This window comes from Malaclemys terrapin, chromosome 1, assembly GCF_027887155.1.
Source record: "Malaclemys terrapin pileata isolate rMalTer1 chromosome 1, rMalTer1.hap1, whole genome shotgun sequence".
Classification (NCBI taxonomy): Eukaryota; Metazoa; Chordata; order Testudines; family Emydidae; genus Malaclemys; species Malaclemys terrapin.
In genome coordinates, this window is record NC_071505.1 from 292,582,645 (window position 1) to 292,704,540 (window position 121,896).

The 121,896-nt window shown below is 42.7% G+C and overlaps 2 protein-coding genes across 2 annotated transcripts; one reads left to right on the forward strand and one right to left on the reverse strand.

The window, feature by feature from the left end:
* Window positions 1–56,050: 56,050 nt before the first annotated feature.
* Window positions 56,051–90,660, reverse strand: NUFIP1 (nuclear FMR1 interacting protein 1). The gene is made up of 10 exons (XM_054014291.1): window positions 90,410–90,660; window positions 89,530–89,618; window positions 86,102–86,206; window positions 83,345–83,407; window positions 82,921–82,997; window positions 70,213–70,305; window positions 65,853–66,118; window positions 63,683–63,817; window positions 61,762–62,003; window positions 56,051–58,577 (listed from the first exon to the last, which is right to left on the reverse strand). Exons 1-10 carry the CDS (start codon window positions 90,585–90,587, stop codon window positions 58,242–58,244), a joined length of 1,584 nt encoding a protein of 527 aa, XP_053870266.1. The 5' UTR covers window positions 90,588–90,660; the 3' UTR covers window positions 56,051–58,241.
* A 163-nt stretch (window positions 90,661–90,823) lies between these two features.
* GPALPP1 (GPALPP motifs containing 1) lies at window positions 90,824–121,459 on the forward strand. Its single transcript, XM_054014302.1, has 8 exons — window positions 90,824–90,956; window positions 98,584–98,722; window positions 100,617–100,715; window positions 111,806–111,914; window positions 118,189–118,323; window positions 118,497–118,661; window positions 119,055–119,153; window positions 121,126–121,459. Exons 1-8 carry the CDS (start codon window positions 90,872–90,874, stop codon window positions 121,339–121,341), a joined length of 1,047 nt encoding a protein of 348 aa, XP_053870277.1. The 5' UTR covers window positions 90,824–90,871; the 3' UTR covers window positions 121,342–121,459.
* The last annotated feature ends 437 nt before the right edge of the window (window positions 121,460–121,896 follow it).

Below are 121,896 nucleotides of genomic sequence, written 5' to 3' on the forward strand. Positions count from 1 at the left end.
CAAAGAAATCATCCTGAAAGGAAAGGCAGGGGTGAGTCCAGACTGAGACAGGGGTCCAGTCTGTAAGAAAAATAACTGGAATTCTGAGCTACAGAAACTCCGCATCCTGCCTAAATTCAACATTTAGGGTGAGAAATTACATTTTGTAACCTGTTTATTTAGTGAATCAAGCTTAGTTTGTGTGTTTTGTTTTATTTGCTTAGTAATCTACTTTGTTCTGTTTGCTATCTCTTTAAACACTTAAAATTCACCTTTTGTAGTTAATAAACTTATTTCTTGTTTATAATATAACCCTGTTTGTACAATTCATAATGGGGTGGGGGATAAGAGGCTGTGCATACCTTCCTCCACATTGAGGGAGGAGGTGGATTTCATAATATACCTTTGAGCCTGTACTCCAAGGTAGGTGGACACCTGAGTGCTGGGGCAAGTCCCTTAAGCTAAGTCTTCCCAGAGCTGATCTCAGGGTCTGTGTCATTCTGCGTTGGGTGTGGCCCTGCCTGTGTGTGTGCTGGAGGAGGCTTAATAGCTTGGCTCAGCAAGACAGGTAAACAGGGTGCCCAGGCTGACAGAACAGGCGGGCTCAGTGGTATCTCAACACATCAGGTGGCATCTTAAAGGGGGGCAACCTGTCACAGCATGCATCTAACTTTAAGACCATGTGTATTCCCACTGATCTCAATGGGACCACTCATATACTTAAGAGTGGTCTCATGGAGATCAAAGGGAATGAACTTAAAAGTTAGATCCATACCTAGGTTTCTTGCAGAATAAGGATCAAAATGTCTTCTTTCTAAGCAGGGTAATATGTTCAGATTCTTTGGCAGTTGTATTTTCAGAAGAATTTTGTCATTCAATATCTTTTATCCTCAGAGAGACCAATTTTCAAGTGTGGACGCTTTAATAAAACATCATTTTTGATAGCACTTAGGCATGTTGGTGGGCGCCAAAACGTAGCTAGATTCAAAAAGGAATTGGATATTTATGTGGATTTTAAGAATATCTAGTTATAATTCTTAATGCTGACATAAAATTTGGAAGGGATATTAAACCTCATGCTCCGGGTCTTAAATCAATCTCTACTAGGGAATACGATGAGATAATTTGTGGGAGCGGGGCGGGTGGACTATCCCATATGCATCTACTGCGTGGTGCTTACACCTTCCTCTGATGTGGACCTGATGGACTAGTGGTAGTGGACTAGATGGACCTCAGATCTGAACCAGTATGGTAATTCCTGTGGTATGGAAATATCTATGAAGGTGTCCACTTCTGCAGATAAGCGCGGTAACTTTGTCAAGAACATAAATTCAATTCGGAACATTTTTTTTCAGTGATTTATCACTAGTCTTGTTCTTTTATAATTTTAGTAATTTTGAAACTTGTCCACATACGTACAAGGCAAGAACTGTATAAACATAAATACAAATGTATTTGACATATTGTTACTTTTGTATTTCCCATCATCCGATAGGAAGATGTAATAAATTAACATATGCTACATTGCATAATGCAGTAATAAAATGTTGGTTATTTGATTTTTAAGAAAAGAAAAAAGAAAAGAGGAATACAAGTCCTGTTCAGCCACCCAAGTATAAAATGTTACACATGTAAAAATTGTGTAGTGTAATTTTGGGTGGGGGAGGGGGAACATTTAGTACTATAAAGAAATAAAAACTACAGAGAAAAGCAGCCCTGTTATGAAAGATTAGTCACTTAAATAGCTACAAGTTTAACAATTCCACAAGAATGAAAAAAAAGTCTTCTTTAAAAGGGGAATTAGGATTATAGAAGCTTGGAAGAAAAAGTGTTTGCATTTGTTTCCAAATCAGTCTACAATTTATTTTAACATAAAATGATTCATAACTCAAAATGAACTGACTAGATGAAGTAAATTAGGAATTTTACATTCCTGATCATTAACTGAGAGTTGTGCTAGCGAGCAACTAAACTGCACAGTCAAGTCAAAATATTTTTTCCATGGTTCCTGGGGAGTCAAAACAAATGCAAAGCCCATGTCCTACTGCTATGCAGGCCATTTGGCCATCTTAACACTAATAATGAGTCCTGCCAGAAAAGCCCACCAGGTCTTTCAGGTTCCCACTGGCAGGAAAAGCTACATGTCCCATTTCATGAACATTTTGAGAACAGAAAATGTGCTGAGCCTCCGTGTCCTTGGAGTCTCCATAAATCACTCATAGAAAAGACGAGAGATTAACTGGGCAGCACATTGTACACCCAAAGTGGAGCTGGAGGACCACCTCCAACATCATGAAAGAGTGAGTTCATCTGGAGGAAGTAAGGCTGAGTGAATGGCAAGGAAACCCTGTTACAACGATACCCTGTTCTCGTAAAGAGAGCAGCTTTTGAAGAAGTGACAGAGCTTTGGATCTCAGCTCACCGGGGCAAGTTCAGGCAAGTTAAGACTCATTCCTTTTGTGTGATAGAAGATTTAAGTTTATTATTAGATCTGACTCAAAACATCCTTGCCAAGTTTGAAAGTTCATGATGTCTCAAAGAAAGACAGACAGGAAGATTTCCCTCTTATAGAGGTTTCTTTCTTGATTATGAAGGAGGTCAGGGTTATTTTATTTTCCTTCCCAATGATGTTGACAATAAGAATGGAAGATGTATAAGGAGGATTCAGCTATGCTACTCAAACCCAAAAGCAGTTTTGTCCTTCACAACTTCTGAATGAGGCTACTGCTGCATTTGACCCCATAATAAAATCTGTATTTCCCAGGTTTGTTTTTGGTTGTGGATGACAGAAGGGTTACATGCATATCAAGTCAAGGTTCATGCAACAGTACATCAAGTAATAATGTGCACAATATAATAGTAGAGACCTATTAAGTTACATGTTGGATAGTCAGTCTTGTGTCATTCAGGTGGAGCAGATAATGCAGCCATAGCAGTGGGTGTTGTTCATCTGCAAAGCCTACAGGAGTTTTTCCCATATATGCATGTTCAGACCCAGGAGACGTAATATACTCCTGGACAATATCCTCCTGTGTAGTCCTAAAACTGAGGCCACTGCTGGCCATAGTTCTCCACATTCTTCTGAAAAGTGAATGAGCTTTTCTAGCCCTCTGGTGTCTCTCGTTTACATTAGTCACAGATCAGCCTAAGAAGCAGACTTCTAGCGTTGTGTAAATAAGTCCAGCAGTGTGTCTCATCTATCTTACTGAACTCTTCGGTTTGAAGGAACTCTTCTCTGGGCACCAGCCCAGCGACAACACTTTCTGTCTAAAGCTATGACCCAATCGGTTACTTCTTTATTTATGGGGAACAAATACTTGGAATAATGCCCAGCCTGGGGGCATCTCCACTACACAAAGAAGTTTGAGCAGTTTTTTCTCACAGCCCTGACAACAATAGATAACGAGGGTTAAATAGCCCATAAAAGGACAGGCTAGAATTTGAAAATCAAATGAAAAAATTAGGCCCTGAATTTTTTACCCCCTACGTCCAGGACATCTAATCAGATCCCAATTTCCCTATTATTTTCTATGTTTGATCATTTTTATTGCATATGTACTGTATTTAAAACTTCTATGCACATTTTATATTACATTATATTCTTTTATTACTACTCAGCTAATTCTGATGATGTTTAAATGGACACTGCCAATTTCATTCAGTAAAACAGAAATCTCTTCAATGGTCCCATCTAGAAGACCTTCCCTTTGTCCTTCCATGTAATGCAAAAAAGTCTGAAGTTTTTGATCAGGAGTATAATATTAATACTTTAAAAAAAAAAAAAAAACCACCACTACCATGGTGAATTGTGAGGTTTACAGCTGTATTGCATTCCTAGAGTTTCAGACATTAGAAATGGAAAAGACTTATTAAACCATCCAATCCATCTCCCTGCCAACTCAGGACTGTTCCCTATGTTTTATGGTGATGTGCCCAAGCTAATGTGCCTGGAAAAATGCTAATTAATGAAGTTTTAAAAGGATGCTAGATTTATCACAGCTTGATTGGAACAACTGATCTTCCATAAACACCATGACCCTTAAGCAACAGGCTACATGATGGGTCGCAAATTCCCACAATTTCCCCAGGTTTGTAGATCTCTTTGGGCCAGTTTCTTTCTGATTCAAATGCAGGTAAGCCATGGTGGGAGAAGCACAAGAAGCCTTCAGCTCCCCCTGATGCATCCTGCCTAAGACCCAGCAATGGTAGCAGCTCTTGTGCTCTGGGAAGCACAGAGGCTGCTCCCCCTCCCTGCTTCCTGAAAGGTGCTGCATGCAGGGGCAGGCAGGAGATGGGACCTATGGAGCTGAGCAGCCATACAGCAAAGAGTAACCTCTGCCCCACAAACGGGTGTAGTAGGGGGCCTGGAGTGTGTGTAGAGCTGGGAGCTCTGAAATGAATTCTCTTTTACCAAAGCAGGATTCCTCCCAGTGCTCGTTCTGGGCTGGTACAGCTCTTCCCTGCCCCCAACACAGGGCTGTGCCTGTTTGACACAATCCAGTCTTGTCTGAATCACACTTACAACATACCTGCCAAGGCAGGGATACAAAAAGCCAGAGAAATAATGCGACAGTTTCTTTCCTAGAGGCTGCTCTTTACGATTAAAAAATAATAATCCAGTTATTCTTAGTGCCTTCCTCTATCAGCTCCTCCGAGGAATCCTGTGGGTGTGCTCATCTGCATACTCGATTGTTGGAACAACCATTCACTGACTTCTCCATCCCATGCAATCCCCCACAATGGGGTCCTGTTCTGTGGAGTTTAAGCAACAGCTTGGTCTCTGCTGGGGAGAGTTTCCTTTCCAGAGTGCTAAGTCTGAATGATGATGTGGCAGCAGCCTTGATGTTAGATGCCAGGCGAAATAATGGAAAAGAAATATTTTTTATTGTGAAATGCCAAACTGATTTCACATCCAGCTGGCACTATTTATATATCCTCCTCTTATTTTTTTTTTTAAACACTGCCCTAATTTCACAGCCTGCAATTGTTTTTGCAGCCCATTCCAAGGCCAGAGCGTTCAAGAAAACCAAGGGTTCTTTCTCCATTGACAACATTAGCCACCACAGCAATTTCACAGAGAATATACTAGTGCTGTCATAAGGCATACAGTGTGTGTACGGTTCTCTTGGACCTGCTGGAACAAGGCAGAAATCCTCATGCCTATGACCACCGGCTGGAAATGCACCAGGACAGGTACCAACTCCAAACGCTATATATCCGGAGCACCTTAGATGTGGCAAATCGTTGAGACTGGAGCCAAACCTCTCCAAATAGTATGAAATCCAGTGAAAACAGTCCCTAATCTTGAGCATGCCCATTTGGCATTTCAATCTGTCCACTGGCAACAAATACCATCGGTACCTTTTTGCAATGAAACGTCCCAGGAATTGTTCATTCTCACAGTATTTCCTGTGAATTACTGTGGAACTAATTGTTTCCAGCCTGTTCCCAGTGCCAGCCAGCCACCTACCTGTCTGGGTGGATTTGAACACACAAAAGGCTGAATATGAAAGAGAGAAATGATAATGAAGAAACAGAAAGGAACAAAAAAATGAAACAAAAAATCACATATATCGGGGTTGTAAAGAATCTCCTGAGTCACTGGGTCCAATGTCCTCTCCTCAGACTCCAGGATGGCCGCTGTAATACTGTATATACGGTACTTTCCAAGTGTCTATCTAATCTTGCCTGGAATGCATCTAATGTATGAATCATAATTACCCCACCAGGCAAAGCATTCCATTATCTGATGTCCTTTCTGATAAGTTATTGGGGAAAAATTCTTAAGTTCAACTGATCTTAAGCTGCAGTCATTCACTCCTTGTTTTACTTTATCCAGTGTAAATAGCTCTTTTCTTCCACTTAGGTTTTTATAACCCTTGCTTTTATAGATTCTTTTCACTTATGTGCTTATAGCTTACTGTGTTTTAACCCTTTAACAATCACAAACGTCTATACACTATCCTTCACAGAATGAGGCTCAGGCACTTTTGAATTCAAAAGCTATAAAAAGTGGCATCAACTGTATAACTTTTTTTAGTCTTTAAATACAAAAGTCAAGCCTTCCAATGTTATGAAGGAAGGTGATTTCAGAAGTGTGGAACATAGCTATTAAAAGCTCTCATCCTGAATGTTTTCAAATTATATTCAGCATATAGCCAGACACGAGCAAACTCAAACCTCAAAAGATGACTAGAAAAGAGGCGTGTCATTAAGTCATACTGAGCTATTACTAAAGGTCCTCAAAAATAAACAGAAATACTTTGAAATGAATAGCAGATGTTATTGGTAGTCAGTGAAGCAATATCAAAAGCAAACTAATATGACCAAATAACCTGACTCTATTTGGCCCCTAGCTGTGTCATTCTGTACCAGTTGCAATCTTTTAATAGCACAATCTATTAGGTTCAAAAATAATGCATGACAACTATATACAACACAAAATCTTATCAGCCAAATCATTCCATAGGAATGATATCTTTAGGCTAAATATATTAATATTTCTTTAATTTTTTTTGTAAGTCATGTAATCTAAAACTTCTGACATGTTAAAAAAAAAAGAAGCCAGATAAATTAAGCCACACAAAAATACAAGAGCTACAAAAAGAAGACCATGTCTCCTACAGAGCAATGACTAGGACTTCTCCCTTCAAACACTGGCATAGCTGCAACAAATGGAAACACCATGTTCACATTCCAAAGATGTGTGCAGGGAAACAGACCTGCCCAGTGACACACAGGCCACTTACAGGTCAGCAGCTATACCCTACAGCTCTAATCCACTGGAGTATATTAGTTTGAGACATTTCCCCCTTCATCTTTACAGACGTATCAGATATTGAGAAATCAGGTTCTCTTTGGTAGATACCACTTTTATTTATTTTCAGATGTCTTATGTAATTTTTACTAACAATTCATTGCACCTGTTATGACTAGCCTTGACCCCGTTGTTTTGTTGCTATAGCAACCTCCTGAGGAGGCAATTTAAAAGAATATGTTACAGATTTTTTTTTTAACTTTAAGAATGCATAATTTTTGTATGGAGAAAGCTAAGGTTAAATTAGACAAGGTCTCTGTGTATTCCATGAAAGACACATATGCTAATCAGAACTGAAGTGAAGGTTAGGAGTAGCTGCCTCATCCTTGGGACTTGAAATCAATGGGACTTTTTGCAGAATAAGGTACTAACAGGGCCAATGAGAGGGGCGGGGGCAGGCCAGAAGGGCCATATGGCCTGGACCTCAAGCTCAAAGGGAGCCTCAAATTTAGACACTTGTTAATTTTTTGGCATTTGATAAGTTTCACAACTTGTTTTTATGCGCATCCCTATTGGACCAAAATGTGACACATGCTCTCAGCTTAGAGCTGCAAATTTAAGCAAATAAGAGATGTGATTTGGTAAAAGATAATTTTTTTGTTAACTGATATAGATTTTGTCATATTAAAGAGTTTAAAATGTTCATAAATATTAATAAAAATATATCGGTTCTGATGGCACAAGATTAGACTCTGATGAACATGTCCTCTCAGATCAGCTGATTATATAAACAAGCCACTACTAGTGGCTGGTGCTGGATCAAGTACGTGTTGAAAGGTAGAGAATTGTTACATTTTTGTTTTAGACCTAGTTGACTAAGGAATTATCTGTGTGTGAGAATTCCTCATTATTCTCTTCATATGGTAGCTAAAAGAGGTGACTGGTTGGTTGGTTGAGCCCTAGCTTGGCCATCATCATAGGCTTTTATAGTCTATAGGCCCAGATTCAAGGTGAAAATTTGTGAGGACAATCTTGTACGGTGAGTTTCGTGGGGACTCACGTTTGAAGTTTTTGGGCATTATCCCTCTGCCTGTATCCATGTCTGTGTTTACTATATATATATATATGTCATCCCTTTGTCTTCAGCTCAGCCTCTTAGATTATACCTTGTGTGCTTGAGTTTTGACTCAGTGATAAGGATAACAATATCTGACTGTTTCATTTTGTGGTCTTCATTAGTATTCCTTCGTTTTAAGTCTTTTCAGCATTTCTGTACATGTTTACAGTAGAAGATTTCAAGTGTGGATAAGGTACTAATTTGCTGAATGGTACACAAAAGAAGTTTTTTCCAGTTATTAGTTTGTGTAGAGAGTTCAGTCAAGAGTAAATTCTCATCATCCATCTTGTTTTCCTTTTTTTGTTCTAGTGTTGCTGTTTTTTGACCTTACAATTTAACCATTTTATTATAACGGGCAAATAAATAAATAAACAACAAAATAAAAAACAAAATAAAACACTAAGCATTGGTCTGTAATCTTGAAATCCACCGGATTATTTTTAGGAGCTGAGTGGGTTCAATTATTTAGAATTGAAAAGGAGTGAAATGAATGCACTTATTTGGGTAATTTTTTGAGAGGTTCTCTATTTTTATTTTTATTCCATGTTTCAGATAGATCACTATGAAGAGGAGATTTGAAAGTAGTGCAAACAAGATGGTGAAAACAACTGAGTGAAGCAGCAGCTAAGAGCTCAAAGCCAATAGCTTCATTTCTCAAACCACTGGAAAACACACCTTACCCAACAAACAATGCTACAGATAATGAAAACTCCGCAACTGCAACAGGTGATATTTCAATGCCAATACCTGAACATGAGGATAGTAGTCAAGAAGGACATGTGGCAACCGTAACAGATGCAACAGAAGATCCTGTGTATGATCAAGAAACTCAACAGGAACATGTAGATCTTACGCAACAAGAGCAATTCATGAGTACTACAGGTTTGACTGTGACTGACATTGGAATTATTGACAAGAGCAATGCTGCCCAAATGCAATCTTTTCTTCAAATTACTTGTTTTGAAATTCCAAGTAACATTCCATGAGATGCTTTTCCCTACTCATGTTTTCCATGAGATGCTTTTCCCTACTCATGTTTTCCCTACTCACCTGCTGACAAAAATCTCTTCCAAATGGAGAGACTGCATAAGAGACTGGTTATGCTGGAGTATGAAAAAACAATCTCTGTACTGTGCACCCTACTTCATTTTGAACAAAAGTGCTGCAAATGCATCAGTTCTCTCTGATCAATCAGGATGGAGCATCAACAGAGGTTGGAGGAAGTTGAAAGACCGAATATCACCACATGAGAGTTCAATGTCACACGAAGAAAACTATGTTGCGTGGAAATCAGCTAGTAGGGCAGCATCGGCTGAAAGTTCAGTTGAGAATTTACTCTTAACTAAACTCTCTACACAAACTAATAACTGGAAAAAACTTTGTGTGTGCATCCTGAATGTCATCCTTTTTCCTTCTGAGTGGGGATTGGCTTTCTTTGGTTCCAGTCAACGTATTGGTGATCGTGCAAATGGAAACTTTCTAGGCATAGTTGAGCTCCTCAGCAAATATGACCCACTTTTATCAGAGCATGTTAAATGTGTTTGAGAATCGCAGAAGAGTCAAAAGCGCATGCTAGTCCATTATCTCTCTACACGCATAGAACAAAATGAGTTTATTGAACTATGTGGGTCATTCATACAAACAAAAATTCTTGATGAGATTTGAAATGCCAAGTATTTTTCAATCATTGTTGATGCCACTCCAGATTGTTCTCACAAGGAACAGAGTACTATGGATATTTGATATGTTAAGATTGTAGACAGCTCAATATTTTCAATTGAAGAAAAGTTTATTTTGTTTGATAATTTCACGAGAAAAACTGGAAAAGAAATTGCTTCTCGAATACTAGCAATTCTAGAAGGTTTTAAGTTAGATTTTCAAGTCTGCATTGGTCAAGCCTATGACAATGGATCTAATATGGCTGGGAAGTACAAAGGTGTACAAGCAGTTCTGCTTGAGCATAATTCAAACTGTATTTTCTCCAGCTGTGGAAACCACATACTAAACCTTCTAGGTGTTGACTGTGCTGAATCATGCAAGGAGGCGGCAATTACTTACTTTGGAACTGTTCAGCAAATGTACAATCTCCTCAGTAGCAGTCCACAAAGGTGGGAAAATCTGAAGCAATATCTTCCTATTTCACGGCATGGGATGTCCAAAACTAGATGGTCTGCTCGGATTGATGGTGTTCAACCAGTTACGCAGCATTTGAATTCAGTGAGAAAGGCTTTAAATGAGCTTGAATCTCTCAATCTCTCTACATACTCTCGAACTGAACTTCAGTCTATTCAGAAGCACATGTCCAAATTTGAATGCCTTCTGATGTCATCTTTGTGGATGAAACTACTTACAATTATTCACTAAACTAGTCTGATAACTGAAGCACGCAATGCTACACTTGATGTTGAGAGGGATAACACTGAAAGTCTTATCAATGACATTCAACAGATTTGTGAAAAATGGGATGCAATCCTGACTGAGTCCAAATTAGTAGCACAGAATATTGGCATTTCATCTGAGTTCTCCACCAATCACAACTTACCTACTGAATCCGATGCCAAGCAGCATTATAGGGTTAATGCCTTCCTTGTCATCATTGACTCTATTCAATCAGGTCTTACACATCAATTTGAATCACTGTGACTAATTTGTACCCTTTTGGGGTTTCTTTGGCAGTTCAACAGACTGAGTAATGAAGATCTACTTTCTGAAGCTGAACAATTTCAGCAACAGTACAACAAAGAAATCTCAAAAGATCTCAGTGACGAGGTCATCTTCCTGAAATGAATATATTCCACAAACTTTAAATTGGATTGCAAGCCAAAGGAATTGCTTCAAGAAATACTTGAACTTGGACTCTCTGGGGTGTTTCCCAATATCACAATTGCATTGCATATTTTTGTCAGTTTGCCTGCATCAGTGGCTTCAGGTGAACGCACCTTCAATGTGTTAAAGCAGGTAAAGAACTATCACTGTTCAACTATGGGACAAGAGCATTTGAATGGGCTCACCATGCTTAATATCAACTGTCACATTGCATGAAAGCTAGATTTTTATTCTCAATAATTAGAACACTCACTAAGTTTTACATTTTAATAGGCATTGTTTTAGTGATTTTGTTTATCAAACAAAAAAGAGACAATAGAAGTAAAATACAATTGCACATACCAGTGACAGCAGTAAAAGTCAGTGTGTCTTAAACGATCAAGCTACCCAAGGCTTCATGCTCTGAAGACAGGATGCTGTGATGCTGACTAATGTCATATTTTTATCATGTTTAATCTCACTAGTCAGGTGATTCACGAAAACAAGAGTGTCTGAAAAGAAGAAAATATTCCTATTTCTTCCTGGAGAAGAGAGTTGAGAACTTGGGGCAAGAAATATTTTAATATCCCTGATACTCTGGTCTTCATCATCACCGGATCACTATAAAGCATCAAGAACTTTGTGAGATAATATAGGGAGGATGCTCACTATCCAAGAACAAACTGGGCTGACCCGTGACAGTGCGGATCCCACAAGTCAGAACAGTAGCAACACAGCCTGGTCGGAGAGGGTGGTGGCAGCAGCAGTTTGTTAGTCCTTTCATCCAAAAGGAAGTTGTTTATTAACTGCTTATCAGTTGAACTCTTGCCCTATTAGAGTTGTGTCATAATTTCCCCAACACTGCTGAGCCAAAGTGCACTGTTGTTCACGCATCCAAGACCTGGTACCTCAAATCATGCAGATCAGGAAGGAACCCAAAGGATGGCTCTGAGATTTTAAATTATTTTATTTTAAATTAAAGTTAATTTAGTGTTCAGGAAAGATGCTAGACTGACAGCCTGGAGCCTGAAGGCCTCTGCTGAGCCGTAAGACAGAGGCAGTGCAAGCAGCAGTACTGCACGCTTCCTCACACAGCCTTCCCCATATGCCTCAAACCTGTTCGGGAGTGACCACCTCTAGAATGAGGAGGTAAATTAGTTTCCAAGCCCCATTAAATCCTTGGTTTATATAGGATGGCAAAGCTCCAACCTTGTCTCAGTGGGTCCCACGCGTCCAGGAAGATTATGCTGGCCTCAGAGACTCACTGTGGCCTTCCATATAGTCCTTCTTTCCCTAGGGGCAAGGGTCACAGCCTACTGAGCCATTTTCATCATAAGCCAGCAAGGGAGATGGGAAGAAACAACCCTTCCTCGCACAGTCTCTGTTGGTTCACAGTCTCTGTGATTAATTGGGGAGAGTGGGAGGGGAGGAAAGGAGGGAACCCGGCCCACTCTCTACTCTGGGTTCCAGCCCAGGGACCCTAATAGCAGCAACCCTTGGTAGCTGACTTTGAAACAGGACAGGTACAATTCCCTGGGCCACTTCCCCACAGCAGCACCTCCCCCGGCCCACTTCCTCACCATTTACTTCACCCTTACCTCAGGGCCTCCTCCCCTGTGCTGGATAGGGTTTGTGCTGCCTAGTTTCTCCAGCAGCACAGCTTCCTCATACCGCTCCTGACACATGCCCCCACCTGACTAACTGGGAGGCTTTTAACTAGTTTCAGACAGCCCCTGATTAGCATCAGGTGTCCCAATCAACAGGGATTTGTGTAGCCTGGGGCTAATATATCTGTCTCCCACTACTTTCCTATAGCCATCTGGCCTTGCCCTGTCACATAAGCAAGACTGCCATCAACAGCCAATATTGAGGGTGGCTTTGGCAAAGTGAATGCCTGATCTCCCAAACTATCACCTGGTCACTTGCTGGAAGATTCTCTGCACCTCGGGTCTTTAAACCATGATTTGAGGACGTCAATGGCTGAGACACAGGTTTGATACAGGAATGGGTGGGTGAGATTCTGTAGTCTGCATTGTGCAGGAGATCAGACAAGATGATCATAATGGTCCCTTCTGACCTTAAAGTCTATGAGTCTATGATTTCACAGATACTGAAGAGTCATCAAATTATAGTGACTTTTAGTCATTACAGACCTGGGCTGAATGAAAATCAGTAGCCAAGGGGTGAAAGGCTCAGTATCCCCAATCCATCTGCTCCTATCATAGTGATTTGCAAGAAGATTACAGGCATTTAAAAGAACTTTTAAGTAACACAGTTCCATTGGCTAGTATACATTAACTACGGAATATTAATTATTGTTACCTTTCTCCTCCCTAAGCCTACAGTTTTGGTCATATTCACATCTTGCATTGTCTTAAATTAGATTGCCAGCTCCTTGGGGCAAAACCAGTGTCTTTTATTAATTTTTATAGTGCTTAGCACAGTTGAGCCTGCGTGCTAAATGCCCCCCTTATGCATTACCATAATATAAATACTTAAATAGAACCTACTGCTGATTTGACCCAAAAAAATCTATGAGGTGGAATATTTCTAATGTAATTAATAAATATAATATGTTCCCTCTTAATCCCCTTCCCACAAAAGGAACAGAAGGCCAAATTGCTGAATAATTTCAATCACTTTTTTCATGAATTGTGGTGATTTTACACTAGCAGAAGCAATTTATCCTACTAAACTTCACTAAAGATAGTTTCCCTCATTGGTTTTTCCAGTGGCATAATGTTTCATATCACTAAAGCCAATGACTAGCTTTAATACTCACTCTGTCTCTCTCCTTTTCTTATTGAGCTGACTTGTGCTGCTTCTTGGATTTAAGATCAGCTGCAGTTTGAATGTAGATTCTGAGCAAGGAAACCCAGCAGGCACTGTGGGCTGGTGTCTGGCAGGATTCCTGTCATTGTAGTTTGTAGCTGTAGAATGCCCAGTAGGTTTTGCACTCTTAGGGAAAAAAGAATCAGAATACCAGAGTTGGAAGGGACCTCAGGAGGTCATCTAGTCTAACCCCCTGCTCAAAGCAGGACCCATCCCCAGACAGATTTTTGCCCCAGATCCCTAAATGGCCCCTCAAGGATTGAGCTCATAACCCTGGGTTTAGCAAGCCAATGCTTAAACCACTGAGCTATTCCTCCCTCATGTGAAATAGCCAAGAAATAAAGATTTCTGTCTTGATGGTTTCAGTACGGGCTCAGTTAAGAAGTGAAAGATTTTATTATTCATATTTTCTTCTGATCATTATGGCCAACAATATAAACATTTGCAGCTCAAACCAATGTAGGTGCTAATACCCACTCCTGGACCAGTTGCACTTTGTTTCACTTAATGCTTGGCTTCCTTGTTTGCTTGGCTTCTGTTTAAACACGACACTTTTTTCCCTAGCTGCATTCATATGCTATATTGCTATGCTGGTGGGGGAGAGTGAAACAGCTGCCCTTCATTTAGATCAAAGGTAAGAAGCAGTTACTCTGTAAAATATAAAGAGCTTAAGATGGCTGAAACAGCAGGAACCATCACCTAAAACACAGGCCACATGCAAGACCAGTCAGAAACTGAGTTATGTGGGCAGAGGAGTTTCACTGGGTATTCTTTTGCAGGAGGTGGATGGTGTGTAAGCTGACAGACAAGGCAGCAGAAAGCTAAGGCCAACCAGAGAAACACTTGTAGCATGACCTGAGAGAAAGCTAAGAGAGAGGGCTTTTGGGGTAGAGTGCTGGCTGGCATAGGGGCTGACTCCATGGGTGCTCCAGCCCTGGAGCACCCAAGGAAAAAAATCAGTGGGTGCTTAGCACCCACCAGCAGCCAAGCTCCCCTCCTCCCCCAGTGCCTCCAGTCTGCTGGCGGCCCCACTGATCCTCCCTCCCTCCCAGCACCTCCTGCATGCCACGGAATAGCTGTTCTGCGATGTGCAGGAGGTGCTGGGAGGGAGGGGGAGGAGCAGGGATGGGGTGTGCTCAAGGGAGGGGTGGGAAAAGATGGGGTGGGGGCAGGAAGAGGCGGGGGTGGGGACTTGGGGGGCAGGAGTGGAATGGGCATGGGGCTGGGCGTGGATCAGTGGCGGGAAGAGGCAGGGTTGGGGTGGAGGATTGGAGGGAGGCGTGGAGTGGGAATGGGCCTGGGGCGGGATGCGGGGGGGAGTTGAGCACACATTCCTCTCCCCGGGTAGAGGAAGTCAGTACCTATGCTGGCTGGAAAAAGAGGCTTGGAATATTGAACAAGGAAACTGCCTCCTGTTGGATTCTTACTGCATTCAGGGAAGTGACTTTATGTACTGTGGTAAAGCACCTCCTCCGTTTTGCCAGACTTAGCACTTCCCCCTCTGGTGGTGGCAGGCCTGGAGTAAACCAGCTCCAGTCTGGACAGTCTTTGTCTTCCCTCTCTGTGTTTACTTGTCAGTATTTTCAAGGTAGGCCTCAGAGCAGGCTTAAAGAGTACTCCTCCATCAAACAAAGAGAAACAAATTTACAAACACAAAAACAAAGGGGGATACCTTTCCCTGCCCCCTTGCTGGGGTGGTGTTGTCCTGCTGTTGGCCCTGGGCTGTCAGTCTTTCCCCTAAGCATGCACTTAGCTTTGGTTGTTTCCCCCTGTAGGGGGAGAGCAGCCTCTAACCTTTGAGAAGGCTATCTCCCAGATGCCATTAACCTTGCAGCAACTTGTCACTCCCCCCCCTCTCACCAGAGGACAGGTTTTAAAAGGTCTCAGGCAGCCCTTAATTGAATCATAGAATATCATAGAATCATAGAATATCCGGGTTGGAAGGGACCTCAAGAGGTCATCTAGTCCAACCCCCTGCTCAAAGCAGGAGCAATCCCCAACTAAATCATCCCATCCCAATCATTTGTCAAGTCCAACCTTAAAAACCTCTAAGGAAGGAGATTCCACCATCTCCTTAGGTAACCCATTCCAATGCTTCACCACCCTCCTAGTGAAAAAGTTTTTCCTAATATCCAACCTAAGCCTCCCCCAGCCTTTGGACCTGAGGTAGCCCCATCTCAGCTTGTAGAAAAAAGGGCCTTTATCATTCTAGGACTAACATACCTGCTGTCCATTCTCGCATCCGGGGAGAGTTCCTCTGGGCAGCATCTGCTAGTTCCTTTGATACCTTCGAGGAGCAGTGGGCACTGTCCGGGGTTCTCTGCTCATTGTCCCCATCAGGTTGCTTTCGTTTAGCCCTGTGACCTCACTCCTGTCCCTGTCATATCTTTCATTGTCCCCTGTAATTAATTGAGATCCCGGACCTTGTGGATCCTCCCCTGAGGCATGGTCTACACTATGAGTTTAGTTCAAATTTAGCAGCGTTAAATCAAATTAACCCTGGACCCGTCCACACAAAGCCATTTACTTTGACATAAAGGGATCTTAAAATCGATTTCTGTACTCCTTCCCGACGAGGGGAGTAGGGCCGAAATCGACATTGCCATTTCGAATTAGGGTTAGTGTGGCCACAATTCGACTCTATTGGCCTCCGGGAGCTATCCCACAGTGCACCATTGTGACCGCTCTGGACAGCAATCTGAACTCGGATGCACTGGCCAGGTAGACAGGAAAAACCCCGCGAACTTTTGAATTTCATTTCCTGTTTGCCCAGCATGGACAGCACAGGTGACCACGCAGAGATCATCAGCACAGGTAACCATGCAGTCTGAGAATCGAAAAAGAGCACCAGCATGGACCATACTGGAAGTACTGGATCTGATGGCCGTATGGGGAGAGGATTCCGTGCTAGCAGAACTACATTCCAAAAGACGAAATGCCAAAACATTTGAAAAAATCTCCAAGGGCATGATGGAGAGAGGCCACAATAGGGATTAACTACAGTGCCGTGTGAAAGTTAAGGAGCTCAGACAAGCCTACCAGAAAACCAAAGAAGCAAATGGAAGGTCCGGGTCAGAGCCGCAGACATGCCGCTTCTACATCCGTTCTTTATCTCGCTGTGTTATCCTCAGGAGAGTGATATCGTTCATGATAACCTAGTTGAAATACAGGAATTTAATTAAGGAGACAGAGGTGGCCATTTGCCTGTGGCTGAAAAGAAATCCTTCCCTGCAGTTAGCCAAGCAGTAGGTGGGGGGGCATTGGCACTGAGCTTTTCGCATTTGGCTAGCAAGGATCTTCCCTGATACCAGTCACGCGGTGGGGGTAAAGCGATCATCCCAGAGAATTGGATGGGTGGGGTTTAGTTTGGTTTCTGCTGCTGCACATTAACAGGAAAACTGCAGCACTCAACGGGCTTTGCTTTGTATGGGAAAGGAGGGCACTGCTTTAATGAAGGTTGCAGAAGCCGAAAGACAATGGCTTACCATGGCTGCATGCAAGCCGAATTCTGTTGCCCGGCCCTGCATCTGTGATCTCTAACACCAAAGCCACAGGCACTCAATATAAGATGCAAAATGCGACCTTGTACCAAAATCACATGTGTTATGTAATGTGAATAGTGTTGTTCACCGTGAAAGAGTATAAGCATTGTTCCATAAAATGTATCTTTTTAAATACTTCTCTCCCTTTTTTCCCTCCCTCCCACAGCTGCAAATTTTTCAAGCCTCCCTCCTCAGTCCTGAAGGCTATCTCAGATAAGGTGGCGAAAAAAACACACGCGAGACGAAATGTTCTCGGAAATCATGCAATCAACCTGCGATGAATGAGCTCATCTGAATGAGTGGAAGGACACAGTATCAATGTACAGGAAAGATGCCAGTGAACGTGAGGACAGGAGGGACCAATGTGAAGAGAGGAGGGACGCTCGAGATGAGAGGTGGCGGCAGGAAGATCAGAGGTGGCGGCAGGAAGATCAAAGGAGGCAGGATGCAATGCTGGGGCTACTGCGGGATCAAATGGACATGGTCCGGCATCCGGTGGAGCTTCAGGAATGGCAGCAGGATCACAGAGTGCCGCTGCAGCCCCTGTATAAGCGCCCTCCCCTCTCACCATGTTCCATAGCCTCCTCACCCAGACGTGTAAGAACACGGAGGGGGGAGGCTCCGTGCACCCGCCCACTCCACCCTAGTGGACAGCCCAAGCAAAAGGCTGTCATTATTTTGAACTTTTGAAGTGGCCTTTTCCTTCCCTCCTATCCTCCTCCCAAACCCCACCCGGGCTACCTTGTCAGTTCTCTCCCTACATTTAAAATCAATTAGTAAAGAATACATGATTTTTAAATGATAGTGTCTTTATTTCCTTTGAAAGCAAGCTGTGATCGAAGGGAGGAGAGTGGTTTGCTTGAATGAGTCAATCAAGGAGGCGGGTTTTCATCAAGGAGAAACAAACAGAACTTTCACACCGTAGCCTGGCCAGTCATGAAACTAGTTTTCAAAGCTTCTCTGGTGTGCTCTTCTAATCGCCCTGGTGTCTGGCTGCACGTAGTCAGCGGCCAGGCGATTTGCCTCAGCCTCCCACCCTGCCATAAAGGTCTCCCCCTTACTCTCACAGAGATTGTGGAGCATACAGCAAGCAGCAATAACAATGGGAATATTGGTTTGGCTGAGGTCTGAGTGAATCAGTAACATGCGCCAGCGACCCTTTAAACATCCAAATGCACATTCTACCACCATTCTGCACTTGCTCAGCCTGTAGTTGAACAGCTTGTGACTACTGTCTAGGCTGCCTGTGTATGGCTTCATGAGCCATGGCATTAAGGGGTAGGCTGGGTCTCCAAGGATAATTATAGGCATTTCAACATCCGCAATGGTTATTTTCTGGTCTGGGAAATAAATCCCTTGCTGCAGCCGTTTAAACAGATTAGTGTTCCTGAAGACGAGAGGTTCATGAACCCTTCCCGGCCACCCCACGTTGATGTTGGTGAAACGTCCCTTGTGATCCACCAGTGCTTGCAGCATCATTGAAAAGTACCCCTTGCAGTTTATGTACTGGCTGCCCTGGTGCTCCAGTGCCAAGATAGGGATATGGGTTCCATCTATCGCCCCACCACAGTTAGGGAATCCCATTGCAGCAAAGCCATCCACTATGACCTGCACATTTCCCAGAGTCACTATCTTTGGTAGCAGCAGCTCAATGATTGCTTTGGCTACTTGCATCACAGCAGCCCCCACAGTAGATTTGCCCACTCCAAATTGATTCCCAACTGACCAATAGCTGTCTGGCGTTGCAAGCTTCCACAGGGCTATTGCCACTCACTTCTCAACTCTGAGGGCTGCTCTCATCTTGGTATTCTGGTGCTTCAGGGCAGGGGAAAGCAAGTCACAAAGTTCCATGAAAGTGCCCTTAAGCATGTGAAAATTTCGCAGCCACTGGGAATCATCCCAAACCTGCAACACTATGCGCTCCCACCAGTCTGTGCTTGTTTCCTGGGCCCAGAATAGGCGTTCCATGGCTATAACCTGCCCCATTAACAGCATGATCTCCAAAGCGCCAGAGCCCGCGGTTTGAGAGAATTCTGTGTCCATGTCCTCATCACTCTCGTCACTGCGCTGCCGTAGCCGACTCCTCCTCACCTGGTTTTTCAGGTCCTGGTTCAGCATAAACTTCACAATAACGCGTGAGGTATTTACAATGTTCATGACTACTGTCTTGAGCTGAGCGGGCTCCATGCTTGCCGTGGTATGGCCTCTGCACTGTTCACCCAGGAAAAAAGGCACAAAACGGTTGTCTGCCGTTGGTTTCCCGGAGGGAGGGGGAGGATGCACCCAGAACCACCGGTGACAATGTTTTTTGCCCCATCAGGCATTGGGATCTCAACCCAGAATTCCAATGGGTGGAGGAAACAGCGGGAACTATGGGATAGCTACCCACAGTGCAACGCTCCGGAACTTGATGCTAGCCTCGGTACATGGACGCACACTGCCGAATTAACGTGCTTAGTGTGGCCACATACACTCGACTTTATACAATCGGTAGCCAAAAATTGAATTTTGTAAATTCGGAGTAATCCCGTAGTGTAGACATACCCTGAGTCTGAGTGAGGTCTTTTAGAGTGGGCGGGCTTCAGCCTGCCCACTTCCCAGATCCCAACAGGACCACCCTCTTGCAGCCATCTGGCCTGACTTTGTCACAGTACATTCTGTCTAAATAAACAGGATTTCATCAAAGGAATACCTGACTATCATCAATTTCTCCTCCTGATGAATACAACCCACAAGGCTCTGAATATTGGCCTACTGCTTAAGTCAAAGCAGGCAACAATGTCTATTTATAAAGAGCTTTTTCCCCATAGCACAGAGTTAATATAAAATACATTGCATAGTGCCTTTGTAGATTTCAGAGCACTTGATGGGTCAGATTCGTCTCTTAAAACTAGTCTAACTCCACTAGCTTGACCGGAGTAACTCCAGGTCTACATCCACACACAAAATCAACATCAGGTCTCCTCCGTTTTACACCGTGAGCCCCACTCCAATGCCTGAGAAACCCACTGTGGATTTCTGAACTATTGGTGAAATTCAGCACAGCTTGGAGGGCCCACACAAGTCCCTCCAGAACATTTAAACCCACGCATATTGCTCAGTGCAGAGGGAATCCCTGTGCCAGCTCTGAATAGATCAGCATGGGAAACCCAGTGGCAATAAGGCTATTCCGTCTGTGCTTACCTGAATCTACATCCAGCAGAGAAGGACCCCCCCATTTAAAGAGTATGAAAGTTGGAAGCTCTCCAAGAGTAGAGAGAGCTTTCTGGGGACCAGTCTTCACTAGAGAAATAAACAGCATTGACTGTCAATTGCACGTGAAAGAGGCAGACCAAAGTTCTAGGGCTTCCAGATAAACAATACAGAGATAGCTATTAGCCTGTTGTTACTAATGATATTATATATATTGTTATGATTTAACTCCTTCTCTACCAATCCTGGACATCTCTTCTCCATTCCTCCAGAGTTTTCTTGTACTGTGCTTTAACATGCAAATTTCATTGAAATTAATGGAATGAGAAGATGTTCCAAATATGAACATCTGTGTGACTAGATGAACAACTTCAATGGGTCTAACTCACATGACTAATGGGTGAGTTAAGGCTTACTGGATCAAGCCCATGCCATTCAATGTAAGGGTATTTGGAATATTGGTACCATAGCTGTAGTGATGTGGCTAATATTCCTGTTGACCTAATTGCTTATTACTTTAAATTATTTATTTTATTTTAATATAATTTTCAAGCTTCATTACAGCTTGTGGGTTGAGAACTAAGAGTGGCTACTTATCAAGAAGGGGAGGAAGAACAAATGGGAAGAAGGAACAACTTTTGTGATGTGGATGTCATGTAAGTCTCTGAGCCCAACTTTCATGCCGCTGAACATTTTATTGCATGCATTTCCCATTCTTGATGGGCTGAGCCCAAACTGTTTAGGAATAAAGGATTTTGGAAACTGATTGAGTCTCCAAAGACTTCTGTTACACTGATAACTTTCGGGGTGCTGTCAGATTTTTCATTCATAATCTCCATTTTTTTTCTGAAGTGAAATTTGGCATCTAAAACACATCACATCCCTAAATCTGTGTATGTGCACACAAATATCTAAGTGGTTATTACAAAGTTATTTGTTTTTAAAAAGATGGCCCATTTACATTGCCTTCTTGCATTTTTACAAGAATTTCTGATTTTAGCCTTTTATAAAAGCTATGTTGCCAAGCTGAAGAGAAAGCCATGTTTAACAGTATTTGCTGTCTGAAGAAAACAAAATCCAAACTGACTCTGATTTGGAAGCTGAAAACCATCGGGTGGTTGGTTACATAGCATTCTGAATTAATAATTCACTAACTAGCCTTGCATCTCCAAAGATTTGGGGTCTGATCCAGCAGCCTTTACTCTCATGAGTAATCCCAGAGATTTCAGAGAGGGAGATGGGAAATTAGTCATGCTATCAAGAGCTGAATTTGGGGTCTGGGGTTCAAGTCTTGCTTATCTCAAAAGTGCAGATGCGTTCAGCAATGCAGTTTTCTCCAAGTTGCCTCAACACTAACCCATTCTAAAGAGAACAATCTTGTTTGCTATGATCATTTATCCAACCCTGTCCTATTCTTTTAGTCTCTAATTTTAAAATCAAATTTTCTTTCAACACACTCATATCTAGTGGGGTCCTGCAGGGGTCAGTCCTGGGGCTGGAACTGTTCAATATTTTCATCAATGATTTGGATAATGAAGTAGAAAGTATGCTTATAAAATCTGTAGATGACCCCAAGCTGGGAGAGGTTGCAAGCACTTAGGAGGACAGGTTTAAAATTCAAAATGACCTTGACAAATTGGAGAATTTGGTCTGAATTGAAATTCTATAAAGACAATTGCAAAGTACTTCACTTAGGAAGGAAAAATGAAATCTCTACTCGGCACTGATGAGGCCCCAGCTGGAATCCTGTGTCCAGTTCTGGGCAACACAATTTAAGAAAGATGTGGACAAACAGGAAAAAGCCTAGAGGAGAGCAACAAAAATGATAAAAGGACCTATGAGGAAAGGTTTAAAAAAAAAAAAAAGGACATGTTTAGTCTCAAGAAAAGAAGACTAAAGAGGGACCTGATAACCAGGGCCGGCTCCAGGCACCAGCTTCTCAAGCAGGTGCTTGGGGCGGCCACTCCGGAGAGGGGCGGCAGGTCCAGGTAGTCGACGGAAATTTGGCGGAAGGTCCCTCACTCCGCCTGGGAGTGAAGGACTTCCTGCCGAATTGCCGCCGCAGATCGCGATCGCGGCTTTTTTTTGTTTTTGTTTTGGCTGCTTGGAGCGGCCAAAACCCTGGAACCGGCCCTGCTGATAACAGTCTTCCAGCCTGTTAAAGGCTGTTATGAAGAGGACAGTGATCAATTGTTCACTGAAGGGAGGACAAGAACTAATGGGCTTAATCTGCAGCAAGGGAGATTTAGGTTAGATAGTAGAAAAAGGTTTCTAACTATAAGGGTAGTGAAGCTCTGGAATAGGCTTCCAAGGGAGATTGTGGAATCCGCATCCTTAGAAGCTTTTAAAAACAAGTTGGACAAACACCTATCAGGGATGGTCTAGGTTTACGTGGTCCTGTCACAGCGCAGGGGGCTGGACTTGATGACTTCTTGAGGTCCCTTCTAGTCTTACATTTCAATTTTATTTTTTCAATCTCAGATTTTTTTAAAATTCCTCGGGGGGGGAGATTTTTAAGGCTCAGGAGGAAATAATGGGTTTTACTTTTGATGATTTTCATCTCGGAGATGTGTAATCAAAGGATTTCCAAGTCTGGATCTCAATAAATGTGCACTTTACAATCAACACCAGTGCTAGGAAATTTACACACTAGAGCCACCAGCCTGTTAATTAAGTCTTCTTTCACAACAAAGAAATAATGTAATTAAGTCACTGCTTTTATTGTTGGCATTTCCAGTAGTGCACTACTAAGCATCTTGTAAGAGAAAAGACACATTTGCTGCAGACTCATTAACACTTCAAAATTCATTTCATTTGAATGGGCAACATTTTTCAATGTATAGGCAGGATAGATGTTCATTGGGTCATTGTGATGTCAAACAGTTTCAATGTATTATTAAAATCCAATTTAAACTTCATATCACCTCTGAAGCCAACTGATTGATTTATGTTTTACTGGCATTATGCATTAATCTGTCACAATTATAGGATATCACTAGGGTGGGGTTGAGATTATAGCTACCCAATTTAAAAAGAAGTCAATACTTGGATTTTGATAGCAACTTCCATTCTAGGGTCTCAAAGTTCTTTACTGGCATTTGTTACATTTCACAACACTCCAGTGAATATGGAGTACTATTGTACTGACTAGCTAATTCTCAGAGTTTAAGTGATCACCCAACAAATCAATGGTAGAACCAGGACTAGAAGCTAGGAATCCTTGCTCCTAATCACCTGCTGTATTTACTAAGCGACACAAAACCATTAGTATCTCACCAAAGAAAATGCACAAACAATGAGACCATACTTTCAAGGCCTTAACAGACCTTTGAGTTACTGGGTGCAGATGAATTTCTCATGGCTCTTCTGGGAACCCTTTCCAATTTATCAAGATCCTTCTTGCATTGTGGGCACCAGAACTGGACACGATATTCCAGCAACGGTCACACCCATGCCAAATACAAAGATAAAATACTTTTCTACTCCTTAATCAAGATTCCCTTGTTTATGCATCCCAGGATCGCATTAGCTCTAGATATGTGGGTCTAGAAAAACCTGTAATATTTCAGAAAAACAAACAAACTTTTTTTCCAATCCGCTCCCACCCCCTCATCCCTCAAGGCCTGGTATGGAAAAATTGGAAATTTTGGGAAAAGTTTAAAAGAAACTTTTATGTGAAGAATTTTATCTCGGAATGAACAGTGAAATAATTTTTAGAGTTACTTTTAAAAGTGTGTGTATATATATCTCCTCATTATATGTTCCATTCTATATGCATCCGAAGAAGTGGGCTGTAGTCCACGAAAGCTTATGCTCTAATAAATTTGTTAGTCTCTAAGGTGCCACAAGTACTCCTGTTCTACTTTTAAAAGTGGTATTACTGCTGCACTCGAGTCCTTCAGAATGCTAATAATTAAGACTACGTTTTAGTCAGAGGTATTTTTAGTAAAAGTCATGGACAGGCAACAAAAATTCACGGCCCATGACCTGTCCATAACTTTTACTATATACCCCTGACTAAAACTGGTGGGGGAGGGCGCGGCTCGGGAGGGCGGCCCTGGGCGCGCCACTGGTGCTGGGGGGGATGGCCTGGGGGGCACAGCCCAGGGGGTGTGTGAGCCACGGGTTCTGAGGAGGCGGTCGCAGTCTGGGGGGTGCTCTGGGGGGGTCACGGCCCAGAGGGGCACCGTGGGTGCTCAGGGGAAGTGCGGGTGCTGTGGGGGGTTGCGACCTAGAGGGGGTGCAGGTGCTCGGGGGGGCATGGGTGCTGGGAGGGTTGGTGGGGGCTGGGGAAGGCTCCTGGGAAGCGGGGAACCCAGCTCCTAGCTCCATGTGCTGCCTCCACTCCACCCCAAGTCCCAGTTCTGCAGCTCCCATTGGCTGGGAACCACAGTCAATGGGAGCTGCAGGGGCAGTGCCTGCAGGCAGAGGCAGCACGTGGAGTTAGGAGCTGAGAGAGGGGAGTTCCTGTCGCCCTTCCGGGAAGCCCCCCCCCCCGCAGGTAAACACTGCCCTGAGCCACAACCACAGCCCCGAGCCCCCCCCCCTCCCCCCGCCAACTCCTGCTGCTGGGGAATGAGGGGGGGCCGTGACTGCCCTAGCCATGACTGATGTGCCTGGCCCAGGGGCTGCCCGAGGTGATCAGGTGACCCCTGGGCCAGGCGCTCTGGCTGCTGCAGAAGTCACGGAGGTCATGGAAAGTCACAGAAGCTGTGACCTCTGTGACAAACACGGAGCCTTACTAATAACTAATAAGTATTTCAAATGAAGTCACATTATTTCAAAACTTATAATATTAGCCAATTACAAGTTCCTATATTCTGAAGATCTATATACCATATATTTATCCGTGTAAACCCCTGAGGCATATTCTTACAGCCCCAATAAGCAGTGGGCACTGCCATCTCTACTAGAGAATAGGAGTGAGTACAAGGGTCCTTTTTGTGGATTGCTGCCTGCCATCCTCTGGTGACTTCTGTCCTACAAGTGGAGTTTGGTGTAGGACAGCTGCTACCCTGAGGCTGCTGTCCTCCAGACTTGTCCCAGTGAGCAGACCACTCATCCCAGAGATATCACTTCTCCTCAGTGGACTGGGAGATTGACACCTGCTGTCAGAATAAAATGATAACTTTAAAATTCTCTAGCAGAACAAGATGGGTAAGTGTGGTGATGTCATTTGAAAGTTTATTTAAAAACAAAGAAGTTCTTCATGAACCAGTGCTAATTAAACATCTTAAAGTAGTTAAAGGTGTACGACACACTGTACTTGGTTCACCTGCAGAACTCTCTGAAGATTCAACAGCCAATTGTGTCTGCAATCACTCTAGCTGAATCAGACAAACCACTTTTGTCAGACATTCCTCAACATACGGCCAAGACAAAATCAATTGGTTTTGACAATCTACATGCATTTGCACTCACAAATCAGGATGTAATAAAAGTGAAGGACTTTATTTATAGGTGAGAAGAATTTTGCTGCAAGCCAATACAACCTGCTGTAAACCTTTTAGATTAAAGGTAGTAATGTTAGTGATGACAGCATTTTACAGTATCTGACTAAACTATTAAACAAGCAACATATTTAGGACTAAATATTGGCAAAGTACCTTCGAATGTTGCAGAATACAGAATCTCTTCAGGTGTTTGGTCCAACAATGCAATCTGTGAATCTGCCAAGCACATTGCTCCTACAACATGGTGGCAATACAACCACTGGCTCCTCTTGCTTCCCAATTGCTTCAGATTCCTCCATCTTCTGCAGCATGTGAAAGAAACTGGTCAATGTTTGGAAATATACACACAAAAATCAAAAAACAGACTAACATATGAAAGACTTGAGAAACTTGTTTGAATTCATGCAAATCATCAGTTTAATTAAGTACATAGTGAAAGCTCAGAATCAGAAGTTGTGGATCTTTCACATGCAGATTCTGATTAGAGAAGCCACAAGTTAAAATTTAAGCTAGCATTTCCATGATTATATTAGTAACTAAACTGTTTTAAGTTATACTACACTTGTTTATAGGATGGCTAATTTTGCCTACTGTTGTGACACTTACAATGATAATGCTCTACTAAAGAGCCTGGTGTTTACTATAAAGTTTGGATGTTTACCCAGATTCATTGCTGGTCCTTAATATTGTGCTGTGTTAACAACATTACATTGAATATATATAGGATGTTCATTTTCTGAGCTTTTTCTCTAGAAACATGAGTGTTTTCTATATCTGCATTATAAATCAAGTCTCTTTTTACTTACTGTTTCTGGGTCTTGTAGATATAATCTTCCTTTTTATTTACAAGTCAAAGTATTGATGCTTTCTATTTTCAAAAAATTATTTCCCCCCCTTGTTTAAAGATATGTCAACAGGCAACAAAATACACTTAAGTACCTGAGCATGAAGCTCCATCTCTAATACTAGGTATATTTGTTGTTATTCAAAAGTAAAGAATGTATACTTATTTCATAAATGTACCTAACAGTACTTTATGTTCTAACTAAATTATGCATAACACATTCCTCATTCTTAAAGAAGTAATTAATGTTTACCTTAGATAAGCAAATAAGTACTGAAGATATTTCTATTTTTTTGCCAAATTTCCATTTTTTTTTCTGAAAAAAATAAAAAAGGCTGTTTTTTTCTGCATGCCTTCAAAATTTCCAGAAATTTTACTTCTCTCTTTTGGCCACAGTACATACAGAGAGCTCATGTTCAGCTGATTATCCGACATGCCCCCCAAATCTTTTTCAGAGTCACTGCTTCCCAGCATAGTTTTCCCCTCCTATAAGTATGGCCTACATTCTTTGTTCCTATATGCTTACATTTACATTTAGCTGTATTAAAATGCTTTGTGTTTGCTTGCATCCACTTTACCAAGTGATCCAGATCACTCTGTCCTTCATTATTTACCACTCCCCCAATTTTGGGATCATCTGCAAACTTTGTCAGTGATGATTTTATGGGTTAAGGTCTTTTCTGCCAGGAAACATTTCTCTCTCAAACTCTTTTTCTATATCTATTGCTCCATTATAGTGTCTATGCTCCATTACATTTCCTATTGCATTGTAATGGAGTATAAAAAACAAGTAACCTTTCCAAGCTGGAAAGGTTGTTGGAAATGTGTTGGATGCTCCCCTCTAATTGTGTTGACTGAGGGGCAAATAAAGGGGCCATAGAAGGGAAGGAATAGACTGCACACTGCATGCTCCAAATGCTCCCCTAGCCAGTCAAAGCCCCAAGCAGACATACCATGGAGTAGAGTCTGTGCAAGTTGGCATGGGGAATACTGGGCCTAGAAGGGGGTGAAGCCAGGAGAGTAGCCACTCTCTATGGTCTGCTTTCCGAGGATCCAGTGGATTTCTGAGTGAAAATTCCTACAAAGGGCCCAGAAACATCCACATTGACAGTACTGCAGGGCTTCAGCTCCCTGAAAGTTGTAAATAAGACATGAGATGTTTCCATTTTAACCACTTGAGAGCAACTGGGAAACTTGGCAAATGCAAAATGAAATCAGGAACAACAAATTGTGTAGCAAAACTGTCAACACATTTTCCTTCATGCTTTCCAGAGACCACGGCTCTACTCCTCTGAGTCAGGTTCTGCATAGCATACATTAATCTAGCCTAAATAAGATCCTGTTAATTCCGCTGCCAAGTGTTTACTTTTGAAGGCCATATTCACTTTGGATGACACTTGTCACCATGATACCTATTCTTGAAAATAGGCATTGTGAAGTGCATTGGCATTCTACCGAATTTTCTGTGCTCGTGTACAAAGAAAGCAGTTTAAAGGTTTTGGTCATGAGAATATAGATAATTCCCCCAAACCAAAACTTGGTTAAAAGCTATTTTAGGCTGCTACTGCTCAATGTCACCCAATTCAAAATCAATACTGAAATTTGCATGAATATGTATTGTATGGATTGCCCATCGGTCCACTTCTCCCACAAAAAACCCTCTACACCGTACTGCCCTCTGAATGAGAACCATACACTGCACCAAGATTACACCTACTTCTGTATTACAGCCTTTCTTCAAATCTGCTTTTGCTGTGATGCCTGCAAATCACTCTCCTTTGGCATCAGTTAGGCAAGCGGTGAGCTGAGATGTCTGCTTTTCTGCTCAATTGTTTTACCTATCTTCCCAACCCCCAACTTCCAAACCCCACATTCCTGTTAATCTCTTTCCTCTTCCTGCTGCATCTGATGAGAGTGACATTTTCTAAATGGTTGTGTAAGTCCAATGGGGCCTAAATTGGAAACACAGTAGTCCACTGTTCTGACTCCATGTGGCAAAGTCAGGAGTAAAATAGGCTGATGTTGAAGCTTGAGACATGACAGCCTCAATGTTGTCTGATATTTGCAGGTAGGTGACAGTGCATAATGCTCAGATATGATCAATGTTAGGTAGTACATCTATTCAGTGCAGCTGTCCAGTGTGTCTGAAAATGGAAAGCAGATGAGGCCAAAGGTGGAGTCATGGCTGCCAAGGTGGCCAAGTCATAGAATCATAGACTTGTAGGATTGGAAGGGACCTCGAGAGGTCATCTAGCCCAGTCCCCTGCACTCATGGCAGGACTAAGTATTATCTAGACCACCCCTGACAGGTGTTTGTCTAACCTGCTCTTAAAATCTCCAATGATGGAGATTCCACAACCTCCCTAGGCAATTTATTCCCATGCTTAACCACCCTGACAGTTAGGAAGCTTTTCCTAATGTCCAACCTAAACCTCCCTTGCTGCAAATTAAGCCCATTGCTTCTTGTCCTATCCTCAGAGGTAAAGAAGAACAATTTTTCTCCCTCCTCCTTGTAACAACCATTTACATACTTGAAAACTGTTATCATGTCCCGCCTCAGTCTTCTCTTCTCCAGACTAAACAAACCCATTTTTTTCAATCTTCCCTCAGAGGTCATGTTTTCTAAACCTTTAATCATTTTTGTTGCTGTTCTTTGGAATTTCTCCAATTTGTCCACATCTTTCCTGAAATGTGGTGCCCAGAAGTGGACACAATACTCCATCTGAGGCCTAATTAGTACAGAGTAGAGCAGATGAATTACTTCTTATGTCTTGCTTACAACACTCCTGCTAATACATCCCAGAATGATGTATGCTTTTTTTCAATGGTGTTACATTGTCTCGTGATCCACTATGACCCCCAGATCCCTTTCTGCAGTGTTCCTTCCTAGGCAGTCATTTCCAATTTTGTACGTGTGCAACTGATTGTTCTTTCCTAAGTGGAGTACTTTGCATTTTTCCTTATTGAATTTCATCTTATTTACGTCAGACCATTTCTCCAGATCATTTTGAATTTTCATCCTACCCTCCAAAGCATTTGCAACCCCTCCCTGGTATCATGCACAAACTTTATAAGTGTACTCTCTATGCCATTACCTAAATCACTGATGAAGATATCGAACAGAACCAGACCCGGAACTGATCCCTGCGAGACCCCACTCGTTATGCCCTTCCAGCAAGACTGTGAACCACTGATAACTACTCTTGGGGATGTTTTCCCAACAATTTATGCATCCCCTTATAGTGGCTCCATCTAGGTTTTATTTCCCTAGTTTATGAGTAGATCATGTGAGACAGTATCAAAAGCCTTACTAAAGTCAAGATATAACACATCTACCGCTTCCCCCCATCCACAAGTCTTGTTACATGACATGACACCCAACATTATTGTTAGAAGAAAACCACGTGTCCCAAAGTGTTGTCAATATTGCTGCCTCCTCCCCAGAGTTTCAATCCATGTACCACGCCTGTCTATTACAACATCAGCCACTAAACTTCTGAGCACATCTGTGCTAGGGAATCAGTTACTGCTATCTTTTGCTAATTTTCATATAGCAACTGTGAAAGCTTCCCAAATAAGATGCAATGCCACAATTAAACTGAATGCATTTAATAGCCAAATGCTTTGAAAATCGCAAAGTGATACCGCTTCTTATTTCCCTGGGGCTTGCTAGAAAAATAGCTACTATTAATGAGCCATATTCTGCACCCATTTACATTCAGTCAATTCCAGTGAAAGAAACAAATTGTCTGGGTGTAAATGAGAACTAAATTAGGCCTATAATTTTCCATTTAGCCCTATTTTACAGCCTGCCTTGGTTCACTGAACCAATCAATTAATCATTATAAAAGCTCCATTTATATTTCACTCTTCGCCCTGGTACTTCAAAGCACTTTGCAAATATTGCCCAAATAACAGCTGTGCAGCCACATCTGGGCTAGAACAAGCTTGCAGCTTCAAGGACAACAGCCAGCTGCTTTCTGACTCTTCTGACTTATTTTTTCCTGACATATTAACTGGAAAATAGATGAAGCTATGGGCCACAGAAGCATAGACCAGCACAACTCATTTCACACAAGTGTTCCAGCCCAAAACCAAATCAGGGTCCCAAAGATTAAAGGTAAACATGTGAATCATTCCACCCTCTGCTCCTAAACTTTAATGGGGAAGCATTACTCAAATATTCAGAAACAGTTTAAATAGGGCACAGATGTAGCGATGGATCACCACACAAAGCTCCAGTCCACTCCACAAGCCAGGAACCAAAGGAATTGTGACAGGCTCTTTCTGCAGTTGTAGAACGAACTTTCACAAATGTTAGTATTTTGGAAAGAGATACAAATAAAAATCATCGGCCACTGTGCAGAACGTCCTGTGAAACATGACTGCCTGTTGCAGCACTGCCAGCGCCCGCTGGTTTCACTGACCCATTTGCTACTTGAATTTAACCATCACAAATGACAGATCACTTCAGACAAATTCCCTCGATTTCTGTCACTTGAAAAACCAAGGAACGTAACATTCATCTGGTCGAGTGCCCACTGCTGTCCATGGGAGTCTTTCCATTTGTTTCAATGGGCATTGGATGAGGCCCATTGCTAGATTTAAACTTCAGTATAAGCTTCTCATGCTAAAAGCCCTGTGAGAGAAACAGCGAGGCAGCTCTTACCTACAACACAGGAGAGACACACTGAACTATGTACTCCAGATCCAGAATTTTGAGTCAGGGAAACCAGGACAAAATCCTTACCCCTCTATCCCTCAGACAGGTGGATAAAATAACATGAAAATAGAGGAGAGTGTCTGGCATGGTGAATTGGCAGGATACAGGGAGGGAAGGGAGCCCCTCTTGCTTAGTACTAGTAAAAAATGTTCCTTTCAAACTTTTTAGGTTGGAAAATCTTTTTTCATTGAACATTTGTTTGGATTTTCCTTTAGAGGGGCCTTCCACACATTCTTTCTCTTTATTCCACCCCTCCCCCACATCTTCCCCTTTGCAGCCACATAATCCCCTAAAATGATCTAAGGCTTTGGGCATGGAGCATGCTAGAACAGAAGTAGGGGGAAGGAGAGCCAAGAAGTAGTTAGACTTCATATTGTGCTCCCCTCAACTGCCATGCTTTACCCATGTACAAAGAGCAAAACACAGTGTACATGAAGGATGGGAAGGGATGACAGGGGAGGAAGAGAGAGCGTAGCTGTGGGCCTGGATTAGGACAAGTGTCACCACCAGCTGTGAGGCAGAGGCACAGACGAGGGAAATATTAGGTACTACACCTCTACCTCGATATAACGCTGTCCTCGAGAGCCAAAAAAATCTTACCGCATTATAGGTGAAACCGTGTTATATCGAACTTACTTTGATCCACCGGAGCACGCAGCCCCGCCCCCCCGGAGCACTGCTTTATCGCATTATATCCAAATTTGTGTTATATCGGGTGACGTTATACTGGGGTAGAGGTGTATATAAGTAATATCGACAACTTAATGCTCAACTGTCAAGTGTCTCTCTTCCCTTCCCTGCACTTTGGAAAGTTCCTCCCAAAAGAAAGATTCAGACCCACCCTTCTCATGGACACGGATTTCTCTGACGAACCCAGCCCTCAGTTGCAAGCACATTGATGTACAAGGTAAGAGAGCAGTTCCATAGCAGACCTGCATTTAGATGCTGTATAAACGGGAGCCAAATATTCTGACCAGTAACACACAATATAAAAGATATTCCTCCCTCCTCCCCAGAAAAATCAAAAACAAATTTGTTGCGGCAGAACTCCACTTGTCACACAGATCGTATTTGGCCTCATCCCTAGTGATTCCAAGCATTCTGGTAAGGAAATTTAAAGTAATCATGTGGGTGGGAGGTGGAAACAGACTCAAGAATTCACCACATATCCCATTTCCTTGGGGAATAGCATTACAGTTAGACCTTGGTAAGTCCATATGTCGGAGGATGGAGCCAAGTCATGAGGTCTAGCTTGAATCTGTAATCGAAAACATGAGCCAAACCATTGCAGCTGACTATACACATCTGAGAAAGTAAAAATACCCTATAAAAGGTCCCTGTGGCCACCTTTTAGATAATGCCAGAATAGTCTTATTGGGTTGAATCTTTGTCAACCACAGACAAAAGGTCAGCCAGAGACATGAGCTGAATCCAAGCTTCGCTTAAGCCTCCACTGCTTTAGCCATTTTAAGTGATGCTAGCAGCAAGATGGAAACTTTACTGTACTAGCACACAGTCTATAATATATACCATATTGATAGTCACTTTTACTTCCAGGATATTAAATCACAGACAACTAATCATTAGTTAGTTGCCGTCATACTAAACAAAGAAACAAAACAAAAATCACACAAAGCATCTATTTCTCTTTCCCAGTACAATCTGAAAGCACTTTAAAGTGTGACACTGACACCCTCTGGGGAAAACTTTCCAATTAGAAGCATATCTGCTGATACAAATTCCCCCTCTTCTTTTTAAATCTGCGCCTATATATTTATCAACTGGAATAATAATCGTCTCCAGTGGTAATCAGTTGTGATGTCACAAATAAAGGATTCTAATTTCAGGCGATGTCTCAGGAAGCGCTGATCAATAAAGAGTGTTTTCATGCAAAAATAATAAATAAAACCCAATAGTGAGGGAAAGATTTGTGCAGTATAAGACTGATCTACAATACTGTATCTCAATAGAAGGATTTTCTATCTACCTTAAGAAAATCCAGAGAGCCCATAACTGTAGAATATAGGCATTAACCTTTCTCAAAATTTCACAAGACATCACTGGCTCTTTAAAGACTTATTAAAACAAAATGAGGACGGTTATACTGTTGTGTTGTATGGTCAAAAGAAGATTACCAAATACTGTACTGTTTTTCTGCAGTGGGTTTTCTCCCTGCACTGAATTGTACGTCTCATCTAGTAAAACTACAGTTGATAACATGGCAATCAGATTGTTTCGCATGGGTTCTACTGGCCTTTTGTTAAAATTTCAACTGGAAAGTGCATTTACATTTGTAATGTGTGTCGTGCTGCCTTGTCAGTGCTGCCCTTTGGGATAATCAGGATTTGAGGAGAGCGGTAATAGACGGATGGGGAAGAGAAATAATTCCCCTTGTTAAAATAAATGAATTAGTTTAATATAAACATGAAAAGGACCAAAGGGAAAGGAAACTACCATTGTTCAATGTTTTATTACTTGAGCAGTGGGCAAGAAGCCATTAAAAATAAACTGCCAACCTGTTCTAGAAAGCCTTATAAATTTAATCAGACCTTTGGGATGTCTTCCTTCTTATAAATTACAGCATTCTACAAAATCTCACTTTTGCAGAGAAATACAACCCATGGAAGGGTTGGCAAAAATGAATGGAAAAAAATATTGCTTTTCACTGCTGATGTGATGCTTTACAAAATACTCAACCGTTTGTGTGTATACAGCAATTAAGCAATAACATTAATGGAATTCAATCCGCACCAGTAACAAAAATAGTCTAATACCGACTGATAAATACTGAGACACAAATCAAAAAGCTTTATTTTTAGCAACTTACACGCCTCAGAAAACATCACTATTATGACACCTCATTAGGGGGAAAGGAAGCTTGTAAACGGAATGAAGCAGTTACTTGGACCCTGTCCTCCAGCAGAGCTAATCCAGGGTGGTTGCTGTAATTGAATCCATTGTGGCCATTGTAGGTGCTCTGAAAGCTCATTCTGGTTCCAAACAGTCTTTGTGAGTGGTGTACTTGCCCCCCCAAAAAAATATTTTAGAATTCTTTACAATGGGCTTGATCATCTCAGTGCCAACATGGAATCCAGACAGCTGTTTTAGAACTTTTAAAAATGTCGTAAAGAGTAAATAAGTGGTCCCCAAACCACGGTCCATGGGCAGCTGGCTGCTCAGATAGTTCTGGCTCTCCTCTGCTTCCAGCTCGATACACTGTTACTTTTCCAAGTATACAGCTACTATAATTGTTCCAGGGACATTACCCAATGGAATTACGAGCAGGAGAGGTGGTGGCCCACCAGATCAGCTCTCTGTCAAGAAGAGATCCACATGCTGAGGAAGTTTGAGAAGCCCTGGAGTGACTCCATTAGAGTAAATAATGATGTGCTATTTCAGACCTGCAAGTTATAAATGATGATGATACTGTCCAGACAAAGAAAGGGTAGCCACTGACACCATTATGTGAAAACTGCAGGAAAATGCCGCATTTTAATGGCAATCGCCATCAGTGTGTTGGACAGGAAAACCTTCTTGCCTCCTTTTGCAATTGATACCTTTCAGGGAAAAGCCTCGTGAGAATTTGTTCTCTACGACTCACTTGTAATAAGTAATTTTTTTCTAAGAAATCCACCACCAACAAAAAGACACATTGACATCAACCCTAAATCCTAATTATATTCTGTTTAGAAGGGGGAGCAGCTGAGAAAGCAGTAGAGCAACTTACTATTTTACTGTGCTTTGTGCCTTGTTTTTCTTTATCATACCTACTTGGGAAGCTTAGTGAATTCATATTTGTGAAGTGCTTAGAGACCCTTTTATGAAAGAGCCGAAACAGAGAGAGAGCACAGCAATTGAGTGAGCTGCCAAAGTGAGGCGATTTGGCTAGAGGGGGAGGAAGATGAGGGATTAGACCAATTTAAAAAGACACCAACTCCTCAAGCAAAGCAACCAACAAGAAAAATAAATACACCTAAACTTAGCCCTGGTCTACACTACAAAATTACTTCGGTATAACTACGTCGCTCAGGGGCATGAATAATCCACACCCCTGAGCGATGTCGTTATACCCACCTAAGCACCGATGTAGCTTCTCCCACTGACATAGCATCTGCCTCTTGCAGATGTGGATTAACTAAACCAATGGGAGAAGCTCTCGCCTGTCAGTTTAGAGCATCTTCATTAAAGCGCTACAGCGGTGCAGCTGCATCAGTGTGATGCAGCATTTTAGGTGTAGACCTGCCCTTAGGTCAGATCATAAAAAGCCACAAGCATGAAAAAATGCAGCCAGAAGACCAGCAGAGGGTGGGGGCTATCCAGTTTATTTCATTGAGTCTAACATGTATGGTTACCTGCTGTGTGTGTGTGTGTGCCTGCATGCAGTGCAAGCTATTCACAACCCTCAGAGACAGCATATGGGCTCTGGGGGCCAGAGTGGCTGAACTGGAGTATCAAAGGGAGACAGAAAAGTAGAGGAGACTTTTGAGGATGCAGTAGAATAGTCCCACGTCCTGTCCAACAGCTCCTATGCTGTTAAGGAGGAAGAAAGTCTCAGGGGCTGGAGAACATCAAGCTGGAGTGGAGGCAAATGATCCCATAGTTGGGTCCCACCTTCCAGATGTCATGATATCCTCTCACACGAATGATATCCCTCTGGGGACAGGGACCCCAATTACTAGGAAGAGACCTGGCAATAGTAGTGGGGGATTTGATTATTAGAAATATAAATAGTTGGGTTTATGATGACCAAGATTTTGCATCGTGAAGTGCCTGACGGGTGTGAAGATAGCGGATCTCATGAGACACCTACATAGTTTTATAGGCAGTGCTGGGGAGGAGCTGGTGGTCATAGTACATGTAAGTACCAATGACATACAGAAAGGTACAAGAGGTCCTGAAGGCTAAAGTTAGGCTGCCAGGTAAGAGATTAAAGTCCAGGAGCAGTGACAGTTAGCTAGGCAGAGCTGCAGGGTGTCAATGCGTGGATGAGACCATGGTGTAAGGAAGAGGGATTTAGGTTTATCAGGAACTGGGGAATCTTTGGGGGAAAGAGTGGCCTATGTAGGAGGAATCAGCTCCACCTTAACCAAAATGGAACCAGACTGTTGGCACGTAGAATTAAAAACGTAGAGAATTTTTCAACTGAAGGCTGGGGGAAAACCAACAGCTGCGGAGGAGCACACAGCTTGGGTGGAGACATTCCTTAGGGCTGAATGTATTGAAGGAGGAACTCTATATCCAGGGCCAAAGACTGTATACCAGAAGCATTGCTGCCCCATATCCAGGCAACCCTCCGTTAAGCAAAGGGGAGGCAGGAGGGAGGGAACGAAACAGCAGCCTCAGATGTCGTAAAAAAAGGAGAGCTCTGATTGGTTCTTTACCCCAGCGACCAGATGCCTGGGAGAGAGGAGGTCCCTCCTGCTCCCCAGGTGTCAGCTTGAAGGGAAGAGAGAGGGCTAGAGAAGAAGGGAGTATCCAGCTCCCCCATAGATTGTTTTTCCAGTTTTCTCAATCCTCAGTTGGGAATCTCCATCGAGTTAGGCCCTGTCGGAAACTATCACACCACTGCGATGGAAGTGAGTGCCTGACACACCATACGGTTTGCCTTTTTGACCGCTGCTGCACATTGTGTGGAAGTTTTCAGAGAACTATCCATGGCAATGGTGGGCTGCGAGACAGTTTGTTTACATTAACCATCCGTAGGCACGGCCGCCCGCAGCTCCCAGTGGCCGCGGTTTGCCGTTCCCAGCCAATGGGAGCTGCGGGAAGCGGCGCAGGCGCCGTGCCTATGGATGATCAGTGTAAACAAACTGTCTCGCAGCCCACCAGTGGATTACCCTATTTGAAAACTTCCACACAATGTGCATCAGCGGTCAAAAAGGCAAACCAGGCATGCCAGATATGCTAAACATTCATATGCCCCTTCATGCTTTGGCTACCATTTTGGAGGACATGCTTCCATGCTGAAGACGCTCATTAAAAAAAAATGCATTAATTAAATTTTTGACTGAACTCCTTGGGGAAGAATTGTATGTCTCCTGGTCTGTGTTTTACTTGCATTCTGCCATATATTTCATGTTATAGCAGTCTCAAATGATGACCCAGCGTGTTGTTCATTTTAAGAACACTTTCACTGCAGATTTGACAAAATGCAAAGAAGGTACCATGCAAGATTTCTAAAGATAGCTACAGCACTCGACCCAAGGTTTAAGAGTCTGAAGTGCCTTCCAAAATTTGAGAGGGACGAGGTGTGGAGCATGTTTTCAGAGGTCTTAAAAGAGCAACACTCCAATGCAGAAACTACAGAACCCAAACCACCAAAAAAGAAAATCAACCTTCTGCTGGTGGCATCTGACTCAGATGATGAAAATGAATATGTGTCGTTCTGCACTGCTTTGGATCGTTATTGAGCAGAACCCGTCATCAGTATGGATGCATGTCCTCTGGAATGGGGTTTGAATCATGAAGGGACATATGAATCTTTAGCACATCTGGCACGTAAATATCTTGAGGTGCCGGCTACAACAGTGCCATGCAAACACCTGTTCTCACTTTCAGGTGACACCGTAAACAAGAAGCAGGCAGCATTGTCTCCTGCACATGTAAACAAACTTGTTTGTCTGAAAAACAACAACAAGGAGTCTGGTGGCACCTTAAAGACTAACAGATTTATTTGGGGATAAGCTTTCATGGGTGAAAAACCTCACTTCTTCAGACACATAGAGTGAAAGTTACAGATGCAGGCATTATATAATGGCACGTGAAGAGAAGGGAGTACCTCATAAGTGGAGAACTAGTGTTGACCGGGCCAATTCAATCAGAGCGGATGTAGTCCACTCCCAATAATAGATGAAGAGGTGTCAATTCCAGGAGAGGCAAAGCTGCTTTTGTAATGAGCCAGCCACTCCCAGTCCCTATTCAAGCCCAAATTAATGGTGTTAAATTTGCAAATGAATTGTAGTTCTCCTGTTTCTCTTTGAAATCTGTTTCTAAAGTTTTTTTTGTTCAAGAATAGTTACTTTTAAATCTGTTATAGAATGTCCAGGGATATTGACGCGTTCACCTACTGGCTTTTGTATGTTACCATTCCTGATGTCCGATTTGTGTCCATTTATTCTTTTATATAGGGACTGTCCAGTTTGGCCAATGTACATGGCAGAGGGGCATTGCTGGCGCATGATGGCATATAGAACATTAGTAGACGTGCAGGTGAATGAGCCCTTGATGATGTGGCTGATGTGGTTGGGTCCTCTGATGGTGTCACTAGAGTAGATATGGGGACAGAGTAGGCAACGAGGTTTGCTACAGGGATTGGTTTCTGGGTTGGTGTTTCTGTGGTGTGGTGTGTAGTTGCTGGTGAGTATTTGCTTCAAGTTGGGGTGTTGTCTGTAAGTGAAGACTGGCCTGCCTCCCAAGGTCTGTGAGAGTGAGGGATCGTTTTCCACCACTTGCCACACCAACAGGCCAGCAAGTCCCCTTTAATTTGAATGCAAGTGGCTGCATTTACCTCCCACTGATAAGTAAGAGCAGTGTTTTATACTAGTTCTGTGAACAACTATTTGATAATCCTACATTTGTGAAGGTCTAATGATTGTTGTGCAGTAACCCTGACAGGGGGTTGGGATTGCTGAAATGGATTAACCTATTGTTTAAAAAACAAAAGACAGTATCCAAAGCTAAGAGACGGACCGAGGATGATCGGTTCATATTTTGGGGTGGGTTTTTTAAATTCATTCAGCAAAGCCTTCTTACCAAAAAAGCTATGTTTCTTGGATATTGGAACTTCTTTGGTGCCTTGTTTCAGCTATTATCCTAATTTTTGAAGTCACCAGCTTGCTGTGCAGTAAGAACACATTTAGCTGAATGCCGTCATGGCATATGGTGCAATGTAAGCACAAAACTTGGAATACAATCTACCGATGTTCCTAAACCACATCCCATAACCTACTTCCTAGGCCTGCCGCCAGTGTTGTGCTATGAGTCACGAAGGGAAACAAATAGAATGTGAAATTAAATAGGACAAAGCCCCTTTGCAGCATTTCAGAGCAGGACAATCATTGCACTGCAACACACAAATTAAGCCAGGTCTGAGTGACTCTTCTCCAACAGATCCTCATGTTTGTAATAAGAAACATCTCTTTAATTAGTTTCACCTAATGAAATTTGTGTACTGTAAAGTGGGAGTTTTGCTCCTGGGCAGAAACTAAAAACTTCTCTCAGCTCAATTGGGCCATTTTTTTGTAGCAGTCATTAGCAAATTTTATTGAATCCTTGTGTCAAAACAGTAACAACTATTGTTTGCCTAGAACACAGGTCCATTTATAAGCTGCAATATGACACATCTTGGAAACCCCCCACTGAAAAGCACTTCTACAAAATCCATTACTGGCAAAAAAGAGTAATTTCAGATTCTCCAAAACACACAATAGAGAAACTTCAACCTGATTTTTAGTTTGCTGTGATCCGACATTCATTTATCTGTGCCATCTTTCCAGGCATGGCTAAAAAAAACTTTTAAAAAATGAAATAAAAAGGAGGAGGGAAAGGAGGCACCTCATTTTTCATCTCTCCAACTGAAAGCTCGGGGTTGCTCATTTTCATTACATCAAGGCTCTGTAAAATGAGTAGAATTCCTAAGATGTACATTTGCTCTTATGGAAATATTGACCCATAAGTTTCTGTTTAAATCCTCTCTGATGGCCTCCAGAGACAAACCAATATCCATGGTAACAAACAACTTCACTGCAGAACAGAGAACACATCCAGAAAGGGTATAATAGCTCTGTGTATTGATGACTAAAAGTCTGAAAGCTTTAAGTCTGAAGCATAATGGAAGAGGACTCATATTCAGCTGAATCGCAGAGCTTTAATATCAGGATGCTGTTTTGCAAACATGTCAGAGAGAACCTAAAGAAAAATCAGAGTTTTGCCCAATAGTTTGATTTCACAACTATTTTATAGAAGGAGAGAGAAAAGGTGGTGCTCCATTCTGAGTTTATGATTCTCCATTGAGCAGCTAAAGAAAAAAAAAGGATCAGAATGAACTACAATGGAGAGTATCAGAGGGGTAGCCGTGTTAGTCTGAATCTGTAAAAAGCAACAGAGGGTCCTGTGGCACCTTTGAGACTAACAGAAGTACTGGGAGCATAAGCTTTCGTGGGTAAGAACCTCACTTCTTCAGATGCAAGACTTGCATCTGAAGAAGTGAGGTTCTTACCCACGAAAGCTTATGCTCCCAGTACTTCTGTTAGTCTCAAAGGTGCCACAGGACCCTCTGTTGCTTTTTACAATGGAGAGGTGGCACAATGCGCAAGAATAAAACACCAATAAAGACAAAGTGTTCGGATCAATAGTTCTTATTGAAATCCTGTTTTCTGCATATATTCACTCCCTTCAGGGGGTTTGTAAACTTCGGCCAAAAGGCCATGGTTCAACATTTCAGACTCTGCTGTTCCACCTTAGGCACTTAAATCCACATGTAGGTACCTTAATGAAAGTAGTCCAATTTTCAGAGCTACCGTGCTATCGTGTGTGTAGGTGCTGCTCTGAGAAGCCACGATACTGTGGGCTGGGAAATGTAAGTTGCAACTGTCAAGCTCTGAGCAGTGGCTCAGACCATTTGCTGTTGCTTGGCCCTGTAGCCCAATGAGTGAAATCCTGGCCCCAATGAAGTCAAGCGACTTCAAGAAAACCAGGGTTTCATCTAATGAGTCTATCTTCTCGATGGACTGACGCCTGGCAACCAACTGGGAGACACAACAGGCTTTCCTGTAGCCCAAATGGCCCACTCTGTTTCTCTGAGGTTAACTGCACAGTGTAGGGTAGCTTTGTCAATAGGCCACCACCCCACTGCCTGTCTCACTGAGCCATGCTTCAAACGGGACCCAGCAGCACTCACTTCTAGACCAGAAAGGATCAAAGCATAGGACCTTAAAAACAAGCCTTAATGTTAGGTTTAGGAAAAAGGTGATTTTAGATCATTTTAAAAACATTTTTCGCTTCTCGGTCCCCAAGAGCCCAGCACAGTTAGACTGCTAGTAAATAAGACAGCAGACACTGCAGGTAGAGAACATAAAACATAGTCCCAGTAATTTCATTTAAAAACCAAAAAAACCCAAGCTAACCCTTCCAAAAAAAGACCTACCTATTATCTGTGACAAACCCAAAATACACAATGGGATAGGGTAAAAACTATCAATGTTCCTTTGGAACGATTTGCCTAGCACATAATTTGGCTGCTTGTGGGTAATGCGACCATCCCAAACTCATGCCGATACCGCACCACACTGACCTGTACTCCCCATCTAGAGTGTTATTTCCAGGAGTGTGTCAGCTGTTATTATTGCAAATCAGATGACTATGTCAGAATCAGAAGAGCATCACCCATATGTTAGACAGGAGGAGAGGTCTTTAGTTTTGGAGACAGTTTGAATTCCTAATACCGATGTGCCACAAAGGAACATTGACCACCGCCCACAAGATGTTTTGGGACTATCGTACTTACCACAACTAGTAATGCCATTGGGCATGGGCTATGTGCCACACCGCATGGAAAGATGATGCCACACCAGACACACCCTTCCTTCTCTGTACATGCCTTCTCATACTACGGCTTCCTGTACTTCCAGTAAATGTTTTTGTCGCATAGCTCTCTGGAGGAATGAGATGGTCTGTAATCAAGAGCTAGTTATTTGAAAATTAACACTCAACATAGCATCTCTAATGATGTTGTCAGGACAATGGCTTTATATCTTGACAGTAATGCAGTGTCTCCTGTCACTATGCAGGGGTACTGGTTCATTATCCATGTAAGTACTAATCAGCCCCTGCTGGCTTAGCTTCGAAGGTCTGAAACACATGACCCTTTGTCCCGGTTACCCTACTGACTTTATGTCTTCCCAGATGCATCCCTGTTTGAAGATGAAGCCAATGCCATAATTACCAGTATTGCAGTTCATACTGCAAGGGAGTCCAAAATTATGTCTCACTTCACTAAAACGGACTTTGAAAGATACACTGTCCTCTAGCAACACAGTAAAGTATGAATTGATCAAAGTGTTTTAAAAAACTGAACTTTTCATCCATATTTGCAAGAACAACAAGGAATCCAGCATACACCCAGGACGACGCCGGCACAGATCCAAAAGGCGTGAAAGTGATTGGAGCTCAAATGCATAACATAAAACAGACCAAAAATCTCCTCCTCAATTATTCTCAGTCAAAAGACATGTGGGAGGCAGGCACTATCTTCCCATTGTGCAATTGAAAATTTCCCCCTTAAATTCCACAGAAACTGGTGTTGCTGAATGATTAAAGAATGAGAAACAGGATGACTTCCTCCCGCCCAGTAAAACTTGACAGTGATGCACTGTGCAAAGGGCAGCAGAGATTCAGATTCTGTCACAGATTAAGCCACAGGCTGCTAGTCCACACCATTTCTGAAACTTACCTCTTTCAAAACAGAACATGTTGCTTTTCTAGGCTTTAATCGGTTATCTAGAATTTATTAAGGGAGAGCCAGTGAACCAAAATTTGCTTCCCATCAAGCACACACACAAAAAAGCCATCAAATAGCTTTTGATGAATGCCAAACGAGGTTTTCATCAAGGCCAACATTTTCAAACCTGGATGACTGGAATTAGGTTCCTAAATCCATATTTAGGTACCTAACTAGCAGTGACTTGATTTTCAGGTGTGCTCAGTAACCCTCGCTCCCAGAGGAGCAAAGAAGCTAGCTGGAGAAGAGTTGTACTTCTTTTAGCTTATCAGTGCAGCTACTAACAAACAAGACGTGGTTTGCTGGATCACAGGTCCTCCCATTTCTTTTTTTCTCACGCTGCTAACTATGACCCTGCTGCAGAAATTCCATTCCCCATAAACATAAATGGACAGTTCAAATGAATGACCATTGGACCCTATACTTGAATACGATCAGTGACTAGAGAATATTATGATTTTTCACTGAATGGTGCAGGATACAGCATAGAAACACTGAGCGTCAGAGTGCTCAAGATTCTCTAGTTCCTGTTCACCAGCAGTTGCAGGTGTGGATCAGACTGTATGGGACACTGACGCAATACAGTAGCACATTGAACTTTTCCTCATTAGCTAATTACAGAGAAACTTAGATGACCTTATTATATAAAAATAGACACAAAAATAATACGGTAATTCAGAGGACACAAGTCCAGATCTTCATCAAACAGTAGTGATGTTAATGAATGCAAAATCCTGCCAACAAAATGGCAGTTCTACTGAAGTAGAAATCAAAGCTCTCTCTTACACACACTATGCCTGAATTAAGTGTTTCCATATTCCGAGTTAGAGCATACTGTCAAAACAAAACAAAAAACCCCACAACCTTCAGACCAAGAGGAAGCCGGATTATTTTTCATGCACCCAGAATGCATGAGTCCACATAGAAACCCAGTTATGCTCTGCTGCATCTGATCTCCTTTGGCTCATCCCTAGTTTCAATGCTTGTTCGGCAGACCTGAAAAGAAGCATATGCATTTCTTCCACCAAGGCCAAGGCATGCATCAGACAGAAGGGAGGGATGATGTGGGCTGCCTACAAGCTGTGAACGTGTGTGTTCATGCATTTACAAGAACTCTCACATCGTGACCGGGTGGAACAGACTTCTAGTGATTCAGCAGTTAAATGCACCCAGTACATGCAATCAGCAAGAATTATAAATAGAAATGGTGGGTGATTGGATGGCTCAGGCAGCCTGATGAGGTAGATTATATAAACAGAGATCCTGCAGTTATGCTCATGACTGGAACAGGACAACTTTGAATGCTAGGCAATTTTAGTATCGGTCATCCCATTTATATCCTGAATTCCCTTATTAACACTTAGGCTATGTCTACACCATAGTCTATGTTGGCAGAACTTATGTCACTCAAGGGTGTGAATAAACCACCCCCCTGAGTGATATAAGTTACACCAACACAAGTGCTTGTGTGCACAGTGCTATGTTGGCAGAAGAGCTTCTCCCACCGACATACCTTCTGCCGATGGCGGAGGTGGGTTTTTATGGTGGCAGGAGAGCTCTCTCCTGTTGACACACAGCATCTTCACCAGACGTGCTGCACGAGCACCACTACATTGGTACAGCTGCGCCACTGCAGTGCAGTACATGTAGACATGGCCTTAGATTGTAAGAAAGACACTGGGGCAAATTCCTCATCCAACTCCATGAAGTCCATGGAGTTGCACCCAGGACAGGTGTAACCATTAGGCAAACTAGGCGGCCACCTAGGGCGCCAAGATTTGGGGGCACCAGAAAGCGACGCCAACTCCAGCAGCTCCCCGACCCACCCCAGCTCACCTCCACCTCCGCCTCCTCCCCTGAGCGGGCTGCTGCATCCTGCTTCTCCCCCCTCCTTCCCAGTGCTTGCACCACAAAACAGCTGATTTGCACGGCAAGCCTGGGAGGGAGGGGGGAGCAGGAGGAATGCATGCACTTGGGGAAGAGGCGGGGATTTGGGGAGGGATCCAATGGGGCAGGAAGGAGGCGGAGTCAGGGTGGGGCCGGAGCCAGGGGGAGGGAGGAGGAGGAGGAATGCAGGCATTTGGGGAAGAGGTGGGGCCAGGGTGGGGATTTGGGGAGGGATCCAATGGGGCAGGGAGGGGGCGGAGTGAGGGCGGGGCCAGGGGGATGGAGAGGCGCAAGGTGGAAGTTGCGCCATGGGCACAAAATATCCTTGTACCGGCCTTGGTTGCACCTGAGTTAGGCTTTGCATATAACTGAGCAGAAGTGATGGCTTCGTATCAATGCTAATAACTAAATATCTATCAATATGATATACAGCAGCGAGACAGACATGGCATGGTGGTCTGAACACAGGACTTGTGGGGGACAAGAACTATTGAGTTGAAATCCCAGCTCTAGACAGAGATTCTAGCTGTGGGTGGGAATCCAAGTCACTTAATGGGTGACTATCCTCAGATTGTACCTGGTCCTTGAGGGTCAGGATTAGCAAATCATCCAGTAAGGGTATAATTTTAAAACTATGATTTTGTTGGGGTGGAGTATTGAGAGTTCCTTCCAGAAGCTTTGACTCTACACCAGGGATAAGCTCCCACTAAGTTGTCTGAAAGGAACGACTCCTCAGACTCCCACAAGGCAGCAATGGGGACACTCAGGACTAGGCAGCGGAACAAGTGGATCTCTAGGACATACTGCAGTTGACAAAGGGTGGGAAGGAGCAAAAAGCACCATCAGGAGCCTTTATTAGACTGTGGGCATCAGCAGGGAAAGGATGAAACAGAAACTCCCACATAGGAGAGGTCCAGAGCATAGGGACGACGCCTCCTCCAATAATGCCTGATATGGGGCAGGACACAATAGGTGCTAGCATTCTGAAAACCTGTTTGGATAAGTACTACAACATTCCATTTAATCACTTATCAAAGCCTTTTAGTCATGGAATTTTGCAATACTACTCATGATATGTATTTCCACTACTTCTGGGTTTTAGCTGGGCCAGAAATTCCATTCCAAAATCTTGGTAGCATCTACAGATGCCAACAGAATTCAGGACCCATTGTCCCAGGCACCGATGAAGTCACAGTGACAGTCCTTGCCCTGAGGCGTTAACAGTCTAAATAGACAATATGCAAAAAGGATGGGAGAAAGGAAGTAGTTTAGGAGGAATTTCTGTGCCTCCATTTCTTGTGTATAAAATTGGGATAATACTGCCCTACCTCACAGTAATCTTATGAAAGGTAAATTAGTGCATGCAAGGGGCTTTGAGTTCTGGATGCTATTTAAGGGCATTGCAATTTTGCCATTATGAAATTATACAGACCTCTGAACCATGCTGCATTATTCTAGTAACAAACAGGAGAACTTGGTTGTTGACTTTTGTACATCACATCGAATGAGTGAATTTTCCTTCGTTCCTAGTTAGCGCGGTACAGTCAATTAAAAAGCATTTCCCCCTTTGTATTCTTTGCTACAAGTATGAAGCTTATTGTCCTATTTATCACCACTGAACTGCATTTAGATGAGTTATTTATAGGCTTGAAAAAGATGAATCTAAGTGGTGAACTCAAACTGGGTCAAACAAATGTCTCTTTGGTCTTGGCCTTTTAGTTAGTTTAATGCAGCCAGACTGAAAAACTACAGTCTCCCCTAAATACTTGCAGTAGAAAGCGCTCACTGTTTGTGTGTTAGAGGGACACGTGGTGGGTAGCAACTCTCTACATTTACACTTCCCTAGACCAGTGGTCTCCAAAGTGGCGTGCACGTACCCCAGGGGGTGCACAAGAGCATCCTTTGGGGCGTGCGGCAGGAGGAGCACCGCTGGAGCAGCACCACTTTTTCTTTTTCCCCTTCGGCAGTTCGGCCAGGAGTCCGAGCAGCTTTTTTTTTTTTATTTTGCTTCGACAGTTCAGCCAGGAGCAGGGGGTGCATGCTCAAAAATTTTTTACTGATGGGGTGCGCGATCAAAAAAGTTTGGAGACCACTGCCCTAGACAACCTGCTTTTGTTTTTTTTTCCATTTATCTTTAATATTTCAGCTAACCAGATCAGTGCAGTGAGGAAGAGATATTAGTCAACTATGGAATTTCTTGGAGGGGTATATAAGGTTAGTTATTATAATTGCAAAGAACACACAAGTGACATGAGGTGTTAATATGGAAATGACTTTGTTACTGCCTGCATTAAGCTTCGGAGCATGTCCAGTGCAAAACTAGAAGCTTCCAGAAGCCTGAGCAGACTCAGGTTTGACGGGAAAGAGTGAGAAACTCATTAACTGTGTGGATACACCTCTTGGCCTAACTGCGGAGTCTTTGTTAAACATTTCAGGGCACATCTGCATCACAGTTTAAAGCACCACTGTACATTGTAGGCTCCTCTTCTATTCCTTTTTGTCTGTTTTTCCTTTATGGTCACAATGACAAGGTTGCCAAAAAACTAGATCAACCAAGTACCACATATCCAGCTTGACAGCCTCTCTAAAGGTAGGACTACACTGCATTGTAAAGTCAGGTCTGTGGGACCTACACTTGTGGACTCTGTTTCTGAGCCCCTGCTTGAGTGTCCATACTACATTGTAAACCTGAACCTGGGGCTCACAGCCGTGCTAATACATCCATATTGGACTATGCAGATCTTCTGACTCAGAACTGTGGCTTGAGCGCCATCCACACTGGAAAGTGACAGAGTTTGGACTGGAGTTTCAATGAGACTCGGGCTTTGACTTGGGTTCGGAGTGCTTGCTGACGCGAGTCACAAAGGTGACTGTGTATGGTAGTGGGGGTTGAGCTCCAATCTGAATCTCACCCCAGATTGACAATGCAGGGCAGATGTACTCTAGGTCTGTATTCAGTTTGCACAAATGAAGAGACTGAAGCAACCCCGCTGTTTATGGAGCTCTGGTCCAGAGACTACAGATCCAAGGTTGCTCATTTCAAGATGGAGCACAGAATGTTAAACCCTGTAGTATGCAGAGTGCTCTATGGCTCAAAAGCTTGTCTCTCTCACCAATAGAAGTTGGTCCAATAAAATATATTACCTCACCCACCTTATCTCGCTACAGCCCTGCAGTGAGAGGTCTCTCCCTGTTAATAATGAAGGCAGCAATAGGCCACATTGCCAAATTAGAGTCATGTAATCTCTTTACAAAGAGTGAAGATACACATTGAAGAAGTACAAGAGTCAATACCACTGTTGGCTGAACATTTCAAATAAAAAGTAGATCCAGGGGGTTGGGGGAAGAGTGAGTCACTTAAACAGATGACACACTAGCTTGTGACTCTAGCTTTTAACACAGAAAGCAACTGCTACTTAAGCATTAGTTTTAAAAAGGAAATCCTAAGTGTATTTCCTTACTGAAGTCCCAACTGAATTTACTAATCCCATGTAGGGAACAATTTGTAGTTCATCTATACACTAATTTTGAAAAAGACAATGATTCAAATGTTTAAAATAGAATGAGAGAGACAACTTTATATTACCAATTTTCTCATGATGTGTCACATTGCATCAGGCTTTATTAAAATGGTTACATTTTGGGTTTCCCTGTGGGGTTTCACACATCAGAATTGTGACGGGTTGGATCACAGAACCCCCTTTGGAAGCTACCAAGACCACTTCTGCCCCTGCTGTCCTGCCATATCAGCTTAGGACTTCAGTGCCCTGCCCGGTTTGAGCCGGACTCGCTAGCCTGCTACAAACTCAGACCCAGGTCTGAACCATGTCCCCTAACAGCTGTAGGCTTCACTGAAAGCAGCTTACAGAAGTGTTCTTGTCTTTAACACTCAGATGCCCAACTCCCCGTGGGGTCTAAACCCAAATAGATCCGTTTTACCCTGTATAAAGCTTATACAAGGTAAACTCATAAATTGTTCACCCTCTATAACATTGATAGAGAGATATGCACAGCTGTTTGCCACTCCCAACGCCCCAGGTATTAATACATACTCTGGGTTAATTAATAAGTAAAAAGTGATTTTATTAAATACAGAAAGTAGGATTTAAGTGGCTCCAAGTAGTGACAGACAGAACAAAGTGAATTACCAAACAAAATAAAATACGCAAGTCTATGTCTAATACAATACAGATAAGATCTCACCAGTTCCAGTAAGCTTCCTTTTACAGACTAGTCTTCTGCTAATCTGGGTCCAGCAATCACTCACACACCCCTGTGGTGACTGTCCTTTGTTCCAGTTTCTTTCAGATATCCTTCGGGTGAAGAGGCTCTCTCTTTAGCCAGCTAAAGAAAAAATGGAGGGGTCTGCCACAGGTTTAAATAGACTTTCTCTTGTGGGTGGAGACCCTCTCTTCTCTCCTATGCTAAGTCCAGCTCCAAGATGGAGTTTTGGAGTCACATGGGCAAGCCACATGTTCATGCATGACTCAGAACTACAGGTAGCAGCCATTGTTCACAGGCTACCTTGAACGTCCTCAAGTAGACTTCTTATGTGGATTGGAGCATTCCAAGATCCATAGTTCCTTAAGTGCTTCTTGATTGGGCACTTAACTTTGCAAATTCCTTTCTAAAGAAGCTGACCAAATGCCTTACAAAGCTTACTTAGAAATCAAGCAAGTATACAGCCAATATTCATAACTTCAAGTACAAAAATTATGTGTGTGTACAAATAGGATGAATAGATTCAGTAGACCATAAGCTTTACAGAGATATGTTACATGGCACATGTAGCATAAAACATACTCCAGTTATGTCATATTCCATAAAGCATTATGGGATACATTGTCACAAGAATTATAATGATCTTCATGTACAGCCAAATTTTGATTGCCCTTCCAAGTCACAGCCACTGTCCAATTTACTGGCAGACTCTACTTGACTTCCTTCAAAGGCTATTAGAATGGCCTTAATTCCTCAGAAAGGAGTTCCATTTATTGAAGTCCTTCCACGACCTTCACTTGAAGACCTTGCAAACAAACATCCCCAGGAGATCAAGAATTAGTAGTATTTGCATGGGGAACTCAGGCAAAAGATTAAGTGACTTGCCCATAATCAAACAGGAAGCCTGTAGCAAACTCAGGGTTTGAACCCAGATCTAAGTCCTAGTCTAGTGTCTTAAGCACAAGACCATTCTCTCTCACTTGCAACAAGGCACCCCCAATTGAAAGTGTACTTAGCCCGTCAGTCCAGAGTCAAACAATGCAACCCAAGACTCTTACCTGGCAAGGTTGAGAATTAACACTAGGCTATGGGCTCAGTCTCCTCTGAAGGCATTTTTACAGACCCTTTTATGCAGGTGTCTGCACGTGTGCATAATTAATGAGCCACGCATATTTTTAATTTTTTGCACCGAAAAAAGCTTCTGCTGAAAAGTTGCTGTAGTTCTGCCTTTTGCCCACCAGGGGGCGCTGTGGCGATAGACCACAGCAGCTGCTCCCGGCCAACTAGGGAAGAAAAAGAGCCTGCCTTCTTCACAGCGCCTGTTGGGCCGGGTCAGGAGCTACGGGGAGACTGACAGTGTGGGGTGCTGGGGGGGTTGTCAGAGAGGGGCTCAGGGCTAATGGAGGAGGACAGACTGTGGCAGGGGCCGAATGGGAGTGGAGGCACAGGGCTACAGGGGGAGGAAGGTGCAGGGCCAGATGGTGATGGAGGAGGGAGTGCAGAGCTACATAGGGACAGCGGGTGGCTGTGTAGGGGCACAGACACATGGGGACAGGGGGCGGGGGAACAGGGACAGGTGAGTGGCTGGGTGAGGGCACAGAGACATGGGGAGTGGGGAGGGGTGCAGGGCCATGTGGGGATTGGGAAGCAGGTGTCTGACTGGGGGTGGAGAGGCTAGGGGTCAGCCAGGGTCTGCCTGGGGAAAGCTCCCTAACAATCCCTCCAGCCCCCCCAAAAACCTGTTCCATACTTTTCCCACCCATACCCAACAACCCTCCAAGTTCACACCCTTCCTTCCCATCAATTACTTCCCTCTCCCTCAGCTCCTCCATTACCCCTGACTTCCCCCAGCCTTTACACTGCTTCTGGGGGGTGCAGGAAATATGGCCTGTATTGTACTTCAAATGAATTATTACTCAGAGTTCTCTACTAATATGACTAGTAAGGAATCTATTTGTCAGAAAACATTTTCTGAATCTTTTTTTGTTGTTTGTATTGTTACCGACATATTTGCTGACAGGTATTTTGAAATAAATGACCAAAAATAATTGAAACTGGTGTGATTATATTGTGTTATTTTGACAAATAAAATATGCAGAATTTTGCAGAATTTGAAAATAGTGTGCGCAGAATTTTTAATATTTTGTTGCCAATTTTTAATTTTTTTGCATGGAATTCCCCTAGGAGTAAAGCATGCACGTGGCATACTATAGCTCTTGTACGTAAATGATCAGAGATTCATATTCTCTCTAATTTCAGAGATACAGCCCAGAGACCATGGTTACTGCATGAGGAGAAATCACACATCCTCCCACAAAGGACAGAAACCTTTTCAATCTAAATAGCCTAAGAATCTGTTAAATATGGGCCATCTTAATCACTGGTGTAACTGTTAAGAGGCAATGGAACTACCCCAAGGATGAATTTGGCCCACCACCTTTGCCTCAACAATCTCTCATTAAAACTAGAAATTTAAAACAAAGCCCCTTGCCCTTAAAGCTGACAGAGGTGCTTAGCCTGCTCCTTTTCCATACACCAAATCACACCATAATGAAATGCTAAGTTTCTGCTTTAATTGGTCCCATAAATATCAGGTACTACACCTTTATGACACCGTTACATTTATTCAATTCTATGCAAAAAGCAAAGATTTTTTTGAAACCGGGTTTATACTCTTTCTTCTTCTTCAAAAAGAAAGCCTGAAATGTTGCTGCTCCAGCCCCATCCCACTTAAGTTAAGGTATTTTTTACTTCAGAAAGAAACAGAAGTGTCAATTCTGGTCTTCCTTGATTTTGCTAGACAATGCCAAGGCAGTCTCAGGCATGGATTAGGAGCTCTCACACCTTAACTAAATGCGTAAACAGCACTGCAAAACTCTTACAGACATGGTGTCTCTCAGAAATGTGAATTAGAAACTGAAGTTAAATAGGTGCCGGCAAAATCAAGGGGGTGAAAAATAGTAAATATTAGGGTTTGTTTTTTTTTAAATCCTATGTCTTCACAATATAAGGCAGGCAAATTTCAGGACCTGTTTTGAGTAGATCTAGAGAGACAATACCTACCTAGTGATTAAAAAAAAATAATTAATTTAGAATTAATTAGCCTTAACTGAAAAGCGAGGCATACAGTTTGGGAGACCAAAAAGTCTCCGAAATGTGGTACTGAGCAATTGTATCATATTTGTGACTCAACATTAGGAAATAACCTTAACTACAGAATTGCCTTGGACAATGTATTAGCATCCTCCCTTTCACATCCTAAACCTTCCCCATTTCATTTGGTCTTTTGACCAACCGTGCTATCAAATCACAGTTCATTCTGCAAGTCTTCTTAACGGGAGAGCTATTTATTTCCCCACATTAAGTTGGCATAGGAAGCAGAGTTAAAAATACACCTAACGCGCGCATAGGGCAAAGGGGTTGTCCTCCAGTAACAATAAGTAGATTAATACAGACAAGTAAATGCTGACATTGCTAGCTAAATACATTATGATCCTGTCCAAAAACAGGATCTTAACTTACCTAATTCAGATAGACCAGCGGGGCACACTTGAAAGAGGTTTCAACAGCCTCATATATGCAAAGCACATACTCTTTTACGATGACAGAAAGGTTACAGTCCCATCACCAATGCAGAGAGAACTATTTCTGTGAGTTCTTTTTATGACACAAGTAATATTCCCACTACCTAAGAGAAAACCCCACCTCCCCCCATCCCCCTTTTAATCTAAACATTAGTCCATATTGGTTAAGGAGCACATGCAACTGCAAACTAGGTTTGCATGCATAACAACAACTATGCCACAAGTGGCCAGTTAAATTCAGAACTGACAGTTTGTCTATATAAATACTCAACTTGCATACAGAATCACAACTATATATGCATTTTCAAAGAGAGTCAGACACTTAATCTTATGGACTGGGAGCACAGTTCCAAGAGACACTATGGTTAATGGGGTTAATTGTTAGTTGCACATTCATCTTGTTTTATTTTTTTCTTTCCTGTGATCTTACATTGCTTTTCTTTTGATTCTTCGGTCTCCCTTGTCAGTGAGGAGTCCTTAGTTCAGACCCTTACAAATTAATCAGTCTCAACAGGAACAGTTTTTCCTGATGAAATCTACAGTAAAAAAAATATGTTTTTTTAAAACCTACTACTGTGCTTTGGAACGTCTTTCAGCGTGTCACATTCTCCTGGATGTTAGTTTTGTTTTACTGGGCTGGTATTTATTTTAAATGACAGGGACTTATGCAGACAGACCGTATAAAAGTCTATATCGCATGTACAATAGAGAAGAGATGGAAAAATTGTACTCTGCCAAGAACCACCACATCTTATCAGCTACAGACAGGAGACTCTGCCTGAAGAATCCATTTAAGGACAGTCACAGGAGCAGCAGATGGGACGGGGCAAATCACCCACACAAAAAAAGCAGGGAAGTGAGGGAATATTTACAAGTTATTAAATGCTTCTAGATTGTATCAACACAGGAATATTGAAGACCGATACCACTCTGGTTCACTAGCCCCAGTGCCCTTCCAAGGAACAATGCTTAACACATAGGTACTTTTCATCCATCTCTCTCAAAATTACAAGGGTAGTTAAGCATTCCCCTTGCTTTACAGATAGGGAAACTGCAGCAGCAAGGTTAAATCAATAGCCCAAGGTGATACAAAGTCAAAGAGCTGGTAATGAACCCGGCTCTTTGACTCAAGAGTTTGGATCCCACTGCCTTCTCTTTCAAAACACGTGTAGATATGGAATTTTAAACATTTAGCTTCTTACTATAATCTTCTTTCTTTAGTGTTCTCCTCTCTTTGGCTCTCCAAGATCAACTGCAGTACCTGGTCTTAGCTTTGCTTGGGTAGTCATGGAGTCCTAGGACATTCTCCATCCTTCCAAGAGGAACTGTAACTTGCAGAGAACTGCAAAACATTCTTCTACCCTAACAAATATCCATCTTTAAAAATAAATGGCAGACACACTTCAGTCAATGGTAGCCAACGTAGCCCATCCTGGGTAACCCACTTAGATCCTAGTACTAGTTTTGTGTGTGTAAAACCCAATGAAGGCTGGGTTTCTACATGTGTAACAGGACGAATCACCAACATATTCTACACTAGGTCTAAAAAAAAAAAAAAAATTAATGACCTGCATTTTTGTCCATAAAAGATTTTATAACTAAGTTCGATGGACATCTTGTGAATAATGGGGTTTAGATGATGAACAGAGGTGAGCACACATGCATTGTTGTGGATAGGCAACGTGGTAGTGATGAGAAGATCTTGATATACATCTTTCTAGGTAGGGTCAGCTTATCCCAGTTTTTAGCTCCAATTCTCTGAATTATGCCACAGTATCTTGGTTTGTGATGGGGTCCCCGTGGGCCAAGCCAGGCTGCCCCTGTTGGCCCAGTGTGGGGTTGGTACACCCTGTCACCCAGCTCTCGGGATTCTTTGCTAATTCAGGGAGTTGCAACCAGGTGGGCTTTGGCTCCCTGGCAGGGCTGCGTAAACAAACGGTCTATGGTCCCTGAGCCCACGGGCTGGGGCAAGAGCAAACAGCAGCCACGCCTAGTGGCCTGTGGAGTGTGGTAGGGGAACCCAGCCCCTCCAGCTTCACCAGGTTCCGACCAAGGGCCCTAGGAAGCCCGGGACTTCCTCGCTAAGGATTTAGGCATCGACTTCTACTACCTCCCCTGGGTCACTTCCTATCACAAATTGCAGCAGGCATCTCCTCCGCTGGTGGTGGCCTGGCATCCCCCGTCAGTCTCCGCAGTCAGTGAGTCATCTGCACTGTAGTCTGTGTCCATGGGCTCTGCTGCTTGGAGCAGCCTCAGCATCTCTGGAGGAGTCTGCAGTACACATCCTTCCTCCTCAACAGCCAGCCCCGACTGAGCTGGGCTGCCTCCTTTTATCTGGCTCTTCCACCTGGAGCGTGCACAGCAGGGGAAAGGGGGCATGGCCTCCTGAGCCCACAATGATTGGTCAGTCCCCATTGGCTGAGTGCAGGGTTGGTACACCCCTTCACATGGCTCTGTACCATTTTTGATCCTATTTTTAATTCTGAAGTCTGCAACTTTAGAACTGCTACAACACAAGTACAGACAAGCTGCAAGAACCTTCATGTAAAATTACACAAAATCACAAGGAGATGCTTACAGTTCAGTAATACAAGGACACGAAGTTCATTTCTTTATACCCGTCACAGACAGAAGCCATCCCATAAATGAGAAGCAAGGTTCAAACAAAACAGAGTTGTCTGTTAAGTCACATCACCATTCACAAACTTGACTAAGGTTTAGACAGCTATAAAAACGGACTTCAGTTTTTCTGGATTAATAAGTGAAACATGGAATTTTAAAAGAAGGGTAATGAATTTAAATCAGACATCTTCTGTAGCTAAGTTACCAAAGCTGAAGGGAGGGGGGAAGGGGGGGGGAGTGAAATGTTGAGTATTTTTATCCAAAGCTGAAAGCTCCATTTTTCAAACAGTAATGCCATAATCCAACCAAAATCAATAATGAAACAATTAAAGGCCATGCATAGCATAATAAAGAAATCAGCTGCTGTGGATTCAAAATGCAACTGGTTATTTCTTACACAGCCACAGACAGGCATCTTAATGCAAGTGGGAGGAAAAAACCCATAGTCATACTCGGATACAAAAAGAAAAGGCAAAGCGTCAGAAGCAAAACTGCAGCTGCTTGACATAAGCAAGACAGGAAATTACAGCATCAACATTCCAATGTGAAGGCTAGATAAAAGCATTAGGAAAGCTAATTCTGGAATGTCAGGTGAAACTCCCTGCTGACTTACAAAAGGAACCAAAGTGAAAAAGTTGGGTTTTTTGTATGCAGACCAAGGCTGCTATTCCTGGTTTAATGCAACCTACATGTCTTCCCTAGATTTAGCAGAAGCAGTTCATTCCTGGAGCACAAAAGGCAGTTTTAAATATATGCAGTACAAACACCACAAAAGCAAAATGAATGATTGATTTAAGACAGGTAGTCCTATGTTAAATAACAAGGAGTCTGGTGCCACCAGACTCCTTGTTGTTTTTGTAGATACAGACTAACACGGCTACCCCCTGATACTTGACACCACCTATATTAAATGTTTTTCCCAGAAAGGCCCCTAAGCCCACCACAACTGTGGGGGTTGGGGGGCAGGAGGGGGAGAGAAAGACTTCTAACGGGTCTACATTTTGTAGAATTTTAATAATCTTAGATCAGCAAAAAGTACAAGCAATTCATAGCAGAGCCTTCCTCACTCAGGACCTCCCTCTGCAAAAGGAGATTTGCCACAAACTTCAATAGGAACAAGAGCAGGACCTTAAGGGGTGGATTAGTTACCAAAAAAGTGCAATTCTGTAGTAATCCTAACTTGCTCATTTTTGTTTACTACACTGATGCAACTGTTGATTTGACACCCCTCCCCCACCCACACCCAGACTGAATACAAGTGTATCCAGAAACCAAATTCTGTAAAAGTTCCAATCTCCTTAGCTAAATTTTCGCTGTTTATTTTTCACTGCAGTAAACTGTGTAACAGCCACACTCAAGGTAATAAAATGAAGTGATGGTATGTGGGACCACCATGGGAAGGATGAGTCATCTGGCTTGCAAGTACATATATAACAAGTTTATGATTGCTGTATTTAATAATCTATTACATATACACATTCCTAGGACTCATCACCCTCTTACATGAGTGCCAATATTTATATAATTCCATAAATGTACACAGTATCTTACAAACATAGTATACAGTGTAGCTATATATAGTAGAGCAGTAAAGATGGAATTTTCAGCTATTCCCTTTCTCCTGTACTCCATGAACAAGATTTATTTCCACAAAACTGGCAAGTGTTTTAAAAACTGAACAAGATAGCTTAATACATACAGCTATTGGAGAATGCAAAAACCCCTACAGTCCTTAATATTCTGCAGGTTACATACAGGGGTGTACTTGTACCAGAATGAGTAAAGCAAAGAAAGATCAATGCATTTCCTGAGAAGGCAATTTAATTTAGAAACTGAGCCTACAGTATGTAATAATTGTGGCTAAAATACAGAATGTGGGGAACTATTTTTAAGTAGACTAAGTCACTTTCATATCCTATTTCCACTGGGAGTGAGACAAACTGACAGTTGAACTTCACAAGAAGGTGCCTGACAAATGTATACACAATTTAACCAAAAGGTGGTGAACTTATTTTTAAATCCTCAACTAATGCAACTTTAAAGCTCATGAAAGCTTGTATGAGATTTATAACTTCAGGCACCACAGAAAAGAATGAACATTTTGTATGAGTGACATTAATAGCACAATTCCAAGGAAATCCACGGGATGCGTTACTGGCATTTTAAAAATGAATCAGAAAAAACAGGTTATAGAATGCCCGATAACAGTCTTAATTTTATATTAACTAGGGGAGATAAGGAAACTTCCTAGGATGAGTTTCTGTTTAACTCCAAAATTAAAATCTAAGGGCTTTGGAGCGGAGCCCAGAGATGAAGGGCGGAGCAGCGGAGTTTTTGCCTGGAGCTTGCTCCGGAGCCGGAGCCCAGCTCCAAAGCCCTTAATTTATAGCACTCATTCCTACAAGCAATAAGGATCCATTTCAAGAGCTAGTTCAGCCAAGCAATGACCAGCTACAGCAGTTAAGGCTTGAGGTGAAGCTATGTCTACAGTTACAGGCAGTTATTAAAGGATGAATAAAAGGTAGCAGTAGCTACTGGTTTGTCACTTAAGGAATGATTTCAAACAACTTTCTACTCTCTACTTAACTCCCCACCTAAAGCTGCCACCACCTTAACTGTGCTTCCATTCTCTCTGCTCAACTGATTTATTGTACTAGTGGTAGATTTCCGTGTGAAAGTTTTAGAGCCAAACCAACTATTTCGTAAATTTTATATTTTGAACCAACAACAGCTGAGAGATGTTTTAAAAATTTATTTCAAAATGTTCAGAGGCCCACTAACCCTCCAGTGACAACTGGTTGTCTAAGCAAGTTAGAGAGCACCATTATCAACTGCATAATTTTGCTCTGATTATGGTTTTAAAACACTGGCATATTCTGTAATGAAGAGTCTTCAATTCAAACCCATGGGCAAACAAACACTGCTACTGAAGAAAGATGTAACTATGCTCCACTACTGAGCTTTTCAAGTAGAAGGCAAAGAGCCATCTGAAATGGATTGTAATTTCCACAAGGAAAGGGTCACTTCTGGCAGAGTGTTCAGAAAAGTGATTTTAATGGTTCTTAAAATACAAAAGATATGATTTATTTTTTTCCTATTCTACTGTCTTTCAAAAAATATTTCAGTGAAGTACAAAAGTTGAGCCTTTGGTTCACCCTCCATGACAGAGGCATACCGTAACAAATGTCAGTTTTCTTCACACTGACTCGCTGGGGTTTCCCATGTCTCCTCGTCTATATAGTGAATCATCTGTGACGCCTGACCTATAGCTGCTTTGTCACTTTGAGATATAAATAATGCATCTTGTTCTTCTTCTGCTAATTGAAGGTCAGAGCTACAAGAAACATTAGATCCATCAGGTCCGGCTGTCAAAAACTCCGCTGCAGCTCTAGAAGCCTGTCCGCTGTCAGTTTCAGCGACTGGTTCTGTCTTTAAGTGAAGTCCAAACATGTCATTTCGGATGACGTATCGAACACACTGCAGAATCACATTCCTTTCGTGTCGTATGTCCTGGGCTAATAACTGGAATGAAAAAGAGAAAGTGATGCAGGTTTCTGTTTCCTAGTCAGTAACAGATGCAAAGTAAACAAGGTATGGCGACACATTAATTTAGATGTATTTGCAAATGTATATAATAGGCTTGCAAGCAAGACCTGGAAGCAAAGAGGCAGGAGAAACTACCCTATTAGATTGAATTCAGGACTTGGAGCCAATCTCAGCTCTACCACTGATTTACTGTCAGAGTCTCATCTGTAAAATGGGATTATTTTCCAGGGATGCTGCAAGGCTTGAAACAGCGATACACTGCTTTAGAAGATGTGAAGTTTTAATTAGTATGTGAACATTATGACCCTGATTCAGTAAGGCACCTTTGTCCCATTGACTTCAAATTGGATAACTCACATGCTTTAGCACTTTGCTGAATCAGAGAGCTAAAGTTCTATCTCTGCATTAGAGCTGGTTGAATTTGACAAAATTATTTTGAATGAGCTGTCATTCCCAGTTTAACCTACATGGCAGAAAAATTAATACATCCAAATGCCATTAATTTTTCCATAAAAAAAAAAAAAAATACACAACGTTTCTTCACTAGACTGCTAAAGACGTTATTTTCTTTGAACTCCTACTAATGCTTCGAGAAAGTTAAACTAGTATTTATACAACAGTTGGAAGACTGTAGGATGTTTTTGGGGTTGTGAACGCTAAAAGTAAATGGACTTTGCTGAATAAGATGTGAGTATAAAGTATAAATCTGTGAATCTGATCATTTACAAGAGAACTACTGTAAAAAGTTGCACTCAGCTGAACTTGGCATGCAAGATCTGATGGGAAGCAATTTTTGTTATAAATTTATTTCCAACAAAGAAGTCTATTTAGCCATTTAAAAGGGTGTTTGCTATCCATAATAGCTTTTTAAAAGAGTTGCAGGCAGTTAGTCCATAAAATGAACTAGTTACACTTTTTGATATTTACCTATACATAAAATGATTGAAGGCAGTTCAGCTTATTGTAATCATCTCACACACACACACACACACACACAGTGTGAGGACAGTGTAACAACATTCTTGTTGCTGTAGTTGGGGTAACTGCAGAATTCCCAAGTGGTGGCATGAAAAAGCAGATGGGATGCACAATCATCCTTTAATAAAGTTTGTTAACTGGCCATCTGTCTCATTATATTTAAACCATACGAGCAACTAGGTGCACAACACCTTTTTATCCTGCTGTATGTATTGACAAATATTGGAAGAAATAGGACGTATGGGTTTTGTTCTTCTCAGTCAGTCTGTATGCTATAAATGTATCTAAACATACATGGTCATACGTGGGACAATGATAAACATCCTGGGTGTACTGAAGCTGATTTAATGAACACCAACAGAAAGCTCTGCAGCACCACCACAAGATCTGCTTTTAAAAAAACCACATAATTTCACACACAGCATGTTCTTTCAATAAGCAAATCCCTTTGGAGGGAGGGAGAAGGGTGGACAGGTTTTGGACAGACGTTCTGACTTTGTTTCTCAGAATTTTCACACCACAGACCACTTCCTACAGTGGCAATCCTCTTCTGGATGCCTCCCATCACAAACACCCACTCCAATCTACATTTTTCTTGCTACAACCATAGTGATTAACATATGAACAAGTAATGTTAGGACAATATGGAAGTGAGAAGACAAAAATAAATATGCTTTACAATTCAACATCTGTTCCATCCACCTAAGATCCCCAGCCCACATATTATATCTATGCAATTTATTCCTTCTCTCTGGCGGCAGAACTTGACATTAGTAGCCAGTCCTTTTTTAGGCACAGTTCTTGCTGTTCTGATCCCCAACACTGCTTTATAGATTGGTTCCATCCTTAGCATTGCCACACCTCCAATTTCAGTATTGCTTGAAAGGAACCAGGGTTGGGTTTTTTCCAACTTTCCTCTGCCGCATGGGGCAATGATCGCCTGTTATGTCCAGATGATCCTATCTCACCTAATCTATTCCCTGCCACTGCAGAGGCCTTGGGCATTGGTGGCACCTCAGTCTCTCCTGTTTCTCTCTGCCTCTGGCACACAACAATTTAGTACCTGTAATACACAGGAGGACAGACTAGATGATATAATGGTCCTTCCTGGCCTTAAATTCTATGAAATGACAGCTGAATCTGCCAGAGAAATGTAAAGAGCAACTGTGCTGGATGAAAGTTGTTGTTGGTTTATTTTGTTTAAGTTTAGTTGGTCAGAATAGCCTCTGCATACCCCAGACTCAGCCTCAGCTAGAAAGAAAAGTCACAACATGAAGACTGACTGCTTTGGTCAAGGAGGCTTCACCTAAATCTTCAGAACACCAGTGATATACAGGCCAGTTTGCGAACCAGTGAAAAGTATATTTCTACATAGAAGAGGCCTGTGTATGCAGGAGGGAACCATAGAATCATAGGACTGGAAGGGACCTTGAGAGGCCATCTAGTCCAGTTCCCTGCACTCATAGCAGGACTAAGTATTATCTAGACCACCCCTGACAGGTGTTTGTTTAATCTGCTCTTAAAAACCTCCAATGACAGAGATTCCACAACCCCCCTAGGAAATGTATTCCAGTGCTTAACCACCCTGACAGTCAGAAAGTTTTTTCTAATGTCCAAATGGGGAAGAAGGAGAGAAGAGGGTTGGATAGGATGCCTGATGTTCCCTGACAACCGTTCTAGCTGATTAGAGATAGGTGTTGATAGGGCACAAGGCCACCATCCAGTCTGTCTCAGCCAGAAGCCGGGTACTCACATCCTCACTCAATGTAGGACCTCACATCAAGGGGGCAGAGGGAAGGGAGAAGAAGGGAATCCGAATAATGACTGGACCACATAAAAGCAAGCCTGATTTATAATGTGAATCTTTAGAGCAATAATAATAATAATAATAATATTTTTTGTCCTCAGTGTAGCTTCCAAACTATGTGATTAAGTTTTCAATTCTGGCTCACCAAAGCAAGCCATAATCTGAACAGTACCATGCAGTAATCTGTTTACATATTTGTGCAACATTTTTGCTGAACTGCATGTTCATCCAGCCACCACCTTAAAAGAGCTGCTGCAAATATAGACAGCTTTATACTGTAATATGACTCATGTATAGTTAAAGTAAGACCCCTGTGTGGCAGGCAGCCATTATTTAAGAGAGAGAGAGAGAGAGAGAGAGAGAGAGATCCTTTACCATTTCCAGCAGTGTTGGACGACGTTTGGGCAGTACAGGGAGCGACTTCTTCCTCCGTCTGTTAGAACCTCTGCAATGCCCTGTGTTTGTATTTGAGCTCACCAACGTTGCACTTGTAAATTCTGCACATTCCTTGCGGTTTATGCTATTTGGACTTTTAGGGATATTTGAAGCCTGAGGAATATTTCGGAGGATAGTCTGATTTTCCTTAAGAGCTTTTGCTACAATCTTGGCAGGAACTTCTAAAAAAAGAAAGAACAAAACTGTAAACTCTCAAAGTCCTAAATAACAATCACATATCTCCATACTGACAGCTCACCTAATTACTACTACTGGTACTAGCATGCCCTGTTTTAAATATCATGGAGTTCTACAGAGGAGGGGATCTTATCACCATTCCCATAAGAGAAAACAAGCACACAGAAGTTAAGTGATTTGCCCAATATCAGAGAGCCAGTAGAGAGTCTGGATCAGAACTCAAGTCTCTGTTCTGCAATCAGTCCCATGTTCCATACATCAGAGCATACTGCTTTCACATTATAACCCAGTTTGCAGTGAAATACATGGCCAAGAAGGATGGCACCGTGGTTAGGTGATAGCCTGTGACTTGCAAGATCCAAATTCAATTCCCTGCTCTGCCACAGACTTCCTCTATGACTTTGGGCAAGTCACTCAATCTCCGTGTCTCAGTTCCCGGTATGTAAAATGGGTGGTAATAGCACTTACCTCCCTCGCCGGGGTGTTGTGAGGATAACTACATTAAAGATTGTGACATGCTCAGATATTACTGTAATGGTGACCACGGAAGGAACAAGCTCTGCATTAAATCAGAATGTGCACTCAGTCTCCAAGCACTACAAGAATCTCTAGTGGTAGCACACTTAAGTAGAAAGTACTAGAAGCTTGGATATTAGCTCACAGGGTGAGTGACAGCACATTCCTGGCCCTCTTCACCAAACACAATTTTAGGGTAAGGATTTTAAGGCTGTTTTTTTCCCTCACATACATTTCTCCAAAAGTTATACATTCTCTTTTTGGATAGGATGTATCCCCACCTTTATCTCAGAACAAGGTGGTAGGACAGGGCACGTAACATGGGGGAAAGAAACAAAACAAGAAAAACAACATTGTGAACCTGCCATCCTTTGAGGAAACTCTGGAATGTAGTATAAAAAAAGAGAATAATTATTAATAGACAGGCTATGAACTAGATAAATCAGAGGTCTGATCTTGTAGGCAATTCTAATGTTCTACACTCAGTGAATCCTGGGTATACAAATGGTACATTGTGGTTGCTACTGCAATATAAATAATGAGTGGTCTCTCCTCCAAGGAGCAACAGTTGCTCTTAAAGTAGCCTCAGTGCAGTCTGCTGGGTTTTCCCATCCTTCCATTCATCCCATGTTACCTTTTTCATTCTCCATTTGTGTCTGTGTTCGTATGACGTACACTGAACACTGCAAGCATAACAGCAGAAAACCATCCCCCTTGAGATACGAAACATTCTACCTTTAACACACATGGTCCCTCACTGCCTAACAAGCTAGAGTGGCAGATCCAAGGCTGCTCTCAATTACTCCACCAGCAACCAGAAGTGCCAGGAACCAGGATGTGTTCCCACTCATGAATATCCTGGAAGTACAGCCAGTAAATATTGTGTTTATGTCTTTGGTTAGATCTAAGAATGTAAGTCTCCGAATATAAAAAGCTGCAAATTTACATATTCATAAATGAGGACAAAACTATGGGAAGAGGGATGGCAGGAGGGGGACAGAAAGGCAGGAGAGGCAAGGTGCCTACACTGCATGCCACTTTCCTTCTCAGATTGATTTTTATATGGAGACAAAGTGTCTTTTCTGGTACACTTTGAAAACTTTTGCTGTTCATAAGACAGAAAAAAGCTAGTTAGACCCCAACTCACCCTCTGGCTCGCTCTCGCTGTCTGATGTGCTGCCATAGTTGGTCACCAGTGAACTCAGGGCAGAGGTTACCTGCTTCGGAATGACAGTCACTCCCAACTTTCCATCCTCTGCAGTTGCTCCATCCTTGTCCGATTCTGAAAAGAGAGTACCAAGACCTTTCAATGCTCCTATATGTTGACAGCCAGTTTTGTCACTAGACCTTCTCCTGATACTGGACAAGGTTATTCAATACCATTGCTTGATAAAATGCATGCTACTTTCTTTCCATTAACATTCAGGGGCAGGAGTTGTCTAAACACCGATTTATAGCCCTGACAAAGGCTGTAGTGGAAAAAGCAGTTTGATTTCTCTGAACAAGGACTTGGGCTTTTGGCTCCATCTTCATATAGTGAATTTAATTACAGTCTTTGCTATTAATTGCAAATAGCAGACAGAGAGGGAGAAACTTGTTTAGATTTCTCGGATGTAGTCGGGTGATAAATATGTGCAGAAATTAATCTTTTACAGGGGGAGAATTATTTACATTTAAAATTAGAATTTCCAAGGGGAAGAAATTTTGAGATCCCATTGTGAAATCACTTTAAGGGACATTCAAATCAAGCTTACAAGACTACGGCAGGGGTCGGCAACCTTTCAGAAGTGGTGTGCCGAGTCTTCATTTATTCATTCTAATTTAAGGTTTCGCGTGCCGGTAATACATTTTAACGTTTTTAGAAGGTCTCTTTCTATAAGTCTATAATATATAACTAAACTATTGTTGTATGTAAAGTAAATAAGGTTTTTAAAAGTTTAAGAAGCTTCATTTAAAATTAAATTATAATGCAGAACCCCCCGGACCGGTGGCCAGGACCCGGGCAGTGTGAGTGCCACTGAAAATCAGCTCACGTGCCGCCTCTGGCACGCGTGCCATAGGTTGCCTACCCCTGGACTATGGCAATGAGATCTTGCAGAACTTGATTACTTAAAAATATGTATTTAGCGCCATCTGTATGCATGAGTGAGTAAAGAGTTTATAATCCAAGTTGTTCACGATAACACAGAATGCCAGGGAGCTAAGATACAGGATAAATGGACCAATGACTTATGAATAGCTGCTAGTGGGCAAAAGGGAAAAATCTACAAAAAGCAACCCAAAGTAAACAATTAATCACAGATAGATTTAATGGGATGCAAAGCTATATGTACCAAGATGCACCATTTCCTTTGGAGGCATCACAGATATATTCAAATGCTGGCATTTAACCAGAAGGCTAATACATATCAGTTCTTTTGCATGGAACCTACATGGAAATTTGGGGGGGAGGGGAGGGACATGCAAAACCCCCTATTAGTATCATTATTAGAAAGGTGTCTGTTAAAAGTTTTTGTGGAAGCCTGGTTCAATTACAAGAATTAAAGAAACACTACCTGAAATCAGGATTTTGTAACAATTGTATTGCCTATGTATTAACCTCATATTAGATTATTAAACATGAAAATTTAAAAAAACAATTTGTCACTATTTTTGTTTTACTTTTTACATTTCACTCACCTTAAGACAATGAAGTCAGTTTCACTTTTAGATTCTCAGAACAGCAGAATTTGGTTTCAAGCATAAAGGGACTTTCATTTTTTTTTTAAAGCAATTTTTTTGGGCGGAAACATTTCTAGTCCTTTGTTTTTAAATCAAAGTTTGTTTTTACAACAGTTAATTCTGGACCAAATTTAAGTTAACACTGTCCCTTTAATTATTTATTGTAGAACACGTAATACTGTACACAAACTTTTCCTTGGCAGGGTTTCCTAATCGCTGACCAGGAGGAAAAAGTTTCAGGTTTCTTCTATCAACATTTTATGTTCTTAGCAGGAATTTCCATTCAAAAGGAAATTCTAATGAAAATCTGGGTACAAGGGTCTTCAGTGAAGCTGGCAGCAACAAATCTATGACCTACTAACCTTTGAACTGCCTTGGCCGTAGTGCAAGAAAGTCCTAACAATGTTTTAAGTGGCAGATAGAAGAGTTGTCAAGTATGACAGAGCACTTGTCAATGGCATCTTCCAAACCAAGTATAAAGTCTTTGAAAAGACAAGCTCTTTCCAAGTCACCAGCTCTCCTAAAAAGCTGTTACCTACGTAACATTAATTCCCCCTAAAGTAAAAGATTTCTCCAAGCTCCTTCCCTCATCTTACCAGCATCACTATTTGCCAGAATGCCAAGTGGATCCACATCCTTCCTATAGGTCTGTGCATCTGAAACAGATTTTTTTTCAGGTTCCTTAACAAACGTATGATTTTCTGGTCCACCAGCTGAATTCTGAGCTTTCAGCGGAGATGCATCATCTCCATCACCTTTCTTACACTTCTTCCAGAACTGACGCTTCTGCTTCTTCTTCTGTCTTCCTTGCCACCCAGAAGTCTCTTCATCTTGTGGAGCTTTCCACATTCCCTTCATTTTGCTAGAGGAAAGAAAATGTAAAATTCTTAAATACCACCACACAAAGTAAACAGCCCCCCCCCCCCCCAAACAAAATTAAAAAACCCTGTGCCAAGAGATTAGAGGAATATTTATCCTTCAATACAACATTTTTCAGCTCTCCCTGTCTTACATTGCTCTGCCCTGCTTCAATACTTTAATCTGCCAGTTTCAGCATATTAGTAGCCAAATGCAGTTTACTAGAAAACCCATCTACAAGTGCTTTATTTGGGGTTAATAAGTCTCATTTGGCTATTGGCACAATGAACTGAGACATGACAGAAGAAAGAGGAAGCTATGCCAGACACAAACATGGGGGGGGGGGGAGGGGGGAAAAAGATTACAAAGAAAGCGAGACAGAGAAATGGAGAGACACACACGATCATGGGGTGGGACAAGGTATGACCTTGGTGAGAGAAGAACAAAACTAGGCAAGCTTCTTAATCCCCAACACAGTGGTTGAAACAGAGTCCTAGATTTTTCGCTTCACATTACCAAGTCAACATTCTCTTCATTCAGAGAAATAAGGCCATTCAAAGGCAGAAAAACAGAAAGAAAAGTATCTCTCATCAGCATATGCCTATTATTGAAGTCACCTTAATTTTAGCATATACTGCTACAGCACTTTGCTGAATACTGAAGCCTCAGACACCAATCTATCACTCCAATTGCAATGACTGCTTACACACGTGGGTAGGGGAAGGGAAAGGGTGCAGAGGTAGAAAAAGGTAGAATGGACTGCTAGTGAGGGAAGGGGAAAACAATTTTCCTCCTTTAGAGCAGGATATTTCAAGTTATAACAGGGAAACATGGAACTGTGTTTTTAATAAAAGTAAGTTAAATATAGAGCTATAGCGTGCTAATTCTACAAATCACAAATGAGCCTCCAATCTACATATTTGAGATTATGGCGAAATGCTGGAAATGTGTTTAGACCACGGTTACAGTGAGAAGAGCACCTATAAAAGTGTTAATCCATGCCTGCTGAGAATGGGTCTTCTAAGTGATCATTTATTTAGCGTTTTGACAAGAGCTTAATAGCACCTCCAGACTATTATATTAACACAAGAATTCCCATACCAGAGTGGACCAAATGGTTTATTTTATTCACTACCATCGCTCCAACAGTTGAATACACAGAGCACATTAGAGGAACCTTTCTAATACCTGATAAATTTTGAAATACCATACTAAGGGCAAAAATTTCTCCCTAAAACCAGCTGATTAAGGCAATTTGAGTTCAATTCCAGCTGTGCCACATTCGTCCTTTGACCTTAGACAAGTCATTTCACTTCTTTGCGCACCAGTTCCCCATCCACTAAAGGGAGATAACACTTTCTCCCACACTTTGCCTTTATTTAGACTGCAAACTCATTGGGGCAGGAACTGTCTCTCACTACATGTCTGTATAGTGGCTAGCAGAATGGGGCCATGAACTCAGTTTGGGGTGTCTAGGCACTCCTCTAACATAAATAGCAATACTTAACCAATGTTTCACAGGTTAAGGGAAGCTGTGATGCTGGAGGTGCTGTCTTTTGACCAAGACATAAAACCAAGGCCCTGACCACTTGTGGTCACTAAAAACCGAGGGCACTTCTCAAGAACCAGAATTGGATGTCCCAGTCAAATTCCAATTTGGAAACTGCATTCTGCCCTCCTCTGCTGGTTCTATTAGCAAATGCATTCTTCACTTCCTGTTCAGAATTACAGCATAACTGTGCAGTATTAACCAGCTGCTACATTCCACCCTGCAGGTAGCTACATTTAAGTGACAGGTGAAGTAGTCCTTCTATAGCTCTAATCTACTCCATAAGGATGTTGAGAATTAACATTTGTAAAGTACTTCAGAAGGCCAGAATTCAAGGGTGGTATAGAAGTATTAAATGCTTTTGAAATATCTTACTTATCTATTTGCCTCAATAGGAAAGCTTCCAGAGAGCAAGCTGAATTCTTTTCTGTCTCACACAACAGTAAATTTGCAAGATTAAGCACCAGTTCCAGATTTTTATTGTTGACATTCATACCAAAAATTACAGCTTTTTGGGCAGCAGATTGAGTTTATAGTACTAACAGTTAGGAAAGAGGCTTTTAAAAAATGCCAGGGTTATAGAGATCACTTAGAGAGAGTAAACGGTTTCCTGTTTGTATCATATTTATGCTCACTCTTCTGACCAGAAGAAAGATTTAAGTATAATTGCTGAGTGACACCTAAGGGCTGGTGCTGAGTCACAACTCACTAGTGAAGCCACATGCGTTAAAACAAAAATTATTAAATACCACTGATTTTGTTACTTTGACAAGCCAGATTCAGTTTTAACTTTAGTGACTAAACAAGTAGGAGCATCTCAATGTCAGCTTTCATGCATTCAATGCTTTAAATTCACAACCAGTACTGAGAATCAAGCACTTGTTGAAGTGCCCCTGCAACTGCAAACCCCTCCTCCCCACGCAAGGAGAATCCCATCTTATTTCTTTAAAAGCCGGGGGCTTTGCTATGGGCCAGAAGAGATGAGTAAAGGCAATCTGAAATGCTACCAGAGATATAAGTGATGGGAGTGGCTTCTGAAGCTTTGTCTACATCGGGGTAGGCAACCTATGGCATGCGTGCCAAAGGCAGCACGCGAGCCGATTTTCAGTGGCACTCACACCGCCCAGGTCCTGGCCACTGGTCCAGTGGGCTCTGCATTTTAATTTAATTTTAAATGAAGCTTCTTAAACATTTAAAAAAAAAAAAACTTATTTACTTTCATACAACAATAGTTTAGTTATATATTATAGACTTACAGAAAGAGACCTTCTAAAAATGTTAAAATGTATTACTGGCATGCGAAAACTTAAATTAGAGTGAATAAATGAAGACTCGGCACACTTCTGAAAGGTTGCGGACCCTGGTCTACATTAAGAGTATTAAGAACAGTTGACATTACCAAATTAGGTTACACTGGTATAAATCCACTTAGCATTTGTGCAGCCCATCTGCCTGAGGGATTTGCACTGACATAACCAAATCAATGTAGTTACACTGGTGCAAGATTTTTTAAGTGTAGACAACTTCAAGGCCCAAGCCCACTTTCCCACAGCAGAAAGAAAGGTCCACAAAGAGGCAGGAAGGAGTCTGACATAACAAGCTGGGAACATTCTTGCAGCCCCCACTCAGATCCTCTGGTCCACTAAACCAGACCCTGGAGGTTTGGGAGATTAGAACACCTTTAAAAAAAAATCCCTCCCTACAGCAGTATTCAAGTAAAGCCACTGATGAAGCTCAACATGAGGCAGACAGTATGCAAAAAGGTGGGGTGGGGGGAGGAAAGGAGCAGAGGCCACACATATGGAGATATGGAGGGGGGAAAAAATAGATCAGAGTACATGAGGGGAGTGAACAAATAAAATCCAAGAGGAACAAAAAAAGAGCCCCAGAGGAGAAATCAAGATGAGGCAGGGTGGAAGAGATGAAAATAAGAGTACTGAAGGTACTTTCAGCTACCAAAGCAGTTTACAGTGACAATTAGATAGCTTAGAAACTCAGATATATAATTCCTTCTTAAGTTTGTTATTATTGCTCTGACCCCACCATTTGAAAAAATGAAGGGGAGTGGTGGAGGGAGGGGAAGAGAAATATAATCTAGAATCATAAACCAACTCACTTTTTTTGTTTTTGTTTTTTTCCCCCTCTCTTTTTTGCAAGGGGGTAGTGAATTAGACCGGTCAGATTCAGGCAGGCGGCAAAGTCACACAATGCAACTCCTCTTTCAAAGACTCAGCGTCTAGTACTTTAGCCTAATGGCTATTCTGCAATTTGGTTTTCTTAAACAAGCCAGAGTGGAACTCTGCGAGCACATCAAAGTTGCCAACGTATTGTTTCAACCAGATCAGACTCACTACAATCGACTGTAGAATACTGTGAACAACGTATTAAATTTGTAACATGTTGGTGGGTTAAATGAAGGATACAAGTCCACTCAGTTTATATAAGTGTACAGTGAAAGTTACAAGTATTTGCATAATAGGTAAAAAGAATCAAAGATAGTATTTTTGGACTAACTACTAGAGTGAACAAAATTGTCAGAAAATGCTTACCCAAACTGTGTAGTTGTCAGCACTTCTCCTCTCTCCTCTTTTTCTATCTGTAATGCTTTCTTCTTTTCAATGTTTGCCAACGTAGGAAAGTTTCTAGAGCAAATAAATATATATGTTTTTAAAATGTTTTACACACCCCTGCTCTAACCCATATTTGCATTATGAACAGCACAGGAAAGATTTAGTTGCACACACACAAAAATGAAATATTAAAATCAAATTGTTTCCTCCTGAAGCAGGGATTGGTAAGAATAATACATATACCTCTACTCCTACATATGTAGGTGCAGATGGACCTTGAAGTGCAGAAGCTTTTTACACACACGCCCTCTATGATAGCATATGATTATGCCCTACAATTTTTTATTTTAAGTGTTTCATCCAATCTAGTTTTAACTGTCTTAAAGGTACAATATATGTTTAGCAAGATAGTCTCATCCTCCATGTGAAAGAGTTTCTGCTTATCAGTCTCATTGACGTGGGGTTTTGAGATGAAATAAAAAACAAAAGTGTATCACAAAAACAGTCTCTGGATGCATATTCAGCCACAACACTTTCAGTATCTAGATGTCATTGCTCTGTCAAGCACTTTGAGACAGCAAAAGGCTATACATAATAATCTAATTCTATTCTGTTCTTTAGGAGAGTAATTCAGGTCATTAACATTTTATAAGTCTATTAAGATGGAAGAGTGAGAAGCCTAGAACAGCTATACATATTATCAAAAACAGTCTTCAGACCTAAATATTTAGTCTTGTCACACTCAACTCCTTTTATTTTATAACAGCAGAAGTTAAGTGCTAAAAAGTCACACTGATGCAAGACAAGCTGAAGGACAAGGATGGAAAAAGCAGAAGTGGTTTCTGAAACATCTGTCTTGAACAGAAACTCTGGTATTAGGAGGTTTTCACAGATCACGCTTAGATTCATTTTTTCATAGATTCCAAGGCCAAAAGGGACCACTGTCATCATCTAGTCTAATTTCCTCTATAACACTCCCCCAAATAATCCATCTTTGAACTAGAAACTTTCTTTCAGAGAAGCATCGAGTCTTGATTTAAAAGTTGCCAGTGTTGGAAAATCCACCAAAATCCTTGGTAAGTTGTTCCAGTGTTAATTACCCTCAACTCACGTACACCTTATTGTCAGTCTGAATTTGAATTTGTCTAGCTTCAACTTCCAGCCATTGGACCTTGTTATACCTTTGCTAGATTGATGAGCCATTCAAAACACATTCACTGTGCCATTTATTTTATTATGAAGAGATGATTTTTAAAAAAATCTTTCAAAGTATTGACTGGTAATAGGATATGAAGCCTGTTACCTTCAGGTCACCAATTCAAGTGCAGCCTAGATTGCTAGTCACCAGAAGTCACAATATGATGGCTATTCAGTAGCCTATATGCAAAGTAGGCAACATCAGTCCAGACCCTAGTGGGAAGGTGCCCACATTTCAAAAACTACAGTCACACTTAGCTTCTTTGTTGGCAGAGAGATCAAGAAATGAAAAAGCATAGATAACTACACGCTTACAGAGACAATCTTTCCACGTCAGTGCTGGGGCACATTTCTGGGAAAGCTTAAACTTTTGAACATGCCATACAGATTCTGAAAGCTTCAGTGCCCAAGCTTGTCCACAAAGTACCCAAACTACAGAAAAACAAATCTTTCTGGCAGAGATCTTAAGAACATGAGCACGGCCATACTGAGTCAAACCAATGGGCCATCTAGCCCAACATTGTGTCTTCCAAAAGTGGCTGGTGCCAGATGCTTCAGAGGGAGTGAACAGAACAGGACAATTTATTGAATAATCCATCCCCTATCATCCAGTCACAGCTTCTAGCAGTCAGAGGTGTTGGGATATCCAGAGCATGGGGTTGTGTCCCTGACCATCTTGGCTAATAGTCCCTGGTGAACCTATCATCTGTAAACTTACCTAGTTCTTTTTTTAACCCAGTTATACTTTTGTCCTTTACAGCACCCCCTGCAACAAATTCCACAGGTTGACTGTGCGCTGGGTGAAGTAAAATTTCCTTTTTTGTTTGTTTTAAACCTGCTGCCTATCCATTTCATTGGGCAATGTCTGGTCCTTGTGTTATGTGATGCGATAAATAACACTTTCCTATTCACTTTCTCCACACCAGTCATGATTTTATAGACCTCTATCATATCCCCCCTTTAGTCTGTTTTAGCAGCTGAACAGCCCCAGTCTTTTCAATCTCTCCTCACACGTTCAATACTCGTAATAATTTTTGTAGCCCTTCTTTGTATTTTTTCCAATTCTAATATATTGTTTTTTTGAGATGAGTAGACCGGAACTGCGTTCAGTATTCGAAGTGTGAGCATACCATGGATTTATATAGTGGCATTATATTTTCTGTCTTATTTTCTATCCCTTTCCTAATGGTTCCTAACACTGTTGGCTTTTTTGACTGCTACTGCACATTGAGCAGATTTTTCAGAGAACTAACTAACTCACTCCAAGATCTCTCTTGAGTGGTAACAGCTAATTTAGACCCCATTATTTTGTACGTATAGTTGGGATAATGCTTTCCAACGTGCATTACTTTGCATTTATCAATACTGAATTTCATCTGCCATTTTGTTGCCCTGTCACCCAGTTTTGTGAAATCCCTCTAATGCCTTACAATCAGCTTTGGACTTAACTATCTTGCATAATTTTGTATCATCTACAAACATAGCCACCTCACTTGTTTACCCACTTTTCCAGATCATTTATGAATATGTTGAACAGAACTGGTCCCAATACAGATCCTTGGGGAACCCCACTATTTACCCCTCTTCAGTGTGAAAACTGACCAAGATTCTTTCCGATCTTTTAAACAGTTAATGAACCATGAGAGGATCTTTCCTCTTATCCCATGACTCCTTACTTTGCTTACAAGCCTTTGGTGTGAAACCTTGTGAAAAGCTTTCAGAAAAATCGAAGTATACTATATCCACTGGATCACCCTTGTCCACATGTTTGTTGAAACAAAAAATTCTAATGAATTAGTGAGGCATGATTTCCCATTATGAAAGCTATGCTGACTCTTCACCAACATATTGTGTTCATCTGTGTGTCTGATAAATGTGTTCTTTCCTATAGTTTCATCCCATTTGCCTGGTACTGAAGGTAGGCTTACCAGCCTGTAATTGCCAGGATTGCCTATGGAGCCTTTAAAAAATACCAAAAAAATCTGGTGTTACCTTAGCTATCCACCAGTCATCTGGTACAGAGGCTAATTTAAGCGACAGGTTACATATCATACTTAGTAGTGCTGCAATTTCATATCTTAGTTCCATTAGAACTCTTGGGTAAATACACTCAGATCCTGGTGATGTATTACTGTTTAAATTTATCAATTTGTTCGAAAACCTCCTCTGACAACACCTCAATTTGGGTAAGTTCTTCAGATTTTTCACCTAAAAAGAATCTTGTAAAGAAGTTCAAGTTAAGGAAGACTGCTTCCTGTATAAGCATAAATGCCCTATCAAGTCAAGAAAAGAGTAGTTGGGGAGGGGGGCGGGGAGAAACACTCCTCTAAGCAGAGAGAGTATCTGCACTATAGAGGCATCTCTTCTCTTTTCCCAAGATGAACTTGTTTTTGATTTACAGATTGTTAACATTTCTCAGGGCAAAAAACAAAACAGTTTTTGCCTCTTTTTCAAAGGGTAGTAGGACAAGGGCATTCTCCCCCCGCCCCAACTAATCACCAGTCAAAGAGAGAGACTCAAAAAACAAGGAAGGGCCTTAAAAAGGTCTGGTACAGGCTCTGTCCAAGCAGTGGAGAAAAAGCACATTCCAGTATCTAAGCGCCTAAAAATACCCTGTCCATCACTTGGAAAAGAACTGGTCTCGGTAGATTGATTTAAATCAAAGCAATTGAAATCACTGATTTTAATCATTATTTAAATCTGCAAGCAGGAAGCCTTGATTTAAATAATTGATTTTAATCTTGTTTTGCATTTGTACTTTTTACCCCTTTTTCTAAAGATGGGCTGATATAATGCGAATTCAGATATAACGTGGTAAAGCAAAATGCTCGGGGGGGGGGGGGGGAGGGGAGAAGAGAAGAGAAGAGAAGAGAGGCTGCGCACTCCGGTGGATCAAAGCAAGTTCAATATAATGCGGTTTCACCTAAAACGCGGTAAGATTTTTTGGCTCCCGAGGACAGCGTTATATTGAGGTAGAGGTGTATATATAGCCTTTGCACTAAATTTGGTGCTTTTTACTAACAAAAAGAGGAAACACCATACCTACATACATTTTTAAGCAATTATGTAGCTTACGGACATTTGTTCAGATTCTTAATTTTTTCCTTTTACATTATGTAGAAAATGGCGAATGATCCATTTCTTACTTCCTAGATTAATTTTTACTTGTGATTGTAAATTTAAATCCAATTGAAAAACCCCCACAAAAACAGCATTTTAAAATAGTTTAATGAAAAACAATCTTAAATGTACTGGATTCATAAAAAAAATTAAAGAAAAATTGTTTTGCATTTAGAATTAACTGATTAAACAAAAAACTGTAGTTAGTGAATTTAACTATTGTTTCTGGTCACCAGGTCCTTCAAGGTTTCAAAACTAGCAGATCTCAACCTCTCACACATCATTTTCATTCATAGACCGGAAAAAGGAAACAAGCTTCCCTGCTTTTTCAACTCCCAATTAGTTTCTTAACTTTGAAAGAACTAATCATTAAATTGAACTAGTTGAATAAACTAAAGAAAATATTCTCTCTGCACCTGCAGAAGTGACTATTGCTGTTAAAAGCTGGTTTAGCCCTTTAACGAACTCTGGGTACTGCTTAGCCAGTGATTTCCATACGTTCAGTGCTTTGGCTTTCTTTAAAACTTTAACAGCAAACACACACTGCTTAATAGTACTTTTTAAAATTATTTAAACAAAATTAATAGATTAGCTTAGGCCTTTACATAGGCTGTCAATATTAAATACAGATTTTTTTGTTAATTGAAGTATTTAATTAAAATAAAATCAATGGTCTCAAGTTGCAGTGGGGGAGGCCTCAGTCTAGATTGGATATTAGGAAAAACTATTTCACTAGGAGGGTGGTGAAGCACTGGAATGGGTTACCTAAGGAGGTGGTGGAATCTCCATCCTTAGAGGTTTTTAAGACCCCGTGGGGCCTGACAAAGCTGGGATGATTTAGTTGGGGTTGGTCCTGCTTTGAGCAGGGGGTTGGACTAGATGACCTCCTGAGATCTCTTCCAACCCTAATCTTCTATGATTCTAACATGTGCTAGCAGGTTAGCAAGTTGTGGCATGCCGTACACTCCCCGTACTTCAACCTGTTAACACATTAAAAATACTAACTGCCTCATCTTTGGTAGACTTTTATCACGTTAGCAAACAGGGGATAAGAAAACACTTCTTGTCCTGGTGTGGCTGCACCAGCAGAGAGGAAACAGGACCACTCTAGCAGTAGAGTTTACTGTAGGTAAAAGACCACAGACAAACTAATAAACTTGTTAGTCTCTAAGGTGCCACAAGTACTCCTGTTCTTTTTGCGGATACAGAGTAACACGGCTGCTACTCTGAAACCAGACAAACTAACGAACTTTTGGTCAGCATTAATACTCATTCACGGAGCACCCAAGTGTGCACCACAAAGAAATGTAGAAGACAGTCCCTAACCTGAACAGCTAGAAACATGGCAAAATGGGCTGGGAGAAAAAGTAGAGCAAGGAAAAACAAACAAAATCAGAAGGAGATGATCAGCCAATGCACATTCTACTATACCTAGGTCTGAAGTCCAACTGAAAGGGAAATGTAAGAATTTCAGATTACTCCAGAGTTGCTTTGCTATAACCTTCACAATCTTTCCCCAAGAAGAGATGGCTAGAGAAAGGATAGTTCGATTCTTTATGAACCAATGGAATACACAGGTTTCATTATGAAGGAGTAATTCCCATATTACTCTAGAGGAAAATACTGCCCAAAAAAATAAAAATTCTGCACACAGTATTTTAAAATTCTGCAAATTTTATTTGTCAATAAATAAATGTGTAGGCTCCAGCATGGCGGGGGGAGGGGGAGTGGGGGGGGGGCAAGCTGCTCGCTGCACAGAGGTGGGAGATCACTCTGCAGTCCTTGCTCCTGGGACAGGGATTTGGCGGTGAGGCTGCACCCGACCCTGATGCAGCACAAGGGTGCGCAGGGACTCAGCCCACCAGGATCCAAGTGTGGAGGGGCTTAGTGTGGTGTGAGAGGGTTCTGTGTGGGGCAATCTGGGTGCAGGCAACTGAGTGGGGGGAGTCCAAGGTGTGGGGGAAATAAGGAAGCACAGGGGTTCATGGGGGGGGGTCCTTGGTGCAGGGGCAATGGGACGCTGCAAGGGGATGGTTGGAGCTCAGTGAGGGGATCTGGGTGTGGGAAGATTGGGTTCAGTGGGGTGGAGGTCCAGGTATGGTCCAGATGCAGGGGGGTGAGGTTCATGGGGGGGGTCAATGGGCCTGCTTAATGGGGGAGCCCCAGTTGCTGTGAGGGGATGCCAGGCTTCTGCTTCCCCTCCCTATTCCCCTATCCCATTCTCTTCCCCACTGCCTCCTCCTCATTCCCTCCCCCTTCCTCTCCCCACTGTCCCCTGCCCTATCCCACCCCACCACCCTTCCCCCATTTCCTCTGCCCCATTTCCTTGCCCTGCTCCACCACAAGCACGCACCGTTGTACAGAAAACAAGATGGCTCCCAGCACACAGAAGGGGAGCTCAAACACCACTACGACCCAGGAGACAGCATCAAGCTTCAGAGCCAGCAGTCTCAGAAATCGGGGGATGGCAGTGTGCCCCCCCCAACGCTTCACCTGTTTGGGGGGGCAAGGCTCCTCCACTTCCTCCCCCAAACTAGGTGCATTGCCCTCCCCACTAAAATTCCCTTTGCTTCCCCTGTATTTTCTGCAGGGAAGCAAAGAAATCTGTAGGGGGATATGAATTCTGCACATGTGCAGTGGCGCAGAATTCCCCCAGGAGTACTATATCAAGGAAGCAAGATGAGAACAATGCACTCTGAGATAGTAAGGAAGGCAAACATATTCATGGTGAATAATTCTTATTACCCTGCCTCTCTCCCTGCATACAACTGCCAAAACAACAAGTCAAGAGACTTTTCCACATGCTGGAGGGAAATACACAAATGAGATTTACTACTTTATCAATAAAGTCGACATCAGAGCCCTCTATTGGCTGCCTGCGTTGCCTTTGAGCACAGAGGCCCCAAAAAGCACCTCACCACACCTGCCTAACTTTAGGTTTCTGAGGCTGAGGAGGGGCTTATCAGGCCCCAAGACTACCCAAACAGCCTCAGGACTTTCAATGAAACAGCAAGTGCAAAGTCCATAGTCACCACCACAATTAAAGTGACATTTCCTAGATTTAAAAAGTTCTGTTTGGGCAGGCTAAGAAGAGTCGAAAGTGTCAGTTTTCCTATAGCAGGTGGGTATGCATCCTTGGTGTAGGCGCATTCTCACTAACAGGTTTTAGTAGAACACACATTCTTGGAAGATGGAGCAACTAATATAAAAAATAAAATATTCTGATCCTACAAAGTAACTATTCATAGTTGAAAAAACTAGCAACAGAAGAGGAATTAAAAAGATCCCTTAAGAGTCTTAACACAGAAATGAATACAACTGTTGTCTATTTATGAGCTCACCAATGATTACCTTAAAAAAAAAAAAAAAAATCTCTCCTGAGTAACCACAGGAACTTTCAGAAAGAAGAAAATTGTTTTTCTAATATCACAAACCCAGACTGTATAACAGCTCAGATTCCCTCTGGTGCTCCCTTTTCATTACTGTGACTCAACAGCACAGCTTCAGTTCTAAATTGTTACTTTACTGGAGGCCCAATTACTGCTTCACAAAAGCTACAGTTTTTCAGGTATTAATAGAGCATCCTCATTTTATAAAACGAGTATCAGAAGCCACCGAGGTAGTCATTTTGTTGCACCTATTTATTATAAATAAGATGCCCACACAGGCAATGAAAGCACTGAAATAAACCACAGAACTACACCACCTAGTGGACTTGTTTTAGAACAAGTTCTGAGTTACACAGCCTTATTATTCCTATTCATTATAGCTCAGCAACAAGCCCATTTCCAAGTATTTTTCTCAGGCAATTTTATACCAAGTTTCTACAGTAACTTACTTGCAATTTGACATTAAGAGTATCTGCACTCACATACTGAGTAGAAAAATTTGAGTCCTTACACAATTCAGGTATAAAATATTTCATCAGTAAAAGTTTACTTAGAATTAACTGTAGACACCTTTATAGTCAACTCAAATTCAACAAGGAAATCATACAGTTTTACTTTATAAAAAGTGAATAGTTTTTGCAAGGTACCTACAAATTTGCCAATGCCCTTACTCAATCCAGTTCATACTATTTTCCCCATCTGTTAGTGTCTAGTACAGAATGTTTATACACACATAAACCTAGAACTTTTCCAGTGACTAGGCAGCCAGCTAGACCATGCAAATTGAGGGCCGGGCAACAGGTGTTTGGCTTACCTGCATACCCCAACAGAGGGCTGTTTAGAAACATAGAAAGTGCCATACAAAATCAAACCTGAGGTCTATTTAGACCAGTATCCCATCTCCAGTGGCCAGCACCAGATGCTTCAAGGAAAGGTGTAAGTAAGCACTAAGCAGTAGGCAGAGGTGTGATAATCTGCCCACACACACACACCCCCACACACATTAGATCTCATCCTAATCTCTAATAGTAAGAGATTGTCTTAATCTCTACAACGAGGCTTAATATCCCTTTCACAGAATTTATTAACTACTACTTCATGAAAAAAATCTATTTTAACTTGTTTTTTGAAAGGTAAAGCACAAGAGAAAAAAGGACAACCTTAATGCTGCAATAACACCTATAAGCCAACCAGGTAAGGGCCCCATTATGCCTAGCATTGTACAAACATAGTGACAGTCCCTGCCTCAAATAGTTTACAATCTGAAAGACTAACTGTTACACTTCCATCTCCAACTTCAGAAGCCGGAAAAGAGAAGCTCTCATTCTAAGGGAATACAATAAAGTAATAATCACTGCTATAACTATTTTTCCTTTCTTTTTTTTTTTAAAATACCACAGAAGATCTAAGGAGATCACCACACATTGAGCACACGACCTGTAGTTTTCTCCCGAAACAGGACAAACTCAGCAGTCGCTACTTCAATGTACAGAAGACCTTAAAGTTGGTTCTCAGGATGACCAGTTTCAAAACCAAATCTAAGGTGCAGACTAGTAAAGTTCTACTGTATTATTTAGAACCATTAAATATTTACTTGGGCATTCTGTTAGTCATGCTCCAGTCATCAGCAAGATAGAACCTTGTAAGTTAACTTCCTGTTCTTTTACTGAAAATTAAACAGTCTTTAATTTCTGAACCGATGTAGAGGTACTTAGTCTGATGTACAAAATGCATCTCATGTGCTACAAGTATTTTGTAATAAAATCCTAAACAAAAAAAACCGAACAGCATTTTTAAGTGTAGACCAAACAGTAGCCATGTCTTCATGTCTGAACAGCTTAAAACCCATTACATAAATGAATGTTTCAATTTACTTCTTACTATAGATGTTAACACTTCGTGTTTTGCTATCTGACCTTCCTAAGGGCAATGTTAGAGAAGATAAAGTATGACTACAAACAAAACGGGAGTCTTGCTGTACAAGCAAACTGATCTGACATCAGCACAAGTTGGAAATTTGCCCACAGATATAGCCCAAAAAGGAGACTTTTTGTATCCAAGTGATGAAAGGAGTTGCATGTGAAAAATCCACTATTAATTTTCAACTACCCTAAAATACTAGACTTTTACTTGGAGCTATCCTAGTGCCACAAAAATCAGTCATGGGTTACAGATATCATAGGTTAGATTTAAAGATATTTTTATTTAATGAACTCTGCAACACATTGTATTTACATAATGTGGGGAGGAGGGGGTTCTAGAAGCTTTGCTGAAAAAGAAAGCCAGTTTGCTATGACACCAAATTCCAGGTAACATGAAAGTGGGCCAAGAAATTCCTTTTGAATTGCTTTAGGATAAAGAGGAAGCTTTGGTACCTACAGCAGCTAATAGTCACTGAAGTTATCAGACAGAAATCAAGCTTGTTTTTTCCCCCATTAACCATTACTCCTTGGGGAATTCTGCGCATCCGCATCTGTCTCGCATATTATATTTTCATGCACAAAAAACATTTCCCTAAGCAGTGCTGCAGTTCCACTTTTTGCCCACCAGAAGCTGCTGTTGCACCAGAACAAGCAGCTGCATTCATGTTCTAGCATCACAGCCTCTGGTGGGCAAAATGTTTTTTATGCAGGAAAATAAAAATTTCTATGCCCAGTGCTGCTGAATTCCCCCAGGAGTAGAGTCCATCACAGCATCCTGCCTGAGGAGTCAGGTTAGGACAGGGCGGAGCACACACAGCTGCAGGGGAGTCACAGACTGGGGTTCAGAATGACTAGTGGGGGGGGACAGACGGGCATGGGCTCGGGAGCTAGTGGGGTGACAGCATGACTTCCCATCATCTTACCTGCCAAAGTCTGTCAGGCCATAGCAATTTTTCTAGGAAAATCTCTATTTGTAGCAGAGATACTCAGTCCCCTTTGTCAGACAAACTTGTCACTGGGCCTCCCTCTCTCCCTGCCCCCTCCTTGCCACTGTTATGACTGAGATATGGTGGGAGAGGGAGGGTTGAAGGCGGTATCCTGACAAGTAGAGCTTGTAGATCTACCATAGAGAAGGGAAGATCTCCTCCATCTGGCAAACCTCTTTTGATTCTCTAGGGGTGAGTCCCAAACTGATGGACCGTGGCAGGTTTATTAAGAGAGAGTGTGCAAGCAATTCTTAGTATGTCTCCAGAAGGAGAAATCAGAGAGCCATGTGGGAGAAAAGAAGGCACAGGGTCAGAGCAGTGGGCTTCCCTGCACCTCCCAGCCAGCCTACCCACCAGTTCCCAGCCCAGTATCCCAATGCCCACTTTATTTCCCCAGTTCCATAGTACTTTTTTCATCCTACACCAAATCCACTGACCCATTCCTCACAGAAAGTCTGTTCATGCTTCCTTTGTTTTACTGCAGGGTTTTTATGTCAGTAAATCTGAATAAAAAAAAGTCCTCAGGTGTGAATATTACAGAGTAGGAAGTGGAGAAGCAGTTCTGGACACACAAGATGTTCTGTAGAACATGAAAGAGCTACAGTTACGTGCCAAGAGAGGTCTTCCAGGGACTCTCTGGGGTATCTCCCATCCAAGCAATGGCCAGGCCTATTCTTATGCAATCTAGTAACATCATAGTCTATTGCAATATGACTGCAAGCTGGAGCCAGTTTTGTTTCTGAAGCCATTACAAAGAGACATCCAGTAATAAAACCCACCTCTCTAATATAGTGCTATAAAGCATTACCACTAATTTTCTCTCTCTGATATATATAAATAATGAATAAAATAAAAGGGAAAGAGAGACATTACACACCTATATAAATATAAAAATGTTCATAACCCACAATTGCAGCCGGAGAAACAAAATCTAGAACATCTGTGACAACCTGAACTATTAATCCGGTGCAACCTGCTTATCTTTGAAAATTCAGTAGGATCAAGTCCAGACCAGTACAGTGTCTATCTTCAAATATCCAGCTGTTTTTCTTTCAGCTTATCTGTGAGTGTAGGCATTATCTCCATTTCACAGATGAGAAAGTGGTCATTCTTATAAGTGCATTAACCACAGAATAAGCTTAATCAGTTTAATCTCCTATACCTTTTGATTTAAAGTGCTTTACACTATTACAAACGGGAAAAGGTTTTTGTAGTAAAAAGAGGTACCGAGCAGCACTCATCCTTGAATAAATGCTCTTTATGAACAGGGACATACACAAAGGGGGGGGGGAGCAAGCAAGGGTACACCCTCCTCACCCCACCCCCCCTCAAAAATCTCCATGTGTCCCTGCATCAGCCTGCAGCCAGCCGCCCTGCTGCTTCCTCCATCCCCAGGCTGCAGGGACACAGAGAGTGCTGCTGCCAGGGGGAGCCACTGCCTCCTCGCTGCTGGGCATCCCCACCAGAGGCGTCCAGAGAAATAGGGGGGAGGGGAGGGGAAGAGGGAAGGAGAGCGCGTGAACCTTTCATTTGTGTGTGTTTAACGTGGCCTTCCAAAAGTGGTCAAATTTAAATTCCTGCGCACGTCCCTGTTTATGAATTAGCAGAGCTTGCTGCATGATAATCAAGAGATACAGGTTAGAAAAAAAGTTAGGTACAAATTTAAAGTCTACAGAAATTACTTGTCAATTTCTGGAAGTCTGCACCCAATGAAGTGTACTATAGAGGTGATGAGTACACCATTTTCAGATGTTCACATCTTCATTATTTCAGACCCAACTATTTCCAACTTCATCCAGCACACATTCCTCATTTCAGGAATCTGAGCTTTAAACATGACATGTAAAACAGTATGAGTTATCTAAAGACAAAATAATGCATCTTAAAGATTGAGGCATATATTTTTCTTGCTGGCGTAACTTAAGAGTTTGAATCCTTTTCCCCCCCAAGCATTAAAAAAATCATTAAGTTAAGGGCTAGGAACCCCAAGGGAAAAGTGCATGGGAGTGATGAGAAGTTTTGGAATTGAAAGCCTCTTACAACTTAAACTATACAGTCTCTGAGCTTACTCACCTTTTTCTTTCCTCTCTCCATTTAGCAATCTCCTCTGGAGTATCTAACTGTATTCTTTTAGCACCAGGAGCATGCATCTAGGGAGGACAAGTTTTCAGAAGCATTACAAAAAGTGACTGAATATTCCCTTTATGCAATTACACAAAATTCTGCAACTTTAAAAACCCAGACATTGATGAAGTTGGGTGTAGCATATAGAAAATGAGAAGACTAAAAATGATACATGGTGATTTTCATTTCTATTATGTTGTCTTTTACATGCTTTTCATGTTTAATTTGGGATTGAGGGTCGGTTTTAAGGCTGAGACTGGAATTTGTCATTCTAGAGAAATATAAAAATGCATAAAGACAGCCAGAGGAGAAGCTAATAATCAATTCTACAATTTTCATGGACTCAATTTTTGAAGCAGTTTGGGGTACCTACATTCTTCCAGTGAATCTGAACCAACTTCTCATGTGCACTGAAACCGCAACCAGGTTCTGCACACTGCAAGAGAAGAAAGAAAAAAATATATACTCCAACACTATTTGAATGGAATTATGCACACAAAAAGAGTCAAGATGTAGCCCACTTATTTTTAATTACATTGCATACCACTGCATATTAGATCACTTTCTTGAATGGTGAAACAAAATAACTGCCAACATAGTCTCAGTTACTCGCACAGAGCTCTGAAGATGTAAAAGGCTAAGTACCAGTACTACAGCATTAACAATTAAATTAAAAAAAAAAAGACATTCAGTTACTCAGTGGCCTAAGAGTAATACATTATGTTCACTATGTTTTACAATATTTATTCTCCACAGTACTCATTTATGATGACATCTTAGGATTCAGAATGCACTCAACAGTTTATAACAGTGAAGATCTTCCATCATTTCATGCAGGAATTGGAGCAGCTGGCATCCAAGAATTAGTCTTAGACCCATCATGGAGGACTTGCCAAAATACACACACTGTAGTCATCCTTGTTCTAGGGCAGGAGACCGTCAGCATTTCAAATTGGATGCAAACAGCACAAGCACATTGTCAACACATCTTAGGTTCATGCTGTACTGGATACCTATCGGTGGCCAAAACAAGGCAAATCCCTCTAGCAGTGTCATCCCCAAAGACTTCAGTAATTCACGCAAAATTGTATGACTTTTCACAAATCACAGATAATTTCAACTACTGATTACCAATTTTACATTGACCATTATGAATCAAAGACCTACATGACCAGCACCCCAACGCCTATAAGTACAAACAGAACCTATGTACTCATTTAGGGCCTCCATTTTACATCGTAATCAAAAAAGAACACCCGCAACAACACAGTGACTCCTTGCACCATAGATGCTGACTTTTGGTTTTGCTGGTGGGTGCCCCATCCTGGCTCCGCCCCCTTCGCCAAGGCCCCGCCCCACTCCACCTCTTCCAGCCCCATCCCCGTAAACCCCCCTGAACACCTCCTTCTTGCCAACCCCCTCCCCTAAATGCCTCCCGCCTGCCGCTCACTCCTTTCTGCCCTCTCCTGCCTTAATGGCAAAGTGCGTGTGCTGGAGGGGTGCTCTGCCAGTTTTGAGGGGAGGCTATTTTCAGCATATTTATACACTTTCATTCTAGTTATTGAAAGTGTGTCTATCATTGGTATCTCCCCTTCCTGATGTTTCCCAGTTCTTGCTCTCCACCTGTGTCCCTTTTCCCATCTCTCTCTCTCTGCTCCCCACCTCCCAGCGGCTCTCTTTAGCGCTCGCTCCCACCCACGCACTCAAAGCAGTTCTGTCTCTGCACTGGCTGCAGAGGGTGGGGTTGGGGGGAAACTGGCCGCCCTGAGACAGAGAGGAATTTAATTCAACAGCCCAACATAGAAATGGCCCATTCATTTATCCTGCTGTATGGCTGCTGTGTCGCTCCAGCTCCTCTCATTCCTCAGGGCTGCAGCCCACCCCTGCTTTGAAGCTCGCTCCTGACTCCCTCACACACTATGTAACTTTTGTGGGAGGGGAGCCCCTGGTGGGACCATGGTCAAAGGTGGGGGAGTGGAGGGGGGTTGCTTCCGCCACCAGGCTGCAGCAGTCCTGAAGCAAGACGAGCTCAGGTGTTCCCAGGGAGAAGCAAGGCAGCGTCTCCTGAGTTGAAGCTGATACAGGGGGGTGGATGCAATGGAAGGGATTCCCTGGGAGCTGCGGGGGGGGAGGGGGGGGAATCAATCCTTTCTGACATGGGGAGGAGGGGACGCTGATGGGGGGGGGAGAGGGAGGGGAGAGAGAGATGAAATTTATCTCTGGGAGGAAAAGCCCCTCAGGCAGGCTTGATCTGGGCGAGGAGGGACAGCTTTGAGCTGGGCAAGCATTATTTTGCCAGGGATGAGAGCACGCACAAGGGCAAATTTTTCTTCAAGGAGCCATGCCCTTTGGTTTGTTCCCCCTGCCCAGCACTAAGGGGGTCCGCAGCTGGTTTCTCCTGGCTGCAGGGAGGGGCACAGGTCCTGGGGGAGACACCGGGGTGGGCTGAGAATAGCTGGCTCAGTCCACGAGAAACCCCCCAGCCTGTACTCCTCCCAGTAGCCCCCTGGGGCTAGCCAAGAAGCTGCCTGCCCGTCTCCCTCCAGCCCCCTGCCGAGATGCTGCCCACCCCTCCGCAGCTAGCCCAGAAGCTGCCGTGCCCTGGCTGCTTGTCCCTCCTAGCCCAGCTCCCTCTTCCCTGAAAATTAAAAGGACTCACATCTGCCTGCAGTGGGAGGTGGGAGCCTGCTGGGAGCTTCACCAGCTGCAGGGGAAACAGCTGATAGGTGGAGACTTCCCGCCAAACAGCTGATTGGCTGCAGCCAGCCAAAGAGCTGATAAGGGCTACTGCGCATGCTAAATAGCTGATTGGCAGTTACCAAGAGCTGATCTCCCCAGTGGGTGCTAAGCACCCACTAATTTTTTTCCATGGGTGCTCCAGCCCCGGAGCACCCACGGAGTCGGCGCCTACGCCTTGCACTATTTGGAGTCAGTGAAGGAGATGACTCCAGAGAAAGTGCCACCTACCACCTCCTGTAGCACATGATTTTCCGTTGGTGATCTCCCATTCAAGCACTGACTGGGACCAAAACCTGCTTAGCTTATGAAATCACAGGCCAAAATGGTATGACTGTAAATTGTAAAAATAAGCTGCTTTATAAGACAAACTTTCCCGCACATTTAAACTAACCTGTGTGTGCTGTGCAACATGTTCATCATACTTTTCTTGGTTTTTATAGCCACGATCACAAGTATCACAATAATGAGAGAAAACTGGTTCTTTTTTCCTTTTGTTCTGTTAAAAAGAGTGACACTGTTATCTTCATTTCTTCAAAAAATGAAGTTACACTTTATTTTAAATAGAAACCAATATGCCGGAACATGCTTACATGAAGACATTAAAATTATTTTAGTTGGTGTTTCAATAGTCAAAACATTTGATACATAATCTAGACCTGGGGACGGCAACCTTCAACCTTTCAGAAGTGGTGTGCCAAGTCTTCATTTATTCACTCTAATTTAAGGTTTCGCGTGCCAGTAATACATTTTAATGTTTTTAGAAGATCTGTCTCTATAAGTCTATATTATATAAGTAAACTATTGTTGTATGTAAAGTAAACAAAGTTTTTAAAAGGTTTAAGAACCTAAAATCAAATTAAAATGCAGATCAATTTAGTGCAGTGGTTCTTAACCTGGGGTGCACACCCCCCTAAGGGTGCGAGATGCCCTTCCTGGGCGTGTGAGACATGTGAGATTTCATTAGAAGCTGGGGGTGGCTGCAGAGCACTGGGCCAGGAGCAGAACCCTGGGCTGGCAGCCGGTACCCCAGGCCAGCAGTGGGCTGAGCAGGGCCAGAGGCCCGGACCCCGGCTGGCAGGGGGCCGGGCGGCTGGAACCCCAGACCAGCAGAGAGGTGAGTGGGGCCAGCGGCTGGTATCCCAGGCCGACAGCAGGCTGAGTAGGGCCGATGGCTGGGACCCTGGCTGGCAAGGGGCCGGTGGCCAGAACCCCAGACCGTCAGTGGGCTGAGCAGGGCCAGGATCCTGGCTGGCAAGGGACAGGCGGCTGGAACCCCAGACCTTCAGCTGGCTGAGCGGGGTGGCAGACAGAACCCCAGACCGGCAGCAGGCTGAACCTCTCAGCCTGCCACTGGTCTGGGGTCCCGGCCGCCGGCCCCTGCCAGCTGGGGTCCCGGCCACCAGCCCCGCTCAGCCCGTGGCCGGCCTAGGGTTCTGTTCACCCAGGCAGGCAGTGGGCTCAGCGGGGTCGGCGGACAGAACTCCGGCTGGCAGCAGTGTGCCAGTAAAAATAGACTCACATGCCGCCTTTGGCATGTGTGCCGCAGGTTGCCGACCCCGATCTAGACTGAAAAATGACTAAAAAAATATCAAAATTATTGTGTTCCATATCTCGCAATTTCCAACCCAAATGTGCTCAGTTTACAAGTAACATCTTTTTACTAAGTATCAGAGGGGTAGCCGTGTTAGTCTGGATCTGTAAAAAGCAACAGAGAGTCCTGTGGCACCTTTAAGACTAACAGATGTATTGAAGCATAAGCTTTTCGTCAGATGCACGTAATGGAAATTTCCAGAGGCAGGTATAAACATGCAGGCAAGAATCAGTCTGGAGATAACAAGGTTAGTTCAATCAGGGAAGGTGAGGTCCTCTGCTAGCAGTTGAGGTGTGAACACCAAAGGGAGGAGAATCTGCTTTTGTAGTTGGCTGGCCATTCACAGTCTTTGTTTAATCCTGATCTGATGGTGTCAAATTTGCAAATGAACTGAAGCTCAGCAGTTTCTCTTTGGAGTCTGGTCCTGAAGTTTTTTTGCTGTAAGATGGCTACCTTTACATCTGCTATTGTGTGGCCAGGGAGGTTGAAGTGTTCTCCTACAGGTTTTTGTATGTTGCCATTCCTGATATCTGACTTGTGTCCATTTATCCTTTTAAGTAGTGACTGTCCAGTTTGGCCAATGTCCATAGCAGAGGGGCATTGCTGGCACATTATGGCATATATAACCATTGGTGGACGTGCAGGTGAATGAACCGGTGATGTTGTAGTTGATCTGGTTAGGTCCTGTGATGGTGTTGCTGGTGTAGATATGTGGGCAGAGTTGGCATCGAGGTTTGTTGCATGGATTGGTTCCTGAGTTAGAGTTGTTATGGTGCGGTGTGTGGTTGCTGGTGAGAATATGCTTAAGGTTGGCAGGTTGTCTGTGGGCGAGGACTGGCCTGCCTCCCAAGGTCTGTGAAAGTGAGGGATCATTGTCCAGGATGGGTCGTAGATCACTGATGATGCGTTGGAGAGGTTTAAGCTGAGGACTGTAGGTGATGGCCAGTGGAGTTCTGTTGGTTTATTTCTTGGGCTTGTCTTGTAGCAGGAGGCTTCTGGGTACATGTCTGGCTCTGTTGATTTGTTTCCTTATTTCCTTGTGCGGATAGCGTAGTTTTGAGAGTGCTTGGTGAAGATCTTGTAGGTGTTGGTATCTGTCTGAGAGGTTGGAGCAGATGCAGTTGTACCTCAGCACTTGACTGTAGACGATAGATTCTTGCCTGCATATTTATACCTGCCTCTGGAAATTTTCATTACATGCATCTGACGAAGTGGGTATTCACCCACGAAAGCTTATGCTCCTATACATCTGTTAGTCTTAAAGATGCCACAGGAATCTTTTTACTAAGTGTCACCACTGCCAACATAACCAAAATGCCAAAGTGGCCTCATCACAGAAATAAAAGTTCTTGCAAGGTTAGTACGTCTCAACAATAAAATCACGTGCACAATGTACAATTTAAATAAGTTGATTAGCGCATCCCTCCCTTGAATGGATCCAGAACTTGCAGACTTGTCTCATCATGAAATGCTCTCATTTATAACATAATATTTAACACAGAGGTGGGCAAACTATGGCCCGCAGGCTGGACCATCCTGTCTGGCCCTTGAGCTCCCGGACGGGAAGGCTAGCCCCTGGCCCCTCCCCTGCTGTCCCCCCTCCCCTGCAGCCTCAGTTCACCATGCCACCAGCGCTCTGGGCAGCGGGGCTGCAAGCTCCTGCCGGGCAGCGTGGCTGCCAGTCCTGGTGCTCTGAGCAGCATGGTAAGGGGGCAGGGATAAGGGGCGTTGGATAAGGGGCAGGGGGTTCCAGGAGCAGTCAGGGGACAGGGGGCGGTTGGATAGGCGTGGGAGTCCCAGGGGGCCTGTCAGGGGACGGGGGTGTGGATAGGGGTCAGGGCAGTCAGGGGACAGGTAGCAGGGGGATTGGATAGGGGGTGAGGTTCCAGGGGGGCAGTTGGGGTGGGGGGGTCCCAGGAGGGGGTGGTCAGGGGACAAGGAGGAGGGGGGGTTGGATGGGTCAGAAGTTCTGAGGGGGGCAGTCAGAGGGTGGGAAGTGGGAAGGGACCAGGCTGTTTGGGGAGGCACAGTCTTCCCTACCCAGCCCCCCATACAGTTTCAGAACCCCGATGTGGCCCTCAGGCCGAAAAGTTTGCCCACCCCTGGGTTAACATATGTTACAACATATGGTTATATCATAATCCTAACTGGTGTGGTAGGATTAAGACTACTGTATCCCAGAAGTACAACTGAGTTACGAAGCGCCACATAATAGCTATTATAAGTACCTTTTGCTTGAAGTTTCCACCTGGAGAATGTTTAAAAAATGCAGGTGTTGGTTCAGCTTGCCATTCTTGGGTAAAATGGCAATTTCCACCTTCAATAAAAAAATATTACAAGAAAAATGAAGTTACACATAGCTGTTCTTCAATATAAAGCAGTGCACTCTAAATAACCTTACAAAAAATATTTTGAAGAAAAAACACAAATATGGAAGTTTTTTGATCCATCTGATATTCCTTACCTCATCTGTGTAATCACAATATTACACTACTTGTTATCTTATACTCCTTGGTGTTCAATACATCATTGCTGAGACCTCTCAGGATCTCCCTTATTCTATCAATGCTTTTAAAAAACTGCCTGAAAATTAGTGCTACCACTTTAAAAAAAAAATCTAAAATACTGATTTATTATTACTAATAGTGCAGATAACACATGGATTTTTTGGTTTGTTTTTTCAATGACATCATGAACATGGCAAACCCCAAAAGGACACAGTCTCCTTGGAGGTATATTATAGCATCACCAAATCTTTGACAAATAAAAGACAAAAACCTGGGTTGGGAAACTTGGGAAAGAACGTGGGAACTACCTCGTCCTTCTTTCAGTCATAAGCAAGAAGTAGCCAGCACTGGAGGAAAGCAACAACCACCTAAGCAGAGCCACAAGCCAGAGTGCACGTGAAAAGCAGGGTTGCAGCACCCAGGACCACTCCTCACCCCCGAGATGCAGGTGGGGAGAAACCCTGCGCGCCCCACAGACGGACGGATATGGGGGGAACGGGGCAGGAGCCCCTCGGAGGGGGGGTTTCGTTGGGTGAACAGGGAGGGGGGAATACCCAGCCCAGGTGCCCCTCCCTTTTGCCCCCGCGGGGGTCTCCCCTACCTGGGTGCGGGGCTCTCGGCAGCTCCCCGTACGCCGATGACGGCTGGTACCATGCGCCAGGCGGCGGATAATCCGCAGGCGGCGGCGCCCAGAAGCCGGGATCCCAGGCGGGGGGCGGGCAGAACACAGGGGGCCTGAACATGGGAGGCGGCGGCGGGTACCAGGCGAACGGATTCATGTCAGGCCTGAAAAGACCCCTCCGGCCACCCGTACTGCCCCTGCCAGCGGCGCTTGCTTCCACATGGGGGACACAGGCGGCCGCTGCATTATACGTCACTTCCGGCACTACTGTAAACACCACGCCCCAAAGCCAGGGTGCGGAACCCCGCCGGCCACCCTACCGAGTAACGTCATCGCACAGCGCCGGAAGGGCTATGGGGACCGTCAGCCGCCTATGCGCCGGCGGCTTTGTCTGGGCCGCAAGCGTCGCTACGCCATACGCATGCGCGGCGGTGTTGTGCCATGGCCCGAGAGCTGATGGGGCCGGCGCTGCCCCCGGGCTTTGCCCGCTGTGCCGAGGCGGACCCGGACGAGGACTTCAGCCAGGGTGAGGACGCGATAGAGGACAGGGTTTGGCCTGGGTTTAAGCAGCAGCTCGGCGCGGCCCGTGAGGCGGGGGCGCCTCAGAGGGATTCGGTCCCGTCCCAGCCTGGGGCTGTGTGTAGCCCCGGCCCCGCGCCCGCCGCCTCCCACCTGAACGTGCCCGGGCCAGCGGGACCCGTCAGCAGCCCCGCCCAGGCTGTTCGCCCGCTCGCTGGGCGGCACTTGCTGCGCTGCGGTGGTTTTCAGGGGATTTCCGCCTCCCTTCGACCCGTTCTCGGGGTCCGCAAATGAAAAAAGGTTGAAACCCGTTGCTGTGCTGCAGAGTGACCCCTCTCTTCCCTGCTACGGCCCTGCTGTAGCTAAGGCCGAGACAAGCTGCTTGTTTCACAGTTGATTTTCGGTGTCCTCTAATTCAAGTGAATTTTTTCTTTGTGACACTGAGGGCCACAGCTGCAACTTGCTGCACCCAGTTTTCAGATGATTTCATACAGATTATCAAAGAGAAATACACCCAACCACTATATTTTCTTGTAGTTGTGTTCTAGGACCTAGGATATTTTACATCAGGGTTTCTCAATGCACCACAACCCCCTTCTCACAACAAAAATTACCATACGACCCCAGGAGGGGGCACTGAGCTCGCCCGAGCCCTGGTGACCCAGGTGGGGATGGAGAGCCAAAACCCAGAGGCTTCAATCCCAGGCAGGGGGCCTGCATCCTGAGCCCCACTGCCCAGGACTGAAGTTGTCGGGCTTCGACTTTGGCCCTGGGCAGTGGAGCTCGGGCTTTGGCACAAAGCAGTCCAAGCCAGCCCTGGTGACCCCATTAAAATGGGGTTGTGACCCACTTTGGGGTCCCGACCCACAGATTGAGAACCGCTGTTTTACATACATAGGGCTGCCATATAATTTACTATTTTCTCTCTTCGGGGGAGGTATTGTTCGTGCTACTGACTTTTTTAGACTTACTACTTTTTTCTGTATCAGCGGGGTAGCCGTGTTAGTCTGAATCTGTAAAAAGCAACAGAGGGTCCTGTGGCACCTTTGAGACTAACCTCTGTTAGTCTCAAAGGTGCCACAGGACCCTCTGTTGCTTTTTACTTTTTTCTGGCCTTACACTTTGTCTATTTATGGGTTTGCTAGCATTTATTTGTCCTTTACCACAGATGACAAAATGCAGTTAGACAGCAGATACCTCAGGTTTGGTTCACCTACAGTAGGTTGCTTTATCATACTTCACTGTTTGCTGCTTCATTTGTCTTAAGAAGGGACTATATTTTAAACTCATTTATTGGGGAGGATGCTTAAATTATATCTTAGCCCAAAATTTAACTTTGTGTCTGAAAACAATTTTACTTAATTCATTCTATCCATGAGTATTCTTACAACCATATTTGAGCACCCACATTACCCCTTGAAAATCACATCTGATGTGCTTTGCAATGCATAAAATCACCAGACAAATATGAAATACAGCGTATTATATGTCTTGCTGCTGCTTATGCTGATCTATATTGTGCTAGTTGTTCTGAAGAAGCCTCTCAGAAAACAGTTAAGATGCTGGTATTTGCTATGTATTGTTGGAATGCCCTTGAGAAAGATCTAATGTGGCTCTGCAACAAATTCTGTAAAACATTGTCTGCAGCTCAGATAAATGGATTTAAGCTAAACCTCATTCAGTATTATGAGATGATTCTCTAGAGGAGTTTTAATATGGTTACTTAACATGTGTAAAATGGTCTTAAAAGGTTGTTATATGGAGGCCGATTATGTTAACCACTTTTAAACAATATTACTTTATTCTTAGTTTAAAGGCCCATTTAGGTTTGTTGGTAATTTGTTTAGAAGCGGCTTCCAACAGTTTAAGGCAGGGGTCGGCAACCTTTCAGAAGTGGTGTGCCGAGTCTTCATTTATTCACTCTAATATAAGGTTTCGTGTGCCAGTAATACATTTTAACATTTTTAGAAGGTCTCTTTCTATAAGTCTATAATATATAACTAAACTATTGTTGTATGTAAAGTAAATAAGGTTTTTAAAATATTTAAGAAGCTTCATTTAAAATGAAATTAAAATGCTGAGCCCCACAGACCGATGGCCAGGACCCGGGCAGTGTGAGTGCCACTGAAAATCAGTTGAAAATATGTTAAGGCCTAAACTTATTATTGTATCTGAAACAGGGATCGGAAACCTTTGGCACATGGCCCATCAGGGAAATCCGCTGATGGGCCGGGACGGTTTGTTTACCTGCAGCGTCTGCAGGTTCGGCCAATCGCAGCTCCCACTGGACGCACTTTGCCATTCCAGGCCAATGGGGGCTGTGGGAAGCGGCGGCCAGCACATCCCACGCTGCTTCCCGCAGCTCCTATTAGCCCAGATCCGGAACGGCGAACTGCAACCAGTGGGAGCTGCGATCGGCCGAACCTGCAGGCGCTGCAGGTAAACAAACCGTTCTGGCCCGCCAGCGGATTTCCCTGATGGGCCGCGTGCCAAAGGTTGCCGATCCCTGACATTTAAATAAAAAATAAATACTGTATATACGCATAGGCCGAATTTTTTTAGTAAATAAGGGAAGCACCAGAGAAGGGGGTCGGCTTATGAATGGGTATAGAGAGGGAGAGGTGGGACAGAGGCCCTCCCTCCAACAGAGGGAGCAAGGGGAGGCAGCAGAGCCAGAAGGGAAGAGGCGGGGCCAGAGTCTCTCCACTTCTGGACACGCTGCTCTCCCCCCAGCCTCCGAAGCAGCTGCAGCTCTGGGGCTGGCAGGCTGCAGCCGTGCCGCTCGGCTCCACCCACCAGAGCAGGCGGTGGCCGCACGGCCTGGTGTAGCAGCACAAACAGCAACTCTCCACTTTTGCAACTAGTTGCAGCTTCCGCCATGCAAAAGCTAAGGTTACTGGGCATGCTCAGTTCGGGTGAGCATGCTCAGTGCACCCAAAGTAGGGAATTGGGAGAGGGAGCTTTTTGTGTCATCACAGGTGCCTGCTGGAACATGCTGCGGCTGCGCCGCCCGGTCTGGCCCGCTGGAACAGGTTGCGGTCGTGCTGCCCAGCCTGCTGGAGCAGCTCCAGCCAGGCCAGAGACATCCTCCCCAGATAAGGTGGGAAGGGATGGGGGTCCCAGGCTAGGGGTGGGGCCATGTGGGGTTATTCCCCTGACTCCCAGCTTCTCCCCCCTTACTCCCCCCCCCCCCCAAAAAAAAAAAAAAAAACATTTCCCCACCAGTTGCTGTCCTGGCCCATCAGGGTAAGCAGCTGGCACGCCAGGACACTTTGTTTACTTAGGTTTACCTCCATGACTGCGGACACTCAAGGTAAACAAACCATCTCGGCCCGCCAGCGACTTATCCTCATGGCCCAGGAGCCAAAGTTTGCTGATCCCTGAATTATAGGGTCGGCTTATGAATGAGTCATAAAATTTTCCATTTTTACTTATCCATCTTGGCGGGGTCGGCTTATAAACGAATCGGCTTGTGATCGAGTACTGTAACTCCTCACTTAACGTTTTAGTGTGTTCCTGACAAATGCAACTTTAAGTGAAACGATGTTAAACGAATCCAATTTTCTCATAAGATTTAATGTAAATGCAGGAGGTTAGGGTCCAAGGAAATTTGGGGGGGGCAGACAAAAGGCATTATATACTGTATATAATACCGCTTCTCTCCAGCCGGCTTTGAAGGGGAAGGCGACGCTTCTTTCCGGCCGCTGGCTGCGCAGCTGCCTCTGCTCCTTCATGGGCCGGAGGACTCAGGAGGAGCAGGGGCAGCCAGCAGCCAGAGAGAAGGGTGCATTCCCCTTCAAAGCTCTGCTTCTGTCTGGCCGGCTTTGAAGGGGAAAGCGCTGCTTCTCTCTGGCCGCTGACTGCGTGACTGCCCCTGCTCCTCCTGAGTCCTCCGGCCCATGCTCGCAGGGCTGCATTCCGAAAGGGGCTTTAGAGCTGCAGGCCAGGGCCCCGGGGCCTCCTTAGCCCAGAGCCCTGCAGCCCCTAAAGCCCCTGCATTCCGGGTGGCCCTGCCTGCTGGGGGGGGGGCAGCTTCCCCGCTCACTCCCTCCCTCCCAGAAAGTCCTAAGCGCCGCCAAACTGCGGGGGAAGCGCTGGGAGGAAGGGAGGGGGGAGGAGGCGGAGAAGAGGAACTTGTGCAACGCTCCCTTGTAAAGTCAGCCAAAGGACATTATAAGGGAGCATTGCACAACTTTAAATGAGTATGTTCCCTAATGGAGCAGGGACGTAACTTCGAAACAACGTTAAGCGGGAGGACGTTAAGTGAGGCGTTACTGTATATACGGTATGCTTAATCCATGAGCCTCTATCAAAAACTTTTGAGTTAAAGGCTGCTTTTCTATATACGGAATGATTTGGGGGGGAAACAGCCAACTTCTGAGGTTAAAATTTAATAATATGGCACAACAGGTTATATGCTGTACTATGGGCTTATTTTGTTTAATTAGAAAAATTGATATGCTGTTTTGTGTGTTTAATTAAATTCTAGTTAACATCCTAATACAGCAGGAAACAAATCATGAGCAAGTTAATTATCTAGTAAATAACCACGATATCATACACTATTTTCTAACATACTAAAAATGTACAATTAATAAGAATCTGAAAATATTAAGCTACTGTATATAATTATAGTGTACCCACCTAAGTAGCAAAAAAAAAAATTACTAAATCTAGTGTAAAGGCTCTATTTAATTGTAAATCAACATGTTTTAATTGTCACATCAGCCAGTGTGAATGATCTTTTTTAGAAAATAACTTAAGTACAACTGGAAAAGTTGATTAAAATTGCTGATTTAAATCGAGACTTTCCACTTGGTGATTTAAATCATAATTTAATTGCACGATTTGAAGCACCTTGATTGAAATCAATCCATCCTGTTAAAAATAGTTCTCAAGCCTAGGTTAGACCTAGTTTCATTCATTAGCATTAATATTTTCAACTATGTTAAAACTCAGTTATTATTAACACAATTCTTCCGCAGATGTAGCATGGCTGCCCAGTTTTGTGTAGTTTTGTGACATTTCATACAAATTATTTAAATAATTTGCAAATTTACAAATAATTAGTAAATAAACAGAGTTCTGCTTCTGACCAACACACTCTTCCCTAAGCAGTGGTGAGAGTAGGACATGGAGCTCTATAAAACCTGGCAGCTGTACCTGGAGGGAAGGGATGGAGGGGGTGCTGGAAAGTGTCTAGGATGGATTAAGATGTTGGGGCAGGAAGCTGGTACATGCTGGGATTACTGGGGTAAGTGGAGAGATTGTGTGGAGGCTGCAGTTGCTGGGACTCCTGTGGTGCATGGAAGGATATTTGATGGGGGGAACTGGTGCAACTTGCTAGGGGATAAGGATGTCTGCATTCCACACCTGCCACTGCTGTCACCACTTCCCAGATGTTCCTTCCTGGGCCTTGCTTTTGTTTGACTGATACTTGATGTTTCTTTTCTTTTGACCTGATCTGAACAACTCTTCAAATATGTATGTTTTGTTATTTGTTTGGTAGTTGAATTTATGTGTGAGCTTGTCCTTCACTTTTCCTCGGACATTTTCATTTCTAGACATCTTTTTTAGCATTTACCTTCTTTAGAGAAAATGATGTACAAAATTGTGCACTTTCAAGCTTGTAATTCCATCAGAAAAGGTTAATTTGATACCTGAAATCAGAAGAGTGAAGACAACAATTTATTAATGTCAACATTCATGAAATGGATTTACTACTTCACATGCACAGTTTGGTTATGTGTAATTTTCATGAGGCAGTATGTCAGCAAATATTTAATAATCCTTTCTTTTGGCTTCATTATGCCTACTTATTCTTTTTGCATATAACATACACAAAACAACTACATTAAAAGGGCACTATTAAGGTTTCAATGTTAAGCATTCAAACGTTAGGAGATGCTAGAAGTAAGGTTCCTTTTATAGACACAATGTTCATCTCTCTACCAAATTTTAAGTCCCTGCTTCAAAGGATCTGTTAAAAGAAAAGATTGTTTTGCCCATGTTAAAAAATTCTTCCAATATATATTTCCTTAGCTCTGTTCCTAGAAAATGCTGAACTATTTTGGCTGAAATTTTCCAAATATTTCAACCCGAGACAGACACCAGGCATGGAAAACTTCAGCCCAAATGGTTAATATTTGGTAAAGTGTTAAGTCTCTGAAAACAGGGTCTTATAATGGGAACTTTTGGGCAACCTTAATAATAAGTAGCATTAGCCGCCCTGTTTATAATTGCCTGTCACATCTGTAGGATACTTTACTCATTTAGGTCTGATCCTCCAAACATTTATACATAAATTTAACTTTACACATGTGTAATGCTGCTGAATTTAAGTTGTGAAAAGTTGAGAATGTGCATAGGTGCTTTCAGGATCAGGGTCTTAAACATATATATATTTTTAAATAACTGATAAAAAATGGGCATGCATTCAGTTACACTGATCAAACAAACCAAAATGGGTAACATATTGACAGTAGTCAATATAATATATTGCTTATTAACCCTTGCCTCTTTCCTGTGTCTTCCAAAATCACATCTTATAATTCTGGGGCAGGGGCAACTCTGACATGAATCACCAGAAATATCTGGTATTGAAGTGGATTCATGGGTCTGTTGTCTTGGTTCATTTCCTTTCCATGCAAACAAGAAGCTGAAATGAGAGACAGATCAGTGGTTGCTTTGTAAATTGAATGTGAAGAAATGATGAGTTGTGTAATGTCCCCATTAATCTTTCTCATTCTTGTCTAAGGCTACGTCTACATTACGGGTGGGGGGATCGATTTCAGATACGCAAATTCAGCTATGGGAATAGAGTAGCTGAATTCGACGTATCTGATCCGACTTACCCCGCTGTGAGGATGGCGGCAAATCGACTGCTGCGCTCCCCCGTTGACGGCGCTTACTCCTACCTGGGCTGGTGGAGTACACGCGTCGATTCGCGGATCGATTATCGCGTCCCAACGAGACGCGATAAATTGATCCCTGAGAGATCGATTTCTACCCGCCGATCCGGGCAGGTAGTGAAGACAAGCCCTAAGACTTGCCTAATAAAAGTTGAGCTCCTAGATGGCTCTGGTTTATTTTGCATAATTTAAAAGGTCACAGCTCTTTAATTGTAGATGTAATTTTCTCTCAGCCTTCATTTATATGGCTTCATTGTACCTGATTTTTTTTTTTTTTTTGTTCTAATTCTTTGGCTGTAATAAAAGTTCACTGTACCTCTTCCCAGCCAAATAAGTTTCCCTTCCTGTCTGCCTTAAAAATCAGTGTTTGAAATTTCAAAAGGTCCTGTAGAGTTTATGCCTCAGAATGCACTGTGAAATTATAAAAGCCCAGTAGTGTCAGAGCCATTCAATCCTGTGATATCAATTATTCATTTAGACCATAATTCAACAAAGCACTTAAAACACATGCTTAAATCAATCTTTATTCAGCAAATCATTAACGCTTGTTCTTACGTGCTCGGCTGTGTCAGGACCTTTGTTAAATCATTGTTAACTCCTATGTAGAGACAGGACTGTTTGAATAAAGTTAAATCCAGCGAAATACATATGTTGATGATCCCAAAGTGGTAATGTTCTTTTAAAGTGTTTAATCAAATATCCACACTAAATCTTGATGTTTAGTTGCAGGTCCAGTATTGCCTCCTGGCTACAAAAAAAGCTCAGAAATGCATGATAGTGATGAAGGCTCCAAGTCTCCTCCTCTGCTCAGAGAAGCAAATAGAGATTCTGAAGAGGAGCAGGACACTGATCCAGTACCCAAGTCAGTCTGTTTGTGTGTGATTCATGTATTTACACTGGTAAAATAAGCAGAAATTGGACCACTTCATACAATGAGTTGACTGAATTAGCCCAGATGCAGAATCGGAAAGGGGCTTTATTATGCAACTAAAGAAAGCAAATGCCACACCGAGATAAAGTCTGCTAACATTGTCTCCTCATCCTTTCCAGGGTGATAGTGGCTGCCTAATCTGTGTGTCTCCTTAGATTGTGACTGGCTTGTTCAGTGCAATCTGAATTGTTCATTTCATTTTAATTTTGTATCTAGGTTGACGTGTCACTTAACTTTTAGATGGTACTTTTAATTTGTGAGTATACACAACAGATGTGGATGATAGGCGCTTTATTAGAAATCTGAAAACTTAATATTGCGTGAATTCTGTTTCGAAAGTACAGCAAGTTTCCCTGCAGAAAGTAATAAGCAGCTTGTTAGTATAACTACATTAAAGTTGCTGTGATGGGCCTGTTCATGGAAGTGTATTTTGATAAACTATATCTTTGCTAGCAATAAGCAATGGATCTATAATAGACTTTGGGTGGACTGTGAATTTTGAAATTAGTGTTTCCTAATATAAATGTATATTAAGAAGCATATTGGAGGTAGAAATGAAATTTTGAGGTTTTAAAAAAAAGAAAAAGGCCAAAATTTTCAAACTGTATACCTGAACTTAGACTCCTATATCCATATTTAGGAACTTAAATAGAAGTGGCTCAATTTTCAGAAGTTCTCTAAGCACCCACAAATCACATTGAAGTTAATATCTAGATGTGCTTAGGGTCTTTGAAAATTAAGCCACTTCTAACTTTAGGCATAAAGTCTTGAAAAATGTGGCCTTTGACTCTACATGAATATAAACATACTAATGGGAGATACTGCACCTGTTTTAGGAACAGGTATATGGTAAAAATAGTCAGATTGTCATAACATCAAAGTTATAGATCAAATGGATGATCGCAGGGAAAATTAGCTTACCAATGACACAGTGAACAATTTTCAACTCCCATTAGGCCTGATCCAACTCCGATTCTCTGACAAGTTAATAGGATTCTTTCTGTTGACTTCAGTGGGAACTAGTTTGGGCTTCTAGATGCAGCGTTCATGTTAAAAATGTTTAAGATAAACAGATAATAGAGTTATCTCCTTTTTAGACTATCTATTTAACTTAGGTATTTGTAACATGCCTATCATCATAATACTGTATATAGGGACCAGTCTGACTCCCATTGAAGTCAGTGTAAAGAGTCCTGTGCGTGATCAAGCCCTTAACAAGTGAGGGTATACGATTATTTTGATTTGAAGGGCGGAAATTTTTTTTTTAATAGCAAATCTCAGCATACTGCACATATTCAGATTTAATGGGACTAGTCAAATGTGCGAAGTTTAAAAACATGCAAGTGTTTGCAGGATTGGAATCTTAGAGGGCATTATACTATTTCCATGTAATGATCATTAGTGTAAATACTCCCTACTTTTCCCCCATGGTTTTATTTACTGATTGTTCAGTCTAAAATTCGATTTGGAAAAGTACTAGTCAAAATGTATAGAATGATGGTAAAAATGTAGCAAGAAATATGCTGGTGTTAAAATTACTTTATGCATGCAAAACAAGCATTACCGTGTTTTACTATTTGATTTTCTCTTTCTGCACCAATAACATTTTTTTAAAATGTCACTGCAGTGTAAGAATGAGGCTTACGCTAACAAATATTTAATTGCTCCAAATTATTTCAGATTCTTATGCTGTGTTTCCGTGGTAACAGCAAGATAGTACATAATGTAAGACTTTTGGAAATCATTTTGTTTTTTTTTCCTTTAAAGTGTAGATAATTGCCATCTATGTCAGCGTAATTATTAAGCTAAATCACTGTATTTGTAGAAAACAGAAAAGAGCTCAGGAAGATGATGATGACAATGATGGCTTTTTTGGACCTGCTCTTCCTCCTGGATTTAAAAAGCAGGATGATTCTCCAGAGAGGTAATTAAAGCGGAATAGTGTTCAGGCTTCTCTCGTTAGAGCCACAAAATATTTTATTGAAAATAATTGTTTTATCAGTGACTACCTTAGTTATACTTAAGATTTATGTGATTAGAATTCCTTCTTCCACATAGCAGTGTTCCTTTGTAATTTGAATACAAAATTCCCCATGTATCCTCTGGAAAGTCGAAGAGAAGAGGAAAATTGTATAAGAACTGTCTCATCATATTTTGAATATCAAATTTCTCCCATCTTCTAAGATAAAGCTCAAAAAGAGTATGCATGTTAAACAGGCAAACTGTTGTATAGAATATGCTTGTGTTTTTTCAATATTTATTTTGAAGATTTTATAGGTATTGTCTAATACCTATAACTACCTTAGGCCCAAACTCTATGAACTCCTCAGGCGCAGGGCCCACCTGCATTGAACTCATTGCAGGACTGCGACGTTAATTTGTTTCTATGTAATATAATATGATATATATTATTGCAATGGTTGTTCTGTTAATACTTTGGGATCATTAGTTTTCTTCATGTAAACAATGCTGAATGGAGTATGTTTGTTAAAATCATATTTTACTAAATCAGCATTGTTTATAGCCTCTTTGTCAGAAACAAAGCCCATTCAACCACACTCAATGATAAAATACCTATTGGAGAAATCTAGTTGTTAATTTTCCGTTCAGAATTTGTTAACTGCATCTGACAGCCTCCTAATCTTCACATCAATCTCCGCTCTTTCCAGTGTAATTCAAAATGATATTCTGTATGAAAATCACTACTTTCAAGAGAACATTAGTAGATAAAATGTTCAGCAGAAACTTTCTTGCAGATTTGCTTTTGACATCTGTGCTGTTTGCTTCCTCAGTGCTAGAAAGAGTCAGTAGATAGAATGATCCAATATTTACCTGTCAGAAATAATGTCATTGTTAGGAAGATGAGCCAGTCTGTTGCTGAACAGTTCTGGTTGTAGCATTACTGTCTGCAAGAAATTCTGTAGTTGAAAGTGTGTCTCAAATCTGATAACTTTTATTGAGAGAGGATTTCTCTATATTAAAAAATACGACTGTCTCTCCTCCAGGTTTAAATCTGTTGATGATTTGGGGAAACTCTCTGTGTACAATGTATAAATTCTGGTTAATTTTATGAGATTGTATCATTGAGTGCTGCAATGTGTAGTAGGTCTACCATGGGCTGCCAGGATCCATGACATCTCTCTCATTCACACAAACCCACCAGTCTGGAAGAAATTACAGAACAAATAAAATCATTAATTTTAACAACTGAACTCTGGCTGAACAATGGGTATGCTAAGGATGGTGCTTGGCAGAGCCCAAAACATGAGCTTTGTGACCTAGTAGTTGGGGCTAGCAGCAGAGTCAGGGTTGTGGTCACACCCGTGGTCAGAAATCACACCAAGGGTCAAAGTCAGAGTCTGCAACTTGGTCAGGGCAAGGAAGCAGGCAACAGGAACAAGGCAGGGTAGATAGCAGGGACCTGGTCTCAGAGATCTGGGCATCAACAGACCTAATGACTAGTTGCTCAGACAAGGCATGGGACAGGACGTCTTGTACCCAGTGGTGTCCAATCGGCTGTCAGCTGTTAGTCATCTGACCATGCTGAGTCAGTGGGTGTAGCTTCTGGGATGAGGTATTAGCAGCAGTTCTGTTGTCCACCCTTGTAGCTCAATGGTGCAGAAGATAAGGCTGTTGCTCAGCAGCCCTGGCTTTGAGACCTATGGCACCTGACAGTGTCTGAGCTGTGAAAACTAATTCTGCCCAGGTTGTCTGAAGGGAAGAAGGTTGGAAGAGTGGAAAAATCCCTTAACAGGAAACCAAAGAAACCAGGTGGTAATACCTTTAAAAACTCAGAGGGATTCAGACACAAGGAGAAGCTTGGGCAGGAGAGGGGAACAAACAGAACTTGTTTTTGTAGCAAAGGGGACCTTTGACTGTGGGACGAGCCAAGGTCAAAGGAGGCTGGCTGGAGGGAAGAGAGGGAGACGAGACTAGAGAGATTCCATGTTCCAGAGGAGAAGCCATGTGCAGGAGAGCAGAGAGAGAGGAAGGATCCCAAACTCCATAAACAAACACTGAGCCAAATCCCAAAGAATGCGCAAGAGAGGTGAGAAAACTGAGGCAGGGATGGCATGCAGGTGTTGTATTGTTTTGTCTAGATATGTATATATCTTGTGCTGTCTGTAGTAAAGAGTGGCTGGTTTGGGAACTTTTTCAAAGCCTGTGTATTGTGTGCTTCAACTATCATGTCCCTAGAGAGGTGAATATAAACTAGATTTCCCACAAAGTTGGCGCTCTGGGAAAGGCTGTGCTTATGATACTGGAGAACCTGGGGGAGCTCGCACGAAATACAGGGCATAGGCAGTTGAACATTCAGAAGGGGATGTAAGCTGGAAAATCTGCACATCCAGAATGTGGCCAGTGACCCAAAGGACTCTGCTTAGACTCAGGAAGCTTAAAAGCACATAGGCTCAAAACAGCAGCGTGGTGAGTGTCCAACAGGCAGAGTTATACCAGAGCTGCCACATCTTTAATGCAATAAAACTGTCTCCAAATGTGTAGTTAAAAGTAGTATAAATAGCTGGTATAATTATTTCAGGATAACATATGGTATCTCAGCGCTTGCTTTCATTATAAAGGCCATTACCCGCTGTCAGGGTTCCCTCCCCTCTCTGAACTCTGGGGTACAGATGTGGGGACCTGCATGAAAGACCCCTTAAGCCTATATTCCACCAGCTTAGGTTAAAAATTTCCCCAAGGCACAAATTCCTTTCCTTGTCTTTGGATGGTATTGCTGCCACCACCAAGTGATTTACACAAACATTCAGGGAGCGGCCACTTGGAGCCCTAACTCCCCCAAAATATCTCCCCAAACCCCTTTGCCCCCTTTCAGGAGGGGGGGAGGGGCTTGAGAATAATATACCAACCGATAGGTTAACAAAGTGAGCACAGATCAAATCCCTGGTTTTTAGGACACTGAAAATCAATCAGGTTCTTAAAAGAAGAATTTTATTTAAAAAAAAAAAAAAAAAGTAAAAGACTCACACCTGCAAAATCAGGATGGAAGATAACTTTACAAGGTAAATAAAAAGATTTAAAACACAGAGGATTCCCCTCTAAGCTTGACTTCAAAGTTACAAAAACAGGAATAAATCTCCCTCTTAGCATAGGGAAAATTCACAAGCTAAAACAAAAGATCATCTAACGCATTCCCTTGCTATTACTTAGAATTTCTGTAATTTTTAGATGTATCAGTTCAGGATCTTTTTAGGAGCTGGGTTACCTGCCTGGTCTCTCTCTTTGTCTCGAGAGGGAACCAACAAAGAGAGCACAAACAAAACCTTCTCCCCTGCTCCTTTCCCCCCCTCTTCCCCCATTTGAAAGTATCTTCTTTCCCCATTGGTCCTTCTGGTCAGGTGCCAACTAGGTTAATTGAGCTGATTAACCCCTTACAGGTAAGTGATTCAGTACCTCTGGCCAGGAGGGATTTATGTTATTGCATACATAAAGTTTGTTACCCTTCCCTTTATATTTATGACACCTCTCATCCTTCAAATCCCTCATCAAGGAATGATTTGTGCTGTCACACCTGAAGTCAGCCAGACAATGGCTAGGTGGGGCAGCAGCTAGGGAAAGCAGATTTTATTATGTATTAATTTGGTTTTTTTTTAAATCTTTAGATTATTTGGGACCATCTAGTTGTGCACATCAATAACAACTCTATGTGACTGTTACCCTTCCTTTCCCCCTTCTTATTGTACAAACTCAAGTAAATGTGAATCAGCACCCGGCATGGTGGGGTACTACCTGGGTACTACCACAGCACAAATAATACTGAAAACATGTTTCATTGGACGAGACGTTCTTTCAGCCATATACAAATAGGATCTCTAATAAAACAGCCAAAGTGTCTGATCCTGAAAGCTTTACACAGTAGGTCCTCTTGATGTCGACGGGACTACGCATGTGAACGTGGCTAGCAGGGTTGGGCCCACAGGGGGAAAGGCAGCCATTTAAAGGTGAACTAGAGAGCAAAGAACTGTGCACCTTTCACTTCTACTTTCTGACATAGAGTAAATTCCGCTTATTAGCAATCCCTCGGTTGCCAGCAAAAGGTTGGTACTGTATTACTGTCAGTTGCTAATAAGCAAAAGGCAGGTTTTCAAGGTAGTACCCAGGGAAAGAAGCACTTGGACATGCCTTTCCTGGCTGCAGTCCTGTAAGCCTGGCTGCAGGTAGGGCAGCAGCAGGGATGGAAGCTGCAGTCTGGATGCTGGGGCTTTCTCTGGGGATCAGAGATGCTGGGGACCCGTGGGGCTGCACCATACCTCTCCCTGCACTCTCCAGGGGTTGGGGCTCAGCATGTCCCAGCACTTCCTTTCTTCAACAGTGCAGACCCCCAGCAGGGCGCAGCCTGGAGAGTGCAGGGAGTGGTACCATGCAGCTCCGACATCTCTGCTGCATTTCCCCTCTCCACTGTTTCCCTGACCACAGCTTCCTGTGCCAGCCCGCAGCCACTTACCTCCTGTGTGGTCCCTGTGCACAGGATGATTTGCCAAGCTGCTGTCCCAGAAGGAAGTACTGGGATGGACTGAGCACCGGCCACAGACAGTTTTCCAGGCCTGCCGCCAGGGAAGCATGTTCGAGCCCTGCAAGCTTGTGTGCAGGGTGTGCACAGCACATCCCAGTGGTTCCTTCCCTGACTGCAGCCCTGCAAACCTGTGTACAGTTAGAATCTTTCTTTAAAAAAAAAAAAAGTTACTAATAAGCGGCATGCTGTTGCAAATATTCAAATTCCATTAACGTTGATGTTAATGGGATTGGATTGGTTACCAGCAAAATGTTGCCAGTAACCAAAAGTTGCTAGTATCAGGATTGCTATTAAGCATGATATACTGTATTAAGAATGTCTTTTGGTCCACTCTCCTCCCGGATTTTTTTCTGCTTAGCAACTTGCTTCTAAACAGTCAAATTAAACAAAGCACAGTTAGGGCTAACATGCATTAACTGAACATTTGGGGCCAGATTGTGCCCCATCCTGTGTGCTGGCACAAGGGAGTAAAGGGGCATTAAGGGATCCCCTGGCACTTTGAGAGTAACAAGCTTTGCAGAGCTACCATCTCCCCTTCTTGAGCAAATGTGTGAAAAGGGCAGGGACCACGCAGAGCCTTCTCTCTCTTCTACCACTCCCCAGTGCACTGGCAGTGTAACTATGCTGGCACATTGGAGAACACATGAGGTGACTGGTATAGACCTGATGCCATTTACTCCCTCCCCAGATCAGTGGGGAGAGTGGGGAAAAAGATTGTGATGGCTAATTAGTCTCTCCCTCCTGGGCTGTTCCAGGGGCAGCAAAACAACACAGTGCCCCTTATGCTGGTCAGATTACAAACTGCTCAATCTAGTCCATAATTACTGAAATAAAATGATTCATGTTGATTTCAGTGCATGGATATCCCAATGTATGAATGGTTCGTAAGTATATGAGGATATACTGTTAATGCGTTGTATAATATATCCCCACTCCTTTCAAACATCTTTATTTCTCAGACACATCTTTCAAATTTGTCAAAGCATATATTCTTAATTGAGCACTGTATATATGACAATTTTCAGCTTTTAAAACACCTTTTTTGAGTTAGTCAAGTACAAAATATAGATGAACCGTTTTCTTTAGTTTTGAAAATAATATGACAGCAGCCCTGTTTTCTGCCTCAGTCCATAGAAAAACATCAAAGCTGTGCCAATCAGCAGAGCTTATGAACAAGATTTCACTCAGATTCACACTTGCTGTTCAGAGATCCTCTGGGCAGCCAGCAAGCTGTCAAAAATCCTGTCAGTTCTATGCTGCTGAGGAAAGTCCTGAGCAGCAGCAGAGTTACTCATGCAGAAGACACCACAGAAATGGAGGCTGTGGGACGTATAGAGTATTGAAAACCATTTTCCTACCCCCCCCCTCCTTGGAACAGCCTACAAGGTGGGAGGGGGTAGAGTAGCTGAGGCTTTGCCCCTCTCTCAGGCTTTGTCTTTGTAGGGAAGTTTTATGGGTTATACAGGTATAACCCCCAGCATAGATACTCTGCTCTGGACTATGAGGGAACTTCTCCACTGCAGCTGGGGTGTGATTCCCAGCACAGGTAGACAGACTTGTGCTAACTCTGCCTCAGCTAGTGTGCTAAAAATTGCAGTGCAGGCACTGCAGCATGGGCAGCAGCTAGGGTTAACCACCCAGGCTTGGACTAGGGCTTCGGCAGGCTTGGACTCAGGCAGCTAGCCCAAGCCGCTGCCAGTGTGGCAACATCCACACTATTTAGTGTGCTAGCTCAGGCAGAGCTAGCACAGGTCTGTCTACCTGCACTCACGCTCACACTCCAGCTGCAGTGTCGTAGCCAGAGTAGCTTTCTCTTGTTTGGCGTACACCCCTTCCTACGCAACATAAGCAAAACCGACAAAGGCACTCTTCCACCAAAATAAGGGGTGCCACCAGTATAAATGTATTTGTTTTAAATTCACACTTCCATTGTACCAAAAAGCCTTCCTGTGTGGACACTGCCTTAGTAGTGAGAAAGCAGAAGAGAAGACAAAAAGCCGCTTCTCTCTTCCAGCAGCTAGATGGGGGTGGAGCTTCACATTTAGCAGACACTTGTAAGCCAGAGGCTGCAATGAAAGATGGAACTCTCTCTAGCTAGGGGCAGCACCACAGTAGAATTCCCTTCCTGCCACTCCTGCTACAGCAGGCTGGCTTCTCGGGGGAGTATTGACCCTGAACCTTGCAGGTGCCCCCTGTTTACACATATGCCCCTTGTTCTATCTCCTTTTTGTCAGTAGGTGTAATCCTCTGACTATAGGAGTCTGGTAAGGTTTTGCTTGAAGTCTTGGCAATAGCATCACTACTGCAAGGCTTGATTGATTAGATTATAACAGATTTAATAAAAGCATAATTCAGTAGCCCTGGGGCTCATTTCCTCTGTTCCTAAAATCTCACATTCAGGGTTTCAGCCAGCCGTCTGCAGGAGTCAAGAAGGTATTATTTTTTCCCCCAGTATATTCTGGCTTGGTGTTTTTGTTTGTTTGTTTTAATCTCCTTTGAAGCATCAGGCATGGCCACAACTGGAGATAGGACATTGGATGTGGAGGGCCAGGACTCTGAAGTGTCACTGAGCATTTTCTCTCTCTCAGGTGCTTGGCTGGCTGGTTCTTACTAACATTCTGAGAGTCTAACGCATAGACGCTGACTCCGTAGGTGCTCCGGGATTCAAGCACCCACAGAAAAAAATAGTGGGTGCTTAATAACCAGGAGTCAGAGCTTGAGTGTGGAATGTGATGAGTTCTGTGCTGTTAACAACTTCTGCCCTTGGCAGGCAGTTTGTTTATAAACAAAGGCAGGGTGATTAAGATAACAAAAGGCTTGTCATTAAATTAAGGATCCTTTGATGATCCTGAAAGCATTCCCAGGCACTCCTTTAAAAGATAGGAAACAAAGGGTAGAAATAAATGGTCCATTTTCAGAATGGAAAGAAGTAAATCGTGGTGTCCCCCCCGAGGGGCTTTTGCTGGTCTGGGATCAGTGCTGTTCAACATATTTATAAATGATCTGCAAAAAGGGGTAAACAATGAGGTGGCAAAGTTTGCAGATGATACAAAATTATTCAAGATAATTAAGTCCAAAACAGACTGCAAAGAGTTACAAGGGGTCTCACAAAACTGGTATTTTTTTGTAACAAATTTGTTAACAAAATGGCAGATGAAATTCAATGTTAAATGCAAAGTAATGCACATGGCAAAATAGAAACCCAATGTGACGGTTTGGATCACAGAAACCCTCTTGGGAGCTGCCACCTGATGTGCCAAGACTACGTCTATCCCTGTTTCCCTGCCAGCTCAGGACTCCAGCACCCTGTCTTGCTGAGCCAGACACTCCCGTCTGCTGCAACAAAGACCCAATGGTCTGAATTACTTGCCTCAAAGCTGCAGGTTTACCTGAAAACAGCTCACAGAAGTGTGCTTGTCTTTAGCACTCAGATGCCAAACTCCCAATGGGGTCTAAACCCAAATAAATCCATTTTACCCTGTATAAAGCTTATGCAGGGTAAACTCATAAATTGTTCACCTTCTATAACACTGATAGAGAGATATGCATCGTTGTTTGCTCCCCCAGGTATTAATACATACTCTGAGTTAATTAATAAGTAAAAAGTGATTTTATTAAATACAGAAAGTAGGATTGAAGTGGTTCTAAGTAGTAACAGACAGAACAAAGTAAGTCACCAAGCAAAATAAAATAAAACGTGCAAATCTATGTTTAATCAAACACTGAATACAGATAAGATCCTCACCAGTTCCAGAATGCTCCCTTTTACAGACTAATCTCCTTTTAGCCTGGGTTCAGCAATCACTCACACCCCTTTGTTCCGGTTTCTTCCAAGTATCCTGGGGGGTGAGGAGGCTCTCTCTTTAGCCAGCTGAAGACAAAATGGAGGGGTCTCCCACAGGTTTAAATAGACTTTCTCTTGTGGGTTAGGGTTACCATATTTAAAAAATAAAAAAAGAGGACACTCCACGGGGTGCTGGCCCCGCCCCTTTCCCACCCCCGCCCCAACTCTGCCCCTTCCCCGCCCATTCCCTAAAGTCCCCGCCCTGACTCCCCCTCCTAGCCACGCGAAAAGGGCTGCCCAAGCGCTACCGGCTTCACGGTTTGCCGGGCAGCCTCCAGACCCTGTGCCCCCAGCCGGCGCTTCCCCAGCACAGCTGGAGCCCGGGAGGGGAAGCGCCCAGCCGGGGGCGCAGGGTCTGGAGGCTGCCCGGCAAACCCGTGAAGCCGGTAGCGCTCGGGCTTCGGGCAGCCCCTATGCCTCCGTCCCTGCGCCCCGAGCCAGGCACTTCCCCTCCCGGGCTCCAGCTGCTCTGCTCCTCCCCTGACTCTTCAGCTCTGTTTAAGAGCCAAGCTGCCCGAGCCAGCGCTACGGGCTTCGGGCAGCCCCCTTGCCTCCGGACCCTGCGCCGCCGGAGCAGAGCAGCTGGAGCTGGGGAGGAGAAGTGCCCGGCCAGCGGCTGGGTTCCGGAGGCAAGGGGGCTGCCCGTAGCCTGTAGCGCTGGCTCAGGCAGCTTGGCTCTTAAACAGAGCCGAAGTCTGAGTCAGGGGAGGAGCAGAGCAGCCGCGGGAGAGGAAGTGCCCGTCCAGTATTTTTCCTGGACATGTTTGGCTTTTTGGCAATTCCCCCCGGATGGGGGTTTGAGTGCCGAAAAGCCGGACATGTCTGGGAAAAACCGGACGTATGGTAACCCTATTGTGGGTGGAGAGCCCCCCTCCTCACTCCTATGCAAAGTGCAGCTCCAAGATGGAGATCTGGAGTCACCTGGGCAAGTCACATGTCCATGCATGACTCACAGTCTTTACAGGCAGAAGCCATTATCCACATGGTATCTTGTATGTCTCCAGGAAGACTTTTTATGTGGATTGGAGCATTCCAAGATGCGTTGTTCCCCAAGTGCTTCCTGATCGGGTACTTAACCTGGCGAATTCCTTCCTAAAGAAGCTGACCAAATGCCTCACAAAGCTTACTTAGAAACCAAGCAAGTACACAGCCCATATTCTTAACCTCAAGTAGAAAATGATATATGTGTACAAATAGGATGAATAGATATGGTAGACCATAACCTTTACAGAAATATGTTACATGGCCCAGGCAGCACAAAACATATTCCAGTTATGTCATATTCCCATAAAGCATTATGAGGTACAGCGTCACACCCAACACTACATACAAAATGATGTTGCCTATATCAAGAAAGAGATCTTGGAGTCATTTGCTGTACTCTGGAAGCACTGTGTTTCCAGAGTACTGCCAAGTCATAAGAATCCTCCTCACTGTGCCTGTATCATTCTGAACTGTGAAATGCTCATTCTCCTGCTTCAGAAGACATAAAAATTATCTCCAGTCATCAATGGGACAGGCACAACTGAATAATGTAGCTGTCCTTAATGTGCATCTCAATAATACCAGAGAACCTAGATGTAAATAAGATTGCTGACAGTTTCATCCAGAAAGCTACAGTGAGACATAATGTCTTTAAACTGGGACGTTGGTGAAGACGGCTTGTAGGTGATTGCAATCATCTTAATATACTGTAATTCATGATAATGTAATTATGTAGTTCATAATAATTGAATCATTATTCAAATAGTAAAGATACCAATGATAGACACATTCAATAACTAGAATATGAAAGAAATGTATAAATATGCTGAAAATAGCCTCCCCCCAAAACTGGCAGAGTGCTCACACACACACACTCTTCAAAAGCACCCACGGGCAAAAACAAAAGTCAGCGCCTGTGGTCTAACGGATCATCATATGCAAGGTCAGGAAGGAATTTTCCCCAGGTCAGACTGGCAGTGACGTTGGGGGTTTTCGCCTTCCCCTGCAGAGTGTGGGTGAGAGTCACTTGACAGGATTATTGGGGTATATCTCATTTAATCATTTCCCTGACATAAAAGGGGTCTCAAGCAGTGATGCACCTCAATCCCTCCTATTCTTGGCCTGTGGCCCATAATAGTCTAATGATCCTCTTGTCTAATTTGGGTTTAGTGTGTGGGTGCTGGGTAATGTTGTTGGCCTGTGAATATACAGGAGGTCAGACTTGGTGATCTGCTGGTACCTTCTGGCCTTAAACTTTAATGAGGTACTTTTGATTGCACAAAATGTGCAGATCATATTGATAAACAGATGGAAAGTATTTATAGAGACAGTGTCTACTGGGGGGGGGGGGGGGGTTTAAGTGATAACTTTAAAAATCTCCTGGAATGTGGAGATGGAAGTGTGATTTGGAGATGGAAGTGTGATGATATCCCTTTATGAATGTAATGCATAGAAAGTGTATGAATATTAATGAAAATGTGACTTTTACAAGAGAATACACTTTCAACTTTACCACTTCATTGAACTGTTCAAATATTGATTCTTGCTGCAAACAATAAAAAGTTGTTACTTAAATGTGCTTTTCATGCTGATTCTTTTTTAAATTAGGGAAAGAAAATAAGATTGATTTTTTTTTTTTTTTTTTTTTTTTGAGGCCTGTTATAGGTCCTGCTTTACCACCTGGTTTTAGGAAACCTACACAGTATAGCGAGGATAACAGCTGTTCCATAGGATCTTCTGTTTCTTCAGAATTCCATACCCAGGTTTGTAAAAACTGAAATGGTACAGATCTATCTTGTATTTATAGTGCATTGGCATCTGAAGGATTTTAACAAACTGATAGCCTGATCCAAAGCCCATAGAAATAACTTTTTAATACAGTAGATCTTGTTTTAGACCGTAAACTCTATAGGGCAGGGATTTGTCATGCTCTGTAGGTGAAAAGTGTCTGGCTCATTTTGGATGCCACTGCAGTATAAATAATCAGTGCTAATGAAGTAGTTTCTGAACTGTAATTGCAGAATCCTGTCTGAAAGGGGTCATGCAGCAGAGAAGTAAGTTTCTCTGCTCACCTTTTCATTTATATTGTGCTTGAGCATGCTAGGCACTTCAAGGAATTTAAAAAAGAAAATATCTGCCCTGTAGAGCTTACAATCTAAGTTTAATTATCTAACAAGTGAGTTGGGAACAAACATGAAGAGGGGGAGTTGTTGACGAGCAGGAGGATAGAAGTAAGGAGCTGGACAAAGCAGAGGAAATGTGAGGTCTGGGGAAAAGGAGGGGTGGAGGTGCAAGCAGCAGGTGTTAAAGTAAGTGTGGCAAACTTCTTATTCTTTGCCACTCAGGGTATGTCTTCGCTACCCGCTGGCTCGGCAGGTAGTCATTGATCTATTGGGGATTGATTTATCACGTCTTGTCTAGATGTGATAAATTGATCCCCAATCGTGCTCCCCGTCGACTCCGGAACTCCACCAGACCAAGAGGCAGTAGCGGAGTCGATGGGGGAGTCGCAGCCGTTGATCCCGCGCCGTGAGGACCTGAGGTAAATCGATCTAAGATACTTCGACTTCAGCTACGCTATTCACGTAGCTGAAGTTGCGTATCTTAGATCGATTCCCCCCTCCTAGTGTAGAGCAGCCCAAAGTCTGCTCTTTCTTGGTTTTGCTGGAGGATGGGTATTGTAGACTAAATTAAATAAAATCAGGCCTGTGGACTTGTAGTCAAAGTGTCCCCTCACTTTCTCCCACTGTGATAGCCTCTCCCCTAGAGCTTCCCTTCCCAGGACCTAAAATGCCAACAAATCCCAAATAGACGGTATTCACTTCCCTGTCTCTGGGAAAGAGACAGTCAGATGGTCAGCATGTCTTGATGGACTCTAAAGTACATTCGTGGAAGCCTGAGACAATACCCATCAACAGTGGAGTAGTGAGGGATAAAGTGAATTCCCAACCACCCCATACCTGGGAACTTCACTCTTGCACCAGGAACAGAGGCAGGAATTTGGGGGTGCTTCCCAAACTACCATCTATCCCTGCACTCCTGTGGTGGTTGGAGAGAAATCCTGAAAGTTGTTTAGTGCTGGGCTCAGAAGATTCTTATACTAGATATAAAGAGCTGTAAGACTAGTTAGTATGCGATGTCACACTGGTTTTGAAGGAGCAGGGGTGCTGAATATTTAACAATGACAGTTTCTCCATTTTGTATTGAACTTAAACCCCAGAGTTTTAAAGAGCATGTCTAAAAATCTCATATCTTCTCAGTTGCTCCTCTTTTGTGATATGACAGTGGTTCTTCAATTGCTGTAGTCTTGGAGGGTAGATGAGGCCTGAATTGTATGTTTAAAATATACACACACCCCTTTACATGCTTCCTTTGTCCATCATAAAGTAGTAAAAATTGGACACAGCACTCCCACCTCCTCTGTTGTATGTTATCTTCAATTACGGGTCAGATCATGGTGTGCTTTAGGATGGGAAATGGTCATTTTTCTTCCCATTTATTCTCCTCCCTAGTTAAGGTTTCTTTCAAAATTGTGCTCATTATTCCTTCCCATTGCCCTTCGTGTCTTTCCTCTTTCACTACTGAGTGCCCAGCTCCTGCTGGGATGTAACTTGCAGGGAACTCTGCTCCAAGGTAATAGATATTGGTAGGGAAAGTGTAAGATATGACAGAATTGGTGCCAGATGTTTAGTGTCATAACTAGGGCTGTCAACCGATTAAAAAAATTAATTGCTATTAATGGCACTGTTACCATTTATTTAAATACTTTTGGATGTTTTCTACATTTTCAAATATATTGATTTCAATTACAACACAGAATACAAAGTATACCATGCTCATGTTATTTTTGATTACAAAATATTTGCACTGTAAAAAACAAGAAATGGTATTTTAATTCACCTAATACAAATAATGTAGTGCAGTCGCTTTATCAGGAAAGTTGAACTTACAAATGTAGAATTATATACAAAAAATAACTGCATTCAAAAATAAAACAATGTAAAACTTTAGAACCTAGAAGTCCACTCAGTCCTCCTTCAGCCAATCGCTCAGAGGATCAAGATTGTTTACAATTTGCAGGAGATAATGCTGCTCATGTCTTGTTTACAATGTCACCTGAAAGTGAGAACAGGCATTTGTATGGCATGTTGTAGCCAGCGTTGCAAGATATTCACATGCCAGAAGCGCTAAAGATTCATATGTCCTTTCATGCTTCAACCAGCAAACCAGAAGACATGCGTCCATGCTGATGACAGGTTCTGCTCAATAACTATCAAAAGCAGTGCAGACTGACATGTTCATTTTCATCATCTGAGTCGGATTCCACCAGCAGAAGGTGGATTTTTTTTTAATTTTTTTTTTTTTGGTGGTTTGGATTCTGTAGTTTCCGCATCAGAGTGTTGCTCCTTTAAGGCATCTGAAAGCATGCTCCCAAAAACTGAGAGGGACAAGGTGTGAAGGCACTTCAGATTCTTAAACCTTGGGTCGAGTGCTGTAGCTATTTTTAGAAATCTCACATTGGTACCTCCTTTGCGTTTTGTCAGATCTGCTGTGAAAGTATTTTTAAAAACAAAAATGTGCTGGGTCATCAGCCAACCCTGCTATAACATGAAATATATGGCAGAATGTGGGTAAAACAGAACAGGAGACGTACAATCATAGGTGAAAGTAAGCCGGTATGCCGTGCCGGACTGGACCGGCTTCTCTGGCGGTGATTTAAAGGTCCCGGAGCTCCGGCCCCTGCGGGGAGCCCCAGGCCCTTTAAAGCACCACCCAAGCCCCGCTGCCAGAGCTCCAGCGGCGCTTTAAAGGTCCCGGCGCTCCCTGCAGCAGCCGGAGCCTTTGGCCCTTTAAAATAGCTGCCGGAGCCCTGCCACCGCTACCTCAGCCTCTGCTGCTGGTAGCTCAGGGGTGATTTAAAGGCCCTGGGACTCCCAACCACAGCCCCAGGGCCTTTAAATCTTGAAAGGCCCTGCCTCTTCCAGTTAAGGCCACGCCCCGCTCAGGACTCCGGCGTACCGGTAAGTCCTTTAAGTTACTTTCACCCCTGCATACAAGTCTCCCCCAAGGAGTTCAGTCACAAGTTTAATGCATTATTTTTTTAAACGAGCGTCGTCAGCATGGAAGCATGTCCTCTGGAATGGTGGCCGAAGCATGAAGGGGCATATGAATTTTTAACATATCTGGCATGTAAATACCTTGCAGTGCCGGCTACAAAAGTGAGAACAAGCATTCACACTTACAGGTGACATTGTATATAATAAGCAGGCAGCATTATGTCCTGTAAATGTAAACAAACTTGTCTTAGCGATTGGCTGAACAAGAAGTAGGACTGAGTGAGCTTGTAGGCTCTAAAGTTTTACATTGCTCTCAAAAATAAAACAATTATGTAACAAACAAACAAAAATCTACATTTGTAAGTTGCACTTTCACACTAGAGAGATTGCACTACAGTACTTGTATGAGGTGAATTGAAAAAATCTCGTTTAATTTTAGAGTGCAAATATTAGTAATCAAAAATATAAAGTGAACACTTTGTATTCTGTGTTGTAATAGAAATCAATATTTGAAAGTGTAAAAAATCAAAAATATTTAATAAATTTCACTTGGTATTCTATTGCTTAACAGTGTGATTAATTGCAATTAATTTTTTTAAAGGCATTAAATTTTTTTGAGTTAATCATGAGTTCACCGCCACACTTCACATGAATCAACTGATTCAGCTTCCAACCTTTTATACCAAACCTCATTGAGACAACAGGGAGGCTATATTATACATGCTAGACCTCAGAAGAGCCCTAGCCTTCTACCTGGATAGGACGAAGGTTTTCAGGATATCTTCTAGACTTTTCCTTGCTGTTGCGGAGAGATCCAAGGGCTCAGTCCAGAGACTCTCCACGTGGGTGTCAAACTGGATTAGACAGTGTTATCAACCTTGTAATATGACCCCTCCAGATACTATTCGCATGCCCTCCACAAGGTCGATCTCCTCACCCATCACCTTCGTCAAGAACATCCTATCTCCGAAATCTGTAGAGAAGCAACATGGGCATCAGTCCACACTTCCACAGAACACTACGCGATCACTGGAGACTCCACCTCCTATGCCATCTTCAGCGCCATAGTAGAGTCATCTGTAACTGACCCGACTCCGAAGTCCCAACCCGCCAATAAGGATAGTGCTCGGGAGTTACCTGCAGTGGAGCACCCATACAGACGCTAATCAGAGAAATTACTCATTTTGTGCAGTAATTATGGTTCTTCAAGATGTGTTCCCCATGGGTGCTCCGCAAACCACCTTCCTTCCCTGTACTCCAGGGTTCTTGTCTGGGACTCTGCAGTAGAGAAGGGGTTAGCCTGCATCTGCTGTCTAATCAACACTACTACTGAAGTTCTCCAATCAGCAGTGCAGGGAGGCAAGCACACCTGCAGTGGAGCAGCCATAGTGACACATCTCGAAGAACCATCCTTACTGCACAAGGTGAGTAACTTTTTACACTGAAGTCTGGTGGTGGGTTTTTTCCCTCTCCACTCTTTTCTGCCACTTTCTCATCTACTGTTTGGAAGCCCACCTGTCAACTTAAACTCAGCATGCCAAAACCATCTCACCCCCAAAATAAATCCCTCCTCTTCCTTTCTCCATCATATTAGATAATTCCACAGTTGTCAGTTTTGTGGTCCCACAGCCTTATTGTCATCCTACTCTCTTGCCTTCCTCTAACGTTCAGGGTGTGTCTAAAGCCTGCCACATCTTGCTTTACAAAATATAGATTTCTTACTGACTGGGGGGAGGGGGGGTGGGAAGAGAGAGGGAGACACCCTTGTCCATTGGGATGGTTCTCAGGGTACCTAGGACTATTGATCATGTTGTTACCCCCTGCCTCTTGCAAGTAGCCGCCTTGCCCACAGTGGCTCTGGTACTTCCCTACCACCACCAGCTTGTTTGCCACTCAAGCTTGCTCCTCTGGGCTGTGCCAGCCCTGTTGTTGCCTTGTAGGTTACCAATAGATGCCACCACTCTCCTCTGCCACTTGAATGCATCTATCCCACTTAACAGGCCCCACCTTTACATCAAAGGCAAACTCCTTATTCTCATTTTCAAGGCTTTGCACAACTCTGCCACTTCCTACAGCTCATCACTATGCACTTGGCAGTCTCTTTCACAGAACTTGTGTCCTTCCATTTCCACCTAGCTTAGTTCTTCTCTTAGATGGACTTTTACGCCATCTCCCATTCAGCACTCTACACCTGGAATGTCTCCTTTTATTCTGTACTCCATCCAGCCTTCTTCAGTTCTAACTTTCCCAACAATCCTTCAAATATAAAATTCCATTTTAAACAACGTTGAAAGGAAATTAAAAAACACACACACCCCACACACACAAACGAAACCTTATCTAGGAACTAGCACAGCATGTGCTGTACCAGTGAAGCAATTCCATAACTATATTCTGTTTATTCCTTCCTTCTTTCCACCCCCACCCTTTCCTGTTCTCCTCCTCCCAACATCCAGTCTTACTATGATCAGTTTAGATTCTAAGCTCTTTTCTTGTTATGGCAATACATTCAGAATGTTGATGGCAGTAATGGAGGATATATTGGTGCCCATGATATCAGTTGTACATGTACACTTCACTTGTTTCTGATGTTAATCATTTATCACTGGAGCTACAGGAGAGTGAGCAGAATATCAAAAGATATCATCTTGATAAGTATTCTACACATCTTAAACAAAAGAAAGTGCATTATTAATGTCTCTCTGGCAAGAATTCTATTGACTGATGACACTTTCAGAAGTGTCGAGATTAGAAATAATTTGGTTTCTGTTAAGGGCAATGGGAGTTAGAGCTGGGACTGGACAGCTTTTAAATGCTTGGATATACAAGTAATGTGTATTTATAATACACCTGTTTCTTAATATGAATTGAAAGAAATTATTGGTCATGGGCCTGTTTGAGAAGACAGTTGGGTTTATAGCTAAGAATATTTCTATAGTGACCTATTATGGTTGATAATGTCTTATTTTATTTTTGGAAGGCAACAGATAGTAGTGAGGAAGATGATGCTGTCATAGGTCCAATGCCCGCAAAAGGACCAGTAGAATCCAGTGTAACTAGAGACTTTGAACGCAGAGCTCAGCAAATGAAAGAAAAACTTACTTCTTCAGATGATGTAAGTTATTAATTTTGACTGTGTATGTTTTCTTGGCCTAAAAAGATGTGAATTTTAGCAAGCTCAGCTGTATGTATTGAAGATGCTAAATGACTGTAGCACTTAATAAAATGTTATCTAGAAGAATCCACAATTTATTTATTAACATTCCCGCTATGATTTCTTTCTTAAAGGATGGGTCCAAGCAAGTTTCAAGGGAGTCTTGGATGACTGAGCTTCCACCAGAATTGAAAGGCTTTGGATTGGGCCCAAGAACTTTCAAGAGAAGAACAGATGAGAAATCAGGAGATAAGTCAATTTGGACAGATACTCCAGCCGACAGAGAGAGGAAAGCCCAAGTGAGTGTTATTCATTCATATAAACATGCAGACAGTCTATATGTTATCAGTCTTCTCAGAGTTCGCCTCTGCTATTCAGGGATAACCTAATAAAAGTGCTCTCATGTTCCCAAACACAGAAATTTCAGACCTAAAAGTAGTTATTTTCCTTCTTACATTAAACATTATATCTGTCTGCTACGGCCTGGGAAGTCTATTGTTCTGTATCAATTTAATGAAGAGCCAGTTACTGTTTCTTATCAAGCAGAACAAAAATGCCTGAGGGGCAGAGGTACAAAGGCTCTATATCTTGACCCGCTCCTCTAATATTTAAGTAAGATAAGTATAGATTTCTTTGTCACTTACTTCAAGTATGCTGCCTGCTAATAATTGCAGTCTGCTTCCATTCATCAGGAAATGCAAGAAGCAAAGAAGTCAACCAGTAAAGGTGATGAAGAAATTGTATTATCAGCGAGAGACAAGAGACTGGCTGAGCAGCTGTCTTCATACAATGCAAGTATAAGCACAAAATGCTTTTTCTTCTAGGTTTCCTTTAATTCTTAGCTCTCTTTTGGTTTCTCATTCCTAGCACTGTTGGTTTCCATGGTGATATCACTACATTCTTCTCTTCTGGGGCCCAAACCTGCAGCCATTTAAGCCATTAGAGAATTTGTCATTGACTTCAACAAGAGCAAGATTGGGCCCTCCCGCTGTTGCTGAAAAATAGTGTCAGTGTGTGTGTAGGTTTTTATATGCCTTTTCTTAGATGAGTTTCAGTTTGTGTTTTACTTAAACGATTCCTATAAACTTCCATTGCTGGGAATAGACAGTTTCAAGTCAAACAGTAAAAGACATCACTGAATTACAGGCATCCCTGGAAGAAAACAGCATTACAGGTTTAATCGAAAGGTTAAAATACAGAACCATCCAAAGGAGGCTCAATGTGCCTAAGAGATCAATACCATAATTGTCTGCCTTTCGGGCAACATTTTTACTTGAAAATATTCCTTAGTTTCTGCAAAAGCAGTTGTAGTTTTCATGGACAAATATTGGTAATTAAAAATCTGAGCCTCATAGCTTCACAATCACTTCCCTCCCCCCACCCACTGCTGTCTCACAGCGTGGGCTATTGTCTGTCCTACAGCTGCCCCTTCCTTTTCTCCCTTGTTTACAGCCATCAGCTGGAAGACAGTCAAATCTCCTAAGAGAAAACAATTAACTGAGAGAACAGCAACCTTGGTTTATATTAGAAGAATTGAGTTTATGGGGCGCACTCAATAATTTATTTGCAGTTCGTTAGGTGATGCCATCTTTTTAGATTTATAGGGCTTGCAGATCCAGAGCTATTAGTGTACAGTCTTGAATTTTCTCTATTTCCTGCTGCTTGTTCAGTTGTGGACATTACATAAATGCAGTTTTTTTAAGTTGTATTCTGTTATCTCCTCTACCAGAGAGAAACTTGCATATACTATTACTGTGCAAGGTTAGCTGATGCCTCTTAGAATGTTTTGAAAAAGGTTCTGCGTTAAAACAAGTCTTAGGTCATTTTCAAACGGCTTTTCTTCCTTTTTCCATTGATTTCCTACCAAGGACAGTTTCCTGGAAAGTGCTTTATATCTTAAAATGGTTTCTTTTCAGCATCTGCAGTGATAACTTGGCACTATCAATCCTCTGGTGTAACTATTAAAGTCAGTGGAATTACACCAGGAATGATTCTGGCCTGTGATTTAATGATTTTCCACAGCAACAGTTTGATATCACAGAAGATGGTGACTACAACTGGGGAATAAGCAGAAGGAAAAATAGAATTTAACAAAGAGCTTGTCATCATGTAGATGTCATTAAAAATACAGACAAAGATAGAAGTAGATTTGCTTATAGACCAGTTTGTGTCAGGCCTTTGCACAGGTTTGCAATGGGATGGGAGTCCAAGGAACTGCCTAGCCATAGCAGGACATACACATTTTGCTCTCAGAGGATGGTGCAGCATCCCCTGCTTGGGACTGATGTCGCTCCTGTTTAAAAATCAATGGGAGTTTTACCATTGACTTGTATGACAGCAGCATCAGGTTCTGAAAAACAGCATAAGCCCCTAATTCAGCAAAGCATCTAAGCCAGTACTTAACTTCAAGCATGTGAGTAGTCCTGTTGACTTCAGTGGACTAATCAAATGCTTAAGTGTTTGCTGAATTAAAATCAATCTTTAGTACTTTTTTCCTGTAACTTCATATTCGTTTGTCTACAGTGAGTTTCAGAGGTAAGAACCCCATTTTAAAACAGTATATAAAAGTGTTTTTTCTAATTTGAGTTACCCGGCACTCGTCTACACTGAATTTCATTTACTTTCATGTTGCCCAGTAGCTTATCTTGTCTTTCTGAAATTCCTCAACCATTCTGACTCTTGACACAGTTTAAGTCATTTTTGTTTTTGCTATATTTCACCATCATTCTGCAATATTCACCCTCCTTCTTCCCCTATTTCCAGGACTCAAAAAGATCAGAATCGCTCATGGATATGCATCATAAAAAATTAAAGAGCAAAGCAACTGAAGATAAGAAGCCTCAAGAGAGGAGGCCATTTGACCGAGACCAGGACCTCCAAGTCAATCGATTTGACGAAGTTCAAAAGAAAGCCCTGATAAAGAAATCCGGAGAGTTAAACACCAGGTTTTCACATAGCAAAGGCAATATGTTTTTATAATGGAAAGATATGAAGTTTTCTTTCAGGAGAAATCTATTAAACTTCAGCAACTTCCAAAACAAAAGTACATTTTTCTGTAAATACTTGTGTGCAAAATAAATTTCTTTATGCTTAAAAAGGAATGTTGATATGTCAATTATTTTTTTTATATGTAATATGCTATTTAGGAAATGCGCACAACAAAATTATACAATCTGTAGTGTATAAAAATCAGAAACGATATTTAGTTCAAAATTGTTGCAAGATAAGTTGGTTAACCACATTTTTAAATCAACCTAATATTTCAAAAAGGATCAATTTAAAAGTGGTTATTGGGACCCTTTGGGATTTACCCAGGTCAGTAAAGCATTCAGTCACCACCTGTCCTGCAACTGTCAAAGCACCCACAGTTATGTTGCTGTGGCTCACAGCCCAGACAGCAACAGACAGCGTACAAGCATGCAGGTCTCACCCAGCTTCTGCCACCCAGTTACTCATTGCAGAGGGACCTCCACAACCCTTCCAGCCCCAAGTTCTCCCCAGAGACATCTTTCTGCAGTGCTCAGTCCCCTTATT

Bases quoted from the DNA above. Each gene is read 5' to 3' on its own strand.
- GPALPP1 (XM_054014302.1), top strand. From the start codon at position 90,872: ATGGCCCGAGAGCTGATGGGGCCGGCGCTGCCCCCGGGCTTTGCCCGC. The intron at 90,957-98,583 runs GTGAGGACGCGA...CTTGATGTTTAG, and splicing joins GGACGAGGACTTCAGCCAGG to TTGCAGGTCCAGTATTGCCT. The intron at 111,915-118,188 runs GTTTGTAAAAAC...TATTTTTGGAAG, and splicing joins CTTCAGAATTCCATACCCAG to GCAACAGATAGTAGTGAGGA.
- NUFIP1 (XM_054014291.1), bottom strand. From the start codon at position 90,587: ATGAATCCGTTCGCCTGGTACCCGCCGCCGCCTCCCATGTTCAGGCCC. The intron at 82,998-83,344 runs GTAGGTACCCCA...TGTCCTCCCTAG, and splicing joins TTCAGATTCACTGGAAGAAT to ATGCATGCTCCTGGTGCTAA. The intron at 58,578-61,761 runs GTAAAGGATCTC...TTTTCATTCCAG, and splicing joins GTCCAACACTGCTGGAAATG to TTATTAGCCCAGGACATACG.